The sequence below is a fragment of the Helianthus annuus genome, chromosome 3 (assembly GCF_002127325.2).
Source record: "Helianthus annuus cultivar XRQ/B chromosome 3, HanXRQr2.0-SUNRISE, whole genome shotgun sequence".
Classification (NCBI taxonomy): Eukaryota; Viridiplantae; Streptophyta; class Magnoliopsida; order Asterales; family Asteraceae; genus Helianthus; species Helianthus annuus.
Window position 1 is genome coordinate 106,360,163 of NC_035435.2, and position 144,179 is coordinate 106,504,341.

General features: G+C 38.8%; 8 protein-coding genes and 3 long non-coding RNA genes across 25 annotated transcripts; 3 read left to right on the plus strand and 8 right to left on the minus strand.

The window, feature by feature from the left end:
• Window positions 1–20,913: 20,913 nt before the first annotated feature.
• On the minus strand, window positions 20,914–21,745 carry LOC110881786 (extensin-like). Its single transcript, XM_022129940.1, has 2 exons — window positions 21,733–21,745; window positions 20,914–21,632 (listed from the first exon to the last, which is right to left on the minus strand). Exons 1-2 carry the CDS (start codon window positions 21,743–21,745, stop codon window positions 20,914–20,916), a joined length of 732 nt encoding a protein of 243 aa, XP_021985632.1.
• A 1,417-nt stretch (window positions 21,746–23,162) lies between these two features.
• Window positions 23,163–24,142, minus strand: LOC110881867 (putative germin-like protein 2-1). Its single transcript, XM_022130014.2, has 2 exons — window positions 23,891–24,142; window positions 23,163–23,821 (listed from the first exon to the last, which is right to left on the minus strand). Exons 1-2 carry the CDS (start codon window positions 24,003–24,005, stop codon window positions 23,286–23,288), a joined length of 651 nt encoding a protein of 216 aa, XP_021985706.1. The 5' UTR covers window positions 24,006–24,142; the 3' UTR covers window positions 23,163–23,285.
• Window positions 24,143–50,936: 26,794 nt separating this feature from the next.
• On the plus strand, window positions 50,937–52,562 carry LOC118490345. Its single transcript, XR_004889329.1, has 2 exons — window positions 50,937–52,249; window positions 52,298–52,562. It is a non-coding gene; the product is annotated as an uncharacterized LOC118490345 (long non-coding RNA).
• A 982-nt stretch (window positions 52,563–53,544) lies between these two features.
• On the plus strand, window positions 53,545–55,783 carry LOC110885170. Of its 3 annotated transcripts, none has more exons than XR_002561915.2 (4): window positions 53,545–54,094; window positions 54,170–55,132; window positions 55,206–55,296; window positions 55,482–55,783. It is a non-coding gene; the product is annotated as an uncharacterized LOC110885170 (long non-coding RNA). The 3 variants fall into 3 exon arrangements; XR_004889330.1 differs by having other exon boundaries at window positions 53,554–54,094; window positions 54,170–54,836; window positions 55,077–55,132; window positions 55,206–55,783; XR_002561914.2 differs by having other exon boundaries at window positions 53,549–54,094; window positions 55,206–55,783.
• A 2,781-nt stretch (window positions 55,784–58,564) lies between these two features.
• On the minus strand, window positions 58,565–61,007 carry LOC110885169. Its single transcript, XR_002561913.2, has 3 exons — window positions 60,341–61,007; window positions 59,201–59,283; window positions 58,565–58,733 (listed from the first exon to the last, which is right to left on the minus strand). It is a non-coding gene; the product is annotated as an uncharacterized LOC110885169 (long non-coding RNA).
• Window positions 61,008–66,855: 5,848 nt separating this feature from the next.
• LOC110881865 (putative germin-like protein 2-1) lies at window positions 66,856–67,835 on the minus strand. The gene is made up of 2 exons (XM_022130013.2): window positions 67,584–67,835; window positions 66,856–67,514 (listed from the first exon to the last, which is right to left on the minus strand). The coding sequence occupies exons 1-2, from the start codon at window positions 67,696–67,698 to the stop codon at window positions 66,979–66,981; spliced, it is 651 nt and encodes a 216-aa protein (XP_021985705.1). The 5' UTR covers window positions 67,699–67,835; the 3' UTR covers window positions 66,856–66,978.
• A 5,781-nt stretch (window positions 67,836–73,616) lies between these two features.
• LOC118490346 lies at window positions 73,617–74,195 on the plus strand. The gene is made up of 2 exons (XM_035987916.1): window positions 73,617–73,724; window positions 73,796–74,195. Exons 1-2 carry the CDS (start codon window positions 73,719–73,721, stop codon window positions 74,186–74,188), a joined length of 399 nt encoding a protein of 132 aa, XP_035843809.1. The 5' UTR covers window positions 73,617–73,718; the 3' UTR covers window positions 74,189–74,195.
• An 893-nt stretch (window positions 74,196–75,088) lies between these two features.
• LOC110881785 (protein FAR1-RELATED SEQUENCE 5-like) lies at window positions 75,089–77,058 on the minus strand. Its single transcript, XM_022129939.1, has 4 exons — window positions 76,778–77,058; window positions 76,433–76,691; window positions 75,764–76,327; window positions 75,089–75,685 (listed from the first exon to the last, which is right to left on the minus strand). The coding sequence occupies exons 1-4, from the start codon at window positions 77,056–77,058 to the stop codon at window positions 75,089–75,091; spliced, it is 1,701 nt and encodes a 566-aa protein (XP_021985631.1).
• Window positions 77,059–81,641: 4,583 nt separating this feature from the next.
• Window positions 81,642–84,892, minus strand: LOC110885168. 13 transcript variants are annotated; one of them, XM_035987918.1, is made up of 6 exons: window positions 84,552–84,891; window positions 84,407–84,463; window positions 84,076–84,160; window positions 83,853–83,969; window positions 82,694–83,443; window positions 81,647–81,918 (listed from the first exon to the last, which is right to left on the minus strand). In XM_035987918.1, the coding sequence occupies exons 1-5, from the start codon at window positions 84,588–84,590 to the stop codon at window positions 83,400–83,402; spliced, it is 342 nt and encodes a 113-aa protein (XP_035843811.1). In that variant the 5' UTR covers window positions 84,591–84,891; the 3' UTR covers window positions 81,647–81,918; window positions 82,694–83,399. The 13 variants fall into 13 exon arrangements, 2 of the variants coding, with proteins under 2 accessions (XP_035843811.1, XP_035843810.1); XR_004889340.1 differs by having other exon boundaries at window positions 81,677–81,918; window positions 82,694–82,789; window positions 82,866–83,443; window positions 83,853–84,156; XR_004889337.1 differs by having other exon boundaries at window positions 81,677–81,918; window positions 82,694–82,789; window positions 82,866–83,443; window positions 83,853–84,160.
• A 4,496-nt stretch (window positions 84,893–89,388) lies between these two features.
• LOC110885167 (probable membrane metalloprotease ARASP2, chloroplastic) lies at window positions 89,389–99,909 on the minus strand. Its single transcript, XM_022132855.2, has 2 exons — window positions 99,349–99,909; window positions 89,389–90,444 (listed from the first exon to the last, which is right to left on the minus strand). Exons 1-2 carry the CDS (start codon window positions 99,815–99,817, stop codon window positions 89,579–89,581), a joined length of 1,335 nt encoding a protein of 444 aa, XP_021988547.1. The 5' UTR covers window positions 99,818–99,909; the 3' UTR covers window positions 89,389–89,578.
• Window positions 99,910–116,787: 16,878 nt separating this feature from the next.
• On the minus strand, window positions 116,788–117,423 carry LOC110881783 (transcription factor MBP1-like). The gene has a single exon (XM_022129938.1). The coding sequence runs from the start codon at window positions 117,421–117,423 to the stop codon at window positions 116,788–116,790; it is 636 nt and encodes a 211-aa protein (XP_021985630.1).
• Between the last annotated feature and the right edge of the window lie 26,756 nt (window positions 117,424–144,179).

Here is a 144,179-nt window from a genome sequence, read left to right on the forward strand (position 1 = left end):
GTGGAAGCTGCACTAAAGGCATGTTGGATGTTGTTGCCCTACACAGGATTGTTGGTGGCTCAAAAATTTGGTGTGATTATTCAACATTTAAGCAATGGTGTTTATCAAACTTACTTCCCCATGTTCGATGGTCCGGAGGTTTACCCGAACCATTCCGTTTTATCAATTGCTTATGTTGAAGGTGGCCATTTCATCATGGTTAAGTTAACGGATTATTACCTGATGCTAGTACCAAATGGAGTCTGGAGTATATACCTAAGTATAGATGCTATGGAATGAGAGACAATGCACATGTCTCATATTACACAAGGCAGGGCGTTACTAAGTAGTAATAGAAGTCAACGAAGAGAATTTATTAACTCGTCATAGGTTTTCGTTGTAACACTTAAAAATGTTTAATCGTAGTATTACATGTTAAGAAAATTTGTTGTTTACATTATATTATCTTTCAAATATAGTGTATACAACAATTTTTTTATAAAAAATGTTAATTAGATTGTTTTATAAAATAAAAACCCTTATTTACAGCACAAGATTTTTTTTAAAAAAAAAGGCACCATACGCAGCGTATAGGGGAATGAGAAGCGTATACCAGCACCTATACGATGCTCATTGGCAAATACGCCTCCCCTGGTAGACAGTCTATATGCAACGTATAGGTCAATGGGAGGAGTATACAAAATAAACAACTTTTCATTTTCACTAAAGGGGGGAAATAGATCAAAAGAAATTCAAACACACACACACCAAACAACAAAAAAACACACACAAACTCTTTCCCGTATACTCTCTCTCTATCTCTCTCGTATCAAGCTATACGCTCCGGATTTTCACAAGAGGTTAGTACCACCTTCATCTTTGTTATGTTTCTTTTGTTTTTTGGCCGGTGGTTGACGGCGGTTGTGTTCACGCTGGTTGTGCTGACGGGGTTAGGTGTTTGATAGTGATTAGGTATTTGATGGTGGTGGGGTTTGACGGTAGGGTTGTTGTGGTTGTGGTGGGTGGGTTGTGGAGGTGGACCGAACGGTGGTGGGTGTTTGATTGGGTTAGGGTTGGGCATTGGTTAGGGTTTAACGGTGGTAGAGATTGACGTGGTTAGGGTTTGACGATGGTGGGGTTTGACGGTGGTTATGGCTATGGTGGTTAGGGTTTGACGGTGGTGAAGATTGACGATGGTGTGGCTTGACGGTGGTTATGGCTACGATGGTTAGGGTTTGACAGTGGTGGAGATTGACAGTGGTTAGGGTTTGATGGTGGTCGGGTTTAATTTAATGGTGGTTAGGGTTTGACGATGGGTGGTGGTGGTGGGTCGGCTGTGGTGGTGGTGGGGGGGTCGGCTGGTGTGGTGATGGTGGGTCGGTTGTGGTGGTGGTGGCGGGTCGACTGTCGTGGTGGTGGTGGGTCCGCTTTGGTGGTGATGGTGGGTCGAAACGAACCGAAACAAAATACTTTATAAATGAACCGAAACAAAATAGTTTATAATTCTATAAAATTGATTTATAAAAAAGGTTTTAATTTAATTAATATTTGACACTTATTATATTTTAATATAAAATTGGTTAATAAAAATAGTTTTAAGTTTATTAATATTTGACACGTAAACGGAAGGAAATATTTTATAATTCTATAAAATTGGTTAATAAAATATGTTATAATTTTATTAATATTTGACGAGTATTATTTTATAATTCAATAAAATTGGTTAATAAAAATTGTTATAAGGTTATTAATATTTGACACGTAACTGAAACGAAATATTTTGTAATTCTATAAAATTGATTAATAAAATATGTTATAATTTTATTAATATTTGACACGTCTTAACTTTTTATTGTTGCAGATATGTCGTCAGACGAGGAGGAGTTTATTGTCGGGGGTGGTGCGTACCGGCACATAATTTAATCCGATGGTCGGGGGTGATTGTTGGGGATTTCTCTTTATGGACTACCCACATGGGTCTAGGAAGTATAGACGTTTTATCAGGTTCCGGCAGATGAGGGTGGGGCAGCAGAGGGCGTTGTCATGGGACACGTTACGGGAAGGCGGGGAAGAGGTGAGGGCCCGGGGTTTAATCATGGAGAATACCCCGTCGGATCGCATGTTTTTGGAGGCGGTTGTGCCGTCTTATAGGACTATGATGGTGGAGTTTCTCCCCACGTTCTTGTTTCGTCCATGGCCAGCTGACCAGCCGAATTCGGATATGGACGATCTGAACGTAGAACCACCACCTCCTGAGGTATCTTTCTGTTTATTCGGGGAGCGACAGAATATGTCGCTGCGTCGTTTGTTGTTGCCACCGGATTCTATACCGAAGATGAGTTGGTTCAGGAACTTATACCACCGCGAACACAGCTATGCCGGATGATCAGTTGCTTGCTTGGTGTCCCACTCTCTATCCTGAACCCTTCGGTAAGAAGGCCCGAGTCTCGTTGATTCCTGTCCCACTTGTTCGTTACCTACATCGCTGCATTGCCACGTCGATCTCTGCGCATGGCAAAAGCAACGAACGGGTCACGAAGAACGACCTGCTCTATCTTTGTCTAGCGTAGTATTTCGCCTCATACAGCAAACGGCAGACGCGTAGCCATTTGTATAGAGGGGCGTTCATCATGCGTATTGCCCAGCATTGCGGCCGGTATTTTCCATTCATCTGGGAGTTACCACAGTCGGCACCTTTCGAGCATTTGGGTATTAAGACGATGACAGGGATGCACATAGCTGTGAACTTTCCGGATATTGGGTATAGGTTTGATGGTTTGGATGACAAGATTTTTGTACCCCAGCCGTTTGTACACCAGGCGCTATTGGGGGACAGGGAGGTGGATATGCCTCATGTTGCTGACGTACCTATTGTAGAGGGAGACATCAAGCCTGAGGTCGACCAGAGGCAGCCGCCACAGATTTCTCGACGCGTTTATCATGCAGTGAGGTTGCCTTAGTCCACCCAGCGTCTCCTCGAGAGGCTTATGGCGGGCTAGACCGATATGATGTCGAGCTGGACACAGCAAGGTCGGTAGATAGACAGGCCGATGGACCAAATGGAGGATTTGATGGAGTGGGTGATGGCTAGTGAGGCCGAGAGACGTACCCAAGCGGGGTTAGCAGTTCGACTACCGCCACGTCCACGAGTGTATCCGGATACCGGCAGGGAGGCAGGCCCGTCCGCTACGCAGATCCCTACGACAAGTGGTGGTGATGATTCTGATGACAGCGATGACGACATGGCGTTGGAGTAGTAATTCTAGGTTTCGTTTGGTGAACTTTATTGTTAAACATTTGTGGGAACTTAATGTTTATTTATTTTGGTTATGTTTTGGGCATGTATGAACAAATATTTATTTCTTTTTTTATGTATAAACATCTATAAGAACTTGATGAATGTTTGTTACTTTTGTTATCTATGCTTAGTTGTTTGCCCGGTGGTTTTTATATAAACGTTTGTACTTGAATTGTTAAAAAAACAACATTTTTAAAAGTTGAATATTTATACAAGGGAGGATCGTGCCATGCAAAGAATTTGCACATAGAACTCTAAAACGAAAGACAAATTAGTGTTTCAAAGTGCAAAAAATATATAGTACTTAAAAAGCATACCATTTAAGAGCAAGTGTAAAGTTGATGTCCGGATTAGTTTCAGTCCAAGATGTTTTTAGTGCAGCTTGCCTTCCACATTTCCAAAGAACCATTGTGATTGTGAAGATGGATACGGATTGTTGGTGCATATTTCGTACGTCTGCCACTGTGCGAATAGTTAGATAGAGTGTGTGTTGAATATTGTATAGAATAGGATCAGTTGGACACGGTTTAGATATTGTAAAGGTCCATCCAGACGGATGGACAAGTCCATCTGGTCGGATGGACAATAGAATAGTCCAAACCCCATTTAGTCGAATATAGGTTGTACATTGTAAAGTCCATCCGGACGGATGGTCATCTGGACAGATGGACACTAGCTCATTCGGACCGGATAGGTTGTTGCCTATAAATAGGGAGTTGGGGTTCCCATTTGGACAAGCTTTTGGTTCCTAAAGGGGACACGTTGTCCAACTGGTCTCACGGTGCTGTAATTGTCAAAATTTCAATAGAGACCAGATTATAAGTGCCTGCGCGGTGTCGTATCTATCTTCTACTCATTTCTTAGTTATAATTACCAACCGGACAAGTTGTATCGGGAACGAGGCTCCGTCAAACTCGCCGGTTCCTGGAATAGCAGTGGTATCAGAGCTACGGTCCCGATTTAATCGATCTAGCACTCGGTTAAATCACCCAAGCTCATCAATTTTGGGTTAAACAGGAGTTTTGATGTCAAAACAGAGAAAATCATCAAAATAAAGGTCAATATACGGATGGATTTTGGAATTGAAGCCATCATTCTGTTTGGAATTGATTCGCGCACAATCCTGTAAAGTTTCATCATGAAATTCACATAAATAAAGGTTCTGGATCGAAAAAAACGTGATTTGGAGTGTTCTTGAGCTGTTAGAACATATCCGATCGGATAACCATCTGAACCATATAAAGCGACTTTCACTCGGATGGACAAGAAGACCCATTCGATCGAATGGTCATTCGACAACATGCCATTCGAACAGATGATCAAATGTAGTCCTAAAAAAGGCATTTTTTAATCGCAATGACGAGGAGAGTCTCCAAAAAAAATTGGTGATTGAAATTTTTTTCGGGTTTTTAACGACCAAGCTGGGTTGTTTGAGGACACTGTCTGGGGCTTCAGTGAATAGTTTTGATGATGCGATCACGGATTGTGGAAATTAGTGGGGTAGTCATGATATTGGTGCAAAATGTTTATCATTCAGATTATGAGTATTTATGGGCCAAAACGTATTTATCCGCAATGATGAAAAACTGACGTTTTGAGTAAAATAGTCTTATTTTCGGCATTGTCGAGTTTTTCACAGATAAAAGAGGACTGAATTGCTCAGTTCATGGGTATTCAGTGACAGAGACGTCAGAATTTGCAAAAATAAGGGGGAATAAAAAATTTCCAAATGTTCCAGCATTTTTGAAATTCATGACGCTGCAACAGTATTCGGGTGGTTTCGACTTCAGAATATTCAGACTATCAGGGGGATTGTGAATCTGATCATGGGTGAAAGCTTCTGAGATCAAGATGATCCGAGGTGTTGATATCTGATTGTGGACGAAAGCATCGGAGATCTGAAAGTGGTCTTGGATGATAGCTTCTGAGATCTAGATTATCCGTGGAGATGAGTCTGATTGTGGACGAATGCTTCAGAGATCGGATTACATTACCAGATGATTTATTTTCTGATGAAGATTTGCTGATTGTGGAGAATACCGTTTACACAGATCTGTCATTCTTACGGTGCGTTAACGTTGATCACGGTAAACGGGATATCAGATCTTCAGGGGGAATCACGGATTTGAAGTTAACCAGTGGGGTATTTAAAGTTTCTATCAATTGCCGGTTGAGTTTTTGTACTTTCTTAGATCGAGCAAGCAGAATGCGAGATCGTGGTGCTGACATGTCATATCAAAAACTGAGCTCGGATGCGGTTAAAGCTGAAACAGAGGATGTTGCATTAACTAGTTTCAAATTGGTGATTGTTCGTGAAGGTTGCAGTTAAGCAAATCCGAGGAGAGTCGTGAATTGTGCAAAAGACCTGAAGATTCATTTAAGGAGGAATTGGTGCTTTACTCTGACAAAGCAAACCCGAATCATCAATCAAGGGGGAATCTATTGTCAGATTTCAAAATGCCTGATTGAAGTTGCAGAAAAGTTGAAGATTACAGAATATTTAAACACTGCTCAAGGTTATTAAAGTGTTATAGACGATTCGACAGTGACAACCGAGGGGGAATCTGTTGGTGCATATTTCGTATGTCTGCCGATGTGCGAATAGTTAGATAGAGCGTGTGTTGAATATTGTATAGAATAGGATCAGTTGGACACGGTATTGATATTGTAAAGGTCCATCCGGTCGGATGGACAATAGAATAGTCCAAACCCCATCCAGTCGAATATAGGTTGTACATTGTAAAGTCCATCCGGACGGATGGACACTAGCTCATTTGGACCGGATAGGCTGTTGCCTATAAATAGGGAGTTGGGGTTCCATTTGGACAAGCCTTTGGTTCCCAGAGGGGACATGCTGTCCAACTGGTCTCACGGTGCTTTAATTGTCAAGATTTCAATAGAGACCAGATTATAAGTGACTGCTCGGTGTCATATCTATCTTCTACTCATTTCTTAGTAATAATAACGAACCAAACACGTCGTATCGGGACCGAGGCTCCGTCAAACTCGCTGGTTCCTAGAATAGCACGGATTATTACCACTTCTCATACGTATCACAAGTTTAAAAAAACGTCTATACGCCACTCATAGGGAAATGAGAGACGTATAGATATACAAATTCTAACACCTTTTCAGGTTATACACTGCGTATAGGGTGATGAAGGTCGTATATACTTACTTTTTTCTGATAAGTTGGCAGAACGTGTATTTCAATACGCCTCTCATTGACCTAAGAGCAACGTATAGAAGTTTTATTGCCTTTTATAGCTAAAACCGAGATCCTATCCGAAAGTACATACGGAAAGGGGTTGTGGACCACACGAGAGGAACTCTAGACCACACGATGACGATTCAGAAGTGCACACACACGCATGGATTCTTTGTCTCTCGTATAGTTGTCACTCTCGTATCTCTCTATACGGTCGGAATATTCAAGATTAGTTTGTATTCCATATTTTGATGATTAATCTTCAATCTTATATGTATTTTTAATTTTATTTTAGGTGTTTGTGGTGGTGTTGGAGTTGGGGTTGGGGTTGGGGTTGAGGTTGTGGATGTTGTTTTCGGTGGTGGGGTTTGACTATGGTTAGGGTTTGACGATAGGGCTATGGTGGTTGTGGTAGGTTGGTTGTGGAGGTGGATTGAATGGTGGTGGGTGTTTGACTAGGTTAGGGTTGGGTGGTGGGGCTGCAGTGGGGTTGCGGTGGTTCGGGTTTGACAGTGGTGGGGATTGACAATGGTTATGGTTGCGGTAGTTAGGGTTTGAAGGTGGTGGAGATTGACGGTGGTTAGGGTTTGATGGTGGTCAGGGGTGGAACTATAGTTATAGGATTCGTAGCACGAGCTATGGCTCAACCTCGTATTCTTAGTGGATTTTTCGGTTTTATACAAAGGATACCCTTAAAAATACGAGGATATCCTTAACCAAAAAATAGGATACTTGATATTACTAAAATCTCATTTTTTTATAAGTCCAAAGATTTTTTACAACCTGAAAACTTGTAGAACAATTAAGGCCAAATGATAAAATAAGCCCAAATTAACAATAATAGAATTGATAGAAGGCCCAATTAGTAAATAACATAGCTAAGCCCAACTGGTTACAGAATTGAAAGGCCTCAATTTGGAAAACCAAACATCCAAGAAGTACCTATGGCGAACAGAAATCAATGACTCAACTGGAATTGTCCTAGGCCCTGTTGTTTGATCGTCCCTGCTGAAGCCTGATATTTGGAGGAAATCGTCCTTGTTGAAGCATGTTGTTTAATCGTCCCTGTTGAAGCCTGTTATTTAATTGTCCCTGCTGGAGCCTATTGGGATCGTCCCTGAGCTAACTGTTTGATCGTTCCTGCTCTTTGACTGAAATCGACGTTCTTGACCGACATTAACCGATTGGGTTTGACGTGATTTATGAGTTTTCTTGCCCTTTGATATCTTGTTTAGTGTTATAGTTTATGTAGAATTGTACTTTGTATATTTGTTAGGGTTTAAGACTATAAATTATAAATATATTATGTTTAGATAGTTTTACAAAAAGTTTATAGTTTCTAGTTTTCTTTGTTATTGTTAAACTAGGTACTTGAATCTTTGAAGCTAAAGGTTGATTAATTGAATTCCTTTATTATTATGCGTTCGAAAAAAAAAACTTTTGATGAAGTATAATATGACGATTTGATGGAACGATTTCAAACTATGAAAAAAGAAGAGGACAAATCTATTAGGTATTTGTTTTACTTTATTTATTATCGTTTTTTATTATTGTATGATTGCACGATAATTTTTTTTTTCAGGATAGCCCTAAATTAATGGGCTAGCTCTGCCACTGACTGTGGTTAGGGTTTGACGGTGGGTGGTGGGGGGGGGGGGGTGCGGGGGTTGGCTGGGGTGGTGGTGGTGGGTCGGTTGGGGTGGTGGTGGTGGGTCGGCTAGGGTGGTGGTAGTGGGGGTTTGGCTAGGGTGGTGGTGGGTCGACTGTGGTGGTGGTGGTGGTGTTGGTGGGTCGGCTGTGGTGATGGTGGTGGGTCGGTTGTGGAGGTGGATGAGGTTGTTGAGGGTGATGGTGGGCTATGGTGGTGCCGTGGTGGGTGGTGGTTGTGGTGGTGCTCGGATTTGTTTTTTATTTTTTACAATATATTTTCGAATGCCGAGTCTAACGCTATAATTGTATGTTTTATTAACAGGATATCGAAAGTCGGTGTTTTGACAGGGGTGGTAGCGTAATCCTTATGGAGAAGTACACTGCGTTCATATTTCAGATTCAAACGCTTACATGCGTTCGTGTTTGAGATTCATGCACTAGGACGTCGATCTAGGATTATGTGTGATCAGAGGGGACTACATTGTGCTAAGCTCCTAGTGACGCCAGCCAATGATGTTCGCCCCGTTGCATATACTGCCAAGAGAGGCGTTCATTAGTGTTCTGATAAGGTATCCACCAACGGGAATTCCATTACACTCACCATCCCGATATGGCGTGCCAGATTGGACAGTGTTAATAAACAAAACCCCGGCACCCCCTGTCCCAACCACCTCCTACCTTGTGCCTTTTGATGTGGTAGTTCGGATGTGGAAAGCCCGTTGGAAGCTAGGGCACCAGTACACAATTTAAAGACAGTTGGCATGTCTTGGTATTTGGGTGTTATACCTATTGTTTTCCTGTGCAAGAATTTAAGAATATGTAGCAATTAGCGATTTAGGGTTTAAGCTTTAGGGTTTAGCGTTTAGTCATTATATTTTGTTTGAAAGTGATATGTTTTGTTTATTAATATAAACTGATGTTTAATTACATTTTCAATTACATTTTCAATTACGTTTCTTTGTTGCGTTATGGTTAAAAAATGACAAGTGAAAAACAATTAAAGACATAATAATACTTAATAAATAAAAAATTTGACATTTTACAATTTATACAATTCGTTTTATTAAAACATTGTATAATAAATAAGAAGTTTTTATAATAATATTTAATAAAAAAACATATGCACATTCTTTTAATAAAAATGGTGATATTTTATAATAATACTTGAGAAATAAAAAACAAATAAAAATTTGATATTTTATAATATATACACATTTTCTATAAAAACATCTCATAAAATATGAAGTTTTTAGTAATAATAATACTTAATAAAAAACATATGCATATTTTTTATTAAAAAACATTGATATTTTCTAATAATTCTTAATAAATAAAAACATGACGTTTTATAATATTAACACATTTTTTATAACAACATTTTATAAAAAATCTATGAATTTTCTTATATTAATATTTCACAACTTTCCCATACTAAAACATCCATGATATTAAATAAAGTTTTGTATGGTACATCCCAATCATTGGCAACAATCATTGGCTGACAGTCAACGATTGGCATTAATTTGATGAGTCAGAAGCAGTCGTATAGGTCTATGAGGAGCGTATGGGTGGGTCCGTTTTAGGCGTATAGGACAATGAGAAGAGTAGATGGTTCAGGGGCGGATCTACGAGGGAGGCAGGGGTTGCCTAGGATACCCCTCAACTTTTTTGGCGAAAGGTAAAATTTTTCTTTTCTTTCCCCATTTTATGTATAAGATACCCCTGAACAAATATTAGGATACCGCTAAGCGTCACTAGACTTAGAAAGAAGAAAGAAAATAAAGAGGTTTTAAAGTTTTCTGGCAGATATCGAAGGTCCGGCGAGCTGTGAAGAAGATGATGTATCATAGGTTACGAAGACAAGACTGTCACACCCCCAAAATCCACCATGCGGAGTATCGCCGCTTGGAGGCGTGACATGACCAGGATTGAGCCACCAATCATATTGAACAACACAATTAAGTAAATAAAACCAACCACAATACGATTAGTGACCAAAGGAAAGTAAACCGACGTTAGGTTAACAGCGGAAGCATAATACGTAAAGCTAAAACGTAAATTCCTTAGTTCATAAGTTTAAAATCAAAACGTAAGTTTAATAGGTTCATATGGATTAAATATTAAGCATGGAACATAACAATCCATATCCCACAACGACCTCCTCCTCGTGCAAGCTCCATAAGCATCTAGCGACCTTTAAGGCATGTAACAACGAGTCAACAACAAAGTTGAGTGAGTTCACGGTTGGTTGTTTAGTTTTAAGTTGTTTCCGAAAACTTGGTTTGTCTTTCGTTGGCTTAATTGCCTTGGGGGTTACCCCATAGTTGAAAGTATGATTAACCAGTTCCTTCTTTATTACCCAAACCATATCCATAATCAGTGGGGGCTTCCCCATGTGAACTACTAGACCGTTAAGATATCGACAACTGACGAACAATAGTTGTGCCCTACGTCAATGTCTATCATCATTGACAGTTTGCCATAGTCCATTAGTACACACCCATCTGAACGGCACGGTGTGAGGTTTGTTAAACCTAATAGCGCTATTAACTAATGACCCTCTCGCCATCGGCCTCGGCGATTAAGTCGATATAAAATGAGGGACTTAATGATAGAGTTTTGCCTAGTAAGTTTTAATGTTGTTGTCTGACCCAAGGAGGACGAACGTACGTATTCTTCCCAAGGAGAATACGCAGGATTAATATTGCCATCCTACCTATGGAGGATGGCCGTACATATCCTACCCAAGGAGGATATGTGGGTTCCGTTTTAATTCTTTAACCCATTCCCAACCACCGGGAATCCCATGCCTTAGAAAGTGTGTGAACTCACCTTTGGTTGCTCGGTTTGACTCTCAAATATAGCTAACAGTCAAGGTCGGTCAATCACGTCCTAATATGATTACCAGTTAGTCATTTAGTGGTTTCAAATAGAGCACAAAGTTCCTACACGTATGTACTACATAACATGCATTCACTTTAATAGTTCACGCTCATATAAACATTCCACCTATAGCTACTCAAGAATAAGCATACGATATTGCACATATTACTTTTGTTGACATATAACATGTTAGATCATCCTCAGCTAACATACTCGACATTTAGACACGCAATTTACTACTTATGTCATTTCAGCTTTAATATCCAAAACTGGGCTGTTTACGGGCATTTTAATAAAATAGTTAACTTACTCCAAAAATTTCAAACTTTTAACAAAACGTGCTAAATGATCCAAATATTATTGTGTAAAAATCTCGGGATCCAATTCATTACTAATATTTTATAAAAAAAATCATTTACCAGACTACAATCAGATTCAACACTTTCTGACTGCAGTCCACGGAATAATTTATGAAAAATTCATCATAAGTCCGATTGATGAAATTCGAGTGGGAGAATTATAACGACAACAGTGTCCATAAACAGTACAAATTTCATGACCTAATTCTACACAGATTTCAAGTTATGATGAAAAACATAACACACATTTTCTGCAGTAAAAACGCAGCTTGAGCTGCTGTCCAAAAACAGACCTTTAAAAATAGTAAACGAAGTCCAAAAATTATGATTCTAGTGCCATTAGAACCATATTTCAAAATAGCACGTTATAGACTCAATAAAATCAATTTTTCGTTAAATATCTACCTGTTTACAGCCAACTGAAGTTGGCTGTAAATGTTCGGACAGAAGTTGTTTTCAGCTTATAGTGTTCTGACGCAAGTTCTATTTGTTCCGTTAACATGTTTAGTGATTAACAACGACATTTAAGATCAATATTAACAAGCAAATCATCAGGTAATCAACAACAAAATCAAAACAACTTCATACTAACATCACTTCATCACATTTCATCTTTTATGTAAACCTACATGTTCATGACTTATGTTTATGATCTTTAGTGTTCTTGCATAAACCAACATCATGTGTCTACTAACCACTAAAATCATGAAGTATCAAGAGTGTATAAGAAGCTTACTACTAGCTTGAAGCTAGGGGAAGAAACAAGTGAAAATGTGGAGGATAAAAGCTTGTGAAGGAGGTCCTTCAAGATCCGTGAACACCGAGCTTCGTCAATCACCTTATTACACCTTGTGAGAAGCTTGGATTGCTTGAATGATGGCCAAAAATGGAGGTGGTGGGGTGATGGGGTGTAGCCGTGAATAAGAAGAAGGAGAGGAGGAAGATGGAGTTGGTTGTAATGTGAAGCATGAAAGAGATTGGTGAACTCTTGGATTTAAGCAAATTGTTTCCAACAAAACTTTAACTAATGGTCCATATGTTTATTAAAGTTCGGGACATGATCTAATAAAATAATAAAACAAATCACAAGTGGGCCATGTATGTTGGCCGATTATAGGTGGGGGGGGTAGTAGACTAGGTTTTAACCTTAATGTTAGTTATCTAGTTGAATTGTAAGTATTTAGTTAGATGTTTAGTTACTAGATATTTATATAGGGTGTTATGATGTTCGGGGATCATATCTAGCTCAGAAAAATAAAAATAATGCTTCTTGCAATATTTTAGTGTTTTGGGTTATGTCCGGTGTCTCGGTTAGATACCGTTCCGTTAAAGTGCTATGTTATTCCGTATAGTGTCTTTTATATATCTTTTTGTAACATTTTTAATTCCCAACACTTGGGGAAACATACAGGACTATTTAGTAGATTTTCTGCACAAGACTAGTACGTTAACAAGCACATGTAAGTATAACACAGTAATCAGAAAGCAGTTAAGTGATTCGGCACAGTCATCAAGCACTTTAATTATTATTAATAAATCGTACGGATACATGGAATTATGAGGGTTGTCACATTCTCCCCCTGTTAAGAAAATTTCGTCCCGAAATTTAGCACGTGGTTACTGAGGAAGCTAGTTATGTTGCGTTGGTTTCCTGGTTTTCCTGGGGTGTCACATCATTCCCCCGTTGATTTGGAATTTTGTCCCGAAATTCTGCAGTAGCTTCAATCTCAGTAGTGGTTGCACTTTTCTTAAACAGCTGGGGGTACTTGAGTTTCATTTGGTCTTCTCGTTCCCAGGTATACTCTGGGCCACGACGGGAATCCCAACGACCTCGGACGAGAGGTATCCTGGTGCGCTTGAGAATTTTAACATCTCGATCAGTAATCTCTATTGGTTCCTCGACGAATCGCAGCTGGTCGTCGATAGTGAGCTCCTTGAGAGGAACTATGAGGGTCTCATCTGACAGACACTTCTTCAGATTCGACACATGGAAGACATTGTGAATTCCGCTGAGTTCTGTCGGTAGGTTCAGCTTGTAAGCGACTTTGCCAATTTTCTCAATGATTTCGAACGGTCCGACATAACGCGGATTGAGCTTGCCTCGTTTGCCAAAACGAACTACACCTTTCCAAGGTGAGACTTTGAGTAGCACCCGATCACCGACCTGGAATTCGAGTGGTTTCCTTCGCTTATCAGCATAGCTTTTCTGACGGTCACGAGCTGCCGCCATTCATTGTCGTATCTGAGCAATTCTCTCGGTTGTGTCTACTACAAGTTCTAGGCCTGTGATTTCACTATCACCAACTTCTGCCCAAGAGATAGGTGATTGGCACTTCCGTCCATACAATGCCTCGAACAGAGCAGCCTGGATGCTGGTGTGGTAACTGTTGTTATACGAAAACTCCACTAACAGGAGGTGTTTTTCCCAGCCGTTACCAAAGTCGATTACACATGCACTAAGCATGTCTTCAAGGGTTTGGATGGTGCTTTCAGATTGCCCATCCGTCTGTAGATGATATGTCGTGCTCATGTCTAACCGAGAGCCAAAGGATTTGTGCATAGCTTGCCACAATTCAGATGTAAAACGCGAGTCACGATCAGAAATGATGGAGGTTGGCACTCCGTGCCTTGATGCTACTTCCTTTAGGTAGGTGTCTGCTGGGGTAGAAAACTTATCCGTTTCCTTGATAGCTAGAAAATGTGCAGACTTGGTCAGCCGATCAACGATCACCCAAATGGTATCATATCCGCGTTGAGATCTAGGCAGGCCAGTAACGAAATCATGAAAATTTGTTCCCATTTCCATTTCGAGATCTCTGGTTGTTGAAGTAGGCCTGATGGTTTCTTATAATCGGTCTTGACTCTCGCACAAGTCAAACATTTGCTAACGTAGGTTGCTATGTGGGCTTTCATGCTAGGCCACCAGTACGTAGTCTTGAGATCGTGGTACATTTTATCCGAACCAGGATGTACTGAGTAACGAGACTTATGTGCTTCATCCATCACAAGCTCGCGTAAGTTTCCATAAAGTGGAACCCAGATGCGCCCTGTCACATGGTAGGCGTCGTCTTCCTTTTGTTCTTGCCGCTGCCTCGATCCTCATAAGGACTCAACCCTGATGTTTTCCGCTTTCAACGCTTCAACCTGAGCATCTCGTATTTGGGCGGGAAGGCTAGAGTGAATGGTAAGCTGTAACGCACGTACGCGCTTAGGTATAGTGTCCTTTAGACTGAGGGCGTCAGCCACCACATTGGCTTTGCCCGGATGGTACTTGATCGCGCATTCGTAATCATTCAAGAGTTCGACCCATCGGCGTTGTCGGATGTTTAATTCCTTTTGCTTGAAGATATGCTCGAGACTCGTGTGATCAGTGTAAATGGTGCACTTGGTACCGTACAGGTAATGTCTCCATATCTTAAGTGGATAACAACTGCTCCCAATTCCAAGTCATGCATAGTGTAGTTCCTTTCGTGAACTTTAAGTTGGCGCGATGCGTAGGCAATGACCTTGTCACGTTGCATCAACACGCAACCAAGTCCTTGAATGGAAGCGTCGCAGTAAACCACAAAATCATCTGTGCCTTCAGGCAATAAGAGGATAGGCGCGCTACAAAGTCTATCCTTTAAGTGCTGAAATGTGGACTCCTATGCATCACCCCAGCGATAGGTGACACCCTTCTGAGTCAGTGAAGTGAGGGGTTGCGCAACCTTTGAGAAATCTTTGATAAACCTTCTGTAATATCCTGCCAAACCCAAGAATTGGCGGATTTCTGTCGGTGTACGGGGTGCAGGCCAGTTCTTGATCGAGTCGACCTTGGATGGATCAATATGAATCCCATTCTTGTTTACTACGTGGCCTAGAAAATGGACTTCACGAAGCCAGAAGTCGCATTTCAAAAATTTGGTATATAACTACTCTGCTCGAAGAAGTTCTAAAATAAGCCTCAGGTGTCGCTCGTGTTCCTCCTGACTCTTAGAATAGATCAGGATGTCGTCGATGAATACAATGACAAACTTATCCAGGTAAGGCTTGCACACTCTGTTCATGAGATCCATAAAGACTGCAGGTGCATTCGTTAATCCAAAAGGCATAACCAGAAACTCGTAATGCCTATAACGAGTCCTGAATGTTGTTTTAGAGATATCCTCATCTCGGACTCTCAGTTGATGGTACCTGATCTCAGGTCAATCTTGGAATAGAAACTTGACCCTTGCAACTGGTCGAATAGGTCATCAATACGTGGGAGAGGATAACGATTCTTCACGGTCACCTTGTTGAGTTCACGATAGTCAATACACATTCTGAAGGTACCGTCTTTCTTCTTTACAAATAACACTGGAGATCCCCAAGGCGAAGAGCTAGGGCGAATAAAACCCTTGTCCAAGAGCTCTTGTAGTTACGAGGACAGTTCTTCAAGTGGGTTCGGATGTCATCAAAGAAAATAAGGGACATATCTATCGTGTCTGAGGATCCATATCGGCCGTATCAAGATCAAGGAAAAGTATCTGGGGTATCAACATGTTCATGTCCCAATGCTCACTGAGTAACATTCATATAGTGTAACTTGTCCAAGCGAGTGTCCGCGGGGAACACTTTTAAGATCGTAGGGTTCAAAAGTATAACGTGTATGGGTGGGGAAACATGAGAAAGGGTACCCGCAATCGATGAATAAGCGTTTAATAATCCCTAGCAGCGGTTTACCTGATGTCGAAGGTACAGCTGGTTGTACGCAAGTTGGGTATAGTTAGGATAAAGTATGCCGTTGATCGAATATAGCCGTCACGGGGTTAAATCAATTAGAACAAGAATTCAACATAGCAGCATGATTGTCGTACAAATGTGTAGTGTTAAGATTCACTAAGACTTCCATCAAAAGTCGTCGGACTCGCCCACATGCGAAGGAGGAACAATTCACCTGAATCCGTGAACTTAGGTGGGTTTGTGATTCATCAAGTAAGCAACCAAGTTAGGAGGAGTTCCCTGAGGTTGTGCGAATGAATCCAAAATACGTCTGCGTAGTCGTGAGGTTCCAGAGGAAAGACGCGAAAACGTGTTCAAGAGAGTATGATCGTATCAACAGTACATCACCACCCTCAAGGTTTCAAGGAGTGGTCACTAATGATCGGAGGTCGAGCCTTCCAAATTCTCTAAGCGAGTGCGTGATCGTTTCGGTATCTCAACATGGAGTAGCGAGAACGAAATGTCACTGTGGTAAGGGAGTGATGGTTTGATCTAAGCCAATGGTAGAAATTTGGGCGTATCATTAATCAATAATCATGTGTCGGTGCAAGAGCTAGTGCAAAGATCCCACATATTTAAGAAAAACTATCATGAAATTATAGTACGTCTCTTGTAGTGTAAGGTGGGTCAGGTAACGTATAAATTATCGTGTTCGCCGGTGGGTTGAGTGATCCATATATCCGTCCCCAAATGTCCTGAAGACTATTTCACCAGTAATGGTATTCATTCGCTGAGTTGGGTATACGAGAGAGCTAATAAACCATCCAACAGGGTGATAAGGTAGTCTTGAGATCGGTGAAAAATCATGGTATGGTTGTTGACGTTTCGTTAAATCAGTTGCCAATCGAAGAAGCAGGGAATTAATGAGGTTCATGCAAAGAATCGAGCGAAAACAGGGGTCCACCAATAACATAAGAATTCAACCAAGTAATCTGTTTGCTTAGAAGCAATTCTATTAGAGAGATGTGGCGGCACGACATAAATAGGGAGGTTTGTTGCATCGTGGTTACGGAAGTACATAACTTGTTCAAAACAGAATTTGGTTGGTAGGGTTGCGAGTTGCAAAACGACAAACGCGTATAACCGTGGCTGCTTCGTTTCTGGTAACGACGACCGGTGGAGATGACGAGGTTCGTCAACAGGGATGTGTGGGTATAGTTCTCCTAACCCCGAGTTCGTTTGTGCCAGGTCTGGTCTTCGTGGATGTTGACGTACAAACCGAATGTACGGAGGGTCAAATGGCAACGTCAGGTCGAGATAGCGTATGAATAGATATAACGTATATACGATTTCCGTAGCAGGGTGATGAGAAATCAGAAAGGGATTTGACCACCACTTGTCAAATAATTAAACAATTGTGTGTCATAGAGGACGCAGTAGGGCTGACAGGCAGCATGCTACTATTCTCATTAAACATACTATAAACAGCACATTACACAAAAGTGATCTAGCAAGTAGGCAATATAAACGTAAATCACATCACCTAAATTGTTGAGCCTTGCACGTGGAGCGAAGCGTCGTTGTGGATCCTTGAGCACTGTACAGGTTATAGTCTGGTTTTATCAAAAAGCTCGCTATAACCAATGGCTCTGATACCAATCTGTCACACCCCCAAAATCCACCATGCGGAGTATCGCCGCTTGGAGGCGTGACATGACCAGGATCGAGCCACCAATCATATTGAACAACACAATTAAGTAAATAAAACCAACCACAATACGATTGGTGACCAAAGGAAAGTAAACCGACATTAGGTTAACAGCGGAAGCATAATACGTAAAGCTAAAACATAAATTCCATAGTTCATAAGTCTAAAATTCAAAACGTAAGTTTAATAGGTTCATATGGATTAAATATTAAGCATGGAACATAACAATCCATATCCCACAACGACCTCCTCCTCGTGCAAACTCCATAAGCATCTAGCGACCTGTAAGGCATGTAACAACGAGTCAACAACAAAGTTGAGTGAGTTCACGGTTGGTTGTTTAGTTTTAAGTTGTTTCCGAAAACTTGGTTTGTCTTTCGTTGGCTTAATTGCCATGGGGGTTACCCCATAGTTGAAAGTATGATTAACCAGTTCCTTCTTTATTACCCAAACCATATCCATAATCAGTGGGGGCTTCCCCATGTGAACTACTAGACCGTTAAGATATCGACAACTAACGAACAATAGTTGTGCCCTACGTGAATGTCTATCATCATTGACAGTTTGCCATAGTCCATTAGTACACGCTCGTCCGAACGGCACGGTGTGAGGTTTGTTAAACCTAATAGCGCTATTAACTAATAACCCGCTCGCCATCGGCCTCGGCGATTAAGTCGATATAAAATGAGGGACTTAATGATAGAGTCTTGTCTAGTAAGTTTTAAGGTTGTTGTCCTACCCAAGGAGGACGAACGTACATATTCTACCCAAGGAGAATACGCAGGATTAATATTGGCATCCTACCTATGGAGGATGGCCGTACATATCCTACCCAAGGAGGATATGTAGGTTCCGTTTTAATTCTTTAACCCATTCCCAACCACCGGGAATCCCATGCCTTAGAAAGTGTGTGAACTCACCTTTGGTTGCTCGGTTTGACTCTCAAATATAGCTAACAGTCAAGGTCGGTCAATCACGTCCTAATATTATTACCAGTTAGTCATTTAGTGGTTTCAATTAGAGCACAAAGTTCCTACACGTATCTACTACATAACATGCATTCATTTTAATAGTTCACGCTCATATAAAAATTCCACCAATAGCTACTCAAGAATAAGCATACGATATTGCACATATTACTTTCGTTGACATATAACATGTTAGATCATCCTCAGCTAACATACTCGACATTTAGACACGCAATTTACTACTTATGTCATTTCAGCTTTAATATCCAAAACTGGGCTGTTTTCGGACATTTTAATAAAATAGTTAACTTACTCCAACAATTTCCAACATTTTATAGAAGTTGCTAAACGATCCAAATATTATTGTGTAAAAATCTCGGGATCCAATTCATTACCAATATTTTATAAAAAATCATTTACCGGACTATAATCAGATTCATCACTTTCTGACTACAGTCCACGGAATAATTTATTAAAAATTCATTGTAAGTCCGATTGACGAAATTCCAGTGAGAGAATTACAATGAAATCAGTATCCATCTACAATACAAATTTCATGACCTAATTCTACACAGATTTCAAGTTATGATGAAAAACATAACACACATTTTCTGCAGTAAAAACGCAGCTTGAGCTACTATCCAAAAACAGACCTTTAAAAATAGTAAAAGAAGTCCAAAAATTTGGATTCCAGTGCCATTAGAATCGTATTTCGAAATAGCAAGTTATAGATTCAAGAAAATCAATTTTTCGTTAAATATCGACCTGTTTACAGCCAACTGAAGTTGGCTGTAAATGTTCGGACATAAGCTGTTTTCAGCTTATAGTGTTCTAACGCAACTTCTATTTGTTCCGTTAACATGTTTGGTGATTAACAATGACATTTAAGATCAATATTAACAAGCAAATCATCAGGTAATCAACAACAAAATCAAAACAACTTCAGACTAACATCACTTCATCACATTTCATCTTTTATGTAAACCTACATGTTCATGACTTATGTTTATGATCTTTAGTGTTCTTGCATAAACCAACATGATGTGTCTATTAACCACTAAAATCATGAAGTATCAAGAGTGTATAAGAAGCTTACTACTAGCTTGAAGTTAGGGGAAGAAACAAGTGAAAATGTGGAGAATAAAAGCTTGTGAAGGAGGTCCTTCAAGATCCGTGAACACCGAGCTTCGTCAATCACCTTATTACACCTTGTGAGAAGATTGGATTGCTTGAATGATGGCCGAAAATGGATGTGGTGGGGTGATGGGATGTAGCCGTGAATAAGAAGAAGGAGAGGAGGAAGATGGAGTTGGTTGTAATGTGAAGCATGAAAGAGATTGGTGAACTCTTGGATTTAAGCAAATTGTTTCCAACAAAACTTTAACTGATGGTCCATATGTTTAGTAAAGTTAGGGACATGATCCAATAAAATAATAAAACAAATAACAAGTGGGCCATGTATGTTGGCCGATTATAGGTGGGGGGTAGTAGACTAGGTTTTAACCTTAAAGTTAGTTATCTAGTTGAATTGTAAGTATTTAGTTAGTTGTTTAGTTACTAGATATTTATATAGGGTGTTATGATGTTCGGGGATCATATCTAGCTCAGAAAAATAAAAACAATGCTTATTGCAATATTTTAGTGTTCCAGGTTATGTCCGGTTGTTTGGTTAGATACCGTTCCGTTAAAGTGCTATGTTATTCTGTATAGTGTCTTTTATATATCTTTTTGTAACATTTTTAATTCCCAGCACTTGGGGAAACATACAGGACTATTTAGTAGATTTTCTGCACAAGACTAGTACGTTAACAAGAACATGTAAGTATAGCACAGTGATCAGAAAGCAGTTAAGTGATTCGGCACAGTCATCAAGCACTTTAATTATTATTAATAAATCGTACGGATACATAGAATTATGAGGGTTGTCACAAAGACTCTTATTAAAAGGTTTTTTTATGGGCTTGTAAAGAGTCGGCCCAATTATAAGTTATAAAAGTTAAATCCTTAGGGTCTGTTTGGTATGGCGTAATGGAATAGATGAGGGAAGAGAATGGACGAGGTAATGGAATGGACAAATGAATGAACTAGATCATTACATTCCATAGTCTTGTTTGGTTACCATTCAGGAAATGAATAAATCATTACATTGTGTTTTTGGTAGGTAAGAAAAGAGGAATGAATTAAATCGGCGATGGGTGGTGGCGTGATCGGTGGCGGCTAGTGGCGGTGGCAGCGATGGGTGGCGGTGGTCGGTGGTAGCAGTGGTGGGTGGCGGTGGTCGGTGGGTGACGGTTGTTAGCGGTGGCGGCGGCGATGGTCGGGGTTGGTGGTGGTCTGCGGTGACAGGTGGCGGCGATGGTGGTGGCGACGACGGTGGGTGGTGGTGGTTGACGGTAGCGGGTCGTGGCCACGGAGGATGGTGGTGGTGGTCGGCGGAGGGTGGCGGTTGTCGATGGTTGTGGCAGCGATGGTGGTGGTGACGACGGTGGGTGGTGGTGGTCGACGGTAGCGGGAGGTGGCCGCAGAGGATGGTGGTGGTGGTGGCCGTCGGAGGGTGGCTGTAGTGGTCGGGTGGTGGTGGTCGGTGGTGGCGGGTGGCGGCAATGGTGGTCCATGGTGGTGGTGACGGGTGGTGGCGGCGACGACGACGATGGGTGGTGGTGGTCGACGGTAGCGGGTGGTGGCAGCGGGGAGGATGGTGGTGGTGGTCGGCGGAGGGTGGCGGTGGTTTGCGATGACGGGTGGCAGCGATGGTAGTGGATGGCGGTGGGCCGCGGTGGAGGACGGTGGTGGTGGTGGTCGGTGGTGGTGGTCGACGAAGGTTGGTGGCGGGTGGTGACGATGGCAGGTGGTGGTAGTGGTAGATGGTGGAGGTGATGGGCGTTGTTTGTGACGTAGGCTGAGAGAGGGAATGGAATGGAAAAAAAACAGGGGGAGTGGATGGAATGAATTTAAGGGAATGCAATGACTTATGTAATGGGTGATTCCTTTAAGTTGACCAACCAAATACATTTTTTTCATTCCCTCGCAATAGTTCATTCCATTCCACCTCTAATTCCTACATACCAAACACTACCTTATAGTTTATTATAGTTAATTGTTTCTTTTATTTTCTAAATTTTAGCCACACCACAAAATTTATATAGTAAGTACTTCTTTTCACTTTTTTTTAATTTTTAATTGTTATTTTGATAAACAATTAGGAATTGATAAGATGTAGGTAACACTTATTTGATTTTATATTATAAATAATATATATATGTAGGGTAAAGTTCTTGTACAAATAATCTTAACATACTAAACATACAAATTGAAGGAAAACTCAAAAAGACAAGGTGGCATTTTTTGTAATTATCAATAACTATCAAAGTTACTCTACAAATATACCTAAAAAAACCTAACCACTCCCCCCACCCCAAAAAAAACCTAAACCCCCCACCCCCCAAAAACCTAAAAAAAACCTAACCCCCCACCCTCACCCCCAAAAACCTAAAAAAACCTAACCCCCCCCCCCCCCCAAAAAAAAAAAAAAAAAAAACCTAAAAGAAACCTAACCCCCCCCCCTCCCCCCACCCAAGCTAAAATGCTAAAAACTAAACCCCCAAAAAACCTAAAAAAATCTAAAAAAATAAAAAAAAAACACACAAATTATTTTATTTTATTAACATTTTTTATTAAAAAATCGCTACTTTTAGTAGCAGCCAAAAAAAAATTTTTTTTTTTTTTTGCTAACAAAATGTAGCGATTTTTTAATAAAAAATGTTAAAAAAAATTTGTGTTTTTTTAGGTATTTTTGGTTGTAACTTTGATAGCTGGTGGTAATTACAAAAATGCCACCTTGTCTTTTTGGGTTTTCCTTCAATTTGTATGTTTAGTATGTTAAGATTATTTGTTTTTGATCTTTTGCCTATATATGTAACATATCTGATTATGTATTTAGATAATTTTATATAAATGTTTCGTCAAATTTTGTGTTGTGTAATAGAACCCTATTAAGTGTAGAGACTTCATCAAATCCTTCAACGGAAATACTAATAAAAGAAGTTGATATGAAATTGAATTATCTAAAGATGAAATTGTCGGTGGCCCGACACTACGTAAAATAACCGAATAACATACGAGAGAAGGTCAAACAGTTCTATTTATGCCCCCCCCCCCCAATTTAATAGTTCTTTTTTCGCCACTAGAGAAGACGATAGATTTGCAAAACTGAATTAAATATGTGGCCTTCTCATCTAACGGGGGAAGCTAGAAAAAAAAATCATTCTTTTCGTTTAGTTAATCGGATATTGAAGGAAACGTTGGTTTAGTATCGTGTTTTTTTTTCATTTATATTGCATGAATGACGGTTAAAAATTGGGATACTCCTGAATTTTTTTTCTAGTTCCGTCACTGATATAGTTTGAGGATGTGTACATACTTTAGGGAATGTGTGAATACCTCCACCGGTTATTTTAATCCAATAAAAAAACTTTTCATTGCCAAACAAAAGAATTAGAACTTAACAAGAAATCAAACAAACACACGATCACTCATCAGAATCTTTGTTACTCTAGAACTTTGATTGTAGTTGATCCACCACGCTTTTATCCACTTGGAATGCCTTGGCTAAAATATCCCCTGGAATTGGAGGATTAGCACCAAAAACAGCATTGGCTATCGTTATGGCGCCAGGGTTTTGACTGCTCAATGCGGCAATAGCCACCGCATACCCATTCCCGAGGTTACGCTGGAAATGCACAAGTCCAACGGGGAACACGAAAACATCACCCCTTTTCAGCACCTTGGTGATAAAACGGTTGTCGGGGTTGGATGTAACAAACCCAACTTCTAGGGTTCCTTCAAGAACCGTAAGAATCTCGGTGGCTCTTGGATGAGTGTGAGGTGGGTTTTGTCCCCATGGCGCGTAGTCAATCCGAACCATTGAGATGCCTAAAGTGTTTAGCCCAGGTAACTGAGTTGCAAAGACTGTGGTAACCCTTGATCCCACAGGGTTTGATGTGTTGCCCATGAGGTGTAGCCCACTGAAGAAGAAGTCATCAGCTTGAACTTTCATCGGGTCCTTGCAAACTAAACCATTTACTTTCACTGCATATTAAACATGATATTATCATTTAACTATATGAGTAAATTTGTTAAAATTAAAAGAAAATATACCTGAGGTGTTAGGATCGGCTACACAAAAATCTTGGAGGGGTTTAGGCTCGTAGGCGAAGGCAAGGCAGGCAAAAGTTAGAGCTACAAAGCTCAAGATGATGACTTTGTTCGACATCTTCTATTATAATTTGCTGAGCAGGAACACAATTGAGTTGCTTTAATTTATGAATTGAGCTGCTTTGCGTCGATCATATATATATATATATAGAGCCAGTCTGCATGGAAGCATGGGCGTTTATTAAATAATTTTCTGCCCTTCTGCAAACTAAAATACCATTAATTATTATTAAGAATTGCCGTCTATCCTATGATTATGTCAATCAAGTATCATGTTGAGAATCTTGATAAGGAAATGGTCAGCCGGCTTTTCAAAGCTTAGTACTCACTTTTGTATGGACAAGAATTGGTCAATCTCTCAATTCTAAAATGATCAACTTTAAATCTTCTGCTACGTTTTAACTATGGTTGCACACTTTATAAAAGATTATTGAAATGGAAGATGACGTAAATAGCATCTAGGCTTCTTGCCTTTTCTAGCGAATCCTGTACTTGAAAAGTGAACTCATGACAATTTGGCTAAAGAATGTTTAAGTTGACAAGTTGCTCAATGTAGGAGGACGAATGACACCCACCTCATCATTTATTCAAGTTGCATTTTTACTTTAGATGGTTAGAATTTTGTGTATTACACGTATTGAATTAATGTAACGTTATCTAGTAATAGTCTTTTAATTAAAAACTTGTATATTGCACAGACTAAATAAAACCGTATGTAAATTTGTTACATAAAATATAATGTAATTTGTTTACACATACGGTTGTCAAGATATGTATTAAAAAAAAAAAAAAAAAAAAAAAAAAAAAAACTTTAACAGAACACTTATATTGATAAATATTAAATCAGTTAAAGTGCACCTAGTCATTTAAATATATTTTTAGTGCAATCAAGTGAACTTTAAGTGTAATACAAATACACATAAAAATGAGAACTAAAGGTTAAATTTTTTAATACCACCTATTTTTTCAGTTATTTGACATATTGCATGTTTATCATTCGAACTATCCTATCACATCGAATATTTAATTGTTTCTTTTTTCTATAAATCACTCGGAATAAATAACTATTGTCAATATTCTTCCTTTTTTCATAATTTAATGAGTATAATTTTTAACTTTGTAAAACTTGAATACATAAGTAAAAACTTGTAAATTGTAATGACTATCCACATCTCTAACATCCATTATGTAGTGACTGTCCACATCTATAACTCATATCTTTTAGTTACTAATGTACTAATTTAAGGGCCTATATATATAATGGCATTTGTATATGATGTTGAAATCAATCAATAAGAAATCTATCTCTCATTCTCCCATTCTCCTATTCTTCTCTATACATTGCTAATAGGTTCTAGTTGTTACATAACACGTTATCAGCACGACTCGCTTTTCAAGTTAGATTACATCTTCTTACAAGTAAGTTATCTACTTTTATTGCTCTATCTTATTTGTCTCATATTTTATGGCTTGTATTTTATTGCTCTATCTTATTTGTGTCATATTATTTGTATAATCATAAGATCTAGTAATCTATCTCTTTTGTTGTTAGTATATTTGCATCAAAAAAAATATTTTAATTTAATTAGATTGTTAATTTGGAGATAATCTTTTGAATCCCTTTCATTAAGTTTTAAAATTTCAATGAGATATTAGCATGTTTAATCGGCAAATAGGTGTTTGATAATGATTATGATATTGGTTTCTATATTTGCTATATATTAAGAATTAATTATTTAATTATTAATAGTTTGCAAATTAAAAGTCTAAAAGTATAAAACAAGGTTTTCTTTGATTGTTCATTAAAAAAAATATATCAAAGTTTAAAAATATAGATGTTGATCCAATATTTAAAAAAAAGGGGTTTCATATAATGTGGACTAGATATTTTTTATGTAAATTTCAGTAATTAATTATTAAGGTGTTGGTAATTAGTAATTTTTGCATGATCTCTAAATTTTTAAATAAATATACTTGGGTTGTCTTCTATCCTAATAAATATGAGTATTATTAACATTGATATCATCACATGATTGCTATCGATAAACTAAAATGTTTTTTAACAAATGAGATTTTGCATGCTTGCTATTGATAAAAGAAATTTTTTGTGCTATTATCATGATATAGTATATAATGTACAATTACTAGTGACTGTAATTGGGACAATGATCTGATAACTAATTACTTCCCATGTTGGTTATTTTGTTCGATATAATAATATATGAAATTTGAAAATGTGTTAATAATTGAATAGCAACATAAATAAAACAAAATACGTTTGTAAGTATTCTAGTTCATGCGATTTAAACATTTCATTAATTGTATTTATGATCATGTGTTATTAACAAATATGAGACTTGATGGATATGTATAATTATATTTCAAATTAGAGTTTATAATCACTTTTGATAATATAAAATATGATTATGGCTAAGCGTCAAGTTTATAATCACTTTTGAAAATACTAGCGATCTATGACATTTGTAACTTCCTTAATGTGTATTAATTTCATATTTGGATTAATTGTTTGAAATATAAAAGGGCTATAGATTTTAATACTTCCCAATCGTTTCTAGTTTATCACTAAATGTCAATTATTATGTTTTCTTTAATACCCTAATAATCTTGGGGAAGATGATTTGTGGGTGATGGCGTTTGATCCGCCCATCTCTATATTAGGCAACTACTAGATGAGAAAATACAAGCGAAGCAAGTCACGTATATTTTGTATTTAATTTTTAAGAGGACACAGTTACATGACTGAGGAAAAACAAAAACGTCCTCATCTTGTTTCTAATTAAAAGCAAATTAGTTATCTTATTAATATAAATTAATTTTAGTCATCAAACGCAAGTTCGTTTTCAATTTAGTTTTATAATCCTTACAAATGGGTTTCAAATGTTAGTAAATGATTTTCAAGAAAGTTATATTTCTTAAATGGTAATTATTGTTTTCACATCATTTTAAAGATTTATAAGTCTTGATAAATAATGGAATTGAAATTCAAATGCTATTTAAGGGATCATGAAATAGTAATCGTTACCGTGAAATTTTTAGTTGTTTAAGTAGTGGTAAAATACTTTTTATGTTTCTACTTGAATTATATAAATATACATTTATGTTCCAAAGAATACTATGAAGTGTCTTAGATACGTGCTCCAACGTGTGGTTTGTATGATTATAAATACTACACAAAATTTAAGAAATACAAAAGGTTTTTATGGTGTAGTGCTTTAAAACTACGATATTACTACATGTTCAAGATTAACAAGTAATGTTATTAATATTTTGATTTAACATATGAAATTATATTTCATACAAATACTATTTTGTACAAAAGTTTTTGGTCTTGTGACCGATTCGATGGAGATGATTGAACCATGGATACAATAGAATTAATGAATTTTCTATCTTAAAAGATGTTATCAAAAGTGAAAATATTAATTGGTTACGGTAATACATATGATTTAATATTTGGTTTTAAGTGTGATGAAAACGCATATTTCATAAAGTTTTCATACCAACTTTTTATGTAGTCACATATTGAGATAATATAATAAATTGTTTTATGTGGTCACACATTATATTATGATGCCATGTATTATATAATTCGACTTTATTTTATATTGTATTTCATATGTTATCATATACTCATTTGTAGTATTCAATCCAACATCTAAAATGATTTAATATCTCTCATGAAAGAGAATCAAAAGTTTAGACATGACACTCGAGATGTCATACTCCCTAAATCTCATATTGAGTTTGTAGAAGGTCATAAGATGTTAGACCTTATATGATTTGGACATGTAATTACTTCTCTATGGTGTAATGCAAATAGAAGAGTATTTACAAGGTAAAATCGGATAAAACAATTTTCATTTGTCGATCTCAAATATGCTAAAGTAGCAACATTATGGAACAAGGATAACAACTTTGAAATGATTTCATATCCGTTTGTCTGAACCATGAAACTTGGTTGGTTTACATCATTCCTTGAAGTGAATAATTATAAGATCTTTGAAAATGTCGGGATGATGGAAGTAATTGAGAAACTTATAATGCTGGTCATGTTACTAATGAGATCCAGCTATCAAAAGTTGTAAAATAGCCAAGTTAATAATGAGATCAACTATCAAAATTGTAATAATGGTCACAATGAGATTGACCACTAGAAGTGAGGAATTATGGGAGTGATTATAAGAACACATTGTTATCTCACATCTTATGATAATGATCATAAATCAAAAGTTTATGAATCATGATTTTTTTGATTAATTGGCATGATCAGTTAGACCACACCAAGTCAATAATGATGTGAAATTTAATAGAACTACAAGATTATTCTTGTTAAGTGCATGCAATATTTTCTCTCAAGGGAAGTTAATGATATACCAACTAAAGTATGGTTTAGATCCCTAAATATTTTGAAAATAATAAGGGAATACGTGTATCCTGACATGATACCATTTAGTATTTTGAAATCGATGCATCGTCTAAATGGTTATCAAATCCACAACCTGAAGCTTATGTGATTGTGGCTTAGCTAATGTGATAACAAGCATATTAATCCATATTACTATTGGTTACAAAGCCAATGATCATGAGAGGAGCAAAAGTTCATTTAGGTACATGTAATTTTATATATTGTACCATCAATTCACATCAAGCCAATAAGTTATAGTTCTCCCCATACAGTTGGTTTTTGGTCAGGAACCAAAGATGTCTCATCAAATATTTTGGTAGTGCGACATATATTGAAACTCATCCACCAAACCGCACAAAGATGGGACTTCTAAAAAGTTTGAGAATATGTTGGGTATAAATAATCGTCTATGATTGAATACTTAAAGCCATTAGTGAGAAATTTGTTTATGACTCATTGGTTTTCACTTTAGTGAATGATTGTTCCCAACATTATGGGGAGATAACAAGCAGTTGGAAAGTGAAAAGTTAAATGAATTATCATGTCATCTTGATCCTCAGACTATAAACTATGAACTAGAAGTTTATAGTATAATTCATTTACCAATATTAAAAAACAAATTACCAGACAAGTTCATTGACCTAAATAGAGTGACTAAGTAAGTCACAGAATCAACTGCTTAAGCTCCAGTTACATTTGTGTCCAAGAGGACAACCATATATTTTGTAATGAGTCTATTGCACGCCTAAAGCGTGGTAGACTAGTCGATTCCAATAATAAAATTCCTCGAAAATTGGAGCAAGTAAATAAGTTGGTCAAGTCGAGGTTATAGTAATAAGATCTACTGAAGAGACAATAGATATGATGGTTCAAGAAGAACCTTAGGTACCTGAAAATAAAGAGATCTCGATAAGTTGTATCATGTCTAAGATATGTATGGAATCGAAATACAAATCGACGTCGTTCTACTTTTGTATATAATGTAGTGCTTAAAATGATTAAATGATGGGGATCAAATTTCAGATCTGCCTATGAATGAATATTAAGAAATGATTGGCCAAAACAGAAAGACGCAAATAAGGCAGAGTTTAGTTCTCTAATGAAATGGAAAGTTTCTGGAACAACAGTCCATACAACTGAAGTTGTAAAATATGTTGGATACAAATGTGTCTTTTACACGAATCATGTGAAAATCAAATTAAGTGATATAAGTCAAAACTGGTGGCACAAGAATTTTTTCAAAGACTTATGATTGATTATTAGGAGACGTGTTCTCCCGTTGTGGATGTTTTGACTTTCCAATATCTTATTAGTCTGGTAATATATAAAAGAGAATTGACATGCGTCTTATGAAAGCTATGTATCACTTAATACTAAGTCATATAAAATAAGTTCTCGAGAATATTATGTTTATTATATAAATTTGGATCTGAATACGTATACATGTTGTATATGTTATTGAATTGAATATAACTGGAACTCCTTATGAGTATCCGAAAGGATTTGAGTGCTTAAGAGGTTAATTGAAACACCTTATGCCTGTAATTATTGTGCACCAATACTCCAATAAAGACACATAGAAAAAGTGTACCTGGTTATTATGGCATCTCAATGTACACAGTGTACAAACATGGTACGATATGGATTTTACAATGAAGCAAGTGTTTAAGATATCCTTGCATATAATATAAAATCAATGAGGAGGTTTGCGTGTGAACACTCCTAAAGAGTGTATGCACAAACATTGTTGGTCAAAGTGGAAAGGAGTACGAGAATGTATATTTATAAAGTTAAAAAAGATAGTATGAACTAAAATAGTCGATTCAAATGTGGAATAATCGACTCACTAATGAGCTCAGCAAAGAGAAAATACATAAATTGTAATGAATCCATTTGTTTTCATTAAAAGAACAATATGAGGTCTTTGAGTATTCTAATATATATTGATGATATCATGGAATCTCCTGAAAAGATAAAAATGAGCTCAATTATTAAAGAAAGAATTTGCAAATTAAAGATGGTATTACAAGTATGTGGCTTGATATGTAGAATAAGCATTTGTATTATTATTATTATCCATCAATCATAATACATCTAGAAGATGGTGGACATTTTCATACGCACAAAGCTTATGGTATACGTACATTTTATGATGTCCAAGTAGTTGGTATAGAAATTGACTCTTATCATCTTCTATCAAAGAAGTAAAGATCATTGGTCCAAGAAGTACCATGTCATAAAATTCATTAACAAGATATAACTCGTGTATAGTGAGGAGATAATGTAACGGGTAAAACATATATTTTTATATCCTTAAGGTACAAAAGATATGGATTCATATTTTACTAACCCATCAACAAGTTTGGATAGTTTTGTAAATGCAGGGAATGTAACAAAACATATTCATGGATCTTATGGTATTTACTTACAAGTGAAGGCAATTAAAATTTCACATGAAGATCATACATCAATGCTCATTGAAGGATTTGACATTAATGGATCAAGCAACATCACCAAGCGTATTAAAGAATAGTATATCATCACGTGGATAGTCAAGTGGGAATGTTATGAATGCATCCATTATGTAATGACTATCCACATCTATAACTCCTATTTCTGTAGTGCATCCATTATATAGTGACTATCTACATCTATAACTCCTATCTTTTAATTACTAATGTACTAATGTAAGGGCCTATATATATAATGGCATTTGTATATGATGTTGAAATCAATCAATAAGAAATCTATCTCTCATTCTCCCATTCTCCTATTCTTCTCTATACGTTGCTAATAGGTTCTAGTTGTTACATAACATAAATAAAAAAAATAAGTCAAATTTATAACAAACACAAATTATAACAATTCATAATTAATGTCATGTTATATGACGATATATTATATAATAATGATACTTTTTTAATATCATTAACTCTATAACATTTTGCAATACGGATGAACAGCGTTTTATTATAATTATTTTTTTTTCCTTCTGAACTATTTTGCCAAGTAAAATGCCATTTTGGTCCCTGAGGTTTAGGCAGTTTTGCCACTTTAGTCCAAATCTCAAACATTTTGCATCTAGGTCCCAATGGTTTCAGTTTTGTTGCCATTTTGATCCAAAAGTGAAATATGGTCAAATTCCTCAAATTAAATCCTGATGTTTTGTCCTTTTCTTCAGGGGTAATTTGGTCATTACAAGTATTATTTTAACAAATTATTAATTAAAATAATTAAATTAATTATGTCTTTTACTGTGACAACCCGAACTTTCAAGGCAAGTAACGCTCCATCTTTTGATCCTTACTCTTCGTTATCTTTCTTTAATACGTTAAAGCATTCTATTCGTATAGCCCATTTATTTAAATATAACATTGGCTCAATAACATAACCTTGGCCCAATATACTAATAGAGGTATGGCAAAGAAAATCGGCCCACTATGGAATCATTTGCAACCGGCCCAACTCATTTATTGATTTGTTTACGGTTTGTTAGGAAAGGAAACCGGCCCAACTCATTTATTGATTTGTTTAGATCGAATAATCAGCCCAACTCCCTTATCCTTATGATTATAGGCATACGTATTATACTCAAAAACAAATCCTGCTTAGCTTAAAAATCTTAACAAACCCTACTCCCTATCTCTCTTTTATAATTACGATCGACTGAAGCAACCTTTCCCCCTCACGGACGCAAAACCCCATTCAACCCACGTCTGAATCAAGTAAAGGTCTCGGTTAGTACTTGCTTGATATTAATATGATTTTTATTCTTTGTTAAGTATGGCTGCATGATAGAGTATGGTTGGATTATGTGCATCAACTGTTGGATCTGAAAGCATGTATTATGTGTGCCGTTGTGATATTTTGCATGAACGATTAGGATGATTGTTAGGATAATATAGGTCATATGTTGATAATTAGTAATAGACATAAATTCTTTGGATGTTATGTGTTGTTGTTACATGATAAGTGGACCGAAAATATCAACTTGGTATGCAACTTTGACTAAATAAACACTTTTAATTGGACCTCATACTAAGCCATCACAATATTTAATAATCAAATACTCATGTATGGCCGACATTATCAATACTCTGCATGGAAATTATGAAGTTGTAACTAGTGGTTTGACTTGTGTTCAACTTTGTCATATGTCCCTTGTTTCTAATTGGACCGCCACAAATTTCCTAGGCTATATGGGTTGTTGTAATGATGATTTCTATAAAAGTAGTGAATCTTGAATCCATGTGCACATTTATGTGAATGACGGTTACCTTTTGTAATCTTGATTTTTATAATTCCATGTGATATTGTAGAAAGCAAAAATGATATTTAAGGAATCAATGAAACTGTGTTGTTCTATTTTTTTTAATTGAGTTCGGAACTTTAGGGTGTTAGTGGGGCTGCCCATGAGGGTTGAGTAAGTGGGCCGATAAACTGGAGTCTTGGGCCGGCGAGATAGCTGGGTACACTATATTAAGGCTATTTGAGGGTTAAAAGTTCACGGGTTATGTGACACAGTGGTTTGGGTTCGGATTTAATATATATTTGGGCCGAGTGGTCACTTAAGTACACTTGATTGATCCTATGCTTGTTGAATATGTCGAACTAGAATATGTAATATGGGAAGATGTTTATGTGAGCAGAACATGAATAATTGCTATGGGTTGAGAAATGTTTATAGTTCAATTCATACCATGATTTAAAGGACATGAGTAGCAAATGCGTTTGGGAGTCGTAGGCAATGTTGATTAACATATATACATATACTTTGTACAACTTGCTTGATGCTAGTGAACTAATTGTGTAATATGTGACACTGTTCATGTAATTTGATCAAGTATGCGTGGTTATACGAAACTTGACCTATGTGCTACTTGAATACGTGATTAATGGCATGTGAATCTGATTAGACGTAATACCTATGATAGGACGTGATTGAATAGAGTATATTGACAAGATATTTAATCTTACCGAGCAAACCAAAGGTGAGTTCATTGCATTTTCTCAAGCATGCGTCCCGGTGGTTTGGGACAACTGGTAAACATTTGGAAGGGAAACATTGGGTAAATAACTTAATCGGTTTTGGTTATTGCCTGGAGGGCAATGGGGGTGATTAGTTGATAGCGCTATTAGGTGGGAAACCTCACACCGGGCCGTAAGGACGGGCGTGAACTAATTATCTGGGTATGGCTATGGTTGTTAGAGGCACACTCCTCGGATACATGTGGGCACTCTCCCTAGGGTATCTAACGAAGGCAACATAGCAAACGGTCGTTAAGGGGTACCCACTCCCCGGATACATATGGGCACATTCCCTAGGGTATCTAGCATGAGCAACATTGTATTGCAGTGTTAAATCGTATTAACATACATATGGTAACATAACTTGTTAACAAAACCTTGAACTCACCAGCGACGTCTGACACACTTGTTGCATGCTTGTAGGTAATTATTGAAGGAACTTGGGAGCTTGCCGTCTGATGCTGCTGGAGTGGTTGTGGTCATGATAAGCAATTACATTGATTTGGTTTCGATACATTTACACACTTATACATTTATGCTTCCGCTCAATACTTTGGTTTTGGTTTAACTTTTCAAACGAAACATTTCTTTCAATTCGGTATTTCAATACATTATAACTCGCGTTTGATATGATTGGTGGCTCTTTGTTGGATCGTTGCACCTCCAATAGGGACATGCCCTAGGTGGTTATTTGGGGGTGTGACAGTTTGGTATCAGAGCCACTGGTTATAGAGAACTCGGTTTTAAAACGTTTTCATAAAACCAGACTATAACCGAATTGATCCAAACGATGACCATGACACTCAGCTTCAGACTGCAAGGTTCGTTCCTCCTTAGCTTATGCTTTATATGCCTAGTAAACGTAACTATATTTATAGCATGCACGATACGACATGGTAGGCATCATGACACATTGATAGTGTAACACAACACTTGCATCTAGTAAATTCTAATCTTGTTGGTAGTGCTTATTTTGTGTTGATTGGGGTGGGAGAAACTTCAAACATAAGTTAAGAAGCATCGAGAGGAGCATGCAAACCGCCTTATTATCATGGGTGCACATATAATAATAACGCGTGGTGCATGCAAATCCCAATGAGGCTTAACGAGTGTAAGAGGGGTTCTTCCCTGTTTGTGTATGAACATGGTAGTTAATCGTTCTTAACGTGATAAACCTGAACACTTTCCTCGTTTTCGACCCCTAAATTAGTTCATTTCCATATATAGAAACATGAGTGGACGAGGAAACGGACGTAGCAACTACTGATTGAAACCTTGTGTGCTCACTCTTTCTGTCATTTTTTTTCCTTTCTGCGTTAATACCCTCTTTTGGAACGTTGTGAGTGTGCATTCTTTCGTTTAACTTGCGTTACGTCATCAACTCGACAGGCATGTCTACACCGTCCGCATCTTTCGACCAATCCCGGGCGCCAGGGAAGGCACCCGCTGATACTCACTCACCCCCGCGTCAGATGGAGACGCGTGCTGCTTATAGGAAGAGACTCGCACAGGGTGGGGAGTCGTCCTCCCGACCTACGCATGCACTACCCGTTAACTCCCTCAGCGCTCAGGCCGAGTCGGCTGTGAGTAAGGCCCTCCGAGATTATAACCAGATTCTAATAGGACAAAACCAAGTCTTAATGGAGCAAAATCAGAAATTACTAAGAAAGGTTGATACCCAAGGAGGGCGATTGGAAGCTCAAGAGAAGCAGATACAGGAACTTACTAGGAGGACTACTGACTTGAAGGCAGAAGCCCTAAAAGGGCGTGAGGTACAAGGTCTGATACTTAGAGACGCTCGAGTGGATCATGAAAGGCTTAACTCGCATGCCGAAAGGATAGGTATGATGGATTGGAGGGTCCATCAGTTGGAGGAAGCCCGCTTCGCACCTGAACCCGAGCCAGCCCCAGTCCCGGCACCTCCCGAACCAGAGGCGGAAGGGTCTGATGAAGAGCCCGAAGAGGAGGAGGAAGAGCCAGAAGAGGAGGAAGAAGAGCCAGAGGAGGTCTCGGATAATGACGGAGACGATGATGATGGTAGTGACCTCGGGGATGGTGACGTGGACGACTGACTCGTCTTTCAATCGTTTATCTAGTTGTTTTTCTTTCAGTTGTTTTCGTATAAACAATCATGGTGATTAAAACTTTTGCGAATATTCGATGTAGTGACTTATATGGTTTAATTTGAATGGATTTCTTATTCTATCGTTTAAGGGATATTTCTTGTATTGAGTCGTCATCTTACCTCTTTTTACCCTTGCACCACAAGAGTCACATCTTTGACTCTACGACAGTTACCTTAATTATGGTAAACCTCTCGCTGGCCTTTGTACTATCCGGTGCCTATGGGTTGATGCAATGCCTCTATTGGTTGATGCGACACTCTTGTAAGTTTTGACATGGTCGTTGACATGGACTTGGTTATCTAGGTATCAAGCGGAAAATTCTCTGCAAACAGAAAATCGTGCGTTCCCTCTCCCCAGTGGGGAATCCTTATCAGTTTAAGATCATCGTAGTGGTGCCGTTGTTGGCATTGTCACAGTCGTGAAAGCCCAGAAGTGTCTACGGAAGGGCTACCCTGCCATACTAGCTCTTGTCACCGATTTGCCGCTTTAAGAAAGGAAGATCGAGTGTCTTCCACTTATCCATGAATTTTCTGACATGCTTTCTGAAGAGTGAGCTGGTTTACTTCCACATCGTTAGGCGGAATTTCAGATTGACCTTATGCAATTTCAGATTCCTTATGGGAAACAGAAATCCCTTAGGTTTGCTAGATACTATCACAGCTTCATCATAGGATTTTCGAAGGTTTCGCAACTTCAACCTCCTTAGCATAGCGGGGAGCTGTGAATTCCTGAGAAATAAAATCGGAGAACGTCCTTACAGCTTTTGAAACCCAACCCTACAACACGCAGAGCATCGCTTCTATCCGAGGGTACCGATGATCCAGCGATATACCATGATGGTGTTACGGAGAGGAACTGCACGACCTACAACCTCCGGTGGAAACCGTGGTCATTGGATTTAAGTGGGGGGCATTACTTGGACGGTACCGAATGCACCAATTAGACCGATCACAAGGGCCTCCAGTGCACCTTTGTTTCAATAGAGCTAACCATGTGGAGGCATCGCTAGAATGGAACTTCCGAACAAACACGGGATTAGGAGAACTATACCCACGCATCCCTGTAGACGAACCTTATCACTTTCACTTGTCATCGCCGCTAGAAGTGAAGCAGTCACAGTTACACGCGTATGTCGTTTTGCAACACTAACCTTTACCCACCAAACTCTGTTTTGGACAAATGATACACTCGCGCGACCACAATATAACGAACCTCCCTGTTGTGCCATGCCGCCATGCACCACTACTAGAAATTACTTCATGATAACAAATTTGTTGGCCAAATCCTTCGGATGTTTAATGGACCCCTGTTTTGCTCGAATCTTTGTACGAACCTCATTAATTCCCTGTTTCTTTGATTGGCAACTGATAAAACAAAACGCTAACCACCATACCATGATTTCCACCGATCACCAGATTAACCCCCAGGCGTTGTAAAGTATCTATAGATCGAGTTCGTCGGAACTCACTTCAAGCCATTGTTTTAGATCAATTTTCGGGACGAAAATTCTTTCAAGTAGGGGATGATGTGACACCCCGCGAAAACGCTTAACAAAACTAGCTTCCTCAGTGACTGTTTGCCAATTTCGGGACGAAATTTCCTTCAAGTTGGGGATGATGTGACAACCCGAACTTTCAAGGCAAGTAACGCTCCATCTTTTGATCCTTACTCTTCGTTATCTTTCTTTAATACGTTAAAGCATTCTATTCGTATAGCCCATTTATTTAAATATAACATTGGCTCAATAACATAACCTTGGCCCAATATACTAATAGAGGTATGGCAAAGAAAATCGGCCCACTATGGAATCATTTGCAACCGGCCCAACTCATTTATTGATTTGTTTACGGTTTGTTAGGAAAGGAAACCGGCCCAACTCATTTATTGATTTGTTTAGATCGAATAATCAGCCCAACTCCCTTATCCTTATGATTATAGGCATACGTATTATACTCAAAAACAAATCCTGCTTAGCTTAAAAATCTTAACAAACCCTACTCCCTATCTCTCTTTTATAATTACGATCGACTGAAGCAACCTTTCCCCCTCACGGACGCAAAATCCCATTCAACCCACGTCTGAATCAAGTAAAGGTCTCGGTTAGTACTTGCTTGATATTAATATGATTTTTATTCTTTGTTAAGTATGGCTGCATGATAGAGTATGGTTGGATTATGTGCATCAACTGTTGGATCTGAAAGCATGTATTATGTGTGCCGTTGTGATATTTTGCATGAACGATTAGGATGATTGTTAGGATAATATAGGTCATATGTTGATAATTAGTAATAGACATAAATTCTTTGGATGTTATGTGTTGTTGTTACATGATAAGTGGACCGAAAATATCAACTTGGTATGCAACTTTGACTAAATAAACACTTTTAATTGGACCTCATACTAAGCCATCACAATATTTAATAATCAAATACTCATGTATGGCCGACATTATCAATACTCTGCATGGAAATTATGAAGTTGTAACTAGTGGTTTGACTTGTGTTCAACTTTGTCATATGTCCCTTGTTTCTAATTGGACCGCCACAAATTTCCTAGGCTATATGGGTTGTTGTAATGATGATTTCTATAAAAGTAGTGAATCTTGAATCCATGTGCACATTTATGTGAATGACGGTTACCTTTTGTAATCTTGATTTTTATAATTCCATGTGATATTGTAGAAAGCAAAAATGATATTTAAGGAATCAATGAAACTGTGTTGTTCTATTTTTTTAATTGAGTTCGGAACTTTAGGGTGTTAGTGGGGCTGCCCATGAGGGTTGAGTAAGTGGGCCGATAAACTGGAGTCTTGGGCCGGCGAGATAGCTGGGTACACTATATTAAGGCTATTTGAGGGTTAAAAGTTCACGGGTTATGTGACACAGTGGTTTGGGTTCGGATTTAATATATATTTGGGCCGAGTGGTCACTTAAGTACACTTGATTGATCCTATGCTTGTTGAATATGTCGAACTAGAATATGTAATATGGGAAGATGTTTATGTGAGCAGAACATGAATAATTGCTATGGGTTGAGAAATGTTTATAGTTCAATTCATACCATGATTTAAAGGACATGAGTAGCAAATGCGTTTGGGAGTCGTAGGCAATGTTGATTAACATATATACATATACTTTGTACAACTTGCTTGATGCTAGTGAACTAATTGTGTAATATGTGACACTGTTCATGTAATTTGATCAAGTATGCGTGGTTATATGAAACGTGACCTATGTGCTACTTGAATACGTGATTAATGGCATGTGAATCTGATTAGACGTAATACCTATGATAGGACGTGATTGAATAGAGTATATTGACAAGATATTTAATCTTACCGAGCAAACCAAAGGTGAGTTCATTGCATTTTCTCAAGCATGCGTCCCGGTGGTTTGGGACAACTGGTAAACATTTGGAAGGGAAACATTGGGTAAATAACTTAATCGGTTTTGGTTATTGCCTGGAGGGCAATGGGGGTGATTAGTTGATAGCGCTATTAGGTGGGAAACCTCACACCGGGCCGTAAGGACGGGCGTGAACTAATTATCTGGGTATGGCTATGGTTGTTAGAGACACACTCCTCGGATACATATGGGCACTCTCCCTAGGGTATCTAACGAAGGCAACATAGCAAACGGTCGTTAAGGGGTACCCACTCCCCGGATACATATGGGCACATTCCCTAGGGTATCTAGCATGAGCAACATTGTATCGCAGTGTTAAATCGTATTAACATACATATGGTAACATAACTTGTTAACAAAACCTTGAACTCACCAGCGACGTCTGACACACTTGTTGCATGCTTGTAGGTAATTATTGAAGGAACTTGGGAGCTTGCCGTCTGATGCTGCTGGAGTGGTTGTGGTCATGATAAGCAATTACATTGATTTGGTTTCGATACATTTACACACTTATACATTTATGCTTCCGCTCAATACTTTGGTTTTGGTTTAACTTTTCAAACGATACATTTCTTTCAATTGGGTATTTCAATACATTATAACTCGCGTTTGATATGATTGGTGGCTCTTTGTTGGATCGTTGCACCTCCAATAGGGACATGCCCTAGGTGGTTATTTGGGGGTGTGACATTTACCTTATAAAAGAAGCACAGAACCCATATGTCTGAAACAACAAAACTTGTTCCCATCATCAGAAACCCCATCATCTTCTCAAAACCCAACTGAGGACATTAAATCAGACCCTAACTCATAGATTTCGACAACCACCATCAACCTCCCACCACCACTCTCGCTCTCTAATTCGCAACGGTTTCAGCACCAACTGATAGATATATTGGGTAAATCTCATAAGATAAAAAGCCTGAAACGAGGCTATACAATAGCAAATGTTGCTACTACAAGTAATACAAGTGTAGTAATGACCAAATTACCCCTGAGGAAAGGGGCAAAACTTCATGATTTAATTTGAGGAATTTGAGCTTATTTCACTTTGGACCAAAATGGCAACAAAACTGAAACACGGGGACCCAGATACAAAAAGGTTTGAGATTTGGAATAAAGTGGCAAAACTGCCCAAACCTCAGGGACCAAAATGGCAGTTTACTCCTATTTTGCCCTATTGTCTTTTCCTTCTTTTCTTTTTATAGTTTTATTATTGAGTAAACTGCAATTTTACCCCCTGAGGTTAGGGGTCATTGGCATGTCTACCCCCCTAAGAAAATAATTGCAATTTTATCCCCCCACTGTTTGCTGTTATGTCGTAACCTTACCCACCCGGCCTCAAATTTGTTGACTAATCTGTTGACTATAACTTGAAATGACTATAATGCCCTTTCATATTACCCCCTGTGTTTTGTGCACTCTGTGATATTACCCCCTGCCACCACTGCCACCGCCATTCACCACCAAAACCACCACTGCCACCTCCAGCCACCACCACAACTTAATATCCCTTTCATGTAGACCAACTTAATTCACCAAATCACAAAACAAAAACCCTAACAAACACACACAACTGTAAATCAACACACACACTTACAAAAGATTTCACCACAACGCCTTCCGATTCGCGATTTGCGACAGCAGTTGAAGAAAACCGGTGATAGTCACCGAATGGCGGCGGCTTCATCGAGGTGAACGGAAGCTGCCGTCGTAGATATGAATTTTTCTGCTTTTGATTCTGATTATGTTGCTGCTGTTGCATGATCTGGCTCGATCGTTGACTGATTGGAAGCAGATCAAACCCTAACACAACTGATTGTAGATGCAATTAGAGTAGATGTAACCGTTTTCGTATGGATTTTTGGGGGATTTTATAGAGTGATTGAATTTGTGAGGATAAACTGAATTTGGCACGAAGCGGAAGAAGGATTTGTGGGTTGTAAAGGTTTTCCTTTATAAAATTCAGTGCTTTCTTTTTATGCTTATTATTAGTTAGTGTATAAAAAAGTGAGTTAGTTGTGTGAGTGGTTTATAACCTGATTATTTTCCTTCTGTGTAAGCCTATAAAAGGCCTTGATGGTTTCGGTATTATTATTATGATGTTTATGAATTGAATTCCTAAAATACTCTGCTTATTTCTTTCTGTTTCTCTACTTCTAAATACGGTACATAACAGAATGATACTTAAATCACTGTGTATTTGCTAAACGTGTCTTGCTGTTAGTCAAATGTATTTGCTAAACGTGTCTTGTTGTTACTTAAATCTGCTTTGATATTAATATTGTTTCAGAATCGAACACGTCCTCCTAAAAGCATTTTGGGAGTTGAACTGAGATCTGGTTTCCATTGGACACCGTCCTCCACCATCAACACCGGAGATGAGTGGTCGGAGAAGATGACCGGTGTTGATGGAAGTTGCTACGGAGGATATTAACATTGCTTAATTTATTATGATAAACATGTGCAAGATTGCTTAATTAGTGACAAAACACTGAAAAATGGTTAAGGGTGGTGGCTGGAGGTGGTAGTGGTGGTGAATGGCGGTGGCGGTGGTGGCAGGGGGTAATATCACAGAGTGCACAAAACACAGGGGGTAATATGAAAGGCCATTATAGTCATTTCAAGTTATAGTCAACAGATTAGTCAACAAATATGAGGCCGGGGGTAAGGTTGCGACATAACAGCAAACAGTAGGGGGTAAAATTGAAATTATTTCCTTAAGGGGGTAGACATGCCAATGACCCCTAACCTCAGGGGTAAAATTGCAGTTTACTCGTTATTATTTTTTTTCCCTTTTTGACTTTTTGACCTTTCGTTTTTTTTATTTCATGAACAGTGGTTGTCACCTGTATGGCATGCATGTGGCTATTGATTGCTTTTAGTTTTTTTCCCTATTTAACTTTTTTTATTTGCCTTTCCTTTTATGTTTTTTAGTTTTTTTATAGTTTTGAATTTTTTTTTATACTTTTGTGATTTCTTTTATCTTTTACTTTTACTTTTTATTTATAGTTTTTTATTTTTTTATCTCTTAATTTTTATCATTGACACTTACAACCTTTTAACTTTATAAAACTTTGTAATCAAGTTTTACGTGTTTATTTTTATATACGTGTTGGTATAAATTAAAATTAATTTGCGTTTAGACGTAAATTTTTCGCGGAAATGAGTTGGGTCAAGTATAATATGCTCTCATCCGTATAATTATGTACGTTTTCAGTTAGTCTATATTTTAAAGTAATTTTTTGGAAAATGAGTCGTGTCAAATATAATACACTTTTGCACTTATTTTTATTTAAGTTTTCAAATTCTCTATGTTTTGACGTAAATTTTGTTTGGAAACGAGTAGAGTAAAATATAATACGTTTCCATTAGACGGTATAAAGTCGAGTCACTTTGCGTTTTGACATCGCCGCAACTCGCTGTTACTATTTTCTTACGTGCTTATTTAAGTGTACGTCTCAAGTCGAATATAACACGTTTCTATGCTTATTTTTATGTACTCTTTTTCCTTTCTTGATTTTTTTTCTAGACTTTATTATTTCTATTTCTATACTTTTCTTTATGTTTAGTGTTTTAGTTTTATGTTCCTTTTTTTATTGAAGTTATATTTAAGATAACGTTTAAGTTTTCATTTACAATTAATTTAAAATCAGCCCATCTCACTGTCCAATTTATATTTATTTTTACGGTTTTTGATCGATGTAAAAAATGTGTTAATATTCTTTTGATTTTATTTCTTTCGGTTGGTTGTTATATTGAACCCGAATAGATATCGAACGAAATCCCGCAGCGTAGCGTGGGTAATCCACTAGTTGTTATAGAATAGGAGGGAATAGACCAAAAAACCAACATTTACATAGCCTAAAATGATGACAAGTCTCTCAAATATTTTTATCTATTTATTTAGGGGGTTTCTGTTCTCACATACATATTTTCCACATCCCTAGATGTATACGTGTCGTATAACCTTATACGTCCCGTATAGAATAATGTTGCACATGAATAAATGCATTGGAATGTTTTTTTTTGTTTTACCTGTATAAGGTCCGTATAACATTATACGAGCCGTATACAATTGTATACGACCAATATAATGTTATATGGCCTGAGTAGTTTTTTTGTGAGATTTTATGAGGATTTGGGTTTTTAACATTTGTATACGGGCCGTATAATGTTATACGACTCGTATATAAGCTATTTTTTTGTAAAACCTAACAACTGTTTAATAAGTTTTGGTAACTGTTTAGATAGCGTTTGCCGTATTATTTAGATATATCGGATTATGTTACGAGTTTGAAAAACGTCTATTTTACAATAGTATTTGCCGTATTATTTTTTATATATATCAAATAAGCAAAACATGAGTATATGATAAATAATAGCATAACAATTACTAAACAAACAAGATAATAAACAATACGATAATAGTAATTAAACAAACAAGATAAAATGTAAACATAAGATTAATATTTCCAATGTTTTACATCTAAAAAAACAAAAGATAAATATTTACAGTGTTTCAAATGTAAAACAACAAAACCAAAATAAAATAAGCAGCTACGGTGGTGGTGGTGGTGCAACGCCAGCTCGTGGAGTTAGAGACGCGCCAGAATGCATGGCAATAATCGCCTCCACCACCCATTGCATGTCGCTTTGAATACGAGATACGTCAACCCGTACAGTAGCTAAATCTGACTCGACCTGAGCCGGTCTCTCCTCCACCCCTGTGAAGGCATCACGCGTGGTCTCACGGTACATCGCTCGTACCGGTGATCAGCCCGTGCATCCTTCACATTCTACTGCGATCTGTTGATCGCAACATCAACTTCATCACCTCCCTCTCCCTCTCCCCCGTCACCCACACCCTCAACAACACCCTCACCTCCCTCGCCCCCGTGGCCTGCCGCCTCCATCTCCATCTGCAGTGGTACGACTGTCGTCAAGCGACCAAAAAATGTGGGTCCCTGTCCTTGTGGGCAATCCCCATCGAGCATGTTGTGGCCCTGCCTACCGGATCAACCTGACGTGTGATGGTCATATCCCGAGCCACCTGCGGGGACAAGAGGCGATGCCAGTACTTCGCCAGACAGGTGACGAAGCCGCCACAACTGATGTGGCTCGAGGTACGCTTAAAAGCGTACTTGGTGAAGTATGTGGCCAACCTGTATGCTAAGTTCCCACTCTCGCCGATAAGTAGGTCGTGCAAGAAAAATATGTCATTTTGGGTGACCCACTCTATGCTATCGTGACGACCCACAATGAACACGAGAATACACCGATGTAGGTGTCGGTGCAACGGGTCGTAAATGTGCGACACCCGCGCCTTCGGGGATCGCGAACGCGGTGTCGCGAAGTCCCCGACACCAATAGTGCGCCACTAGGGCCACAACACGTCAACGGACGTGGTGGTCGGCGCATCCAAAAATGCCTGGGATACTGACTCATCATGTGAGTCCAGACCCATGGCAACAGCAAACTGTGGGAACATCATCGAGCGAGACGTCCCGCAAAGAGTAAACGAGACCGCGGGGGTCTCCAAAAAATACCGTAAACCCCTACCCCGGGTCTCGGTTAACGCAAACGTACACAAAAACTCTAATGTAATCTCCCTGTGGGCCCGTTCTCGGCCGGCCTCTAATAAACGGGCCAACGGGGAGGTAGCTGGCATGAACTCCCGGACCCGGCCGATCGATTCAATGTCGGTTAAAAAACCTATATCAATGGTCTGGGGCCCATCCAACTCCATCTGTCGTAATCTACCCAAACACCTATGGGCAATCGTACTTTGGGGGATCTTGCAAACAAACTACGCCGTCTCCTCAAAATCATAATCAACCTCCTCCTCCTGACCTCGTCCTCGTCCCCGTCCCCGTCCACGTCCCGGACCTTGCCCCTCGTTGACGTGCTCTAGCCGCTGATGACCTAGCCATATCGTCTGTATAATTTGGAAAAATGTAAACACTCAGTAAAACCCACATAAATAAAATCTTGTGATAAACAAGAAAAATGCTTTTTTTTACCATTAAAAAAATCCTTTTTTGTATATGGGTCCGAAGTTCCTCATGCATTTTCTAAGAAAATTAAAATACGTAGAAAAATTTTATCAAAAATGGGTTGGAAGTTTCCCAAGCATTACCGAGGGCGTTCCTTTTCATCGGCAATTCGTTGGTGCATTGTCATTAAATTAGAGTTTTCAGCGGGTATTTGGTCATAAAACCAAGAAATTTCTAAGGCTTCATAGAAAGATTTAATACTAAATTTCGTGTTTTCTTATGTCCAAATCATGTAACCCAAGAAAATATATTTTCGTCTCCCAAAAAGAATTGGTAGACTTACGTAAAAAAAAAAAAAAAAAAAAAAAAAAAAAAAAAAAAAAAAAAAAAAAAAACCAATCATGCTTTTAATAAATTACTGTAAGCTGTAAAAAGTTCATTAGGTGAATGATCTTTGATCATATATTAACACAACGTTGTTTAAATTTAATAAAAACAAAACCAGATGGTAATATTGTAGGCCCTTCGATAAAAAATAACTATATTACTAATTAAACATTGCTTAGATATATTAGAATAAATGTATATAAACACACACTCACACAATAATTTGGGGTTTAATTTAAACGTACCAAACGAGCGAGCCAATGGGTCTACTAATGAGCGAGCCACGAACCGAACCTACTTTGGCTCTGGCTCGGCTCGTTTACAAACCGAGCCGAGCCAGCTCGTTTAAAACCGAGCTGACTTCGAGCCGAGCTTTTTTCGAACGAACTTCTAGCGAGTCTCGAGCCACGGGCTTTTTAAATAGCCCTAGGCGAGAGAAACAAAATACACACAAATAATCTAATCTAGTAAAATTACAAATGACGCACAAGAAGGTATTTATACCCCATGTGGTTACAAACTAACAGACACAACGTTTCATTAAATAAACTTATGATTTCTTGATTAAAATCAATTCCAACAAATATTACAGGAGTAACACGGATTTTTTCATACATCTCAACCACATAATTTCTTCCACCAGCTTTGATTCCCAGGTTTCGGCAACAGCGATTTTTGTTCAATATCGTCTCTTGCGCCGATCGTCTCTCATCTCCACTTCCAGGGCCGGCCCTAAGAATTCATGTACCCTGTTCGAGCTCGAAAAAACGTGCCTTTAGGGCCGCCCAAAATTCTTTTTTTTAATTAGTTTTTAGAAAATATTTGGGTATTGGGCTCATTAACCTAATGGGCTAAATAGTTTAAACAATATGATTTTTTTAAGTGGGTCTATGTTAACATTTTTTTTTTGGTTATACCCTATTAAATTTTTTTTTTACATATATAATATCAGATTTTTTTTTAATTGCGTGCCCTACGAAATCACGGGCCCTGTTCGGTTGTCCTCCCCGCCCTCCTTCAGGGCCGGCTCTGTACCACTTCTTTGCTCCGCCAGGCAACCAGGCATATTCAAATCGATCCACCATATTAGACCTTATTGTTTATTACGGGATTTTCCAGTGAATTTCTAGTGGTTGTTTCAACTTGCAAAGAATATTGCGACATCAAATTAGTAGTCAGACGTAATCAAGGATTAATACGATCACAGGAATTATTACCATAGATTGTAGATAACCTTCTGGGGTAGCCCATTTGGCCAGCCTCACCCACCCTCTCCCTAGAGGTCCCGGGTTCGAATCTTCGTGTCCGCAACCCACGGCCAAGCTCTTCGCTCTCGGTTGGGTATTCAGCCCCAGGCATCTATGGGGCTAAGCTAGCTTGTGGAGTGTGATCACTCCAGCGGTTGGGAGGACCGTGGAATATCCCCCCCCCCCCCCCCCCACACCTACCATAGATTGTAATTGTAGACTGATAGCACGAAATCTTTAAAACAGGTTAAATGTTCATGGAAAATCTATCCATATCAGCGAATACGAAGAAATCCAAAAAAAAAAAAAGTAATCTCTTTTAAGCACTGTATTATAAATTACAAAATCTGACAGGGTCAAAAAGTAAATTTTAAACTACACAACTGGTCCTTGACCTTGTGGACAAATTACAGCTTTTCTATAAATACAACCCTATTCTTCCATTTTTTTTTTACAAACACTCACATTTAATTCCAAATTCTCTCAACTCTCTACCCATTTACACTTCAAAAATTCAAAGAATGGCAATGATCCCGTGGATTGAAGAAGAAAATGAACCGGACATAAAATAAAAATGAAACTAATGTTTATTATAAATCAAAGTAAAATTCAATTACATAAAGTTCACACAACGTTGTTTAATCGAATAAAAAACAAAACCAGACGATAATATTATTGGAACACGAACACAGATTTTGCATACATATATCTCAACAACAACATTTCTTCCACCAGCTTTGGTTCACAGGTTTCGGCACCTGCGAGTTTTGTTCACTATCCTCCTCTCTCTTGCCTTCTATAACAATCGTCGGAGAGAAGCAACATAACCTGGCAGCAGATCGTCTCTCATCTCCGCTTCTATGCTCCGCCATGATGTAGTTTTATTATTAATTTAATCAAAAATATCGTTATTTATACACATAGATACAGGCAACGACTTATAATGGGACGACTCCCACCGGATATTTTTAATTTTTGCATCTTATCATTGGTCAAGATGTACACACGTTTTGGACCACCCAGAGGCAACCATGCATATTCAAATACACCGGATTAGACCTTTTCGTTTACGCCAAGGGGAGTGGTTTACCGCCACTGGTTACATCATCTTCGTTAGCGCCCTATGGCGCCTCACACTCATCCCAAGCCCGCCAAAGAGGGGGCGCTATACACCCGTCGCAGCCCAGTAACGAGCCAAAATGCGCGTTATTCGAGATGTTTGGTCAAAATCACCGTTGTAAAATGGTCGAATTAATAAAAAAAAAATTAAGTTTTAATTTTTAATTTTAACATTATAAATACACTACCCCCTTTACTCAAATATTCATTCATTCTCCATATATTCTCCATCTCAAAACTTTACAAACTTTATCATATTCACACAATATGTTTCCAAACAATCAAAACGCGTGAGATCCCAACAATCCATTGGGGTAATTTAGCAAACAACTAGCAAGAAGAACGTTACCAAAAAGACCCGCGAACGGCTGAGGTTGGGTATTATATGATGCCACCTACCACCTCAACCTCCCCTCATCCGACCACGCCACCGATTCCCGGTATTTTTGGATACTATTCCGCACTGTCATTTTTTCCACAAAACATACCCCAAACCCAAAACGTATCCCAAACCCAACCCACTTCCTCAAAAGGTGGACAATTTAGAAAGCACTGTAAGAAGGGATAGAACGAAGTACGTGCTCCTAATGCGGACCAATGGGTCGTGGTGAATATCGTTCGGCCGACTCATTTTCGGGCAAGTGGACCGCAATGCGGACCAAGATTAGCAACTTCAACAACACATATAATAGTCTCTTCAACAATCATACAAAAAGAAGCGGTTCAACCGACGTGGACATTATGACCACAGCCCACAACGAATATAGATTGTATCATGGTCATCCGTAAACGATGATACCTTCGTGGGAGCTTCTTCGCAAATCTCCCAAGTAGCATCTTGTACCACCGTTTGACCAACGGCCCATAGGCCCAAACGGTCCAAATCAACAACAGCTAGCAAACCATCCAAGTCCGATGCTCGTACTACTATTAACTTAAACGACGAGATCGATAATTTCAATTTTGAAGAACCGTAACAGCTGCCAAGACTGAAGGGTAGGGATTGAAGTAAGGCAGCTGCACGGGCACGAGACACATCTTCTTCAACGCCATCGAATGGCCCGTCAAGGTTGGACGAGTTCGATGATAGACTCAACTGGCTTCTCTCGATCAAGGAAAAGGTGCATGAACTTAGAATGGAGAAACAAATCCCGAAAAATATGAAGTTTCTCAAGAAAGACTTTTCTAACCTACCGGATGAGGACCGTGTTATTTTAGAGGCTCGTAAGACAAAAATCCGAGCCAAATATATGTAGTTTTCTATTTTCAAGTAGGTTATTTTTTAAGTAACTTTGTAGTTTTTTATTATTATTTTTTAAGTACTTTGTAATGTTTTATTTATTTTATTGAAATTATGTTTTTTTATTTAGTTTTAAATAAAATTGGCATATAAATTAAAAAATACAAAATATAAAAAACAATAATTAGGTAATGATGATGGGTAGGGGTGTTCAGAATTCGTTTCGAATTCGAAAAATTCGAAATTCGTTTAAATTCGATTCGATTATCAAGAATTCGTTTCGATTATAAGAATTCGAATTCGAATTCGAATTCGATTCAATTCGAGTCAAGTAAATCGAATACGAATCAAATACGAATTTACAATTTTAAATTCGATTCGATTCGAAATTCGAATAAAAATTATACAATTTTATTTATTATTTTTATATATAATACATATATAACTTTTATTAGGCTATACTACAAATTATTTTCAAAATTTATTCCAAGCATTAAAATTACCCATTACCAAACCATCTACATGGCCCATAACTAAAACTTAAGTAACAAATTTATCAATAGATTTCTAAGCGTAAAAATATTAACTTGTAATGTGAAGTAGTTATTCCTGATTTCACGTTTTGAATTTAGATTTATTATACTTTATTTGGAACTGTTTTAATATGCTATCGTGCTTTATGGTTGTTTTAAAATTTATGTTTCATTTTGATAATTTTTTATATGTTTTTAAAGAATCTAAATCAAATCGAATTTATTCGAATTCGAATTTTTATTCGAATACGAATCGAATACGAATTGAGTTTTTTATTCGAATACGAATTCGAATTGAATTTGGTAGATTTTAATCGAATTCGAATCGAATACGAATTCAAGGGAAAATAAAAATTATTCGAATAATTCGATTCGGATAATTCGAAAATTCGATATTCGATTCGATGAACACCCCTAGTGATGGGGACTTTAAACCATTGCATGCAAGTTAAAGGGATGGACTTTAAAGCCCCCCATATGAGGTGGCGCCTAGATAGATCTGGTATGGCGTAATAAAGCCCATGGGGGCTTTAAACAACACCCCCTAGCCTTATTAATAGTACTTAGCGATTGTTACTTAGAAAGAATATTGTGACATCAAATGGTTGGTTTTTGATAAGATGCCTTTTAGTGTCGCTAAAGTTGTGGAGGAGATAAAAGAGGAGTGCTTTTTGTGGATTAAAAATAGGACTCCGTTCAACGAGGTCCAGTGGGAGTGATGGAGCTATTTTAATATTCAAGATTTCATTATGTAATCGTTACGTTTGTTTTGTTGTTTGGGTCTCCCAGTCACTTGCTGGCCCCTTGTTCTATTTATGGTTTAAATAAAATAACCGTCGTTAAAAAAATAGTAGTCAAAGACGTAATCAAGAATTATAGACTGATAGCACGAAAAAAAAGTCCTTGGAAAATCACAGCAAAATCTGTCGAGAATTATCAAGAAATTTGGAAAAAAAAAAGTAATCTCTTTTAAGGGAAAATACCATAAAAACAAGGGTTAATGGATTTAAACACCCCCAACTATTGTCATTTGGCCGACGGCACTCTCAACTTTGACTTTGGCTCACATCACTCCCAACTTAACACTTGGGTTGCTGTGTCACCCCGTCGTTAAATAAACACTAACTGGGTTAGTTTTATTGTCCTACGTGGCTAATTTTAGATGATGTGGCGTGTTTATAATGAGGTGGCATATTCATGAAAACTTATATTATATTAAAGGGTTATTGGATTTTATCACCCTCAACTATCGGCCTTTGGCCGTTGCCACCCGCAACTAACACTTTGACACCCGACACCCACAACTTGACCTTTTGTTTGTGCTGGCACCACTCAGTTAAATCTCCACTAACTGGGTTTGTTTTTTATCCGACGTGGCACAAATTTAATGAGTTGAAGCTGATTACGTGGCGATGATGTAGGCAAAATTATATCCATGTCATCAAACAATATCCACAGACACTTGTGTTCAATCAAGAAATCAACTACCAGATTAAAGATCTATACAACAAACTCAAATTTAACCACTTCTTGCCTAATTAAAGCAATGTAGAAATTATAAAAATCACCTCATTGCAACTCACAAAGATCATGAAGTTCAAGTAGTTCAATCACATCAACAGGATCACAAAAACAAACACACACAGAAATTGATCAAAATCAGATCTACCCACATGACCAATCAAACTAACTTACATAACAAAAAACAAGATCTGAGCAACAAGTGACAGAGAACGACGGAGAGTTTAGATTCAGTAATTTGGTTTTGTAGACGGAGAACGACGGAGAAGATACAAACCTTGCCGGATCTATGATCTTAACACCTGGTAGACTCATCGTAATCGTCCCTCCACGACAGCGGTGTGCTAGGGCTCCCTTGCTGTCCTTTACCGACGGTGGATATTTGCTGTAACCATTTGAGAGAAAGCTCAAGCAAGACAAGAGTGAGGACGATGATTCATAAAGCAACCCCTCAATTATAGATACAATTGACGGTTTCGATCGAGACTTATGGTCGCCCCATCTTGGAGGATTCAGACTCAACGGCGGTGCAGGTGTCGGCAGTGATGATGATCGTTTGATGTGTAATAAGAGGTCCACCACAAGAGCGTCGGTGGTAATCGCTGCAGCAACCCAGGGTATTGTGAGGTGCAGGTGTCGGCAGTGATGATGATCATGTGAGGTGGTTACAGATGGATGATAAAATTAAGAAGAGAAAATTGAGTGTTTATGGATATTGTTTGATGATGTGGATATAACTTTGCCTACATCATCACCACGTAATCAGCTCCAACTCATCAAATTTGTACCACGTCGGATAAAAAACAAACTCAGTTAGTGGAGATTTAACTGAGTGGTGCCAGCACAAACAAAAGGTCAAGTTGGGGGTGTCGGGTGTCAAAGTGTTAGTTGCGGGTGGCAACGGCCAAAGGCCGATAGTTGAGGGTGATAAAATCCAATAACCCTATATTAAAATCAGTTTATATTCCCCTATCTCTCTCTCACACTTAACACCAACACCATCCATCCACACCACCGTCCTGCCTTCCACCCTACCATAACCCTACGCTGCCATCCACCCTACCACCATAATCCCCTGTTCAAGAACCATTGGCCACCACCCACTGCGACCACCTGCCCCACACCACCAACCACTGCTTAATCTGGATCTAGAAGCCTATTTGAGATGATATCGAAAAAAAAAACGACGTTGGGTTTTGATTTTTGGGGGAAAACGGGGTTATGATGATGATCAGGTGATGTTGATGAGGGGAACAGTGTTGCTGTCGCAATCAGGTAACGAGTTTTACAGAAGGCAGGACGGTGGTGTGCCGTCGCAATCAGGTAACGAGATTCCGCAATAAGGTAACGAGGGGAACAGTGTGAAATCGTTGTTGAAGATGTACAAGGATTGCGTGTTGTTATGTGCTGAGAAGGATGAATCTGGATCGATTGTATGTTTTCATTTGATTCCGCAATCAGGTAACGAGTTTTAGTAGTTTGATTTTGTAATTTTTGTTCGATTTGTTCGTTTTCATTGAGTAATATGTTTTGAGATTATGAGTTGTATCGGTTTTGTTGTTCATATGGAAATGTGTTTGGAGATTTATCATTTGATGTTGAAATCCGCCACCGGTGATGTTGTTGTTCAGGAAGTAGCCGGGGGGGGGGGGGGGGTGATGGCGACGGTGATTGGTTTGGTTTTGGGAGGTTGGGTTGTGACGGTGAGCCAGCTGGTGGTGGATACGGACGGCGGAGACAAGCTCCGGCCGTCGGAAAACAGCGGCAACGGTGGTGAGGGGTGGCTCAGTTTTGGAACGGAGCTTGGTTCAGTTCGGTTCAGGTTTCACTTAGGTCGGATTCAGTCTTGTTGAACAACCATTGGACACAAAATGGCCACGTCAGCAAAAATGGCCACGTTGGATAAAAACAGGCCATGTCACCATGGCACATCAGCAAATATTGGCCACGTCAGCAAAAAGAACTAACCCAGTTAGTGTTTATTTAACGACGGGGTGACACAGCAACCCAAGTGTTAAGTTGGGAGTAGTGTGAGCCAAAGTCAAAGTTGAGAGTGCCATCGGCCAAATGGCAATAGTTGAGGGTGTTTAAATCCATTAACCCTAAAAACAATATACTTTCTTATATTTCTCATAGGGGAAATATTATTAAAAACCAATATACTTTACCATTTTTCTCACAAAAGTCCCTCTACTTATTTTTTGAATATGAAAGTCCTTATACTTGTTAATTTTGAATAAACCCATGAAATGACTTGTAATAGGCCATTTATTGCTAGTGTAATCTATGTGTTTGTTTTAAAAATTGAATATTTTCCTTGTATTCTTGCAACTAATTATAAAGCATCAAAAAAGAAAAAGAAAAACACTGTTAATTGTTTTTTGTTTTAGCGAATATTTGGCATATTCTTCGTCTTGTTCAATCTATCTTATTTGAGTATTTTACAAAAAGGGTATACGGGAGAATTTTGGTTCCTTAGTCGAACAACCTAATTATCATAGTAGAGTCAATCGTTTGGTTTCCCTACAATCTAAAATTGATGAGATACTGATACCAAACTAATTAAACAATGATCAAGATCATTGATTTTGATTTGTGATTACATACGTACGTATACATGGATCTTCTTCTTCCATAGCGTCGTTTATTTTTCTCAGATCTTTGCAATTTCATTTGCTAGGGTGGATGTTTATCTTTCCTGGCTTTTTTAAGTATTTAAAATTATATATTCTTATGTTCCCATTAAAGTCAATGGGAACATCATGCAATCTCAGCCCTTAGATGAATGTGAGATAAAATCCTGGCCGTTATAATTCACTAAAGCTTCTAGAAGTAGAGGTTTTTTTACAGTTTCCTGGATTCCTTTTGACCTGCTTTTTGGGCAGTTTCATGCGGTTTCAGCAGCCCCACTCCCCACCATTTTAGGGAACGCCAATGACAAGCCTTCTCACAACGTCTTCTTCTTCCCTACCAAATCAACACCCCGAAATTCCAATTGTTGGCTTTAATTAATCAACATCGAGCGTCTTCTTGACAGTTTTGTAGGATTCCTTTTGCAGCAGATCTTATATTAGATTGCTATATCAAACCAACATTCAAGCATTCTTCCAACGCGATTTGGTAAGCATCTAGATTTATATTAGGTTTCTTATCATTATGATTTTTAAGTTTGTGTTTGTGTTTGCGGACCCTAAGATTAATTGATTCAACACAACCACCACAAATGGCGTCATTCAACAACGACTTAACCTTCAAGTTACAGTTAGGGTTCTGTTTATCCGTTCAAGACAAAGGCGCTTTGAAGCAATTTTGAATTTAGAAGGTAAAGTTTTTCATGCTAAATATTTATAAGCTAATTATATAGTGTTTTGGATGTTTCATGTTTTTGCCCATTATTCAAATTTGCGAATGCAGTTAAGTGTTAAAGGAAATGCTATCTTTAGTTAGTATAATTGTTAATCAAACTAATGATAATATCCTGGATCAATTGATTCTCTTCGAGTTTTTTGTAGGATGATAAGTTTGAACGGCTTTTAAACATGTATGCTGACAAGGTGAAGAATAGGGCAGAAAATTTTGTATTTTGTTTTGACAGGGATTAAGTTGACCTCACAACTACTCCTAGTAGTCTTGAACTGGAAGATGATGACATGATTGAGGTCCATGTAAAGCTAATTATATCGGAACAGTTAGTCAGCTGCGAGAACTGGCTGAATTGGACCGGTGGTCGTATCCGTTATTAGAATGGTCTTTTTAGATTCTGATTTGAATCTTAATTTGTTGTTTCTTATGTTTTGGCAATTTCATTATCCACTAATGCGATTATGAAGGGCGAGTCACTGTTGATTTGTAAATCAGATTGGTAAGCGAAATCCCGACGCTAATTTACTTTTGTTGATTTTTAATTATATTTTAAAGCCAGTTTTAAACTCTTATTCTTGTCATTTGGTGTGTACAATAACTTCATTTTTTTGCTTGGTTTGATTAGCTATTTTGCTGCAAGATTCGCGTACTAAACGATTTAAATTCTTTGCTAAAATCATAAATTTTGTTTTGTCTAAGAAGTTTACAATTTGTTTTGTTTATTTTTATGTGTTTGTAGTTTGATCAGCTACTATACAGCAGCTGCATTTGAATGGCTGCATCTATAGCTACAATGTAACAACTCTTCTTTCACATAATGTATATCAACATGCACCTTATTGACCAATTGTGAATGTATTTTATACAGGTTCAAAGAGAAATATAATAGCATCTCCAACAGTACAAGAAACAAGGTCACTTTGGGAACACTTCTACAGTTTAATCCGGCCAAATATAGTGTAAGTCACTTCTTTTCTCAGCTATTGCTATCGTAATTTTGCGCTGATTAATTATGTTAAATCATACTTAACTGGCAGACTTACTATGAAATTGGTGTGTGGGTTATTTATTGCCTTTGATGAATGTATACTAAATATACTCAATTAAAACTTTCAAACCACATATATAAAAGTTGATGCAACAGGTTCAACGTTTTTTCTTTGTTTTTTGGATGACTTGGCGAAAGGGCATCAAAATGGTTTAAAATTCAAACCCTCCACCTTCCTCCAAGAGCAGTGAAGATTCATAATATGTTTAAGAAGGTTTGTATTTTGTTATGAATTTGAATAAACTGGTATTGTGGTGTATGTTGTGTATACTATAGGCCTCAAAATATCTATTTATTTTCACTTTAGCAGCTGAATTTATTGCTATACAACTTTCCAAGCCTATTGGTTGTATATAAAATCTTATTTGTGATTCTTTTGTTTAAGTTTTGATTTTTTACATCTAAAATCTTTGATGAAACATCCCACACATTTTGGTAGGATTTTAAACAACTAATGATTTTGTTTAGAATACAACATTGTACCATTAATATATACCCGTCTACCGGACGGGTATAGAACTAGTTAAGATATGCCACGCAAGAAAAGAAAAATCTACCTAAGCAAAAGAAATAAAAAAAAAAAAAAAAAAAAAAAAAAAAAAAAAAAACAGGAGCAGCAGGTTGCAGGTCATTTTTAAAATATACTTTTCACAAGTTTGTTCAAAATTAACAAGTATAAGGACTTTAATATTAAAAAATAAAGTGTAGGAACTTCTATGATAAAAATGATTAAGTATGTTGGTTTTTTATGGTATTTGCCCTTTCTCATAAAAGTTTCTTAACATTTTTTTGCATGTAAAAAACAAATACTTTCTGTTTTATCAAACAAAAGTCGCTCAACAAATTTTTTTTTTTTGAACATTAAAGTCTCTACATATATTGAATTTGAACAAAATTACGGTAAAAACTTTTTTAAAACTTGTTACATGAAGTTATGTTTCTACCTAAGATATGTTTGAAACTTCATATGTCGTTGCTACAATACCGAAAATAGGTAAAAACGAAAATCGAACTAAAGCCGATTAAACTCAAATCGAATAAAATGAATTCGGTTTATATGTAGCCCAATAAACAAAGTAAACCATACTTTATATTTTGTCCAATAAACCAATTATATAAATTCGTTGTATTCGGTTGCAACCGAAAACCAAAACAAATTCGAATGTGATTTGTGTTCCAATTATGAAGTAATTACATTCCGTTTAGTTTAGTTCAATTTTTTATTTTAAAAAAATCCAATTGAATAAAAGGAACCAAATAATCGAAAAAACCAAAAAGAACCGATGGACTCTAGCGGTTCCAACTTGTTTAAATTATTTTTGTTATAATTTTGTTCAAATTTAACATGTAAATGGACTTTAATGTTTAAAAAATTATTGAGGGACTTTTGTGAGATAAAACAGAAAGTATGTTTGTTTTTTACACACAAAAAAATTGTTGAGTGACTTTTATAAGAAAAATAAAAAACTATGGTAGTTTTTTATGATATTTCCCCTGTGGTTTGATAACTCACAAAATCTCTCAAAAGAGGAAAAAGAAAATTTTGAATTACACAAATTGGTCCTTGTTGAAAAATTCTAATAATTTTTTTTTTTCTAAATACCACCGAGATAAGATATAGGGGCTAAATGGATAGCCATCGAGTAGAAAGCGCGTGGGAAGTTGCACACTGTCACTTCAAGAGTCCAATCATATTAATTGCCTCGATTCACGAGATAGGCTTTAAAATATATCCGTTGGATTGGTATACCAACAGATATATTTTGGGGACAATTGTTTTGGGCCATTTTCTGAACATATATCCTGATTAATATTCTGCTTTTGATTGTTTATTTGAGATCAGGATACCGGATCAGGATATTGGTAACATCCAGGATACGATATCCTGGTAGTAACTGATTTAACCACGTGCAGATTAAAGGGTATAAGTCTCCAACATTCAAGTGGACTTCTTCCCCTCGAGACTCGGGCAAATCAGTTAGATAAAAGACGTTGAAGCTGGAAGATGTGGACTGCAACGTTCATATGTGGAATATTCGCCGGATCCCGGAATAATAGGATAGTTGGTTGCTTTCTTTTTACTATAAATAGATTGATCGGATCAGATTAAGTGACACACACTCTTTCGCACACTTTGCTCTCTAGCTACTAGCAATCACCACACGCAAACACTTGTACTCAAATCTCATTGTAACACTTAGTTGATCCGTATCAGATCCTGCACTGTATCCTGATATTTGAAGTAATTGAAGAACAAGGCAGCTGCGATTGTCAGCTCCCGAGGTTTTATGTCGGCGATCTAGATTGATCAAGGGCTTTCCTCGTATATCCTGTGTCACCCTTTACTTTTCTGCTCATTGTTTGTTCATCAATAAGGCTCTGTATCCTGAGCCGTATCCTGAAACTGTGTTTGCAAACAACTTAATCAACATATTTTTGAACACATTCTCTTAGCACACTACCTCACTTAACTAATTTGATCACTAAATTGCTTAGGTAATTTTTGACCAAAACAGTTACATTACTGTTTATTCACGCTGACGTAGTACGTCTTCCATCGTTGTCTGGCGGAGTATTTCGCCTCATACAGCAAACGACAGACGCGTAGCCATTTGTATGGAGGGGCGTTCATCACGCGTATTGCCCAGCATTGCGGCCGGTATTTTCCATTCATCTGGGAGTTGACACAGCCGGCACCTTTCGAGCATTTGGGTATTAGGACGATGACAGGGATGCACATAGCTGTGAACTTTCCGGATATTGGGTATAGGTTTGTTGGTTTGGACGACCTGATTTTTGTACCCCAGCCGTTAGTACACCAGGCGCTATTGGGGGCCGGGGAGGTGGAGATGCCTCATGTTGCTGACGTACCTATTGGAAAGGGAGACATCGAGCCTGAGGTTGACCAGAGGCAGCCGCCACATATTTCTCGACGCGTTTATCATGCAGTGAAGTTGCCTTAGTCCACCCAGCGTCTCCTCGAGAGGCTTATGGTGGGTTAGACCGATATGATGTCGAGCTGGACACAGCAGGGTTGGTAGATAGACAGGCAGATGGAACAGATGGAGGATTTGATGGAGTGGGTGATGGCTTGTCACACCCCAACCGATGGCGGAAACATCGAGATGAGACGAAGTGTGTATAGATTGCTAGAGACGTCATAACACTATGTGACAATATTTAATTAAATTCAAATTTCATTTCAAAACTAAATGTCATACAAATTCAAAAGGAAATAACAACATTGTTCCAACAAATAACATAACAAAAAAAAGATAGATAAATTTAGGTGTGTATCTAGTCCACCCTAAACTTGTTTCATCAATCATCCATACTTCAATAATCAACCTGCAACATGTATTAAAATAGAGTTTCAATGCAAAAGCAAAGAGCGAGAATACAAGTTTGTCTACATAGCATAATAGAATAAAAACTCATATCCAACATGAACATATTAAAATAGTTTCAACCATGCTAGTTTACGCAGTCCAAGTGATAGCCCAAGTTTCCAATGCGTTAAAGTACCTAACCCAAAGTTTCACGGGAGGTTAATATGTCTCCTCCTAACAATACCCCTCGACTACAAATGGGGGAGGTGCATTACCCCTATAGCGCTACTATTGTTAAGGCGGAACTACACACAGGGATTAAACGTTCACATATCATAAAATAGTCCCAAGTATCACAAGTTTCATGTTTCATGTTTAAATGGATAGAGCATGTTTCAAATAAGTTTCAAGTGTCATGTGTTTGAATATAGAATACATGTTGCATCCCAAAAGTGTTTAAAGCAAAAAGGGATCGAGTATACTCACATTGATTGCGTATTGGAGATTCCTTAAAATAACGCACGAGTAAGGATTCGAGAAATCCAAGAGGACGAACACGAGTGATTATCCTATATGTTTAAAAAAACACATAACGAACTTATTAATATAAGTTAAATGGTAATCTTAATGTTTAATGGTTCACGATTTAATTAATTATGTATTACAATATATCTCATTGATAATATCTATCGCTTTTAAAAAGGATTATAATTATAATTGGAAATTTATTTATGATGAAAATTTTAGAGGTTTTTGTTATAAAAGGGCACGAATCAAAAATAAACCGTTTATCATAACTTGTTGAAATTTGATTATACTTACTAAATTAATTTAAGAAAGTAAATTTAGTTTTAATAACCATAACTTTTAAATTAGATAAGGAATTTGTTTTTAAAAGAAAAACGTTTATGACTTCACTTTAAAACATTTAAATTAGATAAGGAACTTCTCATTTCCCCATCCAATCCATCTAGTATAATCAAAGACCTTCACGAGATTCTTTTTTTTTTCTTTTTTTTTTTTTGAGATTTTTATATTTATAAATCTTGTGTGTGTCTGTAGTTGTAGATGTGTGAAGGGTCCAATAAAAAAAATGTTTAAAGAAATATTTTAAATTCCTAAATCTTTGACTATTATATGAATCTTTTTTTTTAAACCAAAATGATTTAAAATAGAAAAAAAATAGAAATGGCCATCTTCATCATTTTGTTTTATAAAATCACAGTCGTATAGTAGCCATAAAGGGTTTGTAAGACTGGAAGGTATGGGGGCCGGCTGATGCCCGGCTAGGCCCGGCGTCGGACCCCCACACCGCCCCCTGGGGCTCGGCCCATCACACCCGGCGACCCACAGCCGGGTCCGCCGATCCTCTCTCCTTCTTCCTTCTCTCACATATACCTATACATATATACATATATATACACAAAGGGGTTCATCCCCCACCCCCCTAGGTCCATCCTCTCCAAGCCACTCCTACGTGGCGCCTACGTGGCGGCTCATCCCCTCCAAGCCCATCCTCTCCATACCCTTTAGTCTAAGAAAACAACGATTAACTTAATTCTGTTATCATGCATATACATAAGGGAAGTATCAAAGACAAAATGGTTCGATGGAAAAGAGATATACCGAAACAGTGAACGAAAAGACGCGAACTCGAGCTACAACCTGACCCAAACCGAACCGTGTGAACCGAAACAAACCGAAATCCGAACCAAAACTGAACCGAATAAACTGAAGACTTGACCTGAACTGAGACCCGAAATAGGAACTGAACCACCTCCATTTCCGACGCCGGCTACCGCCGCGTGTCGGCTCTGCTGTTCGTCATAGACCCGAGCCAAAACAAACCACACTCGAACCACACAAACCCGAATAGAGACTCGAACTGGAACCGGACTGAAACAACGTCGACCGGAGCTTGAACAGGACTGAGCTTTGTCGAAGGTCTGACGGTGCCGTAAATCGTTACCGGCCGTCGACGGAAAACAGGCGGTAATCACCGCCGCCGATGGGCCGCTGCCGTCACCTCTCACCCTCGTCTCCTTTTCTCTCTCTTCGGGTCTCTCTCGCCGCCGTGTGCCGCCTGAACCATGTCACCTCCGCCGCCACTCGCGGCGGCGCCGCTGTCAGACACACGAGAGGGAAGGAGGGGGTAGGATGTTTGGCTGTGGATGTTTAATAACAGAGGGAGAGGGTGAGATCAAGAGGTTGAAGATGAGGGACTTGGTTTTGGTTTTATTTCCGTATGATGCTTTTGAGTTGCAGACAAAAGAAATAAGGAACAACATTTTGTGCGGCTGGTGTTTTAAGATAGGGTTTGGGGTATATTATAACTTCTAGTAATACATAAATAGCCCCTCCACTTTAAAGAGTTACTTAAATAGTTAACTTAACTTGCTTTAAGTTTGATTTCCTATACTGACTAGGTTATCTACATAACCTTTAAGTCAATTGAATTAATTAATTAACAACTTTATTATCATTATTATTTTTTTTAACAACATAAAATAATTTATTAATTAAATAGGTCATAAACCATATAAGATCTTTTGACGGTTATTTAATTCGCGAAGAATTTTCGTGGTTTCAAATGTTAGGATTCGAATTTCAAAACGGGGCGTACTTCGGGAATCCATTTTGACGGATGTTACATGGCTAGTGAGGCCGAGAGACGTACCCAGGCGGGGTTAGCAGTTCGACTCCCGCCACGTCCACGAGTGTATCCGGATACCGGCAGGGAGGCAGGCCCGTGCGCTACGCAGATCCCTATGACAGGTGGTGGTGATGATTCTGATGACAACGATGACGACATGACGTTGGAGTAGTAATTCTATGTTTCGTTTGGTGAACTTTATTGTTAAACATTTGTGGGAACTTAATGTTTATTTATTTTGGTTATGTTTTGGGCATGTATGAACAAATATTTATTTCTTTTTGTTATGTTTAAACATCTATAAGAACTTGATGAATGTTTATTACTTTTGTTATTTATGCTTAGTTGTTTGCCCGGTGGTTTTTATATAAACGTTTGTACATGACTTGTTAAAATACAACATTTTTAAAAGTTGAATATTTATACAAGGGAGGATCATGCCATGCAAAGAATTTGCACCTAGAGCTCTAAAACGAAAGACAAATTAGTGTTTCAAAGTGTAAAAAATAGTGCTTAAAAAGCATACCATTTGAGAGCAAGTGTAAAGTTGACGTCCGGGATTAGTTTCAGTCCAAGATGTTTTTAGTGCAGCTTGCCTACCAGGCGCTGTTGTTTGATCGTCCCGGCTGAAGCCTGATATTTGCAGGAAATCATCCTTGTTGAAGCATGTTGTTTAATCATCCCTGTTGAAGCCTGCTATTTAATTGTCCCTGCTGGAGCCTATTGGGATCGTCCCTGAGCTAACTGTTTGATCGTTCCTGCTGTTTGACTGAAATTGACATTGTTGACCGACATTAACCGATTGGGTTTGGCGTGATTTATGAGTTTTCTTGCCCTTTGATATCTTGTTTAGTGTTATAGTTTATGTAGAATTGTACTTTGTATATTTGTTAGGGTTTAAAATTATAAATTATAAATGTATTATGTTTAGATAGTTTTACAAAAAGTTTATAGTTTCTAGTTTTCTTTGTTACTGTTAAACTAGGTACTTGAATTCTTTGAAGTTAAAGGTTGATTACTTGAATTCCTTTATTATTGTGCGTTCGAAAAAAAAACTTTTGATGAAGTATAATATGACGATGTGATGGAACGATTTCAAACTATGAAAAAAGAAGAGGACAAATCTATTCGGTATTTGTTTTACTTTATTTATTATCATTTTTTATTATTGTATGATTGCACGGTAATTTTTTTCAGGATACCCCTAAATTAATGGGCTAGCTCTGCCACTGACGGTGGGTGGGGGGGGGGGCTGGGGTGGTGGTGGGTAGGCTGTGGTGGGGAGGGGGGTTTGGCTGGGTGGTGGTGGTGGTGGTGGGTCGACGGTGGTGGTGGTGGTGTTGGTGGGTCGGCTGTGGTGATGGCGGTGGGTCGGTTGTGGAGGTGGATGAGGTTGTTGAGGGTGATGCTGGGCTATTGTGGTGCCGTGGTGGGTGGTGGTTGTGGTGGTGCTTGGATTTGTTTTTTATTTTTTACAATATATTTTCGAATGCCGAGTCTAACGCTATAATTGTATGTTTATTAACAGGATATCGAAAGTCGGTGTTTTGACATTGGTGGTAGCGTAATCCTTATGGAGAAGTACACTGCTTTCATATTTCAGATTCAAACGCTTATATGCGTTCGTATTTGAGATTCATGCACTAGGACGTCGATCTAGGATTATGTGTGATCGAAGTGGACTACAGTGTGCTAAGCTCCTAGTGACGTCAGCCAATGATGTTCGCCCCGTTGCATATACTGCCAAGAGAGGCATTCATTAGTGTTCTGATAAGGTATCCACCAACGGGAATTCCATTACACTCACCATCCCGATATGGCGTGCCAGATTGGACAGTGTTAATAAACAAAATCCCGGCACCCCCTGCCCCAACCACCTCCTACCTTGTGCCTCTTGATGTGGTAGTTGGGATGTGGAAAGCCCGTTGGAAGCTAGAGCACCAGTACACAATTTAAAGACAGTTGGCATGTCTTGGTATTTGGGTGTTATACCTATTGTTTTCCTGTGCAAGAATTTAAGAATATGTAGCAGTTAGCGATTTAGGGTTTAAGCTTTAGGGTTTAGCGTTTAGTCATTACATTTTTTTTTTGAAAGTGACATGTTTTGTTTATTAATATAAACTGATGTTTAATTACATTTTCAATTACGTTTCTTTGTTGCGTTATGGTTAAAAATGACAAGTGAAAAACAATTAAAGACATAATAATACTTAATAAATAAAAAATTTGACGTTTTACAATATATACAATTCGTTTTATAAAAACATTTTATAATAAATATGAAGTTTTTTATAATAATATTTAATAAAACAACATATGCACATTCTTTTATTAAAAATGGTTATATTTTTTAATAATACTTGAGAAATAAAAAACAAATAAAAACTTGATATTTTATAATATATACACATTTTCTATTAAAACATCTCATAAAAATATGAAGTTTTTAATAATAATAATACTTAATAAAAAACATATGCACATTTTTTATTAAAAAACATTGATATTTTCTAATAATTCTTAATAAATAAAAAACAAATAAAAACATGACGTTTTATAATATTAACACATTTTTTATAACAACATTTTATAAGTAAATCTATGAATTTTCTTATATTAATATTTCACAACTTTCCCATACTAAAACATCCATGATATTAAATAAAGTTTTGTATGGTACATCCCAATCATTGGCTGACAGTCAACGATTGGCATTAATTCGATGAGTCAGAAGCAGTCGTATAGGTCTATCAGAAGCGTATGGGTGGGTCCGTTTCAGGCGTATAGGACAATGAGAAGAGTATATGGTTCAGGGGCGGATCTACGAGGGAGGCAGGGGTTGCCTGGGATACCCCTCAACTTTTTTGGCGAAAGGTAAAAATTTTCTTTTCTTTCCCCATTTTATGTATGAGATACCCCTGAACAAATATTAGGATACCGCTAAGCGTCACTAGACTTAGAAAGAAGAAAGAAAGTAAAGAGGTTTTAAAGTTTTCTGGCAGATATCGGAGGTCCGGCGAGCTGTGAAGAAGATGATGTATCACAGGTTATGAAGACAAGACTCTTATTAAGGGGCTGTTTGGCTAAGCTTATTTTAATGACTTAATTACTTATTTACTTTTTGAAAAGTTAAAAGGTGTTTGGGTTGGCTTATTATGTGAGAGGAATAAGTAAATAAGTCATTCCATTATGACTTATTTGCTTTTCAAATAAGCAAATAAGTCATTCCAATAAGCTTAGCCAAACAGCCCCTAAAAGGTTTTTTTACGGGCTTGTAAAGAGTCGGCCCAACTATAAGTTATAAAAGTTTAATCCTTATAGTTTATTGTTGCTTTTATTTTCTAAATTTTAGCCACACACATCATTATTTGTCATCTTTCACCACAAAATTTATGTAGTAAGTACTTCTTTTCACTTTTTTTTTAATTTTTAATTGTTATTTTGATAAACAATTAGGAATTGATAAGATGTTGGTAACATTTATTTGATTTTATATTATAAATAATTTATAGGGTAAATTACTTTTTGAGTCCCTGTGTTTTATTGGTTTTAACTAGTTGAGTCCAAAATCAAAAAGTTTAACGATCTGAATCCCCATAAGCATTTTCTGTAACCATTTGAGTCCAAATTTCTAACCCAGTTAAATTTTTGTTGTTAAGTTTTGTTAAATGACCAAATTACCCCTATAATTAAAAAATAAAAAAAACTAATTTATTTAGATACATTTCTCTCCTTATCTTCATCTCTCTCAAAAGTTTCTGCAACTTTCTCTCTCATGTTTCTTTTTCTCTCTCTAAACCACCTCCATCATCAACGTCTTCTTCCTCCTCCCACTGCCACTCACCACCGTCCACCTCGCCGGTCCCAGCATCTTCTACCTCGTATGGCTCGGTAACTTCAAACTCCTACTCTTCGCCTTCAACCGCGGTCCGTTTCTCTCTCTCTCTAAATCCAGATCTAGATCTGAATCCAGTTTCATCGAATTAACTGATTCTATTGACGATTAAAGCTTTGATTCTCTCTATAATTGTCGTTACGTATCAATTCGTCCCTCAGTAATTTCAACCTCCAGCTCCGCCAGAAGTTAAATCGAATGTCTGATGATCAGTTGTTAAACGAAAACAGCTTATATTGTTTTGCTAACAAATCAATCTTGATATTGCACTGATTTGTTACTAGCTTAAATTGCTCTGTAATTTCAAGTTCTAATTTGATTTACATATGAATCACATATTTAGCTACAAGATTACTGTGATTCGTTCATAATAAATCCTCAAATTGTTACTGTTCTAATGCTATTTGTGTAAATTAGGGCTTGATATATCTATCCATTTTCTATATATGCTACTGTTTGACAATTTATATGATTATGTGGTTTGACTATGTTAAGCTCATAATTTTAAAGGGCAAGAAAGGCGATTATACACAGTTAAACATTTGTATTAGTTTACAAAACAAACAGTCTTGAATGATTCTGATATTAAATCTTGAATCTTGTTCTTGATATTGGAATTCGAGGAGATGGAGGAAAATACAACAGCCTTACATACTTCTTTGAATTCTGTACAAGCATTGGGTAAGGGTTTTGATGTTAATTTTGATATTTCTTTGAATTCTGTACAAGATGATAGTGAGGTTGTTATGGAAATTGGAATTTGTGTTGAATATGGTTGAAAAATGTCTAGGTTTGTTGATCTATTTGGTGAAGATGATGATATGATTTTTAAATAATAATAATAATAATATATTCTTTTTCTTTTTAAGTCTCTGTGTTTTATATGTTTTATATGGGGAATTTGGTCATTTAACAAAATTTAACAACAAAATTATAACTGGTTTGAAATTTGGACTCAAATGGTTAAAGAAAATGCTTATGGGGACTCAGGTCGTTAAACTTTTTGCTTGGACTCAACTAGTTAAAACCTATAAAACACAAGGACTCAAAAAGTAATTTATCCTAATTTATATATGTAAGATATCTGATTATGTATTTAGATAATTTTATATAAATGTTTTGTCAAATTTTCTGTTGTGTAATAGAACCCTATTAAGTGTAGAGACTTCATCAAATCCTTCAACGGAAATACTAATAAAAGAAGTTGATATGAAATTGAATTATCTAAAGATGAAATTGTCGGTGGCCCGACACTACGTAAAATAACCGAATAACATACGAGAGAAGGTCAAACAGTTCTATTTATGCCCCCCCCCCCCCCCAATTTAATAGTTCTTTTTTCGCCACTAGAGAAGACGATAGATTTGCAAAACTGAATTAAATATGTGGCCTTCTCATCTAACGGGGGAAGCTAGAAAAAAAAATCATTCTTTTCGTTTAGTTAATCGGATATTGAAGGAAACGTTGGTTTAGTATCGTGTTTTTTTTTCATTTATATTGCATGAATGACGGTTAAAAAATTGGGATACTCCTGAATTTTTTTTCTAGTTCCGTCACTGATATAGTTTGAGGATGTGTACATACTTTAGGGAATGTGTGAATACCTCCACCGGTTATTTTAATCCAATAAAAAAACTTTTCATTGCCAAACAAAAGAATTAGAACTTAACAAGAAATCAAACAAACACACGATCACTCATCAGAATCTTTGTTACTCTAGAACTTTGATTGTAGTTGATCCACCACGCTTTTATCCACTTGGAATGCCTTGGCTAAAATATCCCCTGGAATTGGAGGATTAGCACCAAAAACAGCATTGGCTATCGTTATGGCGCCAGGGTTTTGACTGCTCAATGCGGCAATAGCCACCGCATACCCATTCCCGAGGTTACGCTGGAAATGCACAAGTCCAACGGGGAACACGAAAACATCACCCCTTTTCAGCACCTTGGTGATAAAACGGTTGTCGGGGTTGGATGTAACAAACCCAACTTCTAGGGTTCCTTCAAGAACCGTAAGAATCTCGGTGGCTCTTGGATGAGTGTGAGGTGGGTTTTGTCCCCATGGCGCGTAGTCAATCCGAACCATTGAGATGCCTAAAGTGTTTAGCCCAGGTAACTGAGTTGCAAAGACTGTGGTAACCCTTGATCCCACAGGGTTTGATGTGTTGCCCATGAGGTGTAGCCCACTGAAGAAGAAGTCATCAGCTTGAACTTTCATCGGGTCCTTGCAAACTAAACCATTTACTTTCACTGCATATTAAACATGATATTATCATTTAACTATATGAGTAAATTTGTTAAAATTAAAAGAAAATATACCTGAGGTGTTAGGATCGGCTACACAAAAATCTTGGAGGGGTTTAGGCTCGTAGGCGAAGGCAAGGCAGGCAAAAGTTAGAGCTACAAAGCTCAAGATGATGACTTTGTTCGACATCTTCTATTATAATTTGCTGAGCAGGAACACAATTGAGTTGCTTTAATTTATGAATTGAGCTGCTTTGCGTCGATCATATATATATATATATAGAGCCAGTCTGCATGGAAGCATGGGCGTTTATTAAATAATTTTCTGCCCTTCTGCAAACTAAAATACCATTAATTATTATTAAGAATTGCCGTCTATCCTATGATTATGTCAATCAAGTATCATGTTGAGAATCTTGATAAGGAAATGGTCAGCCGGCTTTTCAAAGCTTAGTACTCACTTTTGTATGGACAAGAATTGGTCAATCTCTCAATTCTAAAATGATCAACTTTAAATCTTCTGCTACGTTTTAACTATGGTTGCACACTTTATAAAAGATTATTGAAATGGAAGATGACGTAAATAGCATCTAGGCTTCTTGCCTTTTCTAGCGAATCCTGTACTTGAAAAGTGAACTCATGACAATTTGGCTAAAGAATGTTTAAGTTGACAAGTTGCTCAATGTAGGAGGACGAATGACACCCACCTCATCATTTATTCAAGTTGCATTTTTACTTTAGATGGTTAGAATTTTGTGTATTACACGTATTGAATTAATGTAACGTTATCTAGTAATAGTCTTTTAATTAAAAACTTGTATATTGCACAAGCGGGTTGAGATCCTGTACAAACAGCACATACTGTGAGAACCATAAGAACATATCTGAACCATCTATATTCTAGATCAACGATTTGTGTTGATTACAATTAAAAACCTTTGAATTAATAGAGATTAATATGCAACCAGGGGTAATAAAGTAAATGTGCTATTTGTGGACCCCACCAAATCTCCGAAGTAAACAATTGTTCCCCCTTTTTACGTGACCGTATCCAACTAGAAGTACAACTCCATCTTCTTAATTCCTCCATCGATATCTGTGCTAATAAATATAAAAAGAAATCAGGTTTAATCAAACACACTTTATTCAATCAAAAAACTCTCAACAGTGTGCTCTGATCGACCGAGAAAGAGGTGCGAGTCGAAGTGTGTGCTGATCGACTAGAAGAGGTGCGATTTGTGAAGACAATAAGATTGAGAAAAGCTTGAATCTGGTAAGCATTTATCTCCTAATATTCGTCTTCTCTTTTTTACTAATTTTTAGGGTTTTTTTTGGGGGGGGCGATGTTGAAGGGTGCTGGCTGTTGTTGAGGGAGATGTTCACGGCCGGCGGGTGTTGAAAGGGTGCTGAATATGGTCTTGGCGGAGATATTTTTGGTGGGTTTTGACGGGTGTTGCCGGAGATGTGATCGGCGGGGTTGCTGACTGTTGAAGGGTGCTGACTGTTGAAAGGTGCTGACTGTTGAAAGGTGCTGACTGTTGAAGGGTGCTGAATGTTGAAGGGTGCTGACTGTTGAAAGGTGCTGACTGTTGAAGGGTGCTGACTGTGTTAGGTTATGGTAGTGGTTTGATTAGGGATTGATTGATGAATATACTTCTTGTGGTTTGATTAGGGATTGTTGTGCTATGCTTAGGTTTATTGAAGTCAGAATATTGTGGGTTAAGCTCAGTTGAATTGGGGTTATCTTGAAAAAAAAGTATATGAATCATGATTGATAGACCTGTTTGTTTGATTTACATGTGCTATATATATCCTGTACTGTGGGTATTCCGGAAAAAATAATAATGTAGTACTGACTTCAATAATGTGTGCTACCTTTAGTTTACTGTATTTGGGTTATTTTGAATAAAATAGTGTATGAATCATGTTTGAATAGTGTAGTGTTGAATTCAATTTATTGTGTCGCGGATAACAGGTGCTGAACATAGAAAATGGATGATATTATTGATGCTTTTGCATTGGACTCAACAAAAAAGAGAAACGGGAGTCAAGAAAGGAATGTTATTACGACTAGAAGAGGTGTGCTATCATTGTATTTATATGGTTATTTTGATTGTGGTATTTACCTTTTTTGTTGATTAAATTGCATTTCCAGTCTCACCGAGAACCAAACATAAAAAGGATGACAAAGTTGAGGTGCTCAATGTTTTATCAAAGTCCCCTAAAGGTATACACATTGAAATCGACACTATATTTTAAAATGTTAAAAAATAAAACTGTTTTCTATGGTTTGACTTATATTCATGCAGGTCTTAAAACACCACGCTCCAATAAAGGAAAGGGATACAAGATTGATACAATTAAAGTGCCATTTAAAAAAAGTTTGAAAGCAAAAACAATGTTGAGGTTTACAAAAGGTGACAACGGCTTGTATTATTATACAATTAACATTCCTTTTTAAAGTAGTAATATATGTGATATTCCTATATTAAAAAATGTAGGGAACGGTTCAGAGGGATACAAAGAAAGAGGAGTAGATCATAAATCAAAGATTGGTAAGCATTTTTGTTTTTGAACACATACGGATTTATTTGGTCAACTTTAGTGTTATTTGTTGATTTCTCTTCTAACAATAAGTTATATTTTACAAGGTCGTAATAAAAATAAAGAAAAAATGAGTGCCACTCAGCCACATCATGACTCTATGACTCTGACGACGACTTCGTTGACCCACGTCCGCGAAATAAAGTCGAACATTCAACATGCGATAATGTCGAGGCACCATACATAGCCCTATCGACCAATAGAATTAGAATCCGAAACAGCCCAATTCATATGGATAAACTACTGAAGGGTCTTTCGGCAAAACAACGGCTAGCAGTAGAGAAAATAGGGTTTGGGGGGATATTGTATATGGATATAACAACGGTCCCTACAATGCTAGGGTTGTGGCTGGTTAATAATTATAACTATCATAGTAACACGTTAAATGTCGGTACACACAAAATTAAGATCACCCCGGAATTGATCAGGGATGTACTAAGCATACCAATGGGTGATGTAGAGGTAACCAATGTTGAAAGACCAAGTAATTCATATGCTATTATTCGTCAATGGAGGGAGCATGTTAACTTTTTTTCTACATTGCCCACCGTTGGGAAGATTGTTAATTTCATAATAGAATCACATGATTGTGGAATGATGTTTTTACAAAGTTTTTTGGTGGTATTTATTACTATAATGGGGGAGATGAAAAAATCTTCTACGTATAATATGGCATGGTTACCATCATTGACGAGCAATGTGAGTATAAATCAGATGAATTGGTGCGCATATCTCCTGGATTGTTTGAATAAAACTAAGTGAAAATGGAGCGGGACAGAGTGGTACAACGGTCCACTAGTACTTCTTGCGGTATTTACCTTATCCAACATTGTTTAGCAGATACAATTGATTCACTTCTTAATTATGTTAATTCTATTTGCAGCTAATATACGCTCATGAAAAAGGGAAAAAAGTGACGGTGGGCTTGCCAGCAACTAAACACTACAACTCGAACCTACTTGACAAGTTAGAGATTGATTTAATCACCGATGAAGACAGTTTCATGTGTTTGTTAACCGCGGGTATGCTTACACAAGATTTAAACATTTTTAATAATTTCAAAGTACATTGAAATCATATTGCACATTGAGAGCACATTTAATTTTATACAAATATCTATATAGGACAGATATAACACATTGACAGCACATTGGTAGCACGAATTACAGCAATTTGACTATTAATATTGGAAGTTGACCAGTAGGACATGTAAATGATTTATATAGCACAGATATAACACCTTGATAGCACACATGTATTCATAGCACATTGGTAGCACGAATTACAGCAATTTTACTTTTAATGTTGGAATTTGACCAGTAGGACATGTAAATGATTTATATAGCACAGATATAACACCTTGATAGCACACATGTATTCATAGCACATTGGTAGCACGAATTACAGCAGTTTGACTTTTAATGTTGGAATTTGACCAGTAGGACATGTAAATGATTTATATAGCACAGATATAACACCTTGATAGCACATTGGTAGCACAAATTACAGCAATTTGACTTTTAATGTTGGAATTTGACCAGTAGGTAAAAAAGGTGAATCCAAGATGGATGTTAAAGTTGAATCTATTTCGAGGAAGAAGAGGCTGCGAGAAAATGATATCATGGCTACTAGAGGTTTGACATATTCCATTTATCATTATGTTTATATATAAATACAAAATGTATTAATTAAGGGATTTCATAATGTACATGAAAAGTATCGCCACGTACAAAAAGGGAAAAGTCTGACGATGTTGAGGCGATAAATGCGTCACCAAGAACACCGGTGGAAACAATTGGTAATTATGTACATATGTTAAAATGTTAAGACGTGATTTTTATAAAATGATATGTAATTCGTTGTCTGACGCAGGTTGGGAAAATTTTGAAAATGAGGATGATGTTGATGAGGTTGATGGATATTATGTACATAGCCTAATGGATCACGTTTCTGCAGCAGAAATAGATGTCATGCCAACACAAGAAATTGGTAATTTCCTTGAAGGAATTGCACCCTATTTTACTTCAGAAGGTAAGTTTCTTCGAGATAAATATCGAAATTCAAAGGAGTATCGACAGTCGGTTTCGCATACTGAAGCAAATGAGACAGTAACAAGGACCAGGACCGAAGAGGTACCGTTAAATGTTATACTATATGCTTATAATTATTCATATGATTATTAGTAACTAATATTGGTTAATAAATGAATAATCTTATCTAGGAATGGAAAGAAATGATTGAAAGTAAAGTCGATCAACTGGATAAGTTCGTCGAGAAGGTGCAAAAACTAATAATTGAAGCAGAAAAAGCTTACCCACAATCTGCGGGTATAAGGGAGGCAATTGCATCTTGGGACTCAAGCTTCATTAGAGAAGTTGTGGAGCCGGAAAAAGTGTTTAAGTATCAAAATCAAAAGTACACGAGAGAGGATCCGAAAGTTGTGATCGGTAAGTCTTATTAATATGTATTGGTTCGGAATGATATTGATACTGCAAATTAGTTTTATATGTATTGTTAAAATATATTTACATCTAATATATAATGATTGTTATGATTTTGGTTATTAAATGTTCATTTAAATAAGATCCAAGAGTTGAAGAATGTAAGTTTGATGATGAAGACGATGTTACGTGTTCATTACTACAAGAGATAGGCGTTGCATGCGACAAGGAAAGTTCGGAGTCAGATAAAAAGGGAAAGAAACTCCAAGTTCCAACAGCGGAAGAAATGCCATCATTTGACTTAATTCTGGCAGGTTTGTCACCAGAGAAGGATGATAAAGCATCAAAAATGGCGTTGGTGGTACATGAATCGCGTCCGTCTCGTTTAAAAACAATACCTGAAGCAATGCGATCACCTTATGCACGAAAAAAGGTGGAAATCTCAGGTGTAAGGACCAAAGTTGAAGAAAACGTTGCAAAAACAATCTTTGCCGCTCACCTTAACAAATGGTACGTTTTAAATTTTGGTTGTCTACTCGCAAACTCAAATTTTACTATTATAAGTAGGTGTTTTCATCGTTTATTAAATGTAGGGATTACTTATTCGAACCGAAGGACGGAAAGTGGAGGTGCCTACGGGTATCATTTGAAACATTTCATCCACAAGTTTGGCTTCACATTTCATTGTTGAATGTATGGGCATACATCCTAAACGAAGAAGAGAAATTTAGGAATAAAGTAGACCCGCCACGCCTATTTGGCTCATGTGAAATGTTGGTATGTAATTTCTGTGATATATTAGTACATATTATTATGCATATAGTTGACTTACAATAAACGGTTATGTGCTATGTTATGCAATATCATGAACTAACTGTGCTGCTATCCCTAATGTGATTGATATTAGACTGCCAAAGATTTTGTGGGTGTGGGGGATGATGTAAAGGAGGTCGCACGCGCAAAAAAATTTAGCAAGTCATTGCGAGATATATTGGAAACCACAGGAAAGAATGATCTCGCTGATACGGAACTCCTTATCATACCAATGCTACATAGTAAACATTATTACGTAATATGTTTCAACCTTAAAAAAAGTTCAATACAAGTGTTGGACAATATCAAGGGAGGAAATTATGATAGTAGATCGTATGGCGGCGAACCACGAATGCTTGTAAGTGTAACTATTTTAAATTATAAAAAATTGCTATTTTAGCACACTAATATTAATGCGTATTGAAACAGACAACTGCTTTATGTCAATATTTGAGAGAAACTAAACACCCAGCTGCAGAAGACATATTGAGCTGTGAACCAAATAGATTGGAACTTAAATGGAGAACAAGAAATAATTCGAATGATTGTGGTATCTTCGCGATGAGACACATGGAATATTTCAAGGGAGAAACAACGAAAAATTGGAACTGTGGGTTGCGAAAAGAATCACCAGATCAAGTATACGATTTAAATGATCTACGGTTAAAATATTTAGCCAAAATCCTACTGTCAGACCTTAACACGAACAAAGAATTTGTGTTGGATGAAGTCCGTCAATTTAAAGCGTTGGATCTAGCTTCGAGAAAAGAACACATGAAAGATGCATATAAAAGGATAAACAGGAGGGTGACCGAATTCTAATTATTTAGTTAGCAACTTGTTTCGAACTCAGTGACTATGTTATTTTGGTACATTGCATATGATTTTTTTGTTAATAAGTATTTCTAAGTTTAGAACAATACATATGGCTTTTGGGTTTGTCGGAGACAGTGACTATATTTTTGAAGTTCTTATGTATTTTAGATGATAGTATGCTTCTTATCAATTTAAACTTTTTTAGTTTTAAACATAGTTCATAATATTGCACAGTTAGCACTTTTGATTATGTCACACGAGGTGGTGTTGATTTACAATTGATGTATAGGTTTGCACAGTTAGCACTTTTTGGTTATGTCAACGGTGCTGATGTGTTAAGGTCAACCGGGTACAGTTGGCTTACGGGTTGGGCAGGTTTACCATTACCACCGTTTTTGGCTTTTTTTTCTAGCGCGTTTCCCAAAACTCCTCTTTATCAGTAGCGCGACAATGGTCAGCACTTGAAATGCCATTGCCCCAAAAGAAATACTTTGACTCGTTTTTCATGAAAACGGGCCGAATAGGGACATTCTTTTACCAACAGGGGTTCATGTTAACCAAATCAAAAGTTAATAGGAAACTTTACCACATCTTGTTGTGCTATGTCAAAACTAGCACGTTTGATAACTTATAAACATATGAATCACACCAAATTGTTAATGATATTATAAATCTTAAAGGCCAGTTCAAACAAAATACTACCGAAAAAACGCATATTGTTGTGCTATGTCGAAAACAACACAATATTTACTTATAGACGTTTGAAACACACCAAAATACTTACTGAAATTAAAAATGTTAACGTCTGGTAAAAAAAAACAATACGATCTAACAGTTGGTAACAATAGTCATAATTTGGAAAGAAAAGCACTTGACTGTAAAAAACATAAAAACTAAAAATTTTGATCAACTTGCTTCCGGTTTTTTATCACATTTACCTTTGTCGTGCTCGTGAGAACCACATATACCACATGTCCTTTGCTTCCTTGGCTGTTTAGTAGAAACTTGCTCAAAAGTAGACTTAATCCGTTTTTTAAAACCACACCCCTTAGTTCTAATACCAACCGGAGCTCGAACAGTATCTTTATCAGGTTGCTTAAACCCAAGCAAAGTAGCAATTCTGTCCTTCTTCTGTATAGGTTGAGAAGACCCGCAAATCTCATCTAGTTGAGCAATATCTCCTTTAACTTTATCTCTATACAACGCCAGCTTCTCCATGTCCTTTGACAATTTATCAACAATATACTCAGTCCCAATCATAATTTCATGTACAACTTTATTAACACCGTCCACTGTCTGATTAGCTTCGGCGTTCTCCTTAACTGACGTAACAGTCTTCCTTGGGACAGCATCTCCCGTCCATCTTCGCGTAACATATTTTTTGGGAAAAGTTTCAACCTTAGACATCTTTAGCACCAAAAAAATGTGCCTACATAGCACACCATATTGTTCATACCTACCACAGCTACATTTTATTTCCATATCATCTTCTCGAAAAAGCACCTGACGAAAAAAAATATAAGAATAAATGAACATAAAATAACTATGGATGCTAGTAAATTTGAAATTTAACTAACTAACCTCACGCAAGACTGAACCTTCAACATCTAAATCCTTAATTGAAAACTTAATAAATTCACCGACTTGTTCAACGTTCATAGAGTGTGATTCTGTAACACTGAGGAGTAACTCATGCTGAAGATCGTTAAATATATTCCTGGTATATATTTCATTAGCTTCTCTCTCAAAATTTAAATCCGTAACCCAATCTGGAGTTGTATTCCTTGTGTCGTGATCATTTTTCCGGTGCTTGTATTGTTGTGACTCAATTGTCGTTTCAAAATGACTGATGAATTCAACAAGGGTATGACTGCTGCGTCTAAATTGCCCAAAAAAACGATTCTCGCTCTCTGAACGAGATGTTGTTCGCATCAAACCTGACATGTTCTCGTGACGATAATAAGCAGGGATCCAATCATTCCTAATTGCATACATATCGGACAACCATTTGTTTCCAGTCAAATGAAAATCACTCATGATTTCTTTCCACTTTTCCTCAAAGTCCTCCGGCTGAATTGCATCAGTCCAAACAATGTCACAAATGCGTTGTCTAAAAGACTTATCTTTCTTCAACGTCGGCCCAACCTTTAAACCAAAAAAATATGTTAGGAAAATAAAACTACATTAACATAGATCGAATTGTATCATCAAATAACAATTAATATCCCGTACACTTATGAATATCATTACCTTTTCGGCAACCTTTTTCATGATGTGCCACATGCACAGCTGGTGTCGACTTGTAGTAAACACCTCCCGTATCGCCTTTTTCATCGCGGGGTCTTGATCAGTAACAACTACACGTGGTTCCCGTCCATAACATTTTTTAAAAGCCGATAATAACCAATTATATGACTCAGCAGTCTCCGATGCTAACAGAGCAGCACCAAAGGTAACGTTCTTGTGATGATTATCTATACCGGTGAAAGGGACAAATACCATGTCATATCTGAAAAATGACCAACATTAATAAAGAACATCACTACATAATATAATACAAATAGTCAAGGATATAAAAACATAAAAAAAACCTACTTATTTGAACGAAACGTGGAATCGAATGCGATAACATCCCCAAATTGCATATAATTATGCTTCATTTCTTCGTCAGCCCAAAACAGACCACGAAGCTCACCTTTCTCATCGTTGAGATACTCACATGAAAAATCAGGTAAATAACGTTTCTTGTCCATCAAACGAGAAACAACCATTTCAGCATCGTGTTTACCAATGTAAGCATTAATATCTCTCTTGAAGTTCTTACAATCAACTGCTGTGGCGCCAACTTCCTCAAAACCACCATAATGGGTTCTCATAATGTTGAATGCTTGAACAGGTCCAATATTCAACTTTCACAAGTTCTGAATAAAATCCTCTTGAACAACAGACAAATTTCTAGCAGCACTCAAAAACTGATAATCCCCCTCTTCCACAAGTGTATGATTATGCTCTTCGTAAAAAGAGTAAATCTTGTAGGTCATATCATCCAATCTCTGAAGCTTTATACTTGCAAGACAACCTGTATATAGAAGGCCTTGTACGACATTGTTTACCTTTTACGTTATCCACATCCATATCATTGACTGTGTCAATTTTCTGAAATGTTTTCTTCCCCTCCTTAGAACACGTAAAGTACTTCAGTGTAACAATACCTTTAATCATTTTTTGTGTGTTCTTGCGAATTGTAAAACCACCCAACTTGGCATAATTCTCGTAGAACGCATAAGCTTCATCAACTGTCCTAAATCGCATACCAACTTGTGGTCTTTTAGATATATTTACATCCGGAATATAACTAAGTTTACCGGTACGTGGTGATTTCCGGACAATTCCAGATCCATATCTAGCACTTCGCTCTACATATAAAATGTAAAAATTAAATTGGAATAAACATCATACACCTAAACGTAATGGATACTAACAGCACAAGCTGATGAGTCAGCGATAAGAATTACAAATTTTCAAACAAGAAAAATTATAAAATGCACATGTTCTATTTCTGGAAACAAAAAATCATATAATTTCAAAAAAAAAAATTTGATTTAAAATCAGCACTTTGTATTTAATGATAGCACATTTTGTATTGCTGGAAAGAAAAAACAATTTTTTTCAAAAATTTTTATTCAGCGTAAACCAAAAACTTTAGATATGATAATAGCACATTGCGATTCGTATCAGCACATTAACAGAGCACATGAAACAAAATTTGAAACGAGCGTTTGGCGATTCGTATCAGCACATTAATGTAGCAAAAGAAAACAAAATTTGAAACGTGCGTTTGGCGATTCGTATCAGCACATTAACATAGCACATTCAAACAAAATATGAAACCAGCAAATTGAATATTCGTAAACCCAGAACTTTGTATTGCTGTAAAAAAACATATAGCACAAAAAAAAACAATGTCGTACAAATTGAGATTCGTATCAGCACATTAATATAGCACAAATGGTTTTGGATAAAAATTAATGAAACCAACCAACAAACACAACAGAAACGGATCTACGAAATCGAACCGGCGGCTATATCAGCACATGAATAAACGTAATTTTTATAACATGCAGATTAAATAACAACCTGGGGTAACTTCCATGGCTGATGATCCTTCCACTGAACTTCCTATGTTTGAATCCATCAAATTTACCTATCAAAACAAGGAGATGAACACCACGCAGATAATGGGAAAGTGAGATGGGAAGTTACGTATTATTCTTTTTGTTCGTTGCCTGCGTAGATGAAGATTTCTGGAAATTTTCAAATATGATTTGAAATAGTGCATGAATGTAGGGATAATTAAAATTTAGAATTAATTAAATACAAAAAATAGAATGATAAAGTCTAAAATACCCTTATCTAATTTTTTAAATGAATGACACATGTCTATTTGTGATTGGTTCTTATAGTTCTTACCAATATTAAGGTTTGTATTTGATCCCATCTCTTGCACAAGCTGAATAAAACCGTATGTAAATTTGTTGCATAAAATATAATGTAATTTGTTTACACATACGGTTGTTAAGATATGTATTTAAAAAAATTAAAAAAAAACATCTTTAACAGAACACTTATATTGATAAATATTAAATCAGTTAAAGTGCACCTAGTCATTTAAATATATTTTTAGTGCAATCAAGTTAACTTAAATTGTAATATAAATACACATAAAAATGAGAACTAAAGGTTAAATTTTTTAATACCACCTATTTTCAGTTGTTTGACATGTTGCATGTTTATCATTCGAACTATCCTATCACATCGAATATTTAATTGTTTCTTTTTTTATAAATCACTCGGAATAAATTACTATTGTCAATATTCTTCCTTTTTTCATAATTTAATGAGTATAATTTTTAACTTTGTAAAACTTGAATACATAAGTAAAAACTTGTAAATAAAAAAAAATAAGTCAAATTTATAACACCACAAATTATAACTATTCATAATTAATGTCATGTTATATGACGGTATATTATATAATAATGATACCTTTTTAATATCATTAACTCTATAACATTTTGCAATACGGATGAACAGCGTTTTATTATTATTATTTTTTTTGCTTCTAAACTATTTTGCCGAGTAAACTGCCATTTTGGTCCCTGAGGTTTGGGCATTCGATGATAGACTCAACCGGCTTCTCTCGATCAAGGAAAAGGTGCATGAACCTAGAATGGAGAAACAAATTCAGAAAGATATAAAGTTTCTCGAGAAAGACTTTTCCAACCTACCGGAGGAGGACCGAGACATTTTAATTAGAGGCTCGTAAGGCAAAAATCCGAGCCAAATATATGTAGTTTTCTATTTTCAAATAGGTTAATTTTTAAGTAACTTTTTAGTTTTTTTTTTTATTTTTTAAGTACTTTGTATTGTTTTACTTATTTTATTGAAATTATGTTCTTTTTTTTATTTTGTTTTAAATAAAATTGGCATATAAATTAAAAAAAATACAAAATTTAATAAAAAAATAATTAGGTAATAATGATTAGAGCTTTAAACATTGCATGCAAGTTAAAGTGAGTGATTTTAAAGCCCCCCATATGAGGTGGCGCATAGGTAGATCTGGCATGGCGTAATAAAGCTTGTAGGGGCTTTAAACCACAGCCCGTAGCCTTATTAGTAGTACCTAGCGATTGTTAGTTACAAAGGATATTGTGACATCAAATGGTTGGTTTTTGATAAGATGCCTTTCAGTGTCGCCAAAGTTGTGGAAGAGATAAAAGAGGAGTGTTTTGTGTGGATTAAAAATAGGACTCCGTTTAGTTCAACGAGGTCCTGTCAGTGGGAGCGATGGAGCTATTTTAATATTCAAGATTTCATTATGTAATCGTTACTTTTGTTTTGTTGTTTGGGTCTCCCAGTCGCTCGCTTGCTGGCCCGTTGTTCTATTTATGGTTTAAATAAAATAGTCGTCGTTCAAAAAAAAAAATAGTAGTAAAGATGTAATCAAGAATTATAGACTGATAACACGAAAAAAAAAGTCGTCGGAAAATCACACCAAAATCTGTCGAGAATTATCAAGAAATCCGGAAAAAAGTAATCTCTTTTAAGGGAAAATACCATAAAAAACAATATACTTTCTTATATTTCTCATAAAAGTTTCTTAACATTTTTTTGTATGTAAAAACAAATACTTTCTGTTTTGTCACACAAAAGTCGCTCAACAATTTTTTTGAACATTAAAGTCTCTACACATATGAATTTGAACAAAATTATGACAAAAACCTTTTTAAAACTTGTTACATATTATGTTTCAACCTAAGATATGTTTGAAACTTCATATGTCATTGCTACAATACCGAAAACAGTTAAAAACGAATATCGAACTAAAAACGATTAAACCCAAACCGAATAAAATGAATTCGGTTTATATGTAGCCGAATAAACAACGAAGTAAACAAAGTAAACCATACTTTATATTTTGTCGAATAAACCAATTATATGAATTCGTTGTATTCGGTTGCAATCGAAAACCAAAACAAATTCGAATGTGATTTGTGATCCAATTATGAAGTCATTATATTCCGTTTAGTTTAGTTCGATTTTTTATTTAAAAAAAATCCAACTGAATAAAAGGAACCAAATAATCGAATAAACCAAAATATTATGTTTGTTTTTTACACACAAAAAATTATAATGACTTTTAAAGAAAACTAAGAAAATATGGTGGTTTTTTTTATGATATTTCCCCTTTTTAACTGTGGTTTGATAACTCACAAACTCTCTTAATAGAGGAAAAAGAAAATTTTGAATTACACAAATTGGTCCTTGTTGAAAAATTATAATATTTTATTTTCTAAATACCACCGAGTCAAATTTTCATATTTTTTTAAAGGGTAAATTAGTCAATTAAATCCATAAAATTTTGGAAATAGTGACCAACTTGTATTTTGCCAGAAGTAACATCCATGCAATTTACTATTAATTTATTTCAATATTGCTATGTATTTTTTTCTAGAATGATTTTGATTTAAAAATATTTAAGAAGATAGTTCATATTAGCTTAAAAGGACATTTAGACATGCGATGTCGATGTCATGAGAGTTATGAGAATTATGTGTATTAGTTTTAGTAAAACAGAGCACACTTAAATGAGTTAAGCCATTAACTTAATAATTTGAAATCATTATTATCTAGTTTTAAATTTGTAAAAATAATATTTATAAACGACTAATTACACATAACGGTCAGAAAACTGTATAATATATAATATTAGATAAAAACCAAGTATCGTTCAACAACGATACATTTCTTTTACTCAACCGTTTATTATTAATTTGACATTCTTTATTTATAGTTAGTTTAGTAGTCACTAACTAGTAATACTAGTAGGAAACCCGCGCGTTGCGGCGGAGCGTTGCGGCGAAGTGAACAATACACATTGGAATTGGTTAACACATACTATATAACAATTATATAATCATATATCATTATATGTAAAATGTCAGATGTAAGACCATACATTCAAACAAAAACCATAGAGAATCAGTTTGTGATATATCATTATATGTACAATGTCAGATGTAAGACCATACATTCAAACAAAAACCATAGAGAATCAGTTTGTGAAAATGCAACCCAACAACACAATATATGGAACCGAAAACTTTATAAAGCGCTTTGGACTGCACATAAAATTTAATTCTTCCAACATTATTATACCTTTTCGTTTTGCCTACCTGCAGTATCAAACAATATGAATCCATATTAAATTTCGACTTCTTTCAATATGTATCAGATAATACTAAGTGATATTATTCTACTGAACAAATACTAAGCATATGTATATGTCCAGGATTGATTAGCACTTGCTACGCTCTCCAAAACATTTTGAACTATCTGTTTTGGAATAGGGGTGTGAATTTTTAACACCACCCGAAAACTCGACACGATCCTAACACGAAATTCACGGGTTTAGGTTTTTAGTCTAAACGGGTTCGGGTTATTTTCAGGTTGAACCCGCGAACCCGTTTAGGTTAACGGGTTGGGTTCGAGTCAACCTGGTCGGGTTGGCGGATTGACCCGTTTAACACATTTATACTATATTATAATTTTTTACAATATATTTTATGTCATAAATTAAATGGGGTAGTATTTTATGCCATGATTGTAACTTAAAAAGAGAAATTAACATAGATTTTATAATTTAACTATGATATTATTATATACATTTGTGTTTTTTAAGTAAATTTTAATTTTAATATATTAATTTCAGAAAAAAATTAAAAATTCGGGTTGAACGCGTCGTTTTCGGGTCAACCCATGAAATTTCGGGTCGTGTTCGGGTTTATATGTATGATACGATTTTCGGGTTCAAGTTCGTGTAAAATTTTCGGGTTTGGGTCGGGTTGAACTCGCCAACCTGCGAACACAACCCGTTTAGCACCCCTACTTTGGAAGTTGGAAAATTACACTGGGTATTAAATAATAACTTTATTTATGGAGCAGACTTACTTGGGTGCACAAATGAATCATGATGATTTGAATCTAGGCTTTGGGGTTAAGTAGGGTGATGCGGATCTGGAAGCATGAAGGACTTGGTAAAAGCTTCTGTCCCATTGATTCGTCAAGTATTGTCAAATTAAGTCAAAGAAGGGTTTAGTAAGATACAAGGTAAGCTAAGCACCTTATGTCTACTAAAAGTTGACACATTGTCGGTCAACCAATTAAGGGAACTTGTGAGGAACAAATTTAAACAAGTTTGAGCAGGTATATAATCAATATCATAGATACACAAAGCATAACACTTGTGTGAACTTCCTGCATATAAAAAATAAAGAATTAATTTATTTATAACCAAAACACAGAAGAAAATAGTACCGTTGGTGATCCTCATTGCCAAGCCAAAATCAGGAAGCTTAATCTTCCCTGAAGTTGTTAACAAGATATTCTCAGGCTTTACATCCCGATGAACCACACCCATGTCATGACAATATTTAATCACCGTCATCAACTCCTTGAATATATTAGCAGCCCGTTATTCAGAATAACGACCTTCTTTCGTCATTTGATCAATCAACCTTCCTCCTGAACACAACTCCATTACCAAATGAAAAGATACCGAATCTTCATAAACAACATTCAACGTCACAACCCCTGGATGCCCTGACAAATGTTGCATTATCTCAACTTCTCTATGAACCGTCTAGCTCCTCCCCTTTCACCAGGGTCTTACACGCAAACTCCACGCTACTAACCCTACATCTACACAGCCAAACAGATCCAAAGTTACCCTTACCAATAGTATCCACACTACTAACCCTTACCTATATTTAAATAAAAGTATAGGCGGCTGTATGCAAAGATATATTTTTAAGATGAATTTAGATTCATTAGAGATATAGAACGTACTATAGAACGCACTCGAAAAGACCAATTTATAAGAGTAAAGTACACGAACGATTAGTCAAACATCTTTTTTACCAAATAAATTTATAGATTAACAATTTAACATACACTGAATTCAGAATTTCCTTTTCGAGAAAGTGTCTCCACATAACTCTCTAATCCAACAGTTGTTACAGAAACGTCATCAAAACGAATAAATTCAGTTATCACAAAAGACACAGCCGAAAGTCAACAAAAAATATGAGTAAAAGGAAAGAGAACAAACCGGGCTGTATCGGACAATCTGTCGTCACAGTTGACTTTTGAGCATTTGATATAATATCAACTTGCAAAATTCGCCCAACATCATATGGGTCGGGTGCACAAACTGATTTGTTCGCACCTGGTGAAAAAATAAATTTTGTAAGGGTGCCACTGATCCTCATCATGACTCGAACTCGTTTCACGTATCAATGGGCTTCGACCCTCTAGAGTCATAACCAGGGTACCTAGGCGAGAAGGTAGACAGCAAGGAACCGATGACCCGGTCAACTCCAGGCGGCCGATCGTCTCTATAATCGCGGTTCCACCTATCTTTAGGATAATGGTGAACATAAATTACATTTCATGGCGGTCAAAAGCCATCAAATTCAAGTTGATTGTACAGACCAAGAGTCAAAGAATTAAATTCCAATGTTTTCTAAAATAACAACATAGATTCCACAGTTGACCAGCTAAATGTATGCATATCATTGAACTGTTTCTATTTTCATACAGATATACGTGCAAAAATAAATGAAATGTCAAAAAAAAAATGCAGAAACGAATCAATTCACTTACCAGTGACTCAAGATCTAGCGATTTCAACATTCTGATTTCAGTTTCAAGACCTAGAACCTGCGATTGAAAAGGAACTTGTTTCAATTTCAAACATATAAAACAATGAACCGATATATGCAATTCAAGGTGTTGATGAGGAACAAACTTGTTGAAATCTAAAAAGATGAAAATAAGTAACCAACATCCTTGCTACAATACACAGAATCGATCAAAAATCTTCAGCAAATAGAGTGTGTAATTCGATAACTACAGTGTTTCATGGCAAACCCTAGCCGTTGGCCTTTGACGACCACCAATACCACAGCCCCTGGAACCACTGTCGCCGGCAGAGGGTGGAGTGAGAACGTACGGGGGATTTGAGAGGACAAATTGAAGGTGAAGAGATGAGAGGAAACTATGATTTGGGTATTAGGGTTATATATTCAATTCCAGGATAAGAAACGATTCAATTATCTGAGAAGTTAATGTACGGTTATTCCATGATCAAATCCCAAAAACACCCCTATGGTGTCTTAAAATTTTGGGAAAGTTTCAACTTTAGCCCCTTTAAAATGGCTTCTTTTTATTGTACATAATGCTTCAAAATTTATACGTAAATAAAATTACTATCTTGTCCATCACTTCTCCTTTTTAATATATTATAGATATAGACTCATAGGGCTCTATTTGATAGTATATATAGTTGCATATATAGTTAGTACATAAACATCCTTATTTACCGCATTTACTTTTCTTCTCTCACCAAAACCATGCTATGTTCTTCTCTAAAATCCTCTTATATTATATAAGAAAAACATAACATAACACAATATATAATCTAACATAATATAATGTTTTTCTATTTTAATTTTTTTTATACAAAATTACGAACTTTAACCTTAAGCCGGGCATTCTTATTAGTTAAACTTTATATGTTAAACAAAAAAACAGTTTTCGAACCATCAATATCTTATTAATCTTTTAGCTTTTGGAGATCTCCTTCTTTTCGAGCCTAAAATGATAAAGCCCAAATAATCAATACAAAAATTAACGAAAACCACAAAAAGACCCTTCCCCCTCTTTGTAATTTCATTCTCTATGTGTAACAATCTCAAATATTTTCCGTATTCAAACATCACATTCTCCGATCATTCATTCATCTCTCTATGTTTGTTGCTCAACGGACACTGTTCTTGAAATACGACCAGGATTCACGCATGATTTTTCATAATATAAATATATATATTAGTTTTGGAGGATATATATATCTATGTACCGGGTTGGTCGTGTGTAGACACGACGGGTTAAACATGCTTTCGGGATGGGATTTTGTGTTAATATATATATACACACACATATATTGTGGAAATATATGTGTGTGTATATATATGCGATAACACATGGATAATCAATCACCAATGGGTCGTCATTTCATTTAGTCTAAGCAAGTTTGGTGAACGACTTGCCGGTAGACTCATGGGTAGGCCTAGTGTCTTATATAGTTTAGGACATGTGTAAGTCGGTTTGCTTGTTCGGACACTATTTCACTTGCTAGCATTGCACAGGGATTACTTGGGTGAGTTTTCAAAGCCACTTTACTTTTTAAATTTCGAGACTTAAATGCTTGGTTATGTGGCATGGTAGTTGGGATGAAATCCATTAGGTCTATTATGTGAGCATAAGCTTATTGGTTTGAGCTCGGTGGTCTATTAAATGTGTGGTGGTATTCAATTTTAGTGATTATTAGTCTGTTAAGATCCCCAAACAGTCGAATAGATCTATTGGATTTAACAAGCCCGCCTTCGAGTAGTCGTAAACTTTGGTGCAATTATGTCCTACTTGTACAATGTTACGAGGCAGCATTGGTATGGTTTGGTTACAGGTTTTATAGCACATACGTAATGGTTTTGCAAGATTTGATCATCGTGATTTCATTAGACTATGCATACTAGTTTTTATCAATTGTTAAAGGTTGCATTTGTGTCATTTAAACATGTGAAACTCACCAACTTTATGTTAACATTTTAAGCATGTTTTCAGATAAGTGAACGGTGCTTCGCGACTCATGGAGTCTTTTGCATTCATCAATGAGCGGTGCCTTTTGTCGGGTTGTCTTGTGTCCTCCATATTAGGGATGAGCATTTGGTACCGGGTACCGGTACCGAACCGTACCAGGTATATTCGGTACCGGTACCGGTACCCACTTTCTTCGATTTTCGGTACCGGTACCGATACGATACCGGTATTTACGAGTAAAACACCGGTAAGTACCGGTACCGAACTGGTGTATTCGGTACCGGTACCCACTTTTACAGTTTTTCGGTACCCGTACTTTCAGTACCGGTACTGGTTCGGTACTGAACGGGTACCGTGCTCATCCCTACTCCATATACTTTGGTTGTATGAGTCAATACCCTTTATCATGCCTTTTGGGTTTTGGTAAGTCGGCGCTTCATCAAAGTAATCTTTCATCACACGAGCGTTTGCTGACATTAGGTCTCGTTCTGTATATTCTCTTGGAAAAATTTGGTGTGGAAGCCGACTAATGTGTTTCATATACCTCGCTGCGAGTTGACACACACTTGTAACCGCCTCTTGCTCGACCTCCTCGTCCGTCGACTCACCTTCATCGGCTAAAAACTCTTGTAATAATAATTGGCAGCGGATGAGTAACATGTGGGGGAATCCATTTTTGGAAAACAAGGCGTGGTGTTGTGTTAATTTTTGAGGTATTGTGGGTTGTGAGTGTGTTATATAGATATTGAATTAAAAAAAAATATATAGTCGTTACCCTACCATTGCCCAACGTTTCATTGGCCAAATTCTTTTCAATCCGGCAAGTTTAAGGAATCGCCCAACAAAAAAAATTCATCAGAAATGCCCCGGGGCGGTGACAATGGCGTGGAGGGGCGTTTTGGGGGAAAACGGCCAAACCCCTTCCACTACGGGTGGGAATACAACAAAAAAACTTGCTAACAAATTGAAATTTTAGAACATAAAAAAGATGAGTTCAAAAAGACATAAAGGTAGACTCGTTACTTAAAAATGAACATACAAACGTTAAAACTTAAATAGATGATCTTCTGAAAAATAAACTTGGTTAGAGCCAAATGACGTAATATAAAAGGTTAAATTGTAATCATTAAGTATGACTCCCGTTAATTTTAAAGGGAAAGAACTTTTAAAATTGTACGATTTTTAGAATAGGCTCACTATATTTTACCTTTATGTTTATACCATTAGTTATTATCTCATTAGTTAGCGACGTAAACGTTGATATTACTTACCTTTTTGTGATGTCTAGATATAAAAAGATTCGTATGTATGATACAGTAAATGCAAAAAATATTCTACACCAATTATCGTCTCATTTTTCTCATTCCATTAGTCTCTTTTCTAAACTAGATTGTTGACATAGCCTGTGGCGGTGCAACGCCTTGGTTGTTTATAGCCGACGACATGTTATGCGATCAGTTAATCATACGAAAACGTGTGTTTCGACGTGTGTGATCTAACTAAGTGTAACCTATAGCACTGTGGTTACAGTAATGACGTTAACGTGTGATGCCCGCACGTGACATTACACATTTTTTTGCTTTGTTACACGTTACGTTCGTGACATTAACATAATTAGACAAGATAAAAAAAAGAGCATGTCTCGGGCGTTATGATGTAAAGTCGTAAAAGTGATTTAAACAGTGATAGGCATTAACGTGGTTAGGTATAGATAAAAGTACACTAATGTTTCGAATGTTGCAGTGTAAAGTCGTAAAAGTAATTTAAACAAAATGAAATGTCAAGTTGTTAAGTAGGAAAAATTGGAGAGTCAAAGTTATCAATTACCAAAAGTTAGAAGTGAATGTGTAACTTACTTAAAAAAATGGGTGTAGTTGTGAAAATTTATAGATATTTTTGTCCTATTGTGAAAGTTTGGGGGTGTTTTGGTCCCAAGTTGAAAGTCTACGGGTGTTTTGTTCCTAAGTTAAAAGTTTGGGGGTGTTTTAAGATAGAGTAAATAAATTGTTGCAATATTTGTAGCCAAAACCCAAAAGGGTGCCAACGTTGAAGGTGAAAGATGGTCTTGGAGATGGTGACATCGTTCGGCGACGACAAACAATGGTCGTGGGTGTTGCTCACAGTTTAAACCCATATTTATTTACCAAATCTTTTAAGGGCGACACATTTACGATGATGGAGATGATGACGGCGGTCAGAGACAACAGTCGTGGTTGCGCCGGCCGTGGAGGCGACCATTAGGTGGTGGTGGCGAGATGCAACAGTCGTGTGTGTTGCTCACCATATGAACCCGTTTTAAGCTAGCAAGTTTTTTAAGAGTGACACATTGACGGGGTGAAGATGGTAATGGTGGTTGGTGACAATGAGGGTGGTTGTGCTGGTGGCGAAGGCAACCATTAAGTGACACTTGCGACAGTGATGGTTGCGACAAACAATGGTTGCGGGTGTTATTCGCCATTTGAACTTTGTATAAGTTGGCAAATCTTTTAAGAGTGACGCATTTTGACCAGTTTGTTTATACTTGAGTCGACCCAAATTAACCCATTTTATAATTTGTGTAAAACCAAAATTAACCCAGATGTATATTTTTTACCCAAATCAAAATATACGGATGGGTCATACTTAGCGAGAGTTGGTAGACTCACATTTAACCAACTTGAGAGAGACAAGTGGCACATAAAATGTTCGAACTGAAAACGAGCATACATTTCTCTGTACTCGAATGCAGGATGTTTGAACAAATATCACTATTCTGTGTCAAGAGCATGTTGTTATATTAGACTTCAGCTATGCAGGCAGCGGTGAAGCTTGAGATTTCCGACACAGATCGAAATTACGAGGTCTGCTAGTTATAGATTTATTTCCAACTCAAAACACAATTTGAAATGTGCAATAACAGCAACATATGATCTATTGCAGAATTAGAAAAACACAAAACAACAGCAAATAATTAGCAGAAAAATATGAAACCAATCTACCTAAACAGATGCTGCAAATGAATCTTGTTTTGTAATATTAACACAAATTAAAGTATGTGGATGTATCTTCTTCTATCTTTAATTCCAGTGAGATGAATATAACATCAACAACAAGGAACGTATATCATAAATCACATTTAAGAACCATCCAACTGGATATAACACAAATAATACAACAACGGATCGAAACAGTACCTGATCACAACAAATCCTTGATGAAATCGAGGTTTAACGTGTCACGAATAATAAGGAAAATACCAAGAACGAAGACGAGTGTAATCCCCGACGACATTATCCCTTGTTCCACTTCTAAAGGGAGCTTTCTCCCACCTCGTATTGCCTCAACGAGAATCAAAGCCAAAGAACCCCCATCTAAAGCAGGCAACGGAAGCAGATTAATCACTGCAAGATTCAGATTCAAGATGGCGGCAAATTGATACAACCCGTTAATATTCGACTTTGCAACTTCTGCACCGACGGCTATGATTGCAACAGGACCCCAAACCTTGCTTGCAGTTTGCGAAAATTTAAGGAATGTTTGTTTCAAACTGTCCACAACGTTAAACGTTAATCCCCAAAACTCACGCCCCGTGAAACTAAACGCTTCCAACACGTCTTTCGGCTTCTCGTTCAAAATCTTAACATTCGGGGCTAACTGGACCCCGATTCGTCCACTACCGTCTAAATTCTGATCCGGCGTAACCTTGATAAAAAAATCCTCCCCTCCTCTACCCACCTTAAAAAGCACACTCGATTTCGGGCTTTTCTTAATAACATCAACAACTTGAGAAACCGAATTCACCGAATTTGGGACAGATTTCGGTATCTCAACGTCGTTAACCGAAAGAATAACGTCCCCGGGTAACAACCCGTCTCGGGAAGCAGCCGAAAAGGGGCGAACCTCGGGCACAACGACACCCGGAAACGACTCCTGAATAGGCATTCCAACAAACACTATGTGTAAAAAAATAATAACATATGCAAAAACAATATTGGCAATCACACCAGCTGAAATCACAAGCACTCTATCAACAATAGGCCTGTTTTTCAACAAATTCTTATCATCTACAGGAATAATCAGGATCTTAAAACTAAAGGTCAGGTGGCCTTTGCCACTGACCAAAACCCGCATGTCCCAAGAATGACCTTACACCCTTAACATTTTTCGGTGGTGGCAAAGATGATATTACCCTTATTTTTGCCTTATCCACCTCCATTCCCCTTTCCGAGATCACATGGCCTAACACAATTCCCTCTTGCACCATGAAATGACTTTTCTCCCAACTAAGCACTAAATTTTTCTCAACACATTTTTTTAAAACTTTTTGTAATTCGTTGAGACACGATTCAAAACTAGTGCCGAAAATTGAAAAGTCATCCATAAACACTTCAAGCGACTCTCCAACCATTTCCGAGAAAATACTCATCATACATCGTTGGAAAGTTGCCGGTGCATTGCACAAGCCAAATGGCATTCGCCGAAAGGCAAAGGTACCATATGGACAAGTGAAGGTGGTCTTGTGTTGGTCATCCGGGTGTATTGCTATTTGGTTGTAACCCGAATACCCGTCCAAAAAGCAGTAATATTTTTGACCCGACAATTTTTCAATGATTTGGTCAATAAAAGGTAGCGGGAAATGGTCCTTAGAAGTGGCGGTATTCAATTTGCGGTAGTCAATACATACACGCCACCCGGTGACCGGTCGGGTGGCAATTTGTCCACCATTTTCATCCTTGACTACTTGAATACCGGCCTTCTTAGGCACAACTTGGGTAGGACTTACCCAAGCACTATCCGAAATCGGATAGATAATTCCCGCATCCAACCCTTAGGTTCGGATTCTACCGCCTTTGAGCTTCTCTTGTCGGTTTTGCATCTTCGGTGGTAATAATCTTGTGCATGACGATTGATGGACTAATTCCTTTGAGATCGGCAATCATCCATCCAATAGCTCCTTTTTTCTCTTTCAAAACTTCCAACAAGGCTATAGGGTTAAACCCTAAAAGAGAAGAACTAGGAGAATATTTGGAGAAGATAGGAGAATTTCAAACTTCAAATCTGATTTACTTCCTTCATATTACGTACATAAATAAGTAAATAACCCAAACAATTACATTAGACTCCCTAAACTACTAATAATTAGTAAAATACCCCTAAACTATTATTCTTCACGTAACGATACTTCCCCCTTAAAAGATTCTTGACCTCAAGAATCACAAAATAGAGAAAAAAAATGCAGCATCCATGAGTTCTTTTGGGTCGACTCATTCCAGGGTGGACGCCATTCGGTCCTTCCAATTGCAATCGGAGAAATCCTAGCGATGCGCCATGGTGGGCGCCAATCATTTACGGAACTCGCCTTTGCCTTTAAACACGCACCAAAAAGATTGTTGTTAACAACGTCAATTATATCATCATCTGGAAGGGTATCAAACTTCCTACCATATTTGACATGAAGACCTTGACGAATAGGAACAGCATCACTGTTCGGAACCAGTACGCCAGCCTTAACAACATTGTATAGTCTAGTTTTGGGTTCTTCGCAAGCGCCATTAGCAAGGATTATGTAAAGTGTGTCTCTATGTTTTCTTCCTTTATGAAGAACGGTGTCTTCATTGAAGGGCTGGAGCTTTTTCACTGTCTCATGTAGTGCAACAATGGAATTATCATTGTTAATATTTTCATCAACAACAATTATGTCTTCTGTCTTCCGAGTACTCGTCCGCGAATCATCGCTAAACAGCCCTTTATCAGGGCCGCCTCCGCCGCCGCTAAAACTGCCACCGCTTGAATGCTCCTTGAGTGCTCGTAAGATCTCTTCTTGTTGTTTCATCGACTGTTCTTGTTGTTTCAACATGGCGGCTAGGGTTTCTTGGAGATTTGAGATTGCCTTGCCATGTTCCTTGAGAGTGCTGTCAATTTCTTGATTGCGAGTGTTAGTTATGCTAATCGAAAGTAATTCCGACCGGAGATCGGAACGGCTCTGGTACCCTTGATAGGGTTAAACCCTAAAAGAGAAGAACTAGGAGAATATTTGGAGAAGATAGGAGAATTTCAAACTTCAAATTTGATTTCCTTCCTTCATATTACTTACATAAATAAGTAAATAACCCAAACAATTACATTAGACTCCCTAAACTACTAATAATTAGTAAAATACCCCTAAACCATTGATAGGGTTAAACCCTAAAAGAGAAGAACTAGGAGAATATTTGGAGAAGATAGGAGAATTTCAAACTTCAAATCTGATTTCCTTCCTTCATATTACGTACATAAATAAGTAAATAACCCAAACAATTACATTAGACTCCCTAAACTACTAATAATTAGTAAAATACCCCTAAACTATTATTCTTCACGTAACATGATGGAGAGTGTGAAACACAGGTGCTAAAGTGTTTATCTTACGTGATTTAATCATTTTTACGTGATTATATGCTTGGAATTGGTTTATTGCGAGTATCTGTATGTTTGCAGGTTAAACGCGTGAAATGGGTGAAGTTACGGAGTTTAGAGATGATGCGGAACGTCCGAAGCTGCTAAACAAGGTGAATGGCGATGTTCGGGACGTGTTTTGGATCATAAAATAGCTTGGCATTGGAAGCGTTATGAAACATTAGAGTTGAGGGTCCTTTATGCCATTCCTGGAAGTTTAATGTTATGGAAATATAAGAGGCATGTGAAGTAAAGAAGTATAGGGGGTGAAATGTCAATATGGGAAAGTTGATTTGAAAGTTCACAAAAGAAACAGAAACAACAACATGGGGCTTACGGTTTTAGTTGAGGTTTACGGTTCATAACTCAACTCCCAGGGTGCAAAATGTAAATTACGATGTGATCAAATGTGAACACATTTAATGTTGAGAAAGGGACACGTGAATGGTTGGAGCTGCCATATTCCAAAGGGTATATTATTTTAATAAAAACAATCAAGGAATTATCAATATGAGGTGCACGTGATTGTGTATGGTGGCCGAGTTAAGGGTTCTAAAGTGGGCTTCCATCATCCACGAAATTTGGGCCTCATATATACAAAAGATTGGCGGCAGACTTGGGGGAAGTCGACAACTTTGGGGGGAAGCTCTAAAAAGACTCGTCATCACACATCATAAAGAAAAAAACATCATCGATAATCACAATCCACGCAAATACTGATTCGATCGATCATGCGTTCATCTTCCTTTCAAGCTTTTGAGGATTGCACGCACGCCATGAGCGGCTAGTCATCCCGTGACCGTCTCCGGGACTAGGGTTTATGTTTGAACATTGGGTTTGCGTATGTTAAGACTTTTTGGATTAGGATTCGATTAAACATTCGGTTAGTCGTTCATATTGTTTCTTGTTTTGATTAAACAATTTTTTATTATCGTAATCATTTTTGTTCATCAATTATTTGGTTTGTTCATCAACAACCGGGATTAAATTCTAGGATGTCATTGTTTTAAACCTTTAATCATTGAACTCGATTATGTTTATGAAATCTGAAATTGGTAATTAATTGGACTACTATTCATTTGCATCAATCTTTCGGTTTCGATCGTGGATCATTGCAATCAAATATATTGTCCGTTAATTATTTATCAAAACAAGTTTACAAATCATGTCTATGTGATTTCCAACTGGTAGTAACTAAGTAAACTGATTTTATACATAACCTGAAAACCCGGAGATTGGTCATTTCTCTCATTACTGTTTACAAACACAATTTCAAATACGTTCTCATAATTACTCTCACAAAACTGCAAAAAGCAATTAGGTTTTAATTTAGATAGTAGATGATAATTGAAACAACGAACTTTTACACTTTCCACTGATTCCCCGTGGATTCGACACCCTACTTGCCCTTTACTAGTAAAAGGTGAATAGGACACTTTTTAATATATTTTTGACCGACCTTACGACATCGATCATAACACACACTCACCCCATGAACTCACAAATAATTCATTCCAATACATCTGCTGCTCTAATCGCTATATTCCGTTACCGGTATTTGGCGGTGGTGTTGGTAGGCTTAGAAGCCGTGTTGGTGGTGGGCCTGATGGCATCAAAACTTGAAAAGCAACAGATATGAGATATGGATGATGTTGGTGTTCACAACTATGAACAAGTTCTTTTGACTTTTAATTTCTCCATCTTTTGGTCTCATGTTCTATTTCTTTGTACCCAAAAAAGGTTCTGGTAAATGTTGAAGGAGATGAAAATTCACATTAGCATTAATGAGAAACTCTTGATCTTTACTATATTTGAATTGAATATGATCGATTTGGGTGTTTGTGCAAAAAAAATATATTTTATGTTTTAGGATTTTGGATATCCGTTTTCAAAGCCGTCCTCGAAAACTCTTGAAAAAATTTAGGCCTCGGGCAACGAAAAGAATTGGGCCCAAAATTATGGTTAAGGGTAAATGAATTACAAAAATAAAAACTAAGTGTTCGAGCAAAGACTTGAACTTGAGACCTATACACTATCTTGAGATGGTTTTTGCCACTACACCACTAATACTTTTTTGCATAATAAATGGATAAATATACTAAATATATAATTTAATAAATATATACAAGATTATAAAGACTTTTCGGGCCCTTTAAAATTTTGGGCCTCGGGCGTCGGCACGGGTTTGCCGGGCCCAAAGCCGGCCCTGCCGTTTTAGTATCCGAATCCGTATCCGAAATTTCGGATATCCGAAATTTCGGATACGGATTCGGATAACGAAATTAACTATCCGAAATTTTCGGATATCCGACATTCGGATATCCGAATTTCCGGATATCCGGTTTTGAACACCCCTAATGCATACTAGTTTTTATCAAATGTTAAAGGTTGCATTTGTGTCAATTACACCTGTGAAACTCACCAACTTTATGTTAACATTTTAAGCATGCTTTTCAGATAAGTGAACGGTGCTTCACGACTTATGGAGTATTTTGCATTCATCAATGAGCGGTGCCTTTTATCGGGTTGTCCTGTGTCCTCCATATACTTTGGTTGTATGAGTCAAAACCCTTTATTATGCCTTTTGGGTTTTGGTAAGTCTGCGCTTCGTCAAAGTAATCTTTCATCACACGAGCGTTTGCTGACATTAGGTCTATTTCCGTATATTCTCTTGGCAAAATTTGGTGTGGAAGCCGACTAATGTGTTTCATATACCTCGCTGCGAGTTGACACGCACTTGTAACGGCCTCTTGCTCGACCTCCTCGTCGGTCGACTCATCTTCATCAGCTAAAAACTCTTGTAGTAATAATTGGCAGCGGATGAGTAAGATGTGGGGGAATCCATTTTTGGAGAAGGTGGCGTGGTGTTGTGTTTATTTTTGAGGTATTGTGGGTTATGAGTGTGTTATATAGATATTGAACTAAAAAAAATATATAGTCGGTACCCTACTGTTGCCCAACGTTTCATTGGCCAAATTCTTTTCAATCCAACGTGTTTAAGGAATCGCCCAACAAAAAAATTCACCAAAAACACCCCGGGGGCGGTGACGATGGCGTGGAGGGCGTTTTGGGGGGAAAACGCCGAAACCCCTTCCACTACTGGTGGGAACACAACAAAAAAAACTTGTTAACAAATTGAAATTTCAGAACATAAAAAAGATGAGTTCAAAAAGACATAAAGGTAGACTCATTACTTAAAAATGAACATACAAACTTTAAAATTTAAATAGATGATCTTCTGAAAAATAAACTTGGTTAGAGTCAAATGACGTAACGTGAAAGATTAAATTGTAATCATTAAGTATGACTTCCGTTAATTTTAAAAGAAAAGAACTTTTAAAATTTGGTATAAACATAAATGATGATTTTTGGAATATGCTCACTATATTTTACCTTTATGTTTATCCCATTAGTTGTTATTATCTCATTAGTTAGCGACGTTGATATTACTTGCCTTTTTGTAATGTCTAGATATAATTGGTAGTATGATACATTAAATGCAAAAATATTATACACCATTTATCGTCTCATTTTTCTCATTCCATTAGTCTCTTTTCTAAACTAGATTGTTGACATAGTCTATGGCGGTGGTAACGTCTTGCTTGTTTATAGCTGACGACACGTTATATGATGCGTTAATCATACGAAAACGTGTGTTTCGACGTATCCGATCTAACTAAGTGTAACCTATGGCATCCTGGTTACAGTAATGACGTTAACGTGTGATGCTCGCACGCGACATTACGCAATTTTTTTAGTTTGTTACACACCTTACGCTCGTGATAATAACGCAATTAGACATAGATAAAAAAGAGCATGTCTCGGGCGTTATGATGTAAATTCGTAAAAGTGATTTAAACAGTGATAGGCATTAACGTGGTTAGGTATAGATAAAAGTATACTAATGTTTCGTATTTTGCAGTGTAAAGTTGTAAAAGTAATTTAAACAAAATGAAATGTCAAGTTGTTAAGTAGGAAAAATTGGAGAGTCAAAGTTATCAATTACCAAAAGATAGAAGTGAATGTTTAACTTACTTAAAGAAAATGGGTGTAGGTGTGAAAGTTTATGGATATTTTGGTCCTATTGTGAAAGTTTGGGGGTGTTTTGGTCCCAAGTTGAAAGTCTACGGGTGTTTTGTTCCTAAGTTAAAAGTTTGGGGGTGTTTTGGTCAGTGGCAAAGGCCACCTGACCTTTAGTTTTAAGATGGAGTAAATAAATTGTTGCAGTGTTTGTAGCCAAAACCCAAAAGGGTGCCAACGTTGAACGTGAAAGGTGGTCTTGGCGATGGTGAAATTGTTCGGCAACGACATTCATGGCGACGACAAACAATGGTCGTAGGTGTTGCTCACAGGCGACGACAAACAATGGTCGTGGGCGTTGCTCACAGTTTAAACCCATATTTATTTAGCAAATCTTTTAAGGGTGACACATTTACGGTGGTGGAGATGATGACGGTGATTGGCGACGACAGTGGTGGTTGCGCCACCTGTGGAGGTGACCGTTAGGTGGTGGTGGCGATATGCAACAGTCGTGTGTGTTGCTCACCATATGAACCCATTTTAATCTAACAGGTTTTTTAAGAGTGACACATTGACGGTGGTGAAGATGGTGATGGTGGTTGGTGACAATGAGGGTGGTTGTGCTGGTGGCGAAGGCAACCATTTAGTGACGGTTGCGACAGTGATGGTTGCGACAAACAATGGTTGCGGGTGTTATTCGCCATTTGAACTTTGTATAAGTTGGCAAATCTTTTAAGAGTGACGCATTTTGACCGGTTTGTTTATACTTGAGTCGACCCAAATTAACCCATTTTATAATTTGTGTAAAACCAAAATTAACCCAGATGTATATTTTTTACCCAAATCAAAATATACGGATGGGTCATACTTAGCGAGAGTTGGTAGACTAACTTGAGAGAGACAAGTGGCACATAAAATGTTCGAACTGAAAACGAGCATACATTTCTCTGAACTCGAATCGAATGCAGGAGACCTATAAGTAATGAAAACGTCTCAACAGCAGGACGTTTGAACATATAGCCATAGTTTGCCAGGTCAAAATTTATTCATCTGGAGCTCAGATTTCAAATTCAACGAGTTTTCCAAATCTTTTGATTGTAAAAAAGACACGTACTAGAGTAATTTACACATTTGTTTAAGCAGTTAATTTCATTCGCATACTTCCAAATTTAGAATTTCTCTATAAGGAAGCTTGATGTCTCCTTATTCAACAACATATTACTATTCTGTGTCAAGAGCATGTTGTTATATTAGGCTTCAGCTATCCAGGCAGTGGCGAAGCTTGAGATTTCCGACACAGATCGAAATTACGAGGTCTGCTAGTTATAGATTTATTTCTAACTACACAATTTGAAATGTGCAATAACAGCAACATATGATCTATTGCAGAATTAGAAAAACACAAAACAACAGCAAATAATTAGCAGAAAAATATGAAACCAATCTACCTAAACAGATGCTGCAAATGAATCTTGTTTTGTAATATTAACACAAATTAAAGTATGTGGATGTATCTTCTTCAATCTTTAATTCCAGTGAGATGAATATAACATCAACAACAAGGAACGTATATCATAAATCACATTTAAGAACCATCCAACTGGATATAACACAAATAATACAACAACGGATCGAAACAGTACCTGATCACAACAAATCCTTGATGAAATCGAGGTTTAACGTGTCACGAATAATAAGGAAAATACCAAGAACGAAGACGAGTGTAATCCCCGACGACATTATCCCTTGTTCCACTTCTAAAGGGAGCTTTCTCCCACCTCGTATCGCCTCAACAAGAATCAAAGCCAAAGAACCTCCATCTAATGCGGGCAAAGGAAGCAGATTAATCACTGCAAGATTCAGATTCAAGATGGCTGCAAATTGATACAACCCGTTAATATTCGACTTAGCAACTTCTGCACCGACGGCTATGATTGCAACGGGACCCGAAACCTTGCTTGCAGTTTGCGAAAAGTTGAGGAATGTTTGTTTCAAACTGTCCACGACGTTAAACGTTAATCCCCAAAACTCACGCCCCGTGAAACTAAACGCTTCCAACACGTCTTTCGGCTTCTCGTTCAAAATTTTAACATTCGGGGCTAACTGGACCCCGATTCGTCCACTACCGTCTAAATTCTGATCCGGCGTAACCTTGATCAAAAAATCCTCCCCTCCTCTACCCACCTTAAAAAGCACACTCGATTTCGGGCTTTTCTTAATAACATCAACAACTTGAGAGACCGAATTCACCGAATTCGGGACGGTTTTCGGTATCTCAACGTCGTTAACCGAAAGAATAACGTCCCCGGGTAACAACCCGTCTCGGGAAGCAGCCGAAAAGGGGCGAACCTCGGGCACAACGACACCCGGAAACGACTCCTGAATAGGCATTCCAACAAACACGATCTGTGCAAAAATAATAACATATGCAAAAACAATATTGGCAATCACACCAGCTGAAATCACAAGCACTCTATCAACAATAGGCCTGTTTTTCAACAAATTCTTATCATCTACAGGAATATCACTATCAGGATCATTATCAGGAAACCCCACAAACCCACCTAAAGGAAACGCTCGTAACGAATACTCAACATTGTTAGCATTAAATTTAGCTAAAATTGGACCAAACCCAACTGCAAATTTACTCACATGAATCCCCTGAAGATACGCAGCAAGAAAATGACCACTTTCATGAACAACAATGATTGCAGTGAGAACAGAAACAGCTTCCAACACAGATTGAGCACTCTCAAAGTTACCAAAACCGAAGTCTGCTAAGGCTGAAGGTTTAAAGGTGTTGTTTTTGGTATGTGGGTATGTGGTTTTTTCATGTGGGTATGGTTTTCTGTGGAGAAAAGTGAGATTTGAAGATGGGTATGATGAAGGTGGAAAAGGGTGAAAGAGGGATTTGGGTTTTGTGTTGTGGAGTCGAATGGTGGAAGAGGAAGATGGTGATAAGAGAGAGAGGTGGGTTAACATGGTGGGTTTTGAGGTTGAGCTTAATCTTCTACAAAGGAAAGTTATACGAAAGTGTTTTGGATAATTGGTGTTTTTGGGTGTGCGGATGGGAAGTGAGTGATGATATGTCTTGATTCTATTCTATGTTTGATGGATTTGGGTTGACTTTTTACGGTCAACGTTATTTTCTTTTTTTTCTGTATACTCTTTGCTTTTGGGCCTCTTATGTAGTTTCAAGTTTTAGTTCTTGGCCTAGTATAGTTTATGCCCCATTTTTGGCTTGCTAGACTTTTAGCAAAGCCCAACTCTTATTATGTGAAGTTAAAGGCTTACAATGTATACATAAAAACCATTAAACCCTGCCCGTAATGTCGGTTCCTCTATACATGTCCTTACCCACAAGTTATAGGAATAATGGATTTTAATAATTCAAACTATTACTTGTTGGTTGACAACAGTTCTAACTTTAAAAATAACCAGTGGTGATCCCACCTTTTCACATATTGTAAGTTGTAACCTAATGGACTTTTACTAAAGAATCTTAATTTCCTTTTGTCCCCTTATCCTTTTCAGTTTAGTAATGGTCCATTGGTTTACAATATATGAAAGGTGGGACTACCACTGGTTATTTTTTAAGTTGGGACCGTTGTCGGCCAATGGCTAATAGTTAGGATTATTAAAATCCATTATTCCCAAGTTATGAATACCGCACTCCATCAAGGTGAAATCATTCTAGACTCTCTACTCTCTACTCTCTATTCTCACTCATACTTACACTCATTTCTCTCTCTAGAGCGGATGCTTATTCGCACGTTGGAGAGTGATTACGAGAAGAAAACCCCACACCTCTCCTTCTCGTAACAAGTCTCACGACGTTGTTTAGTTTTTGTAGATCACTCATGTCACACCCCAACCAATGGCGGAATCATTGGAGCGGGACTTGTTCGAGATTGTAAGAGACTTCATAACACTATTTTGTGACAATATTTAAATAAACCACTTTCATTTTATAAATATCAAATTGTCAAACATTAAATAAATTCAAATAACAACATGTTCGAAACATAGCAATAACAAAATTTGATACAACATATTAAACCTAACACGTCTATATGTGTATCTAAGCATCGTCGCTACTTCATTTCATAGCAATCATTATCCTCAACCTGTAACATGTTTAAAATAAATTTCAATGCAAAAGCAAAGGCGAGTATACAAGTTTGATACGTACATAGCATAATAAGATGATTAAACAATTCCTCATGACAAGCATGTGATACAAGATAAACCTTAAATTCGGCATGTGTTTAACGTATCAAACCAATGATGAAACGCAGTATGCTCATGACATAACCACAAGTCCACGGGCGGTGCATTAATCCTATAGCGCTATATATGTCACGGATAGACTCGTACGAAGTTAATGATAAGTCTATCACAAGATGTAATTAACCCAAGTTTAAAGTATCATGCAATCACGTATACAAGCATGTTATAGGAATGTTTGTGCATTTAAGTAAAATGTTCATGTGTAAGTTTTGGTAAGTAAACATGTTACACCCCAAAAAGTGATAAACGTAAAGAGGGAAATTCGAGTATACTCACGGTTTTGCAAGTTGTTCCTACTTGAATCCGAGAGTAAGTTGGTTGCTTAGGGTGGAGCACCTTGTCCTTCTACAAGAGGAAAAACATAGGTGTATGAGTTTTGGGAATCGGAAGATTATAGATTCGGAATTTAAACAACATGAAAATAACATATGAAAATAATCACCTAGTACATATGATACTTGTTCTTGACACTAGGAAACTCTAAGGAGTTTAAATGTTTTCATGGAACAAGGTTCCCTTATAATCGTGACAAGTTATCATAGTCTAGGATGATATAATCTAGTACCTTGACATATGAACACTAGTTCATCATCAAAGATTCAATTATTCGGATAATATGTTTATGTATTATATAGGTTATATCAATATGTCCAACAGTTTAATAGTTCAAGCATGAGGTAGAAGATTAAAATCTTCATTTAGGTACCTCTAAATGTCATAAAAATCATGTAGGAGGTAGGAAGAACAAGTCTTCCATTTAGGCATCTCTGAGTATTCACCACTACACTTGATGTAAAAACATTCAAGGAGGGTCATGAGCTACAAGTAATACAAGAATATTAAACACTAATCTATAAGAAATCATCAAGCAATGTGTGTATTTTATGTAGGACAACCCAAGTTAATCCCTAATCACACATACATCAAGTCTTGGACTTGAACATCACTTGTGGGTTAAAAACCCTAAACAAAACAGAATGTATGTGAGGTTTAACCTCTGATTTTGAATGTCTCAACCTTGTTTTTAAGCCTAACTAACCATAGAAGTGGTTATAAGCATAAGGACGTAGGTTTGAGATGAGTTAGACTCAAGTTGAACAAGTTTAGTAAAAGGTTAATCAAAACAGAAACAATCAGTGAACTTTGGAGCCTTTTTGGCGACCTTCCAGGGATTGATTTCCTGAAACACCCATGGAATCGAAGCTAAGGTCAATCTAAGCACATAGGAAAAAAAATGAGGTAAAACGGACAAGAAACGAGTGAGTTATGCTCACTTTAGTGAAGGAGTATGCTTCTGTCTGAACTTGTGTTTGCAGCTGCAATTTAGATGATTTGAGAGTGATTTGGATGAGTTTGTAAAGTGAAATGAGCTTGGGAATGACTTGGTATTTATAGGGAAGGGTTAGGGTGGTTTGTAGTTGGGCATTTATTGTTAAAAACGAGTTTAAACATCAAACAAACCCAAATCCCGCTCAAATTCGCGAGCTGAATTGAGGAGTCTGATCTGGGACTTGGCTCGCATTTTTCCTGGTGTCTATGACTCTACGCAGTTTACCTCATCAACCCATGGCTCAGGGACACTCACTTGGATAACATGTCTACTCATATCCCAGATTGCGGCCACCCCATGTATACATGGCATACTAGTTTAATCCCATTTTCAACAAGAACATTTTCTTTTTAAACATCCACTACACAATCGTCCAATCCAGGTCCACTAACCTGGAATTTGTGTTTGCCAGTCATAAGTACAGTGCAGATAGCTGCTTCAGACTTGATTGAATTTGAATGTCTTTGTGGCTGCTGGTGTTAAAGGGCCATAAGATTTGGCAAGTAACTTGTGGACTACAACTAATCTTTTCATTAAATATTCTCAAATGTATTCGAAACAGGTAACTATTGGTTTATCCTTGCCTCCAACAGGCTGCCTACCGAAAACTTCACAAAGGTTATTCAACACAACATCAGTCTTTGCTCTTCCTGTTTTGACCACCATTACATAGTTTAAAACACATTTATTGGTAAATGAGAATAACTAAAATTTAGGTTGTATACAAGCATTTCATACAAGTAAAATGAGATCTTGCCCGAGCTTTAGGTGGAATCCTTTTTAGCCATTCATGCACTTTCGGATCAACCCTCCTAACAGCAAGCATATTTCTGTCAAACTGTAGTATTGTAGTAGCAGTTGCTGCATTCCATAACATGTCCTTAAACATGTTTCCTTTCCATTTGGCTTTCATATTTTGATGAATATGTCACAGACAAAACCTATGCTCAGTGAGGGGAAATATTTTTTGCTAGTGCAGGTAATAGGCCCTAAATGTTAAGTATACAAATAGTTAGGATAAATATGCAATAAAGGTCAACATAAACAAATAATTAATGTAATTACCTTTTGTCGGTCAGATATAAATGTGAAATTAGAATTAGAACCAAGTTTAAGATCTTCTCCAAGATTCTTCAAGAACCACTTCCAAGAATAAGTGTTCTCAGCCTCCACAACTGAATAAGAAAATGGGTATATTCAATTATTAGCATCAATCCCTATTGCAGTCAAAACTTGTTCAGGGTATGGTACCTTCATAAAACAACCATCTAAACCTAGTATCTCCCTACCACTCATCTTAAAACCTGCCTTCAAAGCACCCAAACATATGTAGATCCTTTTGAACTGCCTAGTTGGACTAGTTGGATTGAATTCCCTTTCAACATCAATTTTTATACCTGTACCAGGGTTAGACCTCAATAATTCCTCACAGTACTCCCTTAACATGTATATTGTAGACAGAATTCACCTTGTATCTTCTGTATAGCCATACTCTTTGCCCTAAATGTCTTTTGTAAACTAATTTCGAGCCGGTAATTTTTTGTAATAAATCTTGAAGGGATCCCAAAGGAATTGTAGGGTTTCCTGATTTTTTCATAGCCTTCTTTAGTGGAGGGTCCTTTTCCTCATCATCTGCACTTTCAAAATCATCCAAATCAACCTCTAAATGATCCTCATCTTGGTTGTCATCATCAAGGTCCTCACCTTCAATATCATTTTGTTCCACACATGACTTAAAATTCTCCATGTCAACTTCATATTCTTCAATCTCATTCTCTTTATCCACCATGAAATCTGAATCTTCAGAATCATCATCATACTTATGTTGATCAACATTATCAACCTCATTCTCTTGATAAACATTACCCTCGTGCACATCATCAACCTCAACTTCTTGATCAACATCACAATCAATCACATCAGCAACTTCATTGTCTTGATCTAAATTCCCATCATTTACATCAGCAACCTCATTCTCTTGATCTACATTACCATCATTTACATTTGCACTACCAGATTGATCTAACCATTCAAGTGCAAGTTGCCTTCTAATATTACTTGATGTAGATGGATTGGATGGACCAGCATCAACAATCTCTTCGATTACAACATTGCTACCCCCATTTGGTGACTAAAAATATGTACTTAAACGTTTAACCAAATTGTAAGAGAATTGGTTTCCCAAGATGCCTTATTCATTGATTTGGAATCCTTTAAATAAGCGTACAATGATCTCCTAAATATGGAGATAATATTTACACATAAATACCTAACAAAATATGTACCAATCAATGCTAAAAAATGCTACACATAATATACGCTATTACACCCCCGCAGTCGAAGCAGGAGGAGGTCGTATGCTGAGACTGGAGCGGAAATCATCAAATAGAACTCGTGGAAGTCCCTTGGTGAAGATGTCAGCTATTTGATGTCGGGTAGAAACATGAAGAACTCGAACTGTCACACCCCAACCGATGGCGGAATCATCGGGGCATGGCACTGAGCGAAAAAGATTGTTCAGAAGTTTCCATAACAACTATCTATATAATCCAGTTAAAGATACGTCCCATACCGTATCCCGAATAAACAAATACATTATTATAGATAACATCCAAACAAGTAGTTCTGTTCCGACAACTCAGATTTAAGTTATTACAAACATAAATATTGTCCGAATGCTCCTAAAGACCCAGCCTAACAAGATCTACAGACAACTATGCCCTAGTTGCTTGTTCCTGACAGACAACTATTTGTTGGGGGCCTCTAAAGCTTTATTCTAGCTTCACTTCCCTAGCAAGAAAATATCTTAAACACCTGTCACATACGTTAAAATAAAGTCAATACATAAAATGTAAAGGTGAGCATACAAGTTTAATAATAGCATATAGAGTTCGAATAGTTTACGCATAACCAGCACGTACACAGAGGGAAATGATGCATGTTAATTATCGACATGGACCTATCGATACCAACGACTGCGGGTTGACTGTCCGAGACAGTTCGCAATACATGATTACCACCGTAATCCATGCAAGTAATTGTCTTTAACAACCCCCGTGAGAACGGGTGCTGAGTCCAAACTATAGTACTACGTTGCTATGGCAGGTAGACAACATTCCACGTGTAAACATAACAACAAGCATTCATTTAGTCACGTAATACATGCGATTGGTTAGCGTTCAGATAGTTTGAATAGTGTGTTCGATTGTGATTTTGATAAGTAACGTATGTAACACCCAAAAGTGCTAAAGCAAAAAGGGTTCGAGTATACTCACAGTGATTGATTATGGATTGAAGGGAGTGCTGAGAGTAGGGTTAGCCTGAATAGTTCGATAGCATAATGATGAGTAACGCGGAAATGTAAACAAGTGTAAATGAGTCGAATAGCCTGGCCGATTGAACGACAGGTTCGATCGAACTGGCTGTTCGTTCGGCTTGAAAGTTTGTTTGAACAGTCCTGTTCAATCGGCCGGTAGGCTCGATCAGCTGGACCATTCGAGTGGATTGTTTCTTCCTCTGATGTGTTTGTGTATGATGGTTTGAACTTTTGAAGTTTTTGTTGTAGTATTTGAGAACACTGAAGTGTTCTTACCTTTCAGGTCGATCGATCGAACGGTTTGTTCGATCGGCCGGCTTAGCCGATCGGTTAGGAACTTCAGAAGTAGTTCTCAGCAGGATGTCGCTCGATCGAACAGCCTGTGCGATCGGCTGGCATTCCATACTACGAACGAGTTGCAAAATCGATTAAGTGTTGAAGCATAGTATCTCATGATCGGAAGAGTAATGTTTACCAATCGAGTAGCATATTCGATCGAACATCACTTCGTCAATAGCATACTTCATAAAGTTTGAAAAGTGTGGGACCATGTGCTAGCCGATCGGCTGGCCCGGTCGATCGGCTGGTATTTTCGATCGGCTGGGCTGTTCGTTCGAACAGCCCAGCCGTTCGGCCAGCAAAGTCTGACGTAGTCGGCCTTTCGTCTACCACTTGGCTGTTTTGGTTGTTTGTTATGATTTTGAGGTATTTTGACGGCGAGTTAAACCATAGAACGTGGGTTCTTACTTGCTGCACCGGTTCGGACAGGAATCACCCAAGTCCGGCCGGTGAACTGTTCGGAACGGTAGTTTGATGTCTAACCCGAAATCAGTGAACCTCGTAGATAGAATCCGAATCTTGAACCTCTTGACTGTTAGAATGATTAGTTAGTTGGTTCGAGCTCCGTTTCTATCGATTTTAAGGTTTTGAGTGTAAAAGAGTTGAAAGAAAGTTGGAAATCCTTCCATGAAAATGTTAAGATTCTTACAAATCCTAGTTTGTTTATGTGGAAATCGGTCAAATTTAAGCTATTCACGGTTGAATGAGGCCAAAGTATGATGTTCTTCAAGAATACCATGATGACATCACCCAAGAACACTTAGATCTTGGTGATTTCACGGTTAGAAATCAAGTTTTGAAAGACAGAAAGGTGTAGAATCGTGTAATGATAAAAAACGTACAAGAATTAGAGTGAAAACTTACCGGAGTTGAGGGAAATATGAGAAAAGGTGAAGAATAAGGGCTGGTTCGATCAGAGCTTTCCAAAAGTAGAAAGAGTGACAATGACATGGCTATTTATAGGCCTCCCAAAGAGGAAAGTGTCAACCGATCGGCCAGGATCTCCGATCGAATGGCCTGCTCGATCGAACAGCCTGTTCGATTAGGATGCTTCCTGTTCGATCAGCAACCCTTTTCGACTGTTTCGCGACGGTTTTCGATATTTCGATTTAGATGGACGATGATACGAATACGATAGAGTTCCTAGTCAAATTACTTTCAGTCCCAACTACTATATCTAACATACAATCATCTATAAGTCACGTTTTGATGTCGGTTTCGATTGAGTTTGATTGCTTTTCGAGTTTCGATTGATTCAATTGAATACCACACAAAACATAAAGTAAACACGCACAAGTAACACATAAGGCACACGCACACGTAAGTATTACCACACCAGTTTTGCATAGTTCGAGTCTCGAGTTCGATTGATGAGTCGATTAACTTGATTATTGATTGATTAACTTTATCGCATTGTTACTTCCTACTGTTCACAGTCGTAAATCAGTCGCATTGATTAAACATTCGATCATTTCATTTAGACAACACTTACTCCAGATAATACAAAAATAAGAAAAGACCATTAACAGTCAAAGAAGTCAAAGTTGACTTGGACTTTGACTTTGACTTTGGCATTCGAAAACACGGGGTGTTACAGCCTCCCCTTGTTTAGGGAATTTCGTCCCGAAATTAGGCTCGAAGCTGCACATCACCGTGAGTCATTTTACCAATTTGATGCTTCAGATCTATTTAAACAATTGCGGGTACTTGGCCTTCATGTCGCTTTCGAGTTCCCAAGTGAACTCCGCGCCTCGCTTGCCTTCCCATCGAATTTTCACGATAGGGATGCGTGAGCGCCTGAGTTGCTTGGTTTGGCGATCCATGATTTCGACAGGATTTTCCACGAAGTGTAAGGTTTCGTTGACCTGAAGATCGTCGAGCGGTACGATTAGATCATGATCAGCAAGGCATTTTCGGAGGTTAGACACATGGAAAGTCGGGTGGACGTTACTGAGTTCCTCCGGTAGTTCGAGTCTGTAGGCGACTTTTCCGATTCTTTCCAGAATCTTAAAAGGTCCAACATATCGAGGCGCTAGTTTCCCTTTCTTGCCGAATCTGACTACACCCTTCCAAGGTGATACCTTTAGGAGTACGTAGTCGCCAACGTCAAATTCAAGGGGGCTTGCGTCTTCTATCGGCATAACTTTTCTGTCTGTTCTGAGCTTTCACTAAGTTGTCTCGAATCTGGTGGATTTTGTCAGTCATTTCTTGTAGAATCTCGGCACCGGTTAGCTGTGAGTGACCGATCTCGTGCCACACAATAGGCGATCGACATCTCCTTCCATACAAAGCCTCGAATGGTGCCATTTGGATGCTGGCATGATAGTTGTTATTATACGAGAATTCGACTAGTGGCAGGTGTTTGTTCCAACTACCACCAAAATCTATGACACACGCCCGGAGCATGTCCTCAAGAGTACGGATCGTTCTTTCAGTCTGTCCCTCGGTTTGTGGATGGAATGCAGTACTCAGATTAAGCGACGTACCAAGAGCCGCTTGAAAAGTTTCCCACAATCGAGAAGTAAACCGAGCATCACGGTCTGAGATGATGTCGCGAGGCGTACCATGATTACAAATGATCTCGTCGGTGTAGATCGGGGCTAGTCGTTCCACCTTATAGTCTTCTCGTATCGGCAAAAAGTGGGCTGATTTTGTTAGACGATCTACTATAACCCAAATGCTGTCGTGACCTGATGGCGTGGGCGGGAGTTTCGTTATGAAACCCATAGCTATACTCTCCCACTTCCATATGGGTATCGGCGGTTGTTCGAGTAAGCCAGAAGGTCTTTGATGTTCAGCCTTGACTCCTGCGCAAGTTAAGCAACTTCCAACGTAAAGAGCGATATCACGCTTCATACCCGGCCACCAGTACTTGTAACGAAGATCCTGGTACATTTTATCGGCACAGGGATGAATGGAATATCGGGACTTGTGGGCTTCATTCTGATAATCTTTCGCAGATCAGTTCGCTTAGGGATCCAAATTCGGTCCAGATAATAAAATATCCCATCTGCCTTGCTTACAAGCTGAGCTCCATCGTGATAAATCCTTTCTTTCTTCAAGGTGCGTTCATTAAAGCACGCATGTTGGGCTTCGCGGATGAGGGCTTCGAGATTATGCTGGGCTTGAACGTTTCGGATACTGAGCACATAACTCTTTCTGCTGAGCGCGTCGGCAACCACATTCGCCTTGCCTGGGTGATAACGAATCTCACAGTCGTAATCGTTGAGGAGTTCTACCCATCGGCGTTGACGCATATTAAGTTCCCTCTGATTGAAGATATGTTGTAAACTCCTGTGATCAGTGTAGATTGTACACTTAGTGCCATACAGGTAGTGTCGCCAAATCTTTAATGCAAAGACAACTGCGCCTAGCTCGAGGTCATGGGTTGTATAGTTCTTCTCGTGGATCTTGAGCTGACGAGATGCGTAAGCTATAACCTTGTCTCGCTGCATGAGAACACAACCAAGACCAAGGTTGGAAGCATCACAGTAGACAATGAAATCGTCGTTTCCGTCGGGCAGCGTGAGAATAGGAGCGTTGCACAGCATGTGCTTGATGGTTTGAAAGGCAGTCTCTTGTGCGTTTCCCCACACAAAAGGCTTGTCTTTATGAGTAAGAGCGGTAAGCGGCACAGCGATCTTAGAGAATCCTTCGATAAATCGTCGATAGTAGCCCGCTAGTCCGAGAAAAGAACGAACTTCAGACGGGTTCTTAGGCGTAATCCAACTTTTGACGGCTTCAATCTTCGCGGGATCGACGTGTATTCCCTGACTATTCAAGATGTGACCCAGAAACTGAACTTCCTCTAACCAGAATTCACACTTGGAGAACTTGGCATAGAGTTGGTTCCCCTGAAGTAACTCGAGAACCAAATGTAGATGTTGCGCGTGTTCGGTCTTCGATTTGGAATAGATCAAGACATCGTCGATGAACACGATGACGAAACGGTCTAGGAAAGGCTTACGCACGCGATTCATCAGATCCATGAAGACCGCGGGTGCGTTAGTTAGACCAAAAGGCATAACAACGAATTCATAATGGCCATATCGGGTTTGAAAGGCGGTTTTGGAGATGTCTTCCTCTTGAATGCGCAACTGATGGTAGCCTGACCGCAGATCGATCTTCGAGAAACATTGGGCACCTTGCAGCTGATCAAATAAGTCGTCGATTCGGGGCAAAGGGTATCTGTTCTTGATGGTTAGCTTATTCAACTCCCGGTAATCGATGCACATCCGGAACGACCCGTCCTTCTTTTTGACGAAAAGGACTGGTGCGCCCCAAGGAGAGGTGCTTGGGCGAATAAAGCCTTTTTCGAGTAATTCCTGGAGTTGGTTCGAGAGTTCCCGCATTTCGGATGGGGCGAGTCGATAAGGAGCTTTGGCGACGGGGTTAGCTCCAGGAATGAGGTCAATACGAAAGTTGATATCACGACTTGGCGGTAGTCCAGGGAGATCGTCAGGGAACACCTGAGGAAACTCACGGACCACTGGAACATCTTTGACTTCGGCTTTCTTTTTCTTTTCCTTCTCCGCTACTACAATGTTGGCCAAGAAGGCTCGATATTCCTTGCGGAGATACTTGCTGGCTTGAATACACGACATGAGCTTGAGACCTTTCGAAGCAGTTTCACCGTATACGCATAACAAATCACCATTTGCGAAGGAAAATCGAATCATCTTTTCAAAGCACACAACTTCAGCATGGTTTTCGCACAGAAAGTCCATGCCTACTATGACGTCGAAACTTCCGAGTTGCATCGGAATAAGGTCGATTGGAAAGATGTGATTGTTGAGCTCTAGGGTACAATCACGAAGAACAGAGTTAACAGCGACAGTTCTTCCAGTAGCGACTTCGACTTCGAATAACGAGGACAGATAAGAGCGCTTACGACTAAGGAGCTTCTCGAATTCAAACGACACAAAGCAGTTATCGGCTCCAGTATCAAACAAACACGATGCATAAATACCATTCACAAGGAACGTACCATTAACCACGTTGTTATCGGCCTGAGCCTGACGGGCATTGATGTTGAAGGTTTGAGCATGGGCTGCTTGCTGCTGTTGCTGAGGCTGTTGTTGTTGCTGTTGTTGCTGCTGGGGCTGCTGGGGCTCTTGCTTAACCACCCTGTTCGGGCACCTGTTTGCAAAGTGGTTAGGATCACCACATGCAAAGCAGACTCGAGCATTGACTGCAGGTGCTTGAGCTGCTTGTTGGCCTTGAGGGGCGGGGAGCAGAGCTTGATTGACGGTAGCTTGCACTGGGGCTTGACGGGGACCATAGCGACAGTTCGTAGTGAAATGACCGTAAAGGTTGCAGTGAGCGCAAAAACGACAGGCTAGACCCGCTGGATGGTGATACGAGCATGTCGGGCAGAGCGGGTGAGGGCCTGTGTATGCACGCTTTGCTGGCGGTGCATTGATCACTGGAGCTGAGCGGTGGTGCTGTTGCTGCTGAGCTGGTACAGCTTGTAGAGGAGCAGCAGTTGTTGCGGCAGCACAGCTCTTGTTGCTGGAGCTGTTGTTGTTGTTCTTCTTCCTTCTTCTTGATGACTTGGAGGGTTGAGCAGATGAGTCGGTGGGTGCTGCGGTGGTGGCTTGATACAGAGACTTGGTTTGTTTATCCCAAAAGCCAGACTTCACTCGCTTGTCATTGATCTCAGCGGTGAGTAGGTAAGTCTCTTCAATCATTGCTGGCTTGGCGGCGTGAACAAAGTCGGCTACACAATCGGGCAGAGCTCGAATGTACTTCTTGATAGTTTGATCTGGGGTCTTGACCTGATCAGGACATATGATGCTAAGCTGCTTGAAGCGAGCGGTGAGAGCAGCGTTGTCTCCATCCTTCTACTTGATGGTCCAAAACTCGTCCTCCAGCTTTTGGCGTTCATGAGGAGGGCAGAATTCATCGATCATAATTGCCTTCAACTCCTCCCATGTTAGCTCGTAAGCTGCATCATTTCCGCGCTTGTTTCGTTCGGCCGTCCACCAGTCTAGAGCACGAGACTGGAAGACGCCTGTTGCGTTGAGGGTGCGGAGATTTTCAGGACAGCCGCTTTGGCGCAGAGTGACTTCAACCGAGTCAAACCAGTGAAACATGGCGGTAGGGCCATCCTCGCCAGTGAACTCTTTGGGTCCGCATGCTTTGAACTGCTTGAAGCTGAAAGCAGCTTTGCTAGCATCTTTGGGTGCGTCTGTTCATGATTCATCAGTCGACTTGCTGACGTTTTCATAAACATTGCTCACAGCTTTTGCCACGCTTTTGGCGATGATAGCGGCAAGACGCTTATCTCTCTTCTCTTGACGAGTCAGATGGTGTCGGGATCCAGATGACGACATGGTCTGCAACAGACATCGTCACAGGACTCAACACAACGAAATCGAATCTCTCCTCACACGTCTAGACTACTAAAGCTTAGGAACACGTCGGAACACATATCACATAAACACGTAGGCACATAACATGAAATCCACGTAAACACAGAAGCACATACACTAATTCACATCTAAGCATAGAAGCAGTCAGAAAACAGAAACCTATCCTTCCAAGGTCGAGTGTCGTTCGTGTAGCGATCGCGTATAGCATATCGAATAGCATCGTGTAGTATAGCCTAACTTAGTCATAGTACTGTCTAGATGGTAACTGAATATCGAATTGAGACAGAATAGCAATGCGAGTTGTGTGTGTTGATCGAAACGGCAGCAAAATCGAATAATATCCAAAATATAAACACATAAGCAGATAAAGCACATATAAACACATAAAATCAACGAGTCATCAGAGTACACGGCTGCGGTTCTCAGAATTAAAACACATAAAATCGGGTGATAGATTTTCTGCGGCTACTAGACATCGACTATCCAAAGCAATCCGACTATTCACAGTAGACTTGTCGTCACCTTCGACTTTAAGGGTCGTGTTTCTGCCTCGATTCTCGGGCATTCCACACGCGTCCCCTAGGTCACACTTGTGAGTTCAGGTCGTTGGAGTCCGTCGAAGCTTTGGTGAGATAAAAACATGTCCGGAATAAATTGCCAAGGTTAGGGTTTCACCCCTGGCTTAGCAATTTCTTCCTTGTTTCCAGGAAACTTGAGGAAATTATTCATCAAAATATGGATTTCACTCCTGATTTGGTATAATTCTCCTCGTTTGTTATCGAAAGGAATGAGAAAATCATTGATAAATTGATAAAATCAACATTAGTCAGGCAATCTAGTCGGGAGTTTGCGGCTTTCACACCTATTCCTGACCAGATCGCTTAACTTTAATTGAAAATTCGAGTGCAGTGATAGCGAATAATTGCAGAATAGAGCACATAAGCTTGGTCTGTTGGTTCCTAACTATAGTCTAGGTCTCTATGACAGCGACCCGGACTAGGTCGTGTCTTACCTAATTCCCTATAGTTATGGCTCTGATACCAATCTGTTTCGCTCAGTGCCATGCCCCGATGATTCCGCCATCGGTAGGGGTGTGACACGAACACTACCACGCTGAACCTGTTCGCGAACAAAAAGGATATCCAGCTTAATGTGTTTTGTTCGTTGATGCTGAACAGGATTACCGGAGAGGTATATGGCACTAACATTGTCACAGTAAACAAGTGTGGCATGAGAGAGAGGACTATGAAGTTCTAGAAGGAGGTTTCGGAGCCAACATATTTCTGCAACAACATTGGCAACACCACGATATTCAGCCTCGGCACTTGATCTGGAGACGATGGATTGGCGCTTGGAGGACCAGGAGATGTGATTGTCACCTAAATAAACACAATATCCAGAGGTCGACCGTCTAGTATCAGGGCATCCAGCCCAATCGGCCTCAGTATAAGCAGTCACTGAGATAGAGGAGGTAGACCCGAGATGTAAACCAAACTCAGATGTACCTTGTAGATAACGAATGATATGCTTGAGAGCGTTCCAATGATCATTCGTAGGAGAGTGCATGTGCATGCAAACCTGCTGCACAACATAGGAAATGTCTGGACGGGTGAAGGTGAGATACTGTAACGCCCCGGCCAAGCTACGAAACAGAGTGGGGTCATCAAATAGAGGTCCAGAGGTAGCGCTTAACTTGGACTGTGTGTCAACCGGAGTGGCAACTGGTTTGCATGTGTCCATACATGCACGTTGGATAATATCTTTTGCATAGGATTGTTGAGAAAAGAACATGTGATTACCCGTGCGAGTAACTGAAATCCCCGAAAAATAAGCAAGTGGACCAAGATCCTTCATGGCGAATTCGCCAGCAAGAATTGACATGAGTTGTTGTCGGAGAGAATCTGATGATGTGGTGAGAACAATGTCATCCACGTAAATTAAGAGATATGCGACATCGGTGCCATGGCGATATGTTAATAAAGAATTGTCAGACTTGCTTTGTGTAAATCCCTGTAAAAGAACGAAGTCAGTGAATCGTTGATACCAAGCCCGTGGTGCCTGTTTTAGACCATAAAGTGACTTCTTCAGTAAGCAGACATGATCTGGAAAATCACGGTGGCGAAAACCCATGGGTTGGTACATGTAAACTGTTTCATCCAAGTTGCCATGGAGGAATGCATTGGTGACATCAAGCTCATGTATCGGCCATGATTGAGACAATGCTAAGGAAAGAACCGTGCGAATAGTCGCGGGTTTAACAACTGGACTAAATGTTTTGCCATAATCAATACCCACCTGTTGCTTTCGACCATCACATACTAATCGGGCCTTATACCGTTCTAAACTGCCATCAGACTTAAACTTAGGTTTAAACAACCACATACTGCGAATAATATTCATATCCGGACGCCTAGGTACGAGTTCCCAGGTCTTGTTTTTAATAAGCGCACTAAACTCATTGTTCATGGCATTGTACTATTCCGGAGTCAACAGGGCGGTTTGAGGTGTTTTGGGTACAGGAACAATGGTAGATGTGTGAAGGTCAAATAAAGGTTTGGGTTTGGTTATACCGTCCATGGAGCGAGTGCGCATAGAACAGATATTTTGTGGGACTGAAGGGGAGGGCATAGTAGTAGAGGAAGTGGGGACGGGCCGAGAGGGACCCGTCGTTGGCTGGGAAGGACCGGTCGTGGTGGCTGTGGCGGGTTGGGTAAGAGTTGTTGGGCGTCGGGAGTATGTGAGAATCGGTGGGTGGGAGGGCTGTTGAGTCGTATTGGTGTTTGGGATTGGGCCGATATGAGGTTGTTGGGAGATTGGGCCAAGGATGGGCTTGGGAATGGGCCAAAGGGGGACTTTGGGTGTGGGCCGTAGGTGTTGGAGGTGGGAGAGACGGGGTAGGAGAGGTGGGGAGTGAGACGGGTGGTTCAGGTGGGTGTGTGGTGGATGGGTTTTGAGAAATATGATTCCAAAAAATTGGGTGAAGGGGAGAGAGTTTAAAAAGTTAAAAGAATTTGGTGAAGTGGGAAGGCAGATGCTGTAGGGAAAAATGGATTCCTCAAAGTGGACGTGACGGGAAAGAAAGATCTTGTGGTTTGTGAGATCAAGACACTTGTATCCACTATGATCTTGTGGGTATCCAAGAAATACACAAGGTTTTGCGCGATTAGCAAGCTTGTGAATGGTGGTAGAAGGAAGGAGGGGGTAACAGAGGCAGCCGAATACGCGTAGGTGTGCGTAGTGAGGGTCACAATTGTAGAGGAGGGTGGTGGGGAAGAGGAATTTGTGGTTTTTGTTGGGAAGGATGTTTAGAAGGTAGGTGGCGGCTTCAAGAGGGTGATGCCAGCAGTTTGTGGGTAGGGAAGCTTGGGAGAGAAGAGTACGAATCATATTGTTAACGGTGCGTATTTTGCGCTCTGCTTTTCCATTTTGAGGGGAAGTATGAGGGCAAGAGAAGCGAAAAATCATGCCATTTCGATTACAAAAATTTTTGAAGTTGTTGTTGGCATATTCACGTCCGTTATCGTACTGAAATTGTTTGATTTTTCGTTCAAATTGGGTGTGTATAAGGTTGTAAAAAATGGCGAAGAAGGTATATGCTTGTGATTTATGGCTTAAGGGAAAAGTCCATAAAAAATTTGTGTGATCGTCAAGAATAAGATGTAATATTTGTGGCCACCAGTGCTAAGGACATGGGATGACCATATGTCACTGTGTATTATGTCAAATGGTAATAAAGTAGAGTTGGGAGAATCACGAAAAGGCAATTTTATACTTTTACCAAACATGCATGATTGACAATGAGATTCATTAATTTTATTAAAGTCAATACAAGAATTTGATTTTAAAGATTGCAACAAATTCATTTCAGGATGACCAAGTCGTTGACGCCAACGATCTTGAGTAATGGCTGCAAAAGTGGAAGGAGACTTGAAATTGCTGAAAACTGGAGTGGTGAGCGGGTACAGGTCACCGGTGCTATTACATCGTAGGATAGGTGCCCGTGTCTTGAGGTCCTTCATAACAAAACCGAAAGGGTCAAATTCAATAGAAATAAGATTATCAGTTGTTAGACGGCAAACAGAAATCAGATTTAGGTTTAGAGCATATAAATAGTCATTAAGTTTTAAGGGTGGGAAGGGTGGGGGTAAGGTTAGGTCGCCCTGTCCGAGAGCCGGGATGGTTGTGCCATTTCCGACAATAATATTTTCAGTGCAAGTATTAAAAGTAGACGAGGAAAACGTACCCTGTTCATTACCCATGTGGCCGGTTGCACCAGTATCCATGACCGAGTTGTCAGGTTGGTTCAGAGAGAGAGCGTGTAGAGAGCCTGATCAATATCAGTGGGTGTGTAACTTGTTGTGTAAGCTTGAGCAGGACGTGGGCCAAGAATACCTGTTCCATTTGTTGGGTTGGGCCTGGGAGTCGATGGGTATGGGCAAGGCGGTGGGGCTAAGAAGGGTTGAAGAGCAGCAGCAAGTTGGGCCACTAGAGGGTTCGCATCCCAAGACGAAGGGAAGACGGGTCGTGTGTTGTTGTTGGTGCGGGCAGGGCGGCTGCTGTCACGGCTGTGACGGCCTCGCCTATGGCCGCGAGTGCGGTTGGTGGGTGGGTCGCTTGTGTTGGATCGACTACGAGTTGGCTGAGAGGCTCGGGAGTCCTGAGAGGCAGAGGGGGCAGCAGCGACATGAAGGGCAGTGGCAGCCGTGTTTGCATTGGCGGTGGCATGATGGTGTTTCTTCTTTTCTTCCATAGTTAGCCGAGAGCGGGCTTCATTAAAATCGGGTAGAGGATCCCGATTCTGAAGTATAGTAGAGATGCCTTCAAACTGCTCGTTAAGCCCGGTGAGAAGTTGAAGTACAAGGCGGTCGTTATCGACAGCATAACCAATGCTGTTCAGTTGGTCAGAGAGGAGTTTAACCTCCCTGCAGTATGCTGCCATATTGGGGTAGTTGTCCAGACGAATGTTGGCGAACTCCTGCGGAAGAAAAACGGCCCTAGAGTTCTTGTTATCTTTGAACAGATTTTCTAGAGTGACCCAGGCTTGGTATGCGGTTTGGCCTGGGACAAGGATGGTATGGAGAAGATCCGTAGAGACGGTGCCATATATGCATTGGCGGACTATGGCGTCCAGGCGGGACCAGGTTGCATCAGCGGTCGAAGCCGCGACTTTGCCATCATCAGTTGTGGCGGCAGCAGGGGTAGGTCGGGGTTTGAGATGGTCGGAAACTTGGTATGCACTACAGTGGACCTGAAACAGTTCAGCCCATGTGGTGTAGTGATCGGTTTCAACTTCCAGGATAATGGGAATGAAGTGTTTAATGTTGGAAACTGTCATGGCGGGGTGAATCTTGGAATCTATGAGAGGGAAAATATGAGAAAACAAAAAAATAAGAAGAAGAAGAAGAAAGGGGGCAGTAGTGGCTGAGAAAGTTAGGGTGACGGTGGTGGGGGAGGAGAGAGGGCAGGATCAATTACAATGATACCATGTAAGAGAATTGATTTCCCAAGATGCCTTATTCATTGATTTGGAATCCTTTAAATAAACGTACAATGATCTCCTAAATATGGAGATAATATTTACACATAAATACCTAACAAAATATGTACCAATCAATGCTAAAAAAATGCTATACATAATATACGCCATTACAAATGTTCAACATAAACCTCAATAACTTTTACGCATCTATATACTAGCACATATTTATAGCATCTTGATTAGTGCCTAGAGCTTTAAAGCCGTTATCTAAATTTTGCCCTAGTATCCTAAAATGGTTATACACTACATCATCACTAGAATAGCCCAACATCTTAAACATATCATTGAACTTTAATACTGAGAACTCATAACTAAATATCATATCCACATAGTTCATCTTACCATGAACATATCTTCTACCTGGATAATTCTCAAAATAACCTCCATGGAAGACTTGGATAGAAATCAATGTAGGTCCATCTCTTAAAAACAAAAACAAAAATTGAATTTAGATCACATTTTGCATCATAAGGAAAATAGTTTAAACCATAAAATAACCTAAATTATGAGAAGTAATAATACTGGACTACGAACGCACCAAAGTGTGAGATCTCTAATTGTGTTCTTAAATCTGCCGATCGTGAATGGGGAGGGAGATGTAAGGTTGAAGATGAAGTGTGAAAGAGTCAAAATTAGGTCAAAATGGGTTACATGAGGGGTCGGATTAAAAAATTGGGGTAGATGGACATAAATGCCCTCAGATGCATGGCACATGGTGAGAGGTTAACTTCTGATTTGGTTTTTGTTTAGGTTTTGGATTCAAATGGTTAACATTAGAGACCATTAGACTCAAATCAAGACAAGTTTGGTTTTTGGATTCAAATGGTTAAAATGCACAAACCACGAGAACTTAAAAAGGACTTTACTCGAATCTAATAAATTCAACTCACAACAAGATACCCAAACCGATTACTCCCTCCGTCCCATTAAAAGTGTCCTATTTTGAATTTTTAAAGTATTTATTTAAAAACTTTGACTTTAATTATATATTTTTTGTGTTATATAAAACTTAATTGATGAAAATTAACCCGATAAAAACACTTGTAAAACACACTCAAATCATATAATTTTCATCAATTATTATCTAACACAAACAAAATTATTTAAGGTCAAAGTTTATAAATAAAGACTTTGAAAATTCAAAATATGACATTTTTAATGAGACGGGGCCATATTATTTTTATTAAAACCCTAAACTCTCTGAGTATAACAAATATAACAACTGGAGATTATCAACACGGTAATCTCATAAACAAACACAAATTTACTCACTATTAATCTGATTAAAAAAACGAATGAAAACCCTAATAGCCTAAACTACAGAGAGAGAAAGGAATGATTAAAGACTGATCTCAGTACTGAAGCATTTGGAAAGCTCTGATCCTTTATATATCAGCTCCAAAGCCCAGTTCTCAGTCTCTTGCAAATCAATTGTGACCCACAAACCACCTCAGCCCATAAACAACTACAACTTGTTATTAATCAGGTTAATAAAAATAAATTAACTCAAGCATTGATTGTTTCAACTCCCCCCTCCCAGATCAATCAGCAAATAGATCTATCGTGTTTAACTTTTCACATAAAAATCATCTTGAGATATTAATGTACCTTTTGTAAACAAATCAGTCAACTGGTCCTTCCAGTCTACTCGATGAGTTTTGATTATTACTTTGGAAGTCTTTCTCTCAAGAAAAACAAGTATAACTCAAAGTGTTTTGTGCGATAATGAAACACTGGATTAGTAGCAATAGATAATGTTGTGCTATACAAAGCAATGACACATGCAAATCAACGTCTTTCACAATTAATTCACCCAAAACATTAACTAACCACATCACTTCATATGTAGTAGCACATAATGCTCTATATACAGCCTCAACTTATGATCTTGAAAAAGTTGAATGTTTCTTACCTCTCCGATAGACCAAAGTACCACCCAAGAACACACACAATCGTCTAAATCTGTATAAGCTTTCAAACTCGACCCTTGAGACTTAGTAATCACTATACCTTTTATAGGGGACCTTTTTAAATATCTCAACAATCTAAATGCAATTTCCAAATGTGTAACACTAAAATTGTGCAAATATTGACTCAAAAAATGAACAGTATATGAATATCGGGGCTTGTATGTGAAAGATAATTGAGTTTACCCACAAGTTTTTGATAAAATGTCATGTTACTTAAAACTTAACTTTTGATCTTGCACAATCTTGTAAGAACATGATTTTGCTCTATTGGACTGTGACGAGGTATGACCCGAATCGGTTAACCCGACCTGGTCATCACCTATTATTTTATTATAATTATAAATAAATAATCATAGACACTTATTCTAGAACATTCCATCTTGCATGGATAAGTCACGCAACCAAATCTCCAACTTTCTGGGAAGATTATGCAAATCCCTAACTTATCGGAGCCCACACTAAATTAAGGGAAACCCTAATGGTAAACTATAAATAGAGGTAAACATCTAAGGTATGGATCATCTTGCTCTCGTCTTACTCTCTCTACATTCATACTTTCTTTCTCCCAAAACCGAGACTTATTCTCACGCCGGAGGGTGGTTACAGGAATAACCCCATTCCTATAACGAGTCCTAACAGTGTTCTGTTTTGTAGCTAGCCGTTTGGATCGCCAAGAGTTGAAGTCTTAGTCGGATACTACCATAAAGGTCCGTGTTTCTTCATTGGCGCCATCCGTGGGACCTTTTCGGAAACAACTAGACTGAACCCCATGGCAAGTGATTAGAACGTAGCAGTTACCCCCAACCAAGCGATGGTAGATAATAATTTGGTGTTAGGAACGGGCCCTATTGCCACAGTGCCGGCATCGCCGGCTGTAACCAGGTCGCTCAACTTGGAGTTCGAAGCAGAAGGACCACCACCAGGTTTTACAGGCACTGCCACCGTTTCTTCTGGGACCACGGCGACAGATTTGTTCTCCTACACTTCTCTACAGTTCCAGTCAGTCGAACCGAGTGTAACCGACGTCAACATGTTCACCCTAGTAGCAACCACTAGTGCACAGATAACACGTCTCAACTCTATGCCAGTTATTACATCGGCAAGCCCAAGCACTGTTATACCGCAAGTGAGCATGCCTCAGTATTATCAACCTTCGGTTACATACGCCATGCCGCCCTTGTATTCCGCAGCGTTAACAGCGGTACTGTCTACGCCGCCTCACCAACCAGTGGTCATGCCAGCAGGAATTATGAACGCTCCAGTCACACCGGGAAATCTCCCTGGGTACTATTACGCACCTCCATATGGGTATTTACCCCCATACGGCAATTCAATGTACACTCCCCAGGGAGCCACACAAGGCCATACTCAGCAATCGCCATACGCGGCTTACATGCCGCCTTGGTGGACTTTTCCAACGTCACAACCGGTTTACGCTCAGACCCCGCCGACAGCGGAACCTGCTTATGACAGAGGAAACACATCCAGACCTCGATTTTCTCCAGGCGAAGGCCCCAGCTCCATGCTAAACACCACTTCGGCTCAACCCCCTGTCACTCAGGGTACCAGCCAGAGCGGGGTCACCCCTACAGTACAACCCATCAATGTAGAGGAAGACGAACTCACCAGACCTTACAAACCAGTGGATGCAACCTTCAAATCCAAGTTCACTAGAAGAATAGCGGAAGCTCCTATCAAGGAAAACCCCAAGATGCCTCAAACCATAGGCAAATACTGTTGGGATCCGAGGCTCTCATGATTGTGCTTGTTTGTATGAATTGAACATTCAGAGTATATGAAATGATGTAAAGTGCAGCGGAAATGAATACAAACTTTGTTAAACACAATCAAAGGAGAATATAGTTTGATAAACAATTGCTTTTTCATAGAGTCGAAAGATTACATTAAAAGCAAAAGGTTACAATGCAAGCTTACAGACTAAACTTCCCCTCAGCCTGATACTCCAGGGTTGGTTGCACAAGATGAAAGGATTGAATTGAGGAGAAGAACTCACTCAAAACGAATCAAATATAACAGTACATAGTACTGTCATATTTATAGGCAAACCAAACTACTGATGTACCTCAGCTACGTCACCATGATAGTGACATCTAACAGCTTAACAACCTATAAGCACTGATCTATACAAAACTACTGATGTCTAACACTGATTTATAATACAATACAAAACAAGTCTAACACTGTTCACGTTCCACTGTTGTAGCCTAAGCACTGATTACTTGAACATCAGTGCTTTCTTCAAAAGGTGATCAGTCTTTGAATGAGCAGTGCTTGGATCTTCAGCAGTACTTAAGAGACAGCAGTAGATAGAGCTCAGCATTTGCCTTTTTAGCAGTCTTTAGTTGTTTCATCAGTGTTTGGTTCATCAGTTGTTCTTCTGAGCAGTGTTTAGAGTATCAGCAGATAGGTAACCACTGTCAAGGGGAGAGCTTAGTGTAAACATCTGCTTATTTTGAATCCACTGTTGTGATCAGGTTTTGGCTTTATATTATCTGTTCCTCTGGTAGGGTTCAATCCCAACAAATACGATGGTCTAGGCGACCCTGATGACCATCTTAATCTATTAAAAAGCGCAGGGGCGGTAGCCTGCTGGCCTATGCCCCTCTGGTGCAAAATGTTTGTGCAAACTCTGGTAGGCGCGGGACGGGTCTGGTGGGACAGTCTGCCCATTGGGGAGATTGACAGTTTCGAAGATCTAGAGTTTAAATTCATCTTGCAATTCAGCCAACAGCGCAGGCACACTAAAGATCGAAACGAGCTCCTCCACGTCCGTCGGCGAGATAATGAAACGGTGGAAAGTTTCATCGTTAGGTTCAATAAAGAAAGCCTGGCAATCCCGGGTGTCACAAATGATCTAGCGTGTGGAGCTTTCCTACAAGGAGTAAATGATGACGAGCTATTAAGAACACTTCATGGAAGAGATGGTGTGCCTCCCACTATCGATGAAATCTTGAGAATAGCTAAGGTGTACGTGATACAAGAAAAGGCGGTAGCTGCTAGTCACGCGGCTAATAGAAAAAAGGAGGCTCAGAAAATCCAAGAGGAGATGGAACAACGAGGTTCTAAAAATAAAGGCAGAGGAGATCGATACCAAAGAAGCGACAGAACGGACTCGCGATATGATAGGTCTAGAAATACCTACTCGAGGAGTGAACCCTCTAAGCCGCGATCCGATTACCCTAACTTGAGCAAGACGCCAGCGGAAATCCTAGCCTCCGAGAACCTCAAGTTTAACCCTCCGAAGCCGCTAAAGGACAACCCCAACAAAGATACAAGCAAGTATTGTGAATACCACAAAGGGAGCGGCCACGATACTAATGATTGTTTTCAGCTAAAGAAGCAGATTGAATACTTTGTAAAAGCGGGTGAATTGGCACACCTAGTGCGAGACATAAAACAGGGCCCGCCGCCCGTTAAAGAAGAGAATGACAAGGCGGCGGGTAAGAGGCCGCGGGAGTTAAACATGGTACATGCGGATAAGGGAAAAGGAGCCAGGCGGAGTTTCTCCACGCTCAAACCTTGGATGCTGGCTACCATGATAAAAGAGCCCCGCGTGGAAGATTTGCACCTCACTACTGACGCCTTAATCATATCTGCCGCGGTAGGTGATTATCACATGAGAAGAATCCTGGTAGATACCGAGAGTTCAGAGGATATCATCTACGAGCATTGTTTCAATAGAATGCAACCAAAAGACAGGAGACTGCTTGAGTCAGTACACGCCCCTATTAAAGGCTTCACAGGGGAAAAGGTTGATCCCATCAGCCAGATTACTTTCCCAGTCACCTTTGGACAAGCCCCTCGGGAAAGAACCATACTCCTTACATTCCTTGTGGTACGCGCTGAGTCTTATCACAATGTAATCATCGGAAGGTTCACCCTGGGGAAATTGGACGCTATCGTATCTACAGCGCAAGGGTTCATGAAATTTCCCACCCCGTGGGGTATTGCTACTGTATGTCGAGATAAGGTGGGAGAGGTATTTGACACTAAAAGATACCGACAGGGGCCAATCGGCGCCATCGGTCCGAAAAGGTGGGTATTAAGCACGCACCATCCAGATCAGACTGTAACAATAGGGGATAGTCTTTCCCCAGAAGTCAAAAATAACCTAAAACAACTACTGAGAAGAAACGTCGACATTTTTGCTTTCGAGCATTCTAACATGACCGGGATACCCGGAAAGGGCAGAGCACCGGCTAGCGACACTCCCGGGCATTAAACCTGTTGCACAGGGCAAGCGGAGTATGGCTCCAGATCGAAAAGCAGCGGTAGTCAAAGAAGTTCGAAAGCTGGTTGAAGCTGGAATACTCAGACAAAACAAAGTACCATACAAGGGTGTCGAACCCAGTGATGGTCAAAAAACCAGACGACACGTGGCGGATGTGCATAGATTTCAAAGATTTGAATAAAGCATGCCCCAAAGATGCTTACCCGCTGCCTGAGATAGATTTCAAAGTTGATTCCCTGGTCCCGTATAGGTACAAGTTCTTCTTAGACGCCTATAAGGGTTACCACCAAATAAAAATGTCCAGAGACGATGAAGAGAAAACAGCGTTTCATACTGATGTAGGTATTTTCTGTTATACCAAGATGCCTTTTGGCCTGCGAAACGCCGGAGCTACATACCAGCGCCTCATGGACAAAGCTTTTGAGAAACAGATTGGCAGGAACTTAGAAGTATATGTCGACGATTTAGTAATCAAGAGCAGGGAAGAAAAACAAATGCTGGCAGACGTAGAAGAAACCTTCCAAACGCTCAGGGAGTATAACATCAAGCTCAACCCCAAGAAGTGCTCATTTGGGGTCGAGGAAGGCAAGTTCTTGGGGGTAGTAGTCACCAGGGACGGTTTCAAAGCCAACCCGGAAAAGGTAGCCGCCATAACACGAATGCCCTCCCCCAGGACTCTGAAAGAAGCGCAAGCGTTAAACGGGCGTCTGGTGGCCATCAACAGATTTTTGGCGAGACACGCCGAAAGATCTTTGCCATTCATAAAAACGCTGAAGGACTGCCTTAACAAGAAGAACTTCAAATGGACCAGCGAAGCGGAAGAAGCCCTACAAGACATGAAGCGTTTCATCGAGAAACTACCCATGTTAACTGCGCCATATCCGGAAGAACCACTCAAAACGTACATGGCAGCGGCACATAATGCGGTAAGCGCGGTACTCATGGTAGAGAGGGATGAGAAACAAACACCCATTTACTATATCAGTCGGGTTTTGGCAGGACCCGAAACGAGGTATCCAACTCTTGAAAAATTGGTGCTTGCTCTAGTTCACGCTACCCGGCGGCTACGAAGATACTTTCAAGGGCACTGCGTACAAGTTTTAACAAACTACCCATTACAGCAAATCTTGCACAAGCCTGAGATCTCCGGAAGATTGGCTAAGTGGGCAATCGAGTTAGGAGCGTTGGATATCGAATACCGGAAATGAACAAAAGTTAAAGGGCAGGTAATCGCCGACTTCCTGGCCGAAATTCCCGAGGGAGAAGCTATACAGGACCCCTCTATCCGGGACATCCCAGAATCCAGCACAGCTAAACAAACACGGAAGCTTTATACCGATGGATCATCCAGCAGGAAAGGCTCTGGAGCAGGTCTAATGTTGATAAGCCCGGATGAAATAAGACTGATGTACGCTTTACGTTTCGGTTTTGAATGCTCCAACAATGAAGCAGAATATGAGGCGCTACTCGTGGGTTTAAGGATGGCCCAATCCATGGGAGCTACAAGAGTGGATGCGTATGTTGATTACTTACTGGTTAATAACCAGGTAAACGAAATGTATGAGGCCAAGGACGAGTCAATGGCGAAGTATCTAGCTAAAACGAAAAAACTCATAGCTTCTTTTGTCAGCGTCACACTCAATCACGTTCATAGAGGAAAAAATCAAATAGCAGACGATTTGAGCAAACTCGCTACTTCCGGCATGGAAAAAGAAGTAAAGGTAGAAACATTGCAAACGCCTTCCATTGAACCCCGGGATGTCTCCGCGTTACAGCGGAAGAACCCTGTTGGTATACTCCCATATTAAAGTTCCCCACAAAGGGAGAATTACCTTCCGCCAGGGGCGAAGCTTAAAAGACACAAACTAAAGCGTTGCAGTATGAAGTAAACGGTGGCGTCCTGTACCGAAAATCATATTTGGGACCACTGCTGTGATGTGTATCCCCAACAGAAGCTAAGTATCTAATTCAAGAGATACATGCGGGTATATGTGGCATTCACGCTGGACCCCGGGCAGTGGTCGCCAAAATTCATAACGCCGGGTACTATTGGCTCGGTATGCACGAGGACGCGGTAGAAGCACTTAGAAGGTGCCATAGTTTCCAGAAGTTCGCTCCCCAAACGCTCCGTCCAAAAAACAATTTAATCCCAGTCACTGCTGCTTGGCCTTTCCAAAAATGGGCGATTGATATCGTGGGGCCATTCCCGCTTGCTCCCGGGAGGCTAAAATACCTTATTGTGGCAATTGATTACTTTACCAAGTGGGTTGAAGCTAAGCCTTTGGCTAAAATCACCACAGAGAACGCCAAAAAGTTCCTTTGGGAACACATAGTATGTCGATTCTGATTGCCGCTATATTTGGTAAGCGACAATGGAACACAGTTCACTGACAAGGTTTTGCAAGAATGGTGCGCAGTCCAGATTAAACAAATTTTCACATCGGTAGCGCATCCCCAGGGAAATGGCCAGGTAGAGCGGGCGAATAGGAGTTTGCTTGATGGCATAAAAAGAAGGTTGGGTTATGAAGGAAGCTTCTGGGTGGAAGAACTTCCAAATGTCCTCTGGGCACACCGAACAATGCCTAAGACAAGTAATAATGAGACCCCCTTCAGCTTAACCTACGGCGCGGAAGCGATGATACCCGCGGAAGTGGGATTGCCCTCGCTACGTCGCCTCACTTCTAGCGACGATAATGATAGGCTCCTAAGGGAAGGCCTGGATCTACTCGAATAATGGCGCGAGGCCGACGCTATCAGTGAGGCAAAATACAAGAAGACTTTAGAGAAATACTACAACAAACGCGTGGCTCAGCATACTTTCAAGGAAGGCGAGTACGTCATGCGTGACAATGAAGACAGTAGAGCGGAACCCTCAGGCAAACTGGGACCCAATTGGGAGGGCCCCTACGTCATTCAAGAAGATCTGGGCAAAGGGGCCTACCACTTATCCAGGCTAGATGGTACCGCGGTACCGCGTAGCTGGAACGTGGCACAATTAAAAAAGTGTTATCTGTAATGCCTTGCTCCTAACGGCGGGGTGGGACTATTCTTTCCTTTTGGCAAACAAGTGTAATTCATCCACAACGATGTCGCTTCCTTTATCTAAGTTTTGAGTTAATAAAAGTTATTCCTTTTTGTTTTTCCTCATTACTTAAACATACAATAAAATTTACCATCGCATTTACACTGCACTATATGGTACAAGTAACTACCATCGCACCTTAAATGCACATAACGGTAAAACACGAAAGTACCCTTAACACGAAATATTTTACATACATATAAGTCAAAGGGTCAAAATATACAACGCTAAGAGCGGGTATCTTGGTAATAGATACGATAACCGCTACAAAAAGATAGGTATTTTGGTAATAAATACATGCGACTATCTTACAAAAACCAAGTACTTATCCCTTTTGTTAAAAACCAGCATGTGGGAACCAAAAACGAACATGTTCTAACACCTACTCCTTGGAACGGGTTGCCATCACCTCTGCAGGGGTGTGCAACACTTCACCACCACATCCCAGCAAACAGGGATCAACGGCCAAGACATCGGTGTGTCCTTCAACCACCGGTAGAGCTACCATCCCCTGATCATCAACAGGATTCTTCAAAAGAACGACCACCACGGCGGCGTTCATACACCAAGTGGCAACGTTGAACATGATCAGCTGGGATGATTTCCATCAAGGTATCGGCTGATAGTGAAGTCGCATTCGTGTCAGCTGGCAAAGGGTCCTCATAAATGATGCTCTTGCACGACCTACTGACTCGGGGCAAGACAACATCAGAAGGCAACCCTTCTTCCCTGATCATCGTCTCCGTCACCGGAATTTGAAGACGGACCAAACCATCAGCGGCATCTAAGCGCCGGAAAATATCGGAAAGCTTCTGTTTATAGCTTCTCCGACTCATCTTTTCAAATTACCAAATTTGGAAAAAGAAGTTCAATTTATAGATGGATAAACAGTTTTGACAGTGATGGCGACATCAATATTAATGAAAAATAATCATCACACGCCAAGTCGCCACATTTCAGAAGAACGACGGCATTATCAATCATGACATTAGCATTAAATGTCTGACAAACCAATCAGATATTTGCGCAAAAACCAAGTCAAACAGTGTTATCAAAAATGTTTTGAGGAAATAAAATACATGATAAACAAAATAAACAACTTATTCTTCCTCTGACTCCTCCGCGGGGTCCAGCATCAGACGCAAAGAATCTATGCCATCCTCGTTCACCTTGTCCATCAGGTCTGCATACGCAGGCAATGGGTCGTTGTATGTCACCTCGAGTGCAGCAGCCATGTTTCCTTGGAATTTGCCCCTCGCTGTATGGAAATCGGGAGCAATCTTCTCCGACTGTTGACAATCAAAGTAGCCTTTATAAACACCATCATGGTGACCAAATTGATACGCGGCAGCGGAAAGGCGATCTATTAACACCGTAAAAGGCGCCGACTGAAGAAGATATTCAAACGCCCCTACTCGTCCGTTGGTTATCAACTAGTTCCTATCACCGCGCAAGGCAGCCAGTTGGCTAGTTAAGCTGTCCACTTCAGCATTCGTTTGCTCCAGGGCACTTTCCACCTCCTTCAGGCGCGTGGCAGAGGATTGGGCAAGCGTATTCCTTTCACAGACAAGGGAATCGCAATGGTACTGAAGTTTCCTAAGCTGCTCTTCCCGTTCTTCCAACTCCGTTTGTTTCGTCCGGGCTTTAGCGTTCGATGCCTCCACCTCAACAGTCAAAGCCTGATAACGCTCCTGCACCTGAGACACAAAGTTAGTGTCAATTCGGAATCTTTCACCCTGAGCAGACATTTCAGATCTCACCTTTTGGGCTTCAGTAATAGCCTTATGCTCCAACTCCTCCTGCACACTCTTAGCGTGAGCAAGGACCCCGTCCTTCTCCGCTATGTCACGAGCCCATATAAGCCGCTCCTAAGCAAGGTGGGCAGTCACCCTATTTAAGTCATCCTCAGTCTTGTTTTTCTCTGACAAAAACCTGCTCTCCCTCAACCCAGCAGCTTGGAGTTGACTCCCCAAGTGGTACTTTTCATCCTTAAGTTCGTCGATAGTAGCCCGCGCTTGGTGGAGCTCATTGTTGTCATGCATCCACCTACGCCGGATCTCTGCAAGCCTCCGGCGTTGACTAACGGAATCCACAATTGTGGAATTCATCAGATTCTCATTGTTCAAGCCTTCAACATATGCCGTTTCGGCCGGGGGATAAGCCCGCTCAACCCAGTGCTGAACCACTTGGGGGAAGATCAACCTAGAAGACTCTGTAATTTTCCACCGAGGCTGGTAGCATTTATCTCGAACACTGGGATCCCAATTGATGGTAGGAAAATAAAGGTCATCACCCAAGCGGGCTCCATCATCAGCAATGCCACTGCTGGACCCCCCAACATCGCTAGCAGCAGCACCTCCAGCACTAGTCGCCTCGTGAGTAAGGGACACGGCGGGCATCTCTTTCTCGGTAGCAGAAAATATGCTCACTGGAGAATCAAACAAAGAGAAAGGAGCGACACTAGAGGGCAGTGGCGTGGACACTGGACTAGTTGTTACAGTCACAGCAGCGGTAAGCATAGGCGACGACATGGCACAACTAACAGCGGCAGTAACGCTCGCCTGAGATATGAGCTCTGAAAGGCTGCTTCCGCCAGCCGGGGGGGGGGGGGGCACTACCCCCATAGATGACAATGGGATGGGTGTCACATTTTCAGCTTGAGCCCCGCCAGTAGTACTTGTATTAAACACTACCTTCAGTAACACGAAGCTCATAATCCATAATAACATTTGAAGGCAAAAAGTACATACCAAGCGGCAGAGCATAGGCGGCTTGCACAGCCTCGAACGCGGTCAGAGTAGGTGCAACAAACATTTTTCGTTTCTTCGCCGCATGGGTGGGACTTGTCATTTCAGTAGTAGCAGAAGCATCACCCCTGGTGGATGCTGTCCCACCAGCGGAGGAAGTTGCCGCACCAGCCGCCATATATTTCCTCCCGGTAACCTTTATCCGGGTTGGTTTCTTCTCTGGAGCAGCAACACTACTCCCCCCACTAAGGGGAATGGGGGATATATACACAGCTGGGTCCGCCGACACAGCGGGTAGCAAAAGCTGCTCCAGGTGAATTTTCAAAACATCCGGCTCTTGTTCATCGAGCACGCGGTCCGTGGCCCTCAACGCAGTATGCCACGGAGGGTCCACAAAGTCAAACAAGCTCCATTCCCCTTTAACGTGCATACATGTTATTTCTTGGATAGCAACATATATGGTTGGCAAAAAATATGTATACCTTCATCATTCCTCCAAAACGAAGGATACTGCTTGATGTCGCGTCACAGCAGACTCATCCCTGCCATTACCAAGGCTCCTTCTGGGATTGCTGTGCACTCAAAAGGGTGGCCACACAACCTCGTATACAGGGCGTTTGCTATGTAAGCATCTTCTGGAGGACTATCATCTTTAACCTTGTCTTTCCATCCATATCCCTCCAGTGCATCTCGCAAGGAATCACACCAGCATCAATGTAGAAAAATTTCTTCTTCCAATCTTTGTCCTTGGAACTGGTAGGAATATCCCTCAAGCAAGACACGTCGGTATCTCTCCGGTCGAAGGTAAAAAGGGGGATTTCCACACAAGAACAAAGAAAGCCCTAAAAACGACAAGTTCAGGAATGTGCCCTAGGGCCGCACAAGCAAATTCGAACTGTCGGGGTTTCACCAATCCCAGTGGATGCAATTGGGAAATGCAGATACGATAATGGTCAAGGAGCAACTTGCAAAACTTGGTAATGGGCAATCGGAAGTTGCAAAAATTGAAAAAATCACTAAACAATGTGATTTTACCTTCCTTCAACGGAAATGCCATGTCCGTTTTTTATGGCAACACCGGATTCCACTCAGCCCTAATGCCATAATCTTGCACAAGGTTGTTGTACGACACCACTCCCCATTTGCAGAATAGGGCATCGAAGCCAGCTGAGGCAGAAGAAGAGGATTCGCCGGTCTTAGAGGCCATTTGTTCAAAATAGGAAATTGAATGAAATGGCTATGAGCAAGAAAGAAAATGGAATTCAAAACCTACAAACAGGAGTACTATTTATACAAAAAGGCAACTTTTCAAATTCAAAAAGACGAACAGACGGGAACACGCGTCAGAACAGGGTGGGTACAATTGTCATCCTAATGATGATTTAACTGTCACATCCTATCCCATCACCGCCATTTTTTCATAACACACAACGGTACTTCAATCGACAAAATTTGCCCTAAATAGGGTATGATGACTTTTCCTTCTTTTAGTCCGATCTCATGAATTTCATTTCATAACTTCGGACTGGGGGGACATTGTCACACCCCCAAAACCCACCATGCGGAGTATCAGCGCTTGAAGGCGTGACATGACCAGGATCGAGCCACCAATCATATTCAACAACGTAATTAAGTAAATAAAACCAACCACAATACAATTGGTGACCAAAGCTAGTTAACTAAGTTCAAATTAAACAGCGGAAGCATTAAAGGTATATCCCAAAGCATAAGTTCATAGTTCATAAGTTTAAAGTTCAGAACGTAAGTTTAACATGTTCACAAAGATTAAATAATTAAGCACGGGACTTAACAGTCCGTATCCCACAACAACCTCCTCCTCATGTAAGCTCCATAAGCATCTAGCGACCTGTAAGGCATGTAACAACGAGTCAACAACAAAGTTGAGTGAGTTCACATTTGGTTGTTTAGTTTTAAGTTGTTTCCGAAAGCGTGGTTTGTCTTTCGTTGGCGTAATTGCCATGGGGGTTACCCCGTAGTTGAAAGTATGATTAACCAGTTCATTCTTTATTACCCAAACCATATCCATGATCAATGGGGGCTTCCCCATGTGAACCACTAGACCGTACCATATCGACTACTAACGCAAATAAGTTGTACCCTACATCAGTGTCTATCATCACTGACAGTTTGCCATAGTCCATTAGTACACGCCCGTCCGACTGGCACGGTGTGAGGTTTGTTAAACCTAATAGCGCTATTAACTAATGACCCGCTCGCCATTGGCCTCGGCGATTAAGTCGATATAAAATGAGGGACTTCATGATAGAGTTTTTGTCTAGTAAGTTTTAAGGTTGTTGTCCTACCCAAGGAGGACGAACGTACGTATTCTACCCAAGGAGAATACGCAGGATTAATATTGGCATCCTACCTATGGAGGATGGCCGTACATATGCTACCCAAGGAGGATATGTAGATTCCGTTTTAAATTCTTTAACCCATTCCCAACCACCGGGAATCCCATGCCTTAGAAAGTGTGTGAACTCACCTTTGGTTGCTCGGTTTGACTCTCAAAAATAGCTACCAGTCAAGGTCGGTCAATCACGTCCTAATATGATTACTAGTTAGTCGTTTAGTGGTTTCAAATAGAGCACAAAGTTCCTACACGTATCTACTACATGACATGCATTCACTTTAATAGTTCACGCTTATATAAACGTTTCACTTATAGCTACTCAAGAGCAAGCATACGATATTGAACATAACACTTTTATTGACATATAACACGTTAGATCATCCTCAGATAACATACTCGACATTTAGACACGCAAATCACTACTTATGTCATTTCAGCTTTAATATCCAAAACTGGGCTGTTTTCGGGCATTCTAATAAAATAGTTAACCTTCTCCAAAAATTCCTAAAGTTTTACAGAATGTCTTATATGATCCAATTTTATTGTGTAAAAATCTCAGGATCCAATTCATTACCAATATTTTATAAAAAAATCATTTACCGGACTGCAATCAGATTCATCACTTTCTGACTGCAGTCCACGGAAAAATTCATTTAAAATTCATCGTAAGGCCTATTGACGAAATTCCAATGGGAGAATTACAACGACATCAGTGTCCATCTACACTACAAATTTCATGACCTAATTCTACACAGATTTCAAGTTATGACGAAAAACACAACACATACTTTCTGCAGTAAAAACGCAGCTTGAGCTACTGTCCAAAAACAGACCGTTTAAAATAGTAAACGAAGTCCAAAAATTATGATTCCAGTGCCATTAGAACCGTATTTCGAAATAGCATGTTATAGACTCAAGAAAATAAATTTTTTGTTAAATATCGACCTGTTTACGGCCAGTTGAATTTGGCTGGAAATGCAAATCAGCATGCTTTTTTTGAGTTTAAATGTTACTAAAACGCATCAACAAATGTCCTAACAACGGGTTTATCAAGAAATCAACGATCAAACATCATGCATGCTTTAGCCAAACTTAATCCAACAAGATTTCATCATCAAGTAAACTTATGTTCATATTCTTTGTTCATTTTCTTTTTATGTTCTTGTGTTAAATATCAACTACAATCTTTCGAACAATCAACGTAGAAGCGACCAAAAGTTAAATCGAAGACTTACTGTTGGGATTGAACCCTACTAAAGGAACAAATAATAAAAGCCAAAACTGGATCACAACAGTAGATTCAGAATAAGCAGATGTTTGGTTGCAAGTCTCTCCCCTTGAAAGTGGTTTCAACATCTGCTGACCTCCTATATGCTGATCACACAATCTGCTGACTTACAACTGCTGACCAAGACAAAGTCTGATAGAAGAACTAAAGCTCTGCTGCTCAATCTACTGCCTTGGTTCAAGCACTGCTAATCATGACAAGCACTGCTGGGTTCACAGCAGTGGAAGGATGCAGCAGCAGTTTATATTTGGTTTATGCATTGTAATGTAATATCAGTAGTTAGCATAGCAGTGTTTATATAGATCAGAGGTTAGAGTTTGTTAGGAGGTTAGATGTCACTTTCATGGTGACGTCAGCTTTGATCCTCAGTGGTTTGCAAGTGCCTATAAATAGAACAGTACTCTGTACTGTTCTGTTTAGCTCATTCACCATCTTCTTTCTGCACGAACAAACACTGAGCTCAGGCTGAGGGGGAGTTTGCATATCATACACACATTGTAATCAGAGTTTAAAAATAAATTTAATCATTTGATTCAGTGTTAGAAAATGTATGATTGATAGCATTTCTTCTGTTTGATTGTGAAAAGTTTGGTTCCATTAAATTCCGCTGCACAACTCTTTCATTTGTCCATCTAATTTCAAACACAAATCACAATCAATCCAAACTCAGATCCTATCAATTGGTATCAGAGCTTGGACAGTCAAACTTGATCTAACAATCATTTTGACGTAAATAGTTCAGCTCGAAATTGTTGATACTGATAGTTTGTTTGTTGTGTTGAAAAACAGAGTAAGGTTTAATCACCGATAAAGTTGATTAATCAGTACCTGTAAAACAACCGGAAAGATGTCGCAATCTCAAGATGGTAAAAATAACATTGGTTCTTTGTTTAAACCACCTATGCTGAAAAGAAATGAGTACAACATCTGGGAGCGAAGGATGCATCACATCCTCGCTCAACAAAACACTGGATGTTGGAGGTCTGTCATTTTCGGTCCTCATGTTCCTATGGTGCCAAGCGTAGAGGACGCCAAAAAATCCGTTCCTAAACCAACTGAAAATTACACTGAATTGGATTTTCAGAAGTTTGAACTGGATGCCAAAGCGTTTAGCATCATAGCCTCTGCACTCCCCAACGAAATCTATGCTGGACTGTTACATTGGATAGTGCAAAAGAATTGTGGGATGCATTGAAGGAACAGTTCGGAGGAACAGAGGAGGTTATCGAAAACAATAGGGAAATTCTGAATCAGCAGTATGAAACGTTTTGTCACATCAAAGGGGAATCACTAACCCAACAATTTGAACGTTTCAGCTGTCTCATCAGTGAGCTAAGGCTTGTTAAGGTTACATTTCCAAATGCAACCCAAAATAGCAGGTTCCTTAGATCACTGCCAGAAAAATGGGACACAATTGTTTTTGTCACCAGAAATTCAGTTGAATTCAAAGATCTGACCCTCACCCAACTCCATGGTAGACTCCTGGCCTACGAAAGGGAGTTGAACCAAAAAAGGAGGTTGCAAGAGTCTGGTAAAGTTGCTGATGATTATTCATTCGGCAGCACAACTCTGTTTGGTCAGGAAGAATCTGGCAGTAGTAGTAAGGATCAGAGTTATGATCATTTTATTGACATAACAGCTGGGGGTAACTTCGTCAACTCTGATTCTCACTCTACAAATTATGCTTTCACAGCAAATACTGAGAACCAGATGTCAGATAATTTGTGTTTTGAGCTGAATGATTTGCAACATTTTGATCCCACTGACTTAGAGGAGATGGACATCTTGCATCAGTTGGCCTTGCTTAGTGTAAGAACATGCAAGTTCTATAAAAGAACATGGAGAAAATTTCCAGGGCTTCATGGAAATTTAAGGGTGGGGTTGGATAAATCGAAAATCAAGTGTTACAAGTGTAGTAGGCTAGGTCACTTTGCTAGAGAATGTAGGAGTCAAACTACTGGTCCCATAATAACTCACCCTAGCACAAATCCTAGACCACAACAACAAAACACTGTGCACTATACCCAATATGCCCCTGCAGCACATGTTACACTGCTCATTATGCTGCAACCCCTGTGCCGGTGCATTATGTTCAAACCACTGTTCCACAAATTCAGTATGTTCAAGCCCCTGTCCCTCAGGCACAAGTGCAACCTGCTGCACCTCAAACAACTGCTCCAACTGTGACACAACCAGATCAGCAAAGCTTTTTCACTCAAGGCTTTGTTGATTGGAGCAGCATGCCTGAAGAGCTTAGTGATGAAAATTTTGCTCTATATGCTTCTAATGATGCTTGTAATGATGAATTTTGTTTGATGGCATTAGAGTCAATACCAGAAGGGGATGAAGCTGAAGGTGAACAGCTAAGTGCTGAAACAACGTTGCTGAAGCAGTGGTTACTGCAGTTGCTGGTGAACTACTGCTGGAAGAAAATTCAGAAACCCTGATTGAACCACTGACCGACCCTTGGTCCAAAGAAGACAAAGAGGAAGCAGAGCCGAAGAAAGCTGGTGATAAAGAAGAGAGAGCTGATGCAGAAGATAATCATCAATGTGATTGTGCCATGATGGCTGCTGCTAAGGTATCACCTCAAGTTCTTGAAAAACTGTGTTCAGACAAATGTATTATTGCATTTGCTAACATTAAAGAGGTGAATGAAAACCTTAGAGATAAAATCTTGTCTGATGAGGTCAAATTTGAAAAGTCTTTGAAAGAACTTAAAAACAAATTGGCTGAAAAAGATAAAGAGATCAGCAGTTTGAAAGAAGAACAAAGCATAACCAAAACTCAACTCCAAACTATGGTAGAAAAATACCATGTTTGCAAAAAGGAGTTAGAGTCTACCCAGATCACCTGTGAAAGGTGGGTGGAGTCTTGCAAAGGGTATGAGGTTATGCTTGAGAAACAGCTTAAAAGCAATGTCAAGTTTGGTATAGGTCATAGAAAATATGATGACATTGCAAGCACTGCTGCAATGCAAGCTGTTTCTTCTGAAATCATACCAACCAACAAAAATGGCCAAGAGGTTAAAATAACCAACAAACTTGGTAACAAAATTACTCTGGAAAGATCTGTGGGATCCTCAACTTTTGAGGAAATTGAGAAATTCCAATTTAAACCCACATGGTCTGATGAGTGTGATATCCTTGAAAATTTCAAACCAATGGATTTCACAACCACTGATGGTGTAAAAGCTCCAAAAGCAAGAGTCATTCCTATCAAAGATATCCCAACAGAGGTTCAAAACTCTGTTGCAAAGGAATCTGAGAAAAGGAAGAAAAGAGAAAAGATCAAAAACTTGTTTTGTGAATTCTGTGAAAAGAAGAATCATCTAACAAAAGATTGTTTTCATCTAAAAGCATATGATATAAACAAAACAAGCAACATTTCACCTGCTGCCAGCTGCACCATCTGTGGTAAAAATAATCACAAAACTAAGGAATGTGTGTATCTCAAAAACTTTGATGAAAAGAAGAAAGAGTACACTGCAAAAACATCCTTAAGTTCATCAACATCATCTGTTAAGTTCACCAAGAAACAACCACTGTTCATCCCTGTTCAAACTGCTGTCACAAAACAGCTGAACCAAACATCTGTTCAAAGGGATGTACAGGTGACAGATGCACCTCCAGCCAATCAATTCAGAAAAGGCAAGGAAAAAGCATCATACCAAAGGATTCCACACGTTTATGAGACTTACAAAAAGCCCTCTAAACCAAAAGTGAACAGGCATCCTTTTGGTTATCAACAGATGATAGGTCAAGACCCCCAACAGTGGTTAGAGAAATACATTCCCAAAAATGTACAAACCCCTGAGCTAACCACTGTCCATGCATCTGCCTCCATCCCAGACACTGTTGAGACCCCATCTAAAGCCCTGTTGGCTTTGGAAACCTTTTTGAACTAATCCTTTACTTCATGTGCAGGGAGCTTCTGCATGCTTAGATAGTCTTTGGTATGTAGATAGTGGAGGCTCCAGGCACATGACAGGATGTAAAGTCCTTCTTCAAGATTTCAAAATTCATGGAGGGGGTGATATATCCTTTGGTAATAATAGTAAGGGAAAGGTTCTGGGGTCTGGTACTGTAAAGTCTGGAAATGTAAAATTTGAAAATGTCAATCTTATTGATAATCTGAAATTCAACCTCCTGAGTGTGTCTCAAATGAGTGATAAAGGGTTTGGATCATTCTTCACAAAGGATTGTTGTAGGATTGTCGGACCAGAAATGGTTAGTAAGATTGAAGCAATAATCAAGAAAGGCTCAACAAAACTTGTTGCTCAAAGAAGTGGCAATGTTTATGTTGTTGACATGTCAAGAGAGTGTCCCAGAGCTGATGCCTGTCTGTTCTCAGCTGCCTCTAACAAAGAGACAGAGCTATGGCACAAAAGACTGGGACACACAAATCTGAAAACAATCAATGAAATTTCAAAAAATGGCTTAGTAAGAGGCTTACCACAAAAAATGTTTTCATGTCCTGAACACTGTGTTTCCTGTTTAAAAGGAAAACAGCACAAGAGCTCTTTTAAGTCCATTGAAGAGTCCAAAACAACCCAGTGTTTGCAGATGCTGCACATGGATTTGTTTGGCCCAGTGTAAGTCATGAGTCTCAAAAAGAAAAGATATTGTTTGGTTATTGTTGATGACTTCTCTAGGTTTACATGGACCTTCTTTTTACACTCCAAAGATGAGACTGCAGGTATTTTGCAAGACTTGGTGATACAGGTTGAAAAGCAATTTGACCTTCCAGTAAAAGTCTTCAGGAGTGACAATGGCACAGAATTCAAAAATAAGGAGTTGGATGCCTTCTGTGCGAAGAAAGGGATTGTAAGGCAGTACAGCATTCCTAGAACACCAGAGCAAAATGGAGTTGTTGAAAGAAAGAACAGAACACTGATTGAGGCTGCCAGAACCATGCTTGTAGATTCAGGTTTGCCATTAACTTTTTGGGCAGAGGCAGTAAACACTGCTTGCTATGTCCAAAACAGAGTTTTAATCAACTCCAGGCACAAAAAGACTGCTTACGAAATTTTGTATAAAATAAAGCCATTAATCTCATATTTCAAAGTTTTTGGTTGCCCATGCTTCATTTTGAACTTAAAAGATTCTATCTCAAAATTTGCAGCCAAAATCGATATGGGATATCACTTGGGATACTCATCCACTGCTAAGGCCTACAAAGTGTTTAATACACGGACCAAAGCAGTGGAAGAGACTTTGAATGTAAAGTTCAATGAACTTTCATCACTGAAAATTCCTGCAAATCCTGCAGAATTGTTTGATCTTGAAAAATTCACCTTTGAAAATACTGTTGTCAAGACTAACACTGCAGGTCCATCAGAGGATTCATCACCAGACTATGGATATGAAATCATCATTCCTCAAAAGTCTGCCTCAAAGGGGGGAGCATCAGTTGTTCAAAACAGTTGTCAAAGCTCAACCACTGCTACCTCAACAGTTGTTGACCAAAGTAGCCCCTTAACCACTGCTTCCATCTCATCAAACACTGCTGACAAAAGTCCTCAAACAGTGGATCAAAGTCAGCAGGTGTTCACACCTTTACCTCCAATGCCTCCACCTTTTGAAGCCACTGCTGGGTCATCAAAGTCACCAGCAGTGGTTAGCTCAGATGATACACATATGCAGCCTTCACCACAAAATGCCATCATTCCCTACCAAGGAGAGCTAATCTTCTTGAAATCTCATCCACCAGATCAAATCATTGGCAACATCAATGAAGGGGTGCTCACAAGAAAGTAGTCCCAAAACATTTGTCTTTTTGCTGGCTTTCTATCACTCCATCAACCAGTCAAGTACCAAGAGGCACTGAAAGACAACAGCTGGGTAGAGGCCATGTAAGAAGAGCTCCAACAGTTCAGAAGACAACAAGTATGGGAGCTTGTACCACTGCCAGAGAATGTAAGTCCTATTGGCACAAAGTGGGTCTTCGAAAACAAAACTGATGAAAGGGGCATTGTTGTCAAGAATAAAGCCAGGCTTGTGGTTCAAGGCTACAGACAAGAAGAGGGAATAGATTATGATGAAACATTTGCTCCTGTTGCAAGACTTGAAGCAATCAGACTCTTTCTGGCCTTTGCTGTCAACCACAATATCAAGGTGTACCAAATGGATATAAAATGTGCATTCCTCTATTGTAAAATTCAAGAAGAGGTATATGTCTGTCAACCTCCAGGTTTTGAGGATCCATTTTATCCAGATCATGTCTACAAGCTAAACAAAGCTTTGTATGGATTGAAACAAGCACCCAGAGCCTGGTATGAAACTCTTTCCACCTTTTTACTCTCCATTGGTTTCACCAGAGGCAGGATTGATAAAACACTGTTTTTAAAATGGAGAGGGAAGGATTTGATGATTGTCCAGATTTATGTGGATGACATCATTTTTGGAAGCACATGTAGTAAAATGTGTGAAGAGTTCAGACAACTCATGACAGCTGAGTTTGAAATGAGTGCAATGGGTGAACTCCGGTGCTTTCTTGGTCTCCAAGTAAAGCAGCTGCAAAATGGCACTTTCATCCATCAAGGCAAATATGCAAAAGAACCTTTAAAGAAATTTGATATGGATGATTGTAAGCCATGTAGTACACCCATTGCAACCAACAAATTGATCATGTCTGAAGAAAAGGATGATTTGGTTGATCAGAACTTATATAGAAGCATGATTGGGTCTTTATTGTATCCAGCTGATGGTAAAATTGAGCTTTCAGGTTTTTCAGATAGTGACTTTGCTGGATGTGATAAAACAAGGAAGTCCACTTCAGGAGGGTGCCAATTCCTAGGCAATTGCTTAGTGTCTTGGCAAAGCAAAAAGCAAGCAGCTGTTTCCACATCCACTGCTGAGGCAGAATACATAGCTGCTGCAAGCTGTACAACCCAACTGCTCTGGCTTCAAAATCAGTTACTGGATTTTGGTATCACTGCCTTGAAGACACCACTCATGTTGGACAGCCAGGCAGCAGAAAATATCATCAAAAATCCAGTTTCCCATTCAACCACCAAACATATCGACATCAGACATCACTTTGTGAGGGATTGCTATGAAAAAGGTTTGATTTCTCTGCATCATGTTCCAACTAAGGATCAGCTGGCAGATGTGCTAACCAAAGCATTAGACACATCTACCTTTGAAAGCTTGATCTCTAGGATTGGCATGCTCAACATGGAATAACAGGCAAAATCCTGTTTTTCTATGAATAAAAGCATTAAAATGTTTCCAGAAAATCAAAAATCCATCCTTAAAAATAGCTAAAAATGAATTTTTCATTAAAATCCTAAAAGTCTGCCATAACCACTGATTGGGTTCAAAAGTCTGTGCTACTACAAAAGTCTGTCCATTGCTGAAAGTCATCCTCTGGTCTCCTTTTTCTTGATAACCACTGATGATCATAATCAGTGTTGTCTCCACTGCTGATCTATCTACTGATAGTGAAAAGCATCCACTGTCCTCTATTTCCATTGTAACTACTGCTTTCACCAGTTGTTTTCACAAAAAGTACTATTCAAAAGTACTGTCCTTCACTTCACCAGAGGATGGCATACGGACAGTACTTAGTGGTCAGACCATTTGTAACTGCTGCCACGTCAGCATTCACTCTTCCTCTATAAAACCCCCTTTCAGCACTCAAACAGGGTTTCACTGTCGAATTGAATTCTCAAAAATTCTCTTCTCAAAGCAGTTTTCATCACATCTCTTCAAATTTCTCCACAATCTCATCTTCGATCATCATCTTCAAAATGACAAAATCGAAATCATCCGCTTCAAAAGGGGTCTCTCAAAAGGCTACCTCCACCGACATCCCACACAAACCATCTCACAATCTACTGGGTCTTCTCACAAAACCCGGCAATATCGATACATTTGATTCCATCCTCGACATTATCAACGCTTCAAAGTACAAAACTTTGTTGACCGCTGATGCACCAATTTACCTGCAAACTCAGAGAGAGTTTTGGAAAAATTGCATCGTTGAAAAACAAGTAAAAGATGTCATAGCCATTAACTCTACTCTGCAGAAGAAAGCAGTCCAAATAACACCGCAATCCATATCTGAAGTCTTTCAACTCGATGATCTGCAAGGTAAAGACTCTTTTCCTAAAAACGAGTTAAAAATTGAATTCATTGAGAGGGGGTATGCAGACACAATGATGAGGAGGGATACCTTAGAAAAAGGTTTCTTCCCTTCTGCAACCAAATTTTTATTTCATACCCTTCTCATGTGTGTTTCAAACAAAACCATTTCTTTTAATGAAATACCAATGAAAATTCAAAACTTGGGGTATGCTATTTTACAAGGCGAAAATCTTAACTACTCCAAGGCAATTTTCAATGATTTGGTTAAAAATGTTGAAACAAAATCATTCTTACTGTTCCCAAGATTTTTAAGTTATTATTTTGAGAAAAAGTTCAGTAAGGATGATATTGCGGTAATAAACCAAGGTGACTCTTTTCAAATGAACAGCTTAACTGCTGAAACTTTTTCAAGAATGTCAACACCTTGTAAAACACGAGCAGAGGTGCCTGAGCAGATTTTAGCAGCAAACACTGCTCCTCAGGTATCTGCTGCTGAGCCCACTGCTCAAGGTGATCAAGGTAGCCAAACAACTGTCTTGAAACCCACACCTAAAATCACCAAACAGCCACAGAAAAAGAAAAATCAAAAACCCCCCAAACCCATCAAAAAGGCAACTCTGGAGGATGAGATACCAGAGCAACTGCCTGTGATTGCACAAAAATCACAACAAACCACTGCTACTACTTCCTCACAGCAGTTGGTAGAAATATCTCAACCTATACCTGAAACTCCCCCTGTCTCTTCACAAAAAGAACAGGTTGTACACACAGGGTCACCACATCATGAGGCTCTGGAAGCACTCGTTTCCATCCTCCACAGCCCAATACCCGGGGCAATTCCGCTTTCTAAACCTACCATCACATCCCCAATTCCACCAAACACCAAACTGCTGTTGGATGCAATTGATTTGAACCTAGCACAAACCAGTCCTTCTCAATCACATGTTCATGAGAAAATACCTCAACAACAGACTGGGCTTGATGTATCAATCTTTGCTAACCCACCAACACAACCTGAGGAGGTTACACCCCTTGAGTTACACGTAACTCTTGGTGGTATTCCAAGTGAAGCAGCCACTACAAGTGTTGAACCTACAGATTTACACTTGGACAGTGGTTACATCAATAAGACTTCCTTGGAGGCAATTCCTTCTATAACACCTCTGTTATCTGCCAGTGAGTTTCTACTAACCACTGGTAACATCAAAAGATTATCAAGTGTTGAAGGAAGAAGACCCCAGTACCAAGAAAAAGGGGCATTAGTTGTTGATGTTTGGAGTACACTCCCTACTTCAACTTCTGATAAAACCACTGCTAGTGGGAAATCAGATGATCCCATTAAATTGGGTGATGGTTTAAAGTACCAAGAATTGACGGAACGTGTTGAAAAATTGGACACATCTGTTGCAGAAATTAAAGAAATGCTGCAACAGTTGTTAACAATTCAAAAGGTACCATCCACTGCTGTTCCATCTCAAACACCTGCTCCACCACCAGCAGATGTTACAAATGAGCTCTGGAACCTCTTTCAACCTTTTCTCCATCAACAATTTCAGTTGGCCGAGCACCAACATGCCAAACATGTTCAAGAGCTCAAAAAGGCAATGGAGTCTAGGTTCAGGGATACAAATGATGACATCAAGGCTCTTAAGGCCCATTTGCGGAAAACCACTGGCACTGCTCCTCCGACTGTACTTTATATTGATGACCTCCCTGCAGATAATGCCAAAAAGGGGGAGAAAATGAAGGAGTGGGTAAAGAAGGGGATTGATAATGGGCTATACCTTGACACAGAAAAGGATGCAATGCTCAGAGATATCCCTTTGCCAGATGGTAGTAAAAAGGTTGATGTTACCAAAAATGCACTTGATGACGCTGTCATAAGTGTAAAGAAGGACAGAGTGGCAAAGGATCTAGCAAGGTGGAATGAGGAAAAAAGAGCTTTCATGAAGCTGAATGCGCAGGGTTGTTCTGGTGAAAAGGATGATCAAAATCCGATTCCAAAAAGAAATCTTACTAGAAAAGGAAGGAAACCCAAATCCACACCATCCAGCCTTCAAAAGCACACTCTAAAATCACTGTCCAAAAGCCACCAACATCAAACCTCCACCCAAACAGTTGTTACAACAACTGCTCCCACTCAAACACACACCACTTCAACACACACCACCACCACTGCCTTAGCACCACCATCTGTTCCTGCCCTAAAGCAGAAGACAGCAGATGACAAAACATCTGCTGTAATGACAACAATGGTTGAAACACCAGTTGTTTCAACAGCTGTTAGTCAACCACAAACCACTAATTCACTCAAAACATCATCTGCCCTCCCTAATATAAAAAGGAGAAGGGT

Bases quoted from the DNA above. Each gene is read 5' to 3' on its own strand.
- LOC110881867 (XM_022130014.2), bottom strand. From the start codon at position 24,005: ATGTCGAACAAAGTCATCATCTTGAGCTTTGTAGCTCTAACTTTTGCC. The intron at 23,822-23,890 runs GTATATTTTCTT...TTTAATATGCAG, and splicing joins AGCCGATCCTAACACCTCAG to TGAAAGTAAATGGTTTAGTT.
- LOC110881865 (XM_022130013.2), bottom strand. From the start codon at position 67,698: ATGTCGAACAAAGTCATCATCTTGAGCTTTGTAGCTCTAACTTTTGCC. The intron at 67,515-67,583 runs GTATATTTTCTT...TTTAATATGCAG, and splicing joins AGCCGATCCTAACACCTCAG to TGAAAGTAAATGGTTTAGTT.
- LOC110881785 (XM_022129939.1), bottom strand. From the start codon at position 77,058: ATGAGAACCCATTATGGTGGTTTTGAGGAAGTTGGCGCCACAGCAGTT. The intron at 76,692-76,777 runs GTAGGTTTTTTT...GTCATTTTTCAG, and splicing joins TCCACGTTTCGTTCAAATAA to ATATGACATGGTATTTGTCC. The intron at 75,686-75,763 runs GTTAGTTAGTTA...TTTTTTCGTCAG, and splicing joins AAGGTTCAGTCTTGCGTGAG to GTGCTTTTTCGAGAAGATGA.
- LOC110885168 (XM_035987917.1), bottom strand. From the start codon at position 84,590: ATGTTGGTTACTTATTTTCATCTTTTTAGATTTCAACAA. The intron at 84,161-84,406 runs GTAAGTGAATTG...ATTATCCTAAAG, and splicing joins CGCTAGATCTTGAGTCACTG to ATAGGTGGAACCGCGATTAT. The intron at 83,970-84,075 runs GTACCCTGGTTA...TTTTTTCACCAG, and splicing joins CTGTCTACCTTCTCGCCTAG to GTGCGAACAAATCAGTTTGT.
- LOC110885167 (XM_022132855.2), bottom strand. From the start codon at position 99,817: ATGTTAACCCACCTCTCTCTCTTATCACCATCTTCCTCTTCCACCATT. The intron at 90,445-99,348 runs ATGATAAGAATT...TTATTCCTGTAG, and splicing joins TGATAGTGATATTCCTGTAG to ATGATAAGAATTTGTTGAAA.
- LOC110881783 (XM_022129938.1), bottom strand. From the start codon at position 117,423: ATGGCAGCATACTGCAGGGAGGTTAAACTCCTCTCTGACCAACTGAAC.